At 38.2% G+C, this 144,179-nt stretch overlaps 2 protein-coding genes and 1 pseudogene across 8 annotated transcripts; 2 read left to right on the top strand and 1 right to left on the bottom strand.

Moving 5' to 3' along the window:
* Window positions 1-57,326: 57,326 nt before the first annotated feature.
* Window positions 57,327-57,594, top strand: LOC123797695 (ATP synthase F(0) complex subunit f, mitochondrial pseudogene; annotated as a pseudogene).
* Window positions 57,595-81,752: 24,158 nt separating this feature from the next.
* On the bottom strand, window positions 81,753-109,566 carry LOC123797938 (uncharacterized). 5 transcript variants are annotated; one of them, XM_087864784.1, is made up of 4 exons: window positions 108,945-109,566; window positions 108,208-108,476; window positions 107,728-107,831; window positions 81,753-106,834 (listed from the first exon to the last, which is right to left on the bottom strand). In XM_087864784.1, exon 1 carries the CDS (start codon window positions 109,559-109,561, stop codon window positions 109,046-109,048), a length of 516 nt encoding a protein of 171 aa, XP_087720910.1. In that variant the 5' UTR covers window positions 109,562-109,566; the 3' UTR covers window positions 81,753-106,834; window positions 107,728-107,831; window positions 108,208-108,476; window positions 108,945-109,045. The 5 variants fall into 5 exon arrangements, with proteins under 5 accessions (XP_087720910.1, XP_087720908.1, XP_087720911.1 ...); XM_087864782.1 differs by lacking the exon at window positions 107,728-107,831 and having other exon boundaries at window positions 81,753-98,004; window positions 106,726-106,834; XM_087864785.1 differs by lacking the exon at window positions 107,728-107,831 and having other exon boundaries at window positions 108,945-109,145; window positions 109,259-109,566.
* On the top strand, window positions 108,469-143,929 carry ZBTB10 (zinc finger and BTB domain containing 10). Of its 3 annotated transcripts, none has more exons than XM_045806070.2 (6): window positions 108,469-108,630; window positions 120,137-121,022; window positions 133,387-133,485; window positions 138,178-138,354; window positions 138,568-138,740; window positions 138,999-143,929. In XM_045806070.2, exons 1-6 carry the CDS (start codon window positions 108,535-108,537, stop codon window positions 139,302-139,304), a joined length of 1,737 nt encoding a protein of 578 aa, XP_045662026.1. In that variant the 5' UTR covers window positions 108,469-108,534; the 3' UTR covers window positions 139,305-143,929. The 3 variants fall into 3 exon arrangements, with proteins under 3 accessions (XP_045662026.1, XP_045662025.1, XP_045662024.1); XM_045806069.2 differs by lacking the exon at window positions 108,469-108,630 and adding an exon at window positions 109,546-110,540 and having other exon boundaries at window positions 138,178-138,249; XM_045806068.2 differs by lacking the exon at window positions 108,469-108,630 and adding an exon at window positions 109,546-110,540.
* The last annotated feature ends 250 nt before the right edge of the window (window positions 143,930-144,179 follow it).

Raw genomic sequence — 144,179 nt, 5'->3', positions numbered from 1 at the left:
AACTCAGCAAGTCATTAAATTTAATCCATTTTGATTTGATTCAACCAAACAACAACAACAAACAAAAACAAAAAAGGGAGAGAATACTGGGGAATGTCAAACTTGGAGGCCCTCGTGTGACTTCCTACCACGTAGGGGGAAGTGAGACAAGTTCCAAAAAACACTAACACAAGGCAAAGTAAGGCGATGTCAAATGGACGTGCCACAAAGCCACAGGGATACAAAGGAGGGAAGGGATCCATTTGAGGAGATGGGCTTTTGAGATGGACCTTAATGCATGTGGAGGTGAAGATTCCATAGGACGAGCTGCTGAGCAGAGAGGTTAGAGGAGCTGAGATACAGTCACTTGACTCCAAGGTGGACGTTCCCCAATATTCTCTTTTTTTGTTTTTATTGTATTGTATTTTCCAACGGCAACAAACCTATCTAAATCGGGGTTTTATAACCTTGTCGTGTTTTACATTTGGGGCCAGATAATTACTTGTTGAGGGAGACTGTCTTGTGCATTGTGCAACGCCTACCAGCATCTCTTGCCTCTCCCCACTCGATACTTAGCAGCGCTCTCTGAACAATCCCCTGTTGTGACAACCCAAAGGATCGCTGCATATTGCCAAATGTCCCCTGAGGGGCAAAACGGCACCCCAACCCCTGTGGAGGGCCATTGATCTAGATCTGCTTTTAATATTTATCTCAGATTATGACTTGGGACCACTATGAAGTTAAAAGCTAAATCAACACAGTTGACAGTGTTCAAGGAGCCTTGTTTCTTTAAATATTGTTTAGACTAGTCAAGATTTAATGAGCAGAAGCTCTGCAAATATGTAATTATTAACTGTGGCAAGTCAGCCAGTCCCAAGCCCCCCTATTTTGGAGATACAGATATTATGTGTAAAATAAAAGGTGTGATGTTCCAAGGGCACAGCCCACCCAGCTGCCCTTCTCAAGGAACAGGTCTGATGAGCCCACGAGGGGCTCTTGCCCGTTTTCATTCCTCGCCCTCATATGGCAACACGCTCTGAACTGGTTTCCCATCTCAAGGCAGGTAAATGCCATTTTTATACATAATCTTTCCCTTGGAAATGTTGCTCCTGGAGATGTTTGACTCCGTTTTAAAAGAATCATTGTATTTCGGGGCGCCTGGTGGCTCAGTCGGTTAAGCATCCGCCTTTGGCTCAGGTGAGGATCCAAGGGTCCTGGGATCTAGCCCACAGGCGGGCTCCCTACTCAGCAGGGAGTCTGCTTCTCCCTCTGCCCCTCCCCTACTCCTGCTCTCCCCCCATCCTCAAAGAAATCAAATCTTTAAAAAGAATCATTGTTTCTCATTACCAGTTGCTAGAGTGTGCTCTCATTGTCCTTACTTCGTCCCCAGTTGCCACTTTGTCCTTTATCCCTTTAGTTAAGCCCAAGGATGCTGATGATGCCGTCCTCACTTAGAAGTGAGATGTCAGTCGGGGATGGGGTAAGATTTAGGACTAGACCTATCTACTGAACAAATTACTTATTTAAAACATAGTTCAAAAATTATTCCAAAAACAAACAAAAATTATTCCAATTTTGTTCCCCTGTGGATACTGTTGGTGCCGCATTCAAATTGTTTCCATCCCTTTCAGCAGCTCGGGTTTTTATATCCTCCAGCTTCTGCATGCTTTGCCAGTGCCTGTAAGTGAGAGAGGACTGTCCTTTGGCAATGAAGCTGCTAGCGGATAGGGAAAACAGGAACTACCGAAGAGTCTTCATTTCCCCCAGGGTGGACAGTAGATGACAACTGACTGGTGTGGGCGTACAAAAACCCAGCTCGTTGCCTTAAGGTGGGGCCAACTCTGAAGTATAATTTATATTCCAGAGCTCCTCACAGGATCAGGCTGTCTGGGACTTAACTTGAAACGGCTCTTCTGCTTGGCTTCTTGCCTCTCCCTATCCTGTTTCTTCTACTTCCTTACCAGTTTCTTGTGGGATCGTTTCCTTATAAAATTACTTGAACTCGAGTCCTTGGTTCAGGGTCTGCTTCTTGGACAATCCAACTTACACTGGCCCCTAAAATCCCTTCACCAGAAATCTTTCTAAAATAGAGATGTGAGGGGCGCCTGGCTGGCTCGGTCGATAGAGCATGCAACTCTTGATCTCAGGGTCATGAGTTCAAGCCCCAGGTTGGATGTAGAGCCTACTTACTTACTTATTTACTTAATTCAGAAAGAAAGAGAGATTTGAGCACATCCCTCCCCTGTTGAAGCCTCTAGGACATGTTCACTTCTTACTTGATGCCTTCATGTGGCATTCAAGGCTGGCCCCTATTTACCTCTGCCGACCTCTCCAGCTCTGAGTCTCAACCCATCCCAATTTACTACTTCCTTCTTTCCTTCTTTCTTTCTTTCCTTCCTTCCTTCCTTCCTTCCTTCCTTCCTTCCTTCCTTCCTTCCTTCCTTCCTTCCTTCATCTGGTTCAGAAATGTTGAACATCATTGGTTCCCCATTCATCTCCTTGTCGTCTGCTTGGTTTCTGGTGTTCCCATTATCTATGAAACTTGTAGTGGCCTCTCAGCCTGCACAGACCCCCCAGGTGGGCAAAGGATAGGTCTAATAGCCTATCGATCACTTTCCGCACTTGCCTTCTTGTTTGTCTCCCCACCTAGGCACAGTGCGATCCCGAAAAGCAGGAAGTGTGCCTTCATCATTGTAAAGCCCCCGCTGGCCAGCACAATGCCTAACACACAGAAGGCTGCTGTTACAGCTTCTGAATGAATTCACATAACCCTATTTTTTTCTGCAGCGTAACCAGAGATAGGAAGGTAATTATAGCAGCGTGTACTTCAATTCTATCACATGGAAACTAGAAACTCACTCTAGAATAATAAAAATGGCAAAGACTCTCAAAATATTTATGCTCCTGGCAGTCAAGGCGTAACTACTACAGCGGTTGGACTGATGAGGCAAGGGTATTAAGGCTCCATCCTACAATATATACCTTGGGCTTCTTTGCTTAAAATTCTCGTGCTCCATCTCAGATGATACAACTGGCCGGTCAGAGCCTTTATGTAACCCTTGTTGTTTTTTTAGTGGCTTTGTTTACAAAGTATTTTTTTTAACTTTGTGGTTTCTGTGGACTCCACAGGACTGCTCCCTGACCTACCTCCTGGATTAGGAACACAGCCTGCTAGCCTCCACTCACCACCATGCCTCATTCCTTAGCTGGGCTGGCATAAGAGAAAATGCCACAGGAAAAACAACGGCGAGCTAAAATAAGCTCACTTGGTTTCATCCTGCCAGAAACTATTTGGGAGAATAATTCAACATCCATCAAACGTGAAAATGTCAGAATCAGGAGAAAAAGAAATGTATTTGCTACTTTTAAGGAAAGTCACATCCCATAAATCGGAGAAGGGTGTTTGCAACATTCAGAAACTTGGCAATAGGATCCGTGGCACGGACAGCCAGGGTCATAGTGGGGTGAGAGGCCAGACATTCAGTTGAGCAAGGGGAGGTTTTGCTTTCTGGTCCACATCTGGAAGATATCGAGCCAGAGCTACGTCGGGAGCACCCAGAGAATCATGACATATGTGTCATTGGAAGTCTGATTGAGGGTCCTTTCCTGTTTTATGTTTCTCAAATTATGGCCTATCTGCTGCTCACTCCCACCCCCTCCTGCCAACTCAAAGACATTGTACTGGTAGTCATCCCTCCCCTTCCCCGCATGGCCAGCTCTTCCTCTCTTCTGGTCATTCTCATCAGCATCAACCCTGTTATTTATGTCTCCCAAATCCTCTCTCTATCCCTCCTTTTCCCTTTGCTTCCTGTGCCATTACACTTCCCTCGTCATAACGAGAGTCCTTGAAAATTTTTCTACACTGCTCTCTCCAATCACTTTCCTCACACACTTGGTTTAACTCTCTCCAATGAAGCTTTGCCCCCTTAGTCCCCCAAACTACTCTTGTCAAAGTTACTATTGACCATCACATTGCCAAATCCAATCATCAGCTCAGTCCTCAATATACTTGATCTGTCAGGTGAATTCACTCCCTTTTCAAAAACACTGTTCCCTGGGGTGCCTGGGTGGCTCCATCAGTTAAGGGTCTGCCTTTGGCTCCCGTCATGATCCTGGGGTCCTGGGATTGAGCCCCATGTCGGGGACCCTGCTCATCGGGGAGTCTGCTTCTCCCTCTCCCTCTGACACTTCCCCTCTCCCTGCTCGTGTTCTCTCTCTTCCTCTCTCAAATGAATAAATAAAAACATCTTAAAAAATAAATAAAACACACCCCACGCCCTCCGCACAGGCTTCTAGGAAAAAATGCACACTCCTGGTTTTCCTCCTTGCTCACTGGTCTACCCTTCTGTCTCTATGCTGATATCTCTTCCTCTCCTTGGGTTCTTGACATTGAAGAGCTACAGGCTCAGTCCTTGGAACTCTTTCTTTTCTCTTTCTACTCTCTTGGTGAACTCATCCGTCCGGTGCTTTAAAAACCATGAATATGGCAATGACTTCTAAATGTATATGTTCAGTCTAGAATTCTCCTCTGAACTCTAGATTCATATCTGCCTACTCAATATCTCTACTTGGATGCCTAACATATATCTCAAACTTAATATATCCTAATTGAATTCCGGGTCTTTCCCTGAAAACCTCTCCATGAAGGTTTGTCCCGTCTCAATGCCATCCTCCCAGTTGCTCAGGCTTAGTATCTCGGACTCGTGCCTGACTCCTCTCTTTTACTCACACCCCAAATACAATTCATGAGTGAATCCTGTTGGCTCTGTCTTCAAGATCTATCCAAATCTGATTACTTTTCACTATCTCTACTGCTGCCATTATGGTCTAACTAAATCATCATCATCTCTCTCCTAGATTGTTGCAATCATCCCCTAATTGGTCTCCCTGCTTCTGCCTACTTAAAAATGACATCGACACCACGCTCCCATTCTTCCTTGCTTTGTTTTACCATTTGCTAACATTTAACTTCATACGTGCACACACACAGATGCAGTTCATATACAGTTCCAAACACTCATTTTAAGTGTGCCTTCTGATGAGTTTGACACATTTACACATGTAACTATGACCACAATGAGGATATAGAATATTTCTATCACGCCAAAAAGCTTCCTTTTGCTCCTTTCTTTGCAATAAGTTTATCTCCCCAACCCTGGCTCTAGGCAACAACTGATGCCTTCTTTAGTGATGGGCTGGGTGTGGGAGAAAGAACAACATGTTTTATTCTAATGGGAAAGATCCAGTAGAGAAGAAAAATAGATGAAGCAGATCATCTGGAATTTCATAGAGATGGAATTGGTACAGTAGATACTCTTTATGTCTGGTATGTCTCATTCAGCATCGTATTTTTGAGATTTATCTGTATTACCACATGTATCAGTAGTTCATTTTTATTTCTGAGTATTCTATTTTAAGGAGGTACTGCAACTTGTTTATTAATTCATCAGTTTATGGCCATTTGATTTGTTTCCAAGCTGGGACTCTTATGAGTAAAGCTGAATAAACATTCTAAAGTGTTTCTGTGTAAAACTTTGCATGGCTATGTTCTCATTTCTCTTGGGTAAATCCCTGAAACTGCTGGGTCATATGGTAAGTGCATATTTCACTTTATAAGAAACTACCAAACTGTTTTCCAAAGTTATTGTACCATTTTACATTCTCACCAGCAACGTATGAGCATTGTAGTTGCTCTTACATCCTTGGTAACACTTGATATTTTCAGTCTTTTTAATTTTAGCTATACTAGTAGGTGGGTAGTGGTATCTCCTTGTGGTTTAAATTTGCATTTCTCTATGACTAATAGTGTTAAGTGTCTTTTCATTTGCTTATCAGCCATCCATAGATCTTCTCTGGTAAAGTAGCAGTTCAAATCACTTGCCCATGGTTTTAATTGAGTTATTGTTTTCTTACTGAGTTGTAAGAATTCTCTATACATTCTGGGTACACGTCCTTTGTCAGGTGTTTGCACTACATATAATTTCTCCTAGTGCACAGATTGCTTTCATTTTCAGACTGTGTCTCTTGACGAGAAGGCATGTAAAAAATGTTGATGAAGTTCAACTTATCAACTTTTTTCTTTATTATTTGAGCTTGTATCTCAAGAAGCCTTTGCTTGTCTCAAAGTTGCGAAGATTTTCTCCCATAACATAACGTATATTTTCTTGTTTTATTCTGTCTCCCACAAAATTAAAAAAAATGCTACTAAGTGGTATAAAGTGCTAGAGAAATATTTCAATGTTACCCAACTGGACATGTCTATACTTTCCAAATTCTTATAGCTTAGCTAGACTGTATTTTCTTAGTTTGCTGATGAATTTCTATGAGGAGACAATCTAGCGTAGTGGTTAAAAGCAAGGATATGCAAAATAGATGAACCTGGAACTGAAATCTGCAGCCCATGCAGAGTGGCCATGACGGGGCAAGTCACTTCACTTCTCAGAGCCTCCTTCCTCAGAGGCAAAGATGGAAACAATGATGATTATATGACATCATACACATAAAGTTCCTGATCCAATTCTGGGCACATGGATAGGGTTTAATGAATGTTAGATGCCATTATTATCATCATCATCAAAGTAAAGCTGAAACCTCTAATGTGAACTTAGCCAACAGGATATGGTCGATAGTATTTCTAAAACAGAAGTTAAAAGTATTGCTATGATTATTATTAAATTATTACAGAAGCATTTCCCAAATAGTAATGAGCCACACGTTTCACAGTTGGCAGTATGTTTTCCTAACAAAAATTTGGGGGTGTTTGTAATCTGTTAGAGCCATATGTCAACAGATTCCTTCCAAACTTCTAAGAATAGAATAACCTCAAATTATTTTTACCACAAAAGGGCCATCTAAAAATGTCTTGGCTGGTGCTGCTTCTGTTTCATAAAGTCAGGTCCTGAAGAGTTTTTGTGAATTTAATGTACTTGTATCAAATGTTCTTTTGTTCTCTTCTCATCCTTGACCGTGGCAGCCATTCATCAGTCACCTGCTAGGTCTTAGGACAGAATATAGACTTAACCTGCTGTATCTGTTTTCCCCTCACCTTCTCTGATAACACAACTAACGGAAATTGGTTCAGAGCTTTTGGGTGAGTTCGCAACATAGCTAAGTCTCCCACATTATTCATATGTCATCTGTAATTAAGTTAGCTTGTCACGTTTCAAATCCTGGACTTGCTATTTAATAAGCAATCTGGGCTCAAACATTGGTTGCATTTAGTAAATCAATACTTTAAACCGGCCACTCTAAGGGGACAGACTTTTCGGTTTCTTCTGATACCTGCTATGCTGTATGCACAAAAGTCTCAGTATTTGTTCTGTGGTGACTTCCCCAGAGGATGTAAACACAGTAAAACTGATTTTGGTGTAAAGAGGTTGTGATGAGCAAGGGGCTTTTGCTGTCTGGCTCGTTTTAAACCTGCACTGTTTGGGCAGCCGTGCTCTATCTCCAGTGAAACATCCTGAAATGACTCATCCTTCACACTCTCGCTGATCTATCGGCTTCAATTCAAACCACACAAGATACACACAGTTTGGTTTTGACTGTTTATCATGCAGTTAAATAGGATACAGCTAAATATTTATTTGATTTCTTACTCCTGTATTATATTCCATCTCCCTATGTTTGCTCAGGGCCTGATACTCCTTTTTCGGGGAAAGAAGAGCTGGTCCTTGGCATAACAGATTTTCCTGCTTTCAGATCACTTTTCAAGTCATACAGAATGTCTTTGGCTGTCACCATGTATTTTTTCTGTTTCTCTGCTTCTTGTAGGTTCTGTAGAGTTTGCTCCGGAGGGCAGCCAACTAAGATGCAGTTGTGTCAAGAGAAGTCCTCAGAGTCCTGACCAGTAGGGCAAGGAAGCGGGCTTCTTCTGGCCAAACAGATGCTGTTTTTCCTAAGCCCGGGTGTGCTGGAGGGTGTGGTTTGGAGGTGCCCCACCAAAGCCCGTTGTCCATGGTCTATGAAGCCCCATTCCCTGAACTGTACTTTATGGTATACACGAATACTACGTCCAGGCTACTGACTGGTCTTTTAAGGTGGTCGGTTTTACGTATTTTAACCTAAATGGGCTCCTGATCATTTCCCACGAGCTCGTGTCTGTAGGAGGGGAGGTACAGGAGAGAGGCAGAAACAAACAGAACGTCAGAGCACTGGGTATGCAAAGAGGGATGGAGAAGGGCTATTGAAGGGTAGGAAAGAAAAAGAGTGCCAAACCTCAAATCTTCATATGCTCCAGTTTTCCTGAGTGATCATGAAAGTGGAGTGCAGGGGCCCTTGTGGTGAACAGGCAGAGAGCCTAAAGCAGTGGTTCTCAACTTCTACTATATATTAACCTCACCCAGAAGGTTCTAAAACAACCTAAGCCGGGACCCCACCAGTCATCTCCAGCCAGGTGATTTCACGGATCTGGGATGGAGTCCAGGGATGTATTTTATAAACTCCCCCAGTGTTTCTCAAATGCAGCGTGGGTTAAGAACCCCAGCTTAAAGGAACCTGTAGGAGTCCCCAACAGTGGGGATCTCCATTTTGGTACCTTTTCTTAAGGAGCCTGGGGAAGTCCTAAGGACTGTTCAGCAATGGAAGAAATCCCCACTTCTATTTTGTGGGAAGAGGAGGAGATGGTCTGTCATCACCCCTGGAAACTCCCTGGGGCCTTATGACTCTTCCTGGTCTCTCCACATAGACACTAGCCACTGAATGCCTTCCTAAAGAGGCGTGGCCTGCTGTTCATGCCCATTTTTTCACATTCTTTCAGGACCAAATTCCTTTGGAGATATTTACAATTAGCCTTTTCTCACATTAGATTTCAGACAAGTTGGTATGGATGGTTATAACATGATTTTCCAGTTTGGTGTGCATTGAGGCCTACTTCCAGCAAGAAAAGCCTATGGGGTTTTATGGCACGTTTCTTAAACACAGTCATAATGCAGTTTACAAAAGCCATGGGTGTGGACAAAATATGTAGTAATATAATCCACTTTAAAATCAGATGTGTGATTCTAAGCTTCTAGATTAGAACCAAAAAAAAAAAAAAAAAAAAAAAAACCCCACACACAAAAAAAACCAAAACAAAAAACAAACCACATACCTCTTTTGAGATCTTAGTAAGCACGTTGAACACAGAACAATTAGAAAACTATTCTGGCATAGTGAAAAATCATATTTGGTCTCAGTTTTCACATCTGAAAAATGGGATTGCAAATACCTGCCTTTCCTTCAAAATTTGTTTATGAAAATTACATAATTTGAGTGAGCATATTTCAGACACTACTAATTACTTTTCAGAGGTGGAATACTGTTAGAATCTAGTTGAAGTGTGTTTTTTAGAACTGATTGCATTGAAAAAAAAATCACTTTATTTAGCCAGTTTCCAATTTCACAAAGGCATGGAATGTGAAATTAGCTCACATGTATGTAAATAAAGATTTGCTACAAAGATCTTGCATTGGTAAAAATTTCAAAGTTTTAAAAAAACCTTTCAGAGGTTTTGCTCATTTTATCTCATTTTTTCCTTACAACCACTTAATATAAAAAAATACCCCTATTTCATTCATAAGCACTTCAATAATTAGAACATTTTTTGAGGTAAATGGTAATGGTTTTAACAATAACAAATGTGGAAACTAAGCCACCTTGGCACCTTGCCCAAAGTCACATGACTTAGTAGAACTAGGATTTGAAACAAGCTTTTTTGATTTTATTAGAAAGAAATGCTTCCCCCCCACTTTATTAAAAAATATATCATATTTCATGGGTGAATATGTTTTGTTAAAAATAATACCTAGTATGTATTGTTCAGGATTGGTTCCCATGGGTTAGGGGACAAATAAGTTGTATAAACGAATCATAAAGTCAGAGAACTAGATGGCACTTGATTATCTTATCTAATCCCCTCATTTTATTTTATTTTTTGTTATTTTTTTCCCCAGATTTTATGTATTTATGTATTTTAGAGAGAGAGAGCTCATGCATGCATTGGGGCAGGGTGGGGAGGGGCAGAGGAGGAGGGGTAGAGGGGGAGAGAGAGGGACAAACAGACTCCATGCTGAGCATGGAGCCTTACTCGGGGCTCTAACCCAGGACCCTGAGATCATGATCTGAGCTGAAATCGAGAGTGAGATGCTTAACCAACAGAGCCACCCAGGTACCCCTAATCCCCTCATTTTATTTATTTATTTTTATTTATTTAAAGATTTTACTTATTTGAGAGAGAGAGAGAGAGCACAGAGGGAAAGTGAGAGGGAGAACCAGACTCCCTGATGAGTAGAGAGCCCCATGAGGGGCTGATCCCAGGACTCTGAGATCACAACCCGAGCCAAAGGCAGACACTTACACGACTGAGCCACCCAGGCACTCCGTAATCCCCTCATTTAAAGATAGGAAATTGAAGTCCACAGAGATTGAGATTATTTTTTAAATACAGAAATCCCTATATTCACTTTCTGAAATTTTATAGAGAATTGTTGACATTTTTCAGAAATAAGGCAAAAAATTTCAGTGGGTAATTAAAAATTTGCTTTAAAGGAGTTGAGAATTTAAATGAATTCTACAAAGATCTTTAAAATTTTATACTCTTTCAATATTGTGTCATAGTGACACTAGTATTAGTGATTTTAAAGGTGAGCAAGTGATGACCATGGCTAACTGCCCAGATAGGTTAGATTCATTTTGGAGCCAGTAAAGTAGAACAAAGATCTCCACGGAGCAATGGTTTAGGGTGAACAGACATGACAAAATATAATTACATACAGAAGATATCAGATCCAGAAGATAAGGTTGTAGAAAGGAAAAGTCGGCATTTGAGAAAAAAACCCAATCCAGTAGCATTTAAGGCTTTGTTGTAGAACCCAGGTGGGAGGGTGTGTGTGTGTGCACTTGCATCCGGCCACAGACGGGCAAGCAGATAAACATAAATTGTAGTTGTAGAGCTATGGGCTCAGGGTCACATGGGCTAGTGTCATTCATGGATATCAGAGGCAGCAAGAGTTATGGTGCCAGGGCAAGCAAGTCTGATGGGATACCAAGGTGAGCTTCCAGGGCGTTGTAACTCTGCCAGCATTCTCCCAAACACTGGGGTTTTCTAGATGCAGTATCAGCTCAGGAGTTACTGCACTGATTCTGCTCTGTTCCTTGAAAGATCTTGATTGCCTACACTGGTGACAACCATGGTTGTTTCACAACAACAACAAAGACACTGATGCTTGGACCATATTCCCAGAGATTCTGATTTAATTAAAATGGATGGAGCTTAGACAGTGATATATTTTTACAAACTCCTTAAGTGATTCTGCAGTGTGGCTAGGGTTGAGACTTGCTGCCTTAGATGATGAGGAGCCCTTTTTGACTGGAGCTCTTCTGGGGGATAAGGGATCACCCTCCTGTACCCAAGAGTCATCCGCATCACTGCCTACTGGTGGTGTCATACTCCCTGGGAGGATGTGGGGCTCAGGTGGGATGGGGCTAATGTGGCACCTGTTTACTCTCATTAAGTTGACTCCCCTCAGGTGGGTGGTCAGAGTTCAACTGTGAAGACCCTTATATGTCATCAGAGTTCTCATCATTAGAGACAAACATCCTCCAAAACCAGAAGAGAAAAATATTTTAGGTCAGTTCTTAAAGGAAGACTTCTCAGGTCAAATTTCTATTCTGTGTCTGGCCTAGATGTAACCATCAGGAAATAGTCGTCAGATCAGGTCAAAGCAGTTTTGTACTGCCTAAAAAGAATATTATATGCCAGCAAGTTACTGACTGAAACCAGCCTGTCCCCTCAGGGCACACAGCATTATCCCACGGCTCCTTGTGGCTAAGCTTATACAGAAAACACTATTTCCATGTTAGAATGAGAACTGAGAAGGCAGATGATTTCTCTGAATTTGTAAGAATGAAGCAATGTCCTCACCCTTCTCACCCATAAGCAGGAAATGAGTTTCTTTTTTTATTTCCTTTGACAAGATGTGTTCCTTATCATGACAATGCCATCAACTTTGGTATTGTAAGCAATAACTCATATCAACCAATTATTTTTCCCTTTAATACTTATGTTTATTTTCTTTTGTTTTTGCATTAAAAAATAAACTGCATGCTTCATCAAGCTTACGTAACTGAGAAAGCAAAATGAAAAAGAAAGAGTAATCTTGCTATTCAGATGATCACATTTATCATCCTGGCTTATGTTGTTTTTTTTTTTTTTTCCAGATTTGTTTGTTTGTTTTTGTATTTTAATTTCAAGGAAAACACATTTGTTCTTGGAAGGGGAACCGACAAGAATAAGGCAGGACCCCCGATCCTAACAGGAACTAAGGTAATTAAAAGATTCTAAAAAGGGAAATTAATAAGGGATCAAGTCAAAAGCTCAATTTTAAGAAGTAAGAAGCATAGTAATCAAACTTGGACCCCATGAGAGATAGATCTGATGCTAAACCACTGAGTGTTAGCCTAGAGGCTAAGAAGTATTTAATTTCTGATATTAGAATAGGTTCTGGAAAATGGAATCAGGAAGGGATTTATATGGCTCCATCTCTGTGGAAGAGGGATGCTACAGAGGTCAGGAAACATGCTGGGTCAAGTAAGCATTTTCTTTTGTATTACATCACAGGCATTTTTTCCTTTGAAGTATCTCTTACAACTATCCTTCTCTACTCACCTAAAGCAAATGCAATCTGGTTGTCTTCTCTGAAAATCTTCCTTCCTCCAGATGACCTTACATACTGCTGCCAGGTGGGTCTCTCTAATTTCTGTTTAACATTTTCTTTCTCCTCCTTGCAAATAAAAACTGGCTCCAGTTGTCTAATGGGGTCAGTTCCAAACTTCTCTCCCTTGCTTTCACAGTTCTCTATAACTTAGCATGAACCTGTTAATTCACCTTTGTTTTTCGTATCATATTCTCATTCTCTCACTCCACAATGTACTAATTATTCTCAAAGTGCATCATTCTCATTACCGTTATCCCTACCCTCATCTCCATATTATCATCTTGTCTGGGAGGTCCTACCTCCTTCTTTCTTCTATTTATTGCCAATCCTTAAAGGCCTGGATCTGGTTACAACTCTTTCCAGTACCTCCTCCAATTTTCCAAATTCATAATGATGTTATATTTTCTTAGAAGTACAACACCAATCATAATTTACCATTACTTACTTACTACCTTGTACTAGTCACCCTTTCATTTTTGTTATCTGTTCCTCCTCAACTTGATCACAAGCTCATTGGAAATGAAATCTATAGCTTGATCTTTTCTCATCATTTGTATAAATACATACATAAATCCTTAGCTTATTAGATAGGATATTGAGATTATATATAGAAAAATTTAATATTCAAATCTATTACTATGAACTTTCCTAGGATCTTGAAAGAAATTATGATTTTCTTTTTCCACTCACTGAAATAGTTTTTTTTAAAAAACATATTCCATTCTTTTTTTTAAAAAAAGATTTTATTTATTTATTTGTCAAAGAGAGAGGGAGAGAGTGCACAAGCAGGGGGAGCAGAAGTCAGAAGGAGAAGTAGGCCCCCTGCTGAGCAAGGAGCCCAATGTGGGACTCGACCCCAGGACCCTGGCATCATGACCCGAGCCAAAGGTAGATGCTTAATCAACTGAGCCACCAGGCATCCCTGAAATAGTTTTCTTATTTATACAACATAATACAGCAAATGCAATATAACATATACATATTATATGACAAAATGCATCACTAATAAAACTTAGGAAAGAATGTAATTTATAGATCTAATAATCAAACTTAAATATTTTATTTTCCTTTTTCATATTCATCAATGGCATCGAAACAGAATGGTTCAAAATAATCCCAGTGTAGATGTGAGTTTATGATCTTCATGATGACTTTATGAACTCAAGGATAAGAAGTCATATTCTTTATCAAAGGTCATTTAGCTAATACCATTTTATCTATGTTTACTTTCCATAGTTATACTGGAATTTTATATTTAGAAAAAATTGCATCTTGAAGGACCCATATTTAAAGAAAACGTAAAATAGTAATGATTATAAAATTAAATGAATAATGAAATCACAAGCCCAGCCATATGAAAATACTAGCACAGATAAGAACCATCATCTAGGTACCATTTCCTCCCGGAAGACAGAAATACACAATATTTATTTACTTGAATAGTGCTGTTCAAAGCTGAATATTTATGGTTGTTTGCTGGTTGTAAAATTAATAAATATTTATAGGAGAAAAAATAAAGAAATACTAAAGTATATGTTATGGGCTGAACTGTGCCCCCTCTCCCCACTCCTCAAATTCATATGTCGAAGTCCTAACTCTAGTACCTCAGGGTGATGTATTTGGAGATAAGGTCTTTAAAGAGATGATTAAGTTAAAATAAGGCCTTTAGGATAGGCTTTAATCCAATCTCACGGGTGTTTTTATAAGAAGAGATTAGGAGATAACCCATAGACAGAAGGATTCTTGTGTGAAGACGGGGAGAAGGTGGTCCCCTGCAGAGCAAGAAGAGAGGACTCAAAAGAAACCAAACCTGCTGACACCTTGATCTTGGACTTCAAGCTTTCAGAATTGTGAGAAATAAATTTCTTCTGTTTAAGGTGCCCAATCCATGGTATTCTGTTATGGCAGTGCTAGCAAACTAATATAGTATAAAAGTAGGAAAGTTAAATTTTCCTTATAATCCCACCCTTAGAATAGAACAAAATACTTCTAAGAATTTAATATGTACTTTCTGTGCTCTTTAACATAAATGGGTTCATACTATACATCGAGTTATGTAACATTTATGATGGACATTTTCTCATGTAATATATGCAAATATACAACATCCTTTTTTATAGGCATGGTCTTGCATTGGATTTAACCAATCCCTACCAGTAGACATTAGTTTGATTCATAACATTCCATGGTCTTTAGTCCTTTTTAACCATTCACTTTGCTCATTTGTTTTGTCTCTGCACTAGAATAAACATCACATAAAGAATATATTCTATTTTTTCATTAAAATTCCATTTATTAAATTTATATTTAAAATTAAATTCAGATTTATGTATAAATTGATGTGTTGAAATTATTTGAGAACTTTATTTTTTTTCTCCAAATTTTAATTTAAAGTCCAGTTAGTTAATATACAGTGTAATATTAGTTTCGGGTGAGAATATAGTTATCCTTGTAACCACATCTGTATGCTCTTGACAAATTAAGCATGATTTAAAATTTTTTCTCCTGGTTATTTATTCATTGAAAATAATCACAGAAATAAGCAAAATCTTAAAGAAAAATCACTCATAAACTCAACATTCACAGACAACCACTCATCACATAGGGATCTCTATCCTTTCAAATTCTGCTTATCTATATGATTTGAAAGGATAGCTTACATTTATGTGTTTCTCAAGATCAAATGGTAGAAAATTCCTTTGTTCCCATTGTATCCAATGATGTGATTATGAACCATCATAAAAAAAAAAACACCTTTTACCTTGGAATATATACTGGAACTGAATGTCTTAGAAAATGTATGTGCGATTGGGAATGTTGCTTTATCTGTTCCTTTAAAGCCCTTGGATTCCACATGGTTTCCAGCAATGAAAACATCTACAATCCCGGCGGGTGAGCCACAAGGAGCACTGGTGAAGATGAGGTTTGGTGGAAGAGTAGAGGCAGCCGAGAGATGCATGAGCTTATCTGCAGATACCTTAGGAGAGAAGCTGGTTTACTGCCTTTCCACATCCTCTGGGGAGGTGGGAGTTGGCCTTTCTATCCCAGCAAGGAAGAAAAAGGGCAATACCATGATTTGTAATCCTAAATCCCACCTTTCTCATTCCCTTGGAAAGATGGTTTGGAATGAACTCAAACTTTCATTGAAAGTACACACAGCACTTTGAAAGAGAATAAATGGTAACTTGTAATTTAAAGTAAGTGGCCTGATCCTAAACTTACTTTCTATGTATGAAACTTCTCCTTTACCAAGAAGTTGCAGGGATGCCTGGGTGGCTCAGTTGGTTAAGCATCTACCTTTGGCTCAGGTCATGATGCCAAGGTCCTGGGATCGAGTTCCACACTGGGCTCCTTGCTCAGAGGGAAACCTGCTTCTCCCTCTGCCTGCCACTTCCCCTGCTTGTGCTCTCTTTCCCCCTCTCTCTCTTTGACAAATAAATACATAAAATCTTAAAAAATAGTTTCATCTTCTGTAAAGTAAGGAACACGGCCAGGTGATTTATAAAGTTATTCCTGGCTGCAAGCTACAAAATTCTAAGATTCTAATCTTCACCTATTTTCACATTACCATCACAGAGTGCAAAGCAGGCCCTTGATAAACATTTGTTGAGTTAAATTAACAGGGACAGAGAAGATTGCAGTTGACTAAACTAATTATTTTGTAAAAAATTAAATTGAGACTCTGTATAGATTACTGAAAAAAGCAAATTTCACTGTGGCAGGATGTTTGGTAATTATTTTGCTTCTAATTAGTCCTAAGTTGATGATTTCCAAAAAGTTGACTGGTATTAGAATTAGAGCCTCAAATACAATCAGTTGAGGAAATAAATAGAAAGGTTCATTCTAACTTGACACTGAGTTATGGCAAATCAGGGCAGAATTCACTGCAGATATTCAGGAAAGATGGAAGGGCACCCGATGGAGAAAAAGGAATGGCCCCATGTTTATAACTCATCTCACACTTGCTTATCATCAAAGCAGAACTAGTAGGAATTCTTCTCCCACACACTAACATCTTGTTCTGCATACTGCCCTTTGATGACCTCTTGTCCTTCAGACTATTCACTTAGCGAGGCTTCCTCTCTCTAAATACACTGGAGGTGGTCCTGGGTAACCCAAACACACTACGGAATTTGTTCCAGGTCACCCACACCTCAACGGAAATGAAAGAGAAGAGAAGACACTGGCGCTGAATATCACGAGTGAACTCAGCTTTAGCCACGTGAACTTCCGGACGGATTAAAATGTGAACATCCTCCATGATATATTCACATACTCTCATACTGTGTCTTCAGAAAGTAAGTGTGTCAAAAGGAAAACTGTAGTTATAGAACCTAAAACACTGATGTCTCCAAACACTTAATCATCTGAAGTTATTTATTTTTTAATTTAAATGAAACTGGAGCATTGTCTCAATGCTCTACTCTTCCCTGCACTCCTGGTTGCAGCCTGAGTATCTCAAACACCCATAGGACATTCGACGTTAAGAACGTGAATGCCAGCCACCGGTATTAGGTCAACTGTGAGTTTAAGACACATTGCATCTGGCCACGCACTTACAGTTGTGAGGTCGCTCCCGGTTCTTTAATCTTTCAAAAGATTTGTGATTATCTGTGAATTTCAGTGAGTATTCACACAAATGAATATATGAGATTTGCATCTTTAGCAAATGTGTACTGTTTGTCTTTGTTGTCAAACATTTCATAACAAACTAGTACAGTTATCACAAGAATGCCCATGCGATTCCTTCAAGGAAAAAAACCTATACCTATCACCTGGAATATTCTGTCTGCCTATGATAGACTGTTTGAAAAACAGAGCTGAAATTACACTCAAGTAGACCTCATCTACCAATGGGATATTGTCAGCCCCATTAGTACAATGTGTACTGTGTTACGCAGTCTGACGTCAGTCACTAAGGCAATTCCCGTAAATTATACTTACACTTAATTCTTAGAGAAGTCTGTTTACTTGCTTCCCACTGTAACTCTTTAGGATTTCCAGACTCTGCCAAGTGGGTCATCTGAATTCACGTGCTGAGTGTACAGAGTCTTTGAGGTGCTCTCACACAAGTGACTGCCTGCCTGCCTGTGGCGAGTCTTTTTGGAATGCATACCTGTGTTCACACTCTAGGAGGTTCTTTGCTACCAAGGTCATACTGTCTGTCTCCCGGACCAGACTGTAAGCAATGTGAGCTCAGGGACTATAGCCTCAGCCTCTTTGCCTGGTACTTATGTCCACTCAATAAATGTTAGTTGGATAAATAATTACATCTACAAGCAAGAATAATTAGCAAATTTGTTAAAAGGTCATTTATATTTTCCTCTCAAGTTTGAATTAATATGGTCTGCTGCTAATAATGGCATTAGTGCTTTAGATGAAGACTATTTTTTCCCTAAAGATAAATGGATAAATATTATCCTTCTTAGGGCTATTGTGTAGCACAGTATCTGACTCATCTTGGGTTTAATAAGTTTTTATTGACTTAAATGGACTTAGCCACTCTATATATTACAAAGATCCATCCAGATGATAATAATTTTATTCTGCTCAGTACTCTCAAACTGAAATTATACTGGAAAATTATTTTAAGTAATACAATATTTAAAGTGCCTAGAAAAATCCTTGGCATCTAGCAAGTACTCAATACTTTATATTAATTCTTTCCCTCACACATATTTTTAAAAGAATAATAAAAACCCTAACTCTAGAGCTTGGTGGGAAATATAAAATTAATTTTAATAGAGGACAAATGGCAAAAAGAAAAGGTCGTATTATCTTTTGACCTAGCAAAGAAGTTCAACTATCTCATCAGAATTTTAAAATGCTACCCTGCCCTTCTCGTATTTCTTGGCATCACTGTGAAAACGCATCTTAGTTAAAGTTACCAGATAAAATACACAACACCTAGTGAAATTTGAATTTCAGATAAACAACAAATAATTTTTTAGCATGTCTCATGTACTAAATATTATAAATAACATTACATGGGACATACTTATGCTAAAAAATTATTCCTTCTTTATCTGAAATTAAAATTTAACTGGGCACCCTTTATTTTCATTTGCTAAATCTGGCAACCCTACTCTAATAGCAATGAGTACCAACAATTCGAAAAAGAGTAATATTTTGGTGAATGATTGACAGTCAACCAATTTAAAGTTTTTAAGCTAACTTTTTCTTCATCTTAAACCTATAGTTAGCTTGCATAATGGCACAGTGATTTCACCTTCTTTCAAAAAATGTTCTAGAATCAAAATGTCTATTTTGACTCTCCATGGTCACCAGAATGTGGCTTGCAAAAAGGGAACAGTTGTTAGTCCTGGCTAAAAGCCAGACATTTGGTGTAGAATTATCAGTTGCTTATTCTACTAGAAGTTTCAGTGGAAGCTTGTAAAGCAGGTTTTCCTTATTGGTTTGGATAAAGTAGCCAGGAGACCATTTACATAGCTATTTATTTTCATTGCATAGTGAAGAGCCCAAGCATTCACACTGAAGAAGACAAGGGCAAAGCTTGATAAGCAGTGTGGCTATGGGATAATAACCAGCTTGTGACCTCCCCAGTGAGCCGTGGGTCGCAGAGCAGAGTAGCTGTGAGCCAAGTTTGGATGGAGGTCTTGGCAGGGTACCACCAGCAAAGAAGGAAAACCAGAAATTTTACTAAATTGGTCTTTTTATGGACACTTTTCCCCTTCACTTATTCACTGCTCTCAAGCCACCATATAAATCATCTCGTGCCTGAAATCTAAAATTCCAAAGAGCTGGTAGGTGAGCAGCTGTGGGAGGCTGAGGCCTCTTGCCAACATAAAACTCTAAGGACATTCCGGGTCTTTCGCCAGCTCTCAAAAGCCCTCTTTCCTTTCTTCTCTGAGCCCTAGGGATTGGCCAGCCTGTTTCCTTTCCACTGTTACCACCTGTTATTTCCAACTGTGTTTATCTCCTCCCTTGGTACAGTGTGGGACAGAAGACAGCCTCGCAACTTCTGGCTTACCTTGTTCATACCAACTGCCATTTACTGACTGCTCACTGTGTGCAATCACTCTACTATGCACTCTAGACCACAGTATTGTTTACCTTGTACTACAAGCTTGAGAGAGGCAATGTTGTCTCCTGTCTTACAGATGAGGAAATGAAATTCTTAGAGGTCAAAATACCTACCAACACCATGAGTGGTGTTTTGAACACATTCTGATATCTCAGTTCAGTTCCCGAGACAAGCGACGTCCCTAAGTGACACTGCCAGGAAGACCATAAGAAACGGGCTTTCCCTAATGCTGCACCAAGTCTTCTTACAGGAAAATACAGAGACCACAGTGGTGATAAAAGTGGGTCTTTGAGGCTTGATGAAACTTTCTGAGGTGAGATGAGGAGATAGATAAGAGATCTGGTGAAGAAGTGGTTTTCGAACTTTGATGTATACAAGAATCATCTAGAGGCCTTATTAAAACACAGAAGAAAAGATTTAAGTGTTAAAAAAAAAAAAAAAGAAGAAGAGGGAACCGTAAAACTACTAATATAGGTGAACTTCTATTCCTAAATAGCCTTAAGTTGACTTAGCCATGCTCTGAACATTTAAAACACTTGATGGGATGGTAGTTATTTTATCCTGTTGAATTTTCCAGTTGGAATTATACAGCAAAACACTTTAAAAATAACATGTGAAAGTGCCAAGGAAAATGCCTAACATCTTGCTAAATATAACTCAAACTCTAGAAAACATAAGAGAAAAGATGGATCATTTTGACTTCATAAAAGAATTTTTAAAGTCTGCCTGATATATAAACAACACAAACAAAAAAATACATTACAGATTTGGTTACAAATAAATACATTTAAAGCCATATATGTTATGGTATGTCCATTCAGTGGAAAAACAGGCAGTTGTAAAAAAGAATGTAAAGACTCTTTTCTACTAATATGAAAAGATTTCCAGGAGATGTTAATATATGAAATAAATGAATCTGTAGTTGTGTATAATGGAGAAATTAGAAAATCGGGAAGGGAGGAAACAGAACTGGAAGAAAGAATTTTTACCATATACCTTTGTATATTTTTAAAATTTTGAATTACATGAATATACTATTTCCTCAAAAAAATAAAATAATTAAGAAACTGTACAAACAACCAGACACTCTAAAAAACTTTCACAGTCCTCAGCACCCCAACTTTGGAGATTCTGATTCCATAGGCATAGTTCAGAGACCTACCTTTTTTTATAAGCTTTCCGTGGTGATCCTGATGTATGTGGTCCAATGAGGATCACACTTTGAGAAGCATAGGTATAAAGGCTAGAGACTGACTAGGACACCGAAGTAGAGTTCAGAGAGGTAGTAGAAGGGGAAGGAGGGTGTCAGAAGAAGTTCTTCTACCAACTTCTCTTTTCATTTAGTACTTTGATCTTGACATCAGAGATCTGCTGTTCTAGGCATTTAGGAGAGGCAAATAGTTTTGTTTTTTGTTTTTTTTTTAAAGATTTTATTTATTTATTTGACAGAGATAGAGACAGCCAGCGAGAGAGGGAACACAAGCAGGGGGAGTGGGAGAGGAAGAAGCAGGCTCATAGCGGAGAAGCCTGATGTGGGGCTCGATCCCACAACGCCGGGATCACGCCCTGAGCCGAAGGCAGACGCTTAACCACTGTGCCACCCAGGTGCCCCAGGAGAGGCAAATAGTTTTGACCATGTGCAGGTAGATGCAGATAACAGGAAGGGGAGGAAGAAGAAATTCCAAGCTAAGTAAGAAGAGAGAAAACAATTTCTATGGCCACCTGGTCATCTAAAGACCATTTTGGGTGACTATATCTATGGAAATTGAGGCTTATTGGAGATTTTATTTTATTTTTTTTAAAGTAGGCTCCATGCCCAGTGTGGAGCCCAACACAGGGCTTAAACTCACAATCCTGAGATCAAGACCTGAACTGAGATCAAGAGTCATACACTTAACCAACTGCGCCACCCAGGCGCCCTAGAGAATTGATTTTTTTAATACAATGCTTAACAATATTTGTAATCACCTTTCTTTTACCATGAGTCCAGTCTACCCCTCCCTATTGTTCTAGATCTTTCTTCCTTTGTTTATAAGATCAGAGGAGAACATGTCATGAAAACACACACATACACACACACACCCTTTTCTATCTAGACCAGGGCCTTCTCTCACAATACACTTTATCTATCATGAATTGTCAGTTGTCATAATTGAACCTCGAATTTTCCTTTCTTGAGCCAGAACTTGGCAATATGCATTGTTTGGAACCTGGCTATGTGTGGTGGCAGCTGTGATAGTAAGAAGTGCTGTGGAAGACAGAGCGCTTGCCCATCAGTGTAAGAGATTCCAGTTAGCGGTCTTCCCCTATTTTTTCATCCCATCCATCCAGTCCTTTATTTTTCTCTTCCATAGATATTTACTACACCTGTGCTAGTTGCTGGGTACACAAAGAGAGTTAGAAGACATGGCTCCAGTTCTTAAAGAGTTAAGTGGTGGAGTTTTGATTCCAACCCAGTTGTGGCTTGCTGCAGTACTGGGAGGCAGGAATGTAAAAAAGGAAATGCAAAGGAGAGTAGTCATGTTTTGAAAGTAGTTTGCCCAAGCCACATATATGGTAACGGTGGAGGCACAGAGGTGGTAATGTTCTGGAAGGGAGATGGGTGAGGTGAGATCAGGGAAGGCTTTAGGAGGGAAGTACCACTTGACCTAATTTAACTTTATTACTTTAGCTAGAACTCAGTCTTGTTCCCATTTTGAGGATGTGAGGTGCTTTTTCTTTTTCTTTCTTCCTTCTTTCCTTCTTCCTTTCTTTCTCTCTCCTTTTCTTTTCTCTTTCCCTTTCTTTTCTTTCTTTCTTTCTTCCTTTCTTTCTTTCTTTTCTTTCTTTCTCTTTCTTTCTTTCTTTCTTTCTTTCTTTCTTTCTTTCTTTCTTTCTTTCCTTCCTTCCTTCCTTCCTTCCTTCCTTCCTTCCTTCCTTCTTTACTTTTGGCCAAAAAAATCCTGCTTCCTCTCATGGATACTATGAGATCCCTTTTAGTGCCCTCCATGGCATAATAATAATCTTGGTCTTTCTAATTTCCTGGTTCTTCATTCTGTAGCATGAGAGGTAAGATCTGTTGACAGTCCAAGAACCAGCTTCTTCCAACACAACAAAAACTTTAATACTGGTTCTTTGCAAACCTCTCTATTTTACAACCTGCCATAAACCCGTGACAATATTGGTTTATAACACAAGGAGGGTCTTAAAGGAAGTGTTCCTCTTTTCTTTCTACGCATTTTAAAAAATATTCCAATACAGCTAAATAATTTTGAAAATTACATATTATTCACAGAAATAGAAGTGGAATCAGAGAGAGATCTAACTAGTAGATAAAGATGATTCTGGCATAAGAAAATCTATGTAGATTTAGTGCCCAGAAGCTGAATTTTGTGTGTGGTAGTGCACATGTATTTTTACCAGTTTCTCTTAAAAACAAACATTTTCAGAGGAGAAAAGAGAGAAGAAATCCAGTTTTATCACCGGCCTTCTTTATGCTTAGAACGTTCAATCTCTATTTTATTTAATACTCATCACAATCTTTTGGTGTAAACGATATTCTTCTGCCCTTTCTCTCGATTCCTGAAAACCCCCACTCCCTCTCAGGACAATTTCTAGTTAATCACTTAAAAGGAAAACAAAACAACAGGTTGTTTTTATGTGATTTAGGAAAGAGTGAAGTAACAGATTTTCACTCTTTTATACATTCTTTCTGGACTTAGCTCTGCGATAGCAAAATCACACAAAGTACAGCTATTGAATCATATAAAAAATCTAGCAGGTGATCATTTATCAGTGTCTTAAAAAATGACATCAGGAAAATGTAGAGAGGAGGAGCATTCCAGCGGGAAAGATTCAGTATGTGCAAAGGCATGAGGCATGGAATGATGGCGAAATGGATAAGGAAGACTGTAAATGATTCAGGATAACTATAGAGCCGGAGTTGGCAAAATATGACCCACGAGCCAAATATAGCCAATGGCCTGTGAACTCAAACGGATTTTTACAATACTTTGAAGTGTTTGAAAAACAATCAAAAGAAGAATAGTTTGTGGCACATAAAAACTATATGAGATTCAAATTTCCATATTCACAAACGAAGTCTTATTGGGATGCAGACACACTCATTTGTTTGCATAATGTATATGGTTGCTTTCGGGCCACAGCTGCAGAGCCGAGTACTTGCAACAGAGCATTTACGAGTCATTCTCACTGCTGCTTCATGTACAATAACTCACGGGGATGCAGTTTTAACTCTGCAGCTTTTTGAGCTCCACACACATCACTATACCAAAACATCTAGGCTTATTACCAGTGCATACCTATCATGTCAAAGCAAGAAAAGAAAAGTAGGTTTCAAATGTTATGGTTTAAAGCAAAGTGGAGTGTGGATTATCCTGTTACTATGTGGCAAAGCATTGCTTTTATCGTGGGACCACACAATAGCTGTGCTGAAAGAATAGAATATACATTGATGTTGCCAGGCTAAACCCTCCTCTCAGCATTCCAACTTGTAGAAAAGTAACAGAAAAAAAATAGATAATTTTAATTTAAAACAGAATATCTCATCACAGGAGAATTTCTGTACAAAATGAAAAATAAAAACGAGGCTGCAATCAAAGTAACTTTCCACGTGATTTGTTATTCAAGCAGGACGCCATTTACCAATATGAGTTAATTAAATTGTGCTTGATTCCAGCATTTGAAGAAATGTATACATACATACAAAAAAAAAAACAACAACAACCATGTTTAAGACTATTAGCCTTTCTGTGAGAGCAGTTGCTTGTGGAGTTGAGGACATGGAGAGCAAGGCCAATAACCAATTTAAAAAACAAGGCAAATGATTTTGAATTGTTTCCCTTGGCTCTTGATGAGTCGACAGATGTTACTCATACTCCTTAATGATTGGTTATTCGAGGAGCCAGGCCAAGCCTGAGGTGACTGAAGAATTAGCTTCTATAAAAAGTATGCACAGAAAAAAGGGTAGGCAAGATAGAAGTTGAGAAAATGCTAATTCAGTACAACCTGAAGTGGAATCTACCAGGACGTGTTACAGCTAATGGTGGTGAAAATATCTGTGCAGTATAAAAAGGCTGGGATGGAAAAATTTACCAAGTTTGTAAAATGGTAAGGTTGTTCATTGTATTGTTCATCGGCAGCAATTTTGCAGAAAGTCTGGGAATCTATTGTGTGTCATTGAAACAGTAATGTCAGTGGTGAACTTCATTTGCTTTCAAGGACTTAACAATTGTCAGTGTCATGAATTTTTGTCAGAAATAGAAGCCGAACATCTTGACTTAATTACAAAGCAGTTCAGCAGCTTAACAGTGAAGTTTTATTATGATATTTTTTAAAGTTTAGGGCTAAGATTGATTTTTTTTCTGAATGAGAACCACCCTCAACTACTATTATTGAACACCAATGGCTTTGGAAAACTTTTGCTTCAAATCCGATAATGTTTCTTAATAAGATGAACCAAAATTACCAGTTAAAATGGTTCTCTTATGTGAAACTTATAGTGTGGAAAAATCATTTTGAAGACAATGTTGTTTACATCACAAATAATGTCAAGTTGCTTTATATACTTCCCATGTTATAAAAAGTGAAACAAAAAGGAAAATCTCCATTTCTAAGAAATTTGCATAGAGTATATTTTTCAAGTTCTAAAACCAGCAGTATTCTTTGCATCTCAATGCAAGATCCAAAGGAAATTTTCATATTTCAAAATCAAAATCAAAATTGAGGAGCTTCTATCTAACTTTCAATTAGAAGTGATTAATCTGCAATGTAATGGCATGATGAAAGGCAAATACTAAGAAAAGAATCTAATAGAATTCCGTAAATGCCTTCTAAGCAATGAATATGTTCAATTAAAATTGTGTGCTAATGGATTAATAACAGTATCTATCTCTGTAAAAAGACATTTCAAAGAAAAAATCCATAAAATCTCATTACAGAGTAGCATCAACAGATGAAAAATTACAATCAATTTTAATAATAGGGAATTCTAACATTGAACCCCAATCAAGCAAAATGTTGTTCCTCTCCCAATTCCATTCTTCTTGTTAGGAGACAAAATTGTACTCAATGATTACTATATTTTAAATTTCATTAAACATTTTTTTGTGGAAATTTGTTTTATCTTTCTCTAAATAGGTACATAATATCTTCAATTTTGTCTTTTGGGTTACAGAGCCTAAAATACTTATTAACCTGCCATTTACAAAAAAACAGTTTGCTGACCCCTACTATAGAGTAATAAGAGAATGGTAAGTTTCTCCAGTGGCAGAGTAGCTTGTATTAAACTAGCCTTCCCACAGATTACATTTATAAACTTTCCACAAAATATTATTATTTTTTTAAAGATTTATTTATTTATTTGAGAGAGAGAGGATGAGCAAGTGGGAGGGGAAGAAGGAGAAGGAGAAGCAGACCCCCTGCTGAGCAGGGAGCCTGACTCAGGGCTCAATCCCAGGCCAGGTTCCATTCCAGGACCCTGAGATCATGACCTGAGCTGAAGACAGACGCTTAACAGACTGAGCCACCCAGGGGCCTCTCCACAAATTTTTAAAACCAACTATTTGAAGGCACTGGAGAGCAACTAAAAGCAGGCAGACCCTGAAAGGGATTAAACCATTGAGAGATGGGACCTTCTGTGTGAGACTCATGTTTATACAGCTTTCTGTTAGGATATTTCCCAAGTCTACTTGACTTGAGATGTCAGCTGACAGAATTCAAAGGTGCTAGAATATGTGAAAATTGTAGAGGTTATCTCAGAGATGAGGGAGCTACAGAGGAAAGAAGCTCCCACATCCATGTGTAAATACCACTCAAATTCAGACTTCATTACAAGAAATGCCAAAGGAAGTTCTTCAAGCTTGAATAAAATGTTATCAGTAGAAAATCTGGATCTCAGAAAAAAACTGAGGGGCGCCTGGGTGGCTCAGTCGTTAAGCGTCTGCCTTCCGCCTAAGGCATGATCCCGGCATTCTGGGATCGAGCCCCGCATCGGGCTTCTCCGCTGGGAGCCTGCTTCTTCCTCTCCCACTCCCCCTGCTTGTGTTCCCTCTCTCACTGACTGTCTCTCTCTCTGTCAAATAAATAAATAAAATCTTTAAAAAAAAATTGAGAGCACTAAAAATGTTTATTATGCGGGCAAATGAAAATAACATATATTTTTTCTTCTCTTAGTTTCCTTAAAAGACATGATTGGTCAAAGCAGAAATTATAATGCCATTCTCTGGGCTTTATAATGTATATAGATTCAAATTAGTACAAAGATGAGTGTGAAAGGTACTATACTGTTTCAAGGAGCTTATATTTTACATGAAGTGGTACTACATTAATTCAAAGTAGATTTTAATAAGGTAAGGATGCATCTTGTAATCCAACAACTAAAAAAAATAAATGCAGAGATAGCTAAGCCAACAGAGAAAAGAAAATGAAATCTCAAAAATGATCTGATGAACACAAATAAGACAGGAAAGGAGGAATAGGGAAATGAAAAACAGATGCGACAGATAGAAGACAAGTAGCAAAATTGAAAACCTAAATTCAACTTTATCAATAATTACATATTTGTAAGTGGACTAAACACTCCAAGTAACAGGAAGATATGTAGAGACTGGGTTTAAAAGCAAAACTCAACCATCTACTGTTTATAGAAAATGTACTTTAAGTCTAAAGACACAGACAGGTTGAAAGTAAAGGCTAGAAAAAAATACTTCATCAACCTGTGAGCGTAAGAATTGGTATGGCTGTATTAATACCAGACAGAGTAGACTGTAAGACAAGGTGTAACACTAGAAATGAAGAAGGACATTTCAGGATAAAAGGATCAATTTATTAAGAAGACATAACAATCATAAGTATGGATTATCTAATGATGAACCTTCAGTATATATAAACTGAAAAAAGAAACAAACAATGACAGTTGGAGATTTACCACCACCTCTTAGTAATTGATAGAACAATAAACAAAAATATTGTAAGGCTATAGAAAATCTTAACAATGCTATCAACCACCTTAACCCAATTGACATTTGTAGACCACTACCTCCAAAGACTACAGAACATAATTTCTGTATGGAGGATACATATACGTGGAGCATGCACCAAAACAGACCATGTGCTAGGCTATAAAACAAGTCTCAAAGTATTTTCTGACCCCCCCCAAAAAAACTAATTAGAAATCGGTAATGATAAGAAATCCAAGAGAATCCCAAATATGTGGAAATTAAACAGCATACTTCTAAATAACACCTGGGTCAGAAAACGAATCAAAAAGAATGTTAAAAACTATTCTGAATGATGAAAACACAAACTAACAAAATGTATTACATAGTTAAAACAGTGTTTAGAACAAAATTTGGAACTCGAAATGCTTATATTAGAAGATAATAAAAGTTTTAAGGTTCTACATGAAGAAACAAGGAAAACCAAAGGAAATTTAAGATAGAAAAAAAGGAAATAATATTAAAGCAGAAATTTAAAAAATGGTAACCAAAAATAAAGAATATTGCCAAAGTCAAAGTTGATTCTTTGAAAAAATTAATAAAATTAATATCTAGAAAGTTCGATAAAGAAAAAAGGAAAATATAAATTGCTAATACCAGATGTAAATAGGGAATAACACTGTAGTTTCATAAATTAACAATTTACATGAAAGGGACAAATTTATTAAAAAACACAATTTATAAAAACTGATACAAGGAGGAATTTTAAAAAGCAGTATAATTCTATATCAAAGATATTTAATATATTATTAAAAACCTCCCCACATGAATTTTTTTTTTTTAAAGATTTTATTTATTTATTTGACAGAGATAGAGACAGCCAGCGAGAGAGGGAACACAAGCAGGGGGAGTGGGAGAGGAAGAAGCAGGCTCATAGCAGAGGAGCCTGATGTGGGGCTCGATCCGATAACACCGGGATCACGCCCTGAGCGGAAGGCAGACGCCTAACCACTGTGCCACCCAGGGGCCCTATGAATTTCAATAAAATTTTTATAAAGAAAAAAAACCCCAAAAGAACACCCCCTCCCCCCCAAAAATTCATGCCAGGTTCCAGTGATTTCTGGTTAATTTTATCAAACAGTTGGGAAAAAAACAATCCCAAACCACACAAACTCAGAACATAGAGAATGAGGGAACACTTCCTAACTCTGCTTCTGAGACCATTATTAACCTACAAAGCCAAAGACTTTACAAGAAAAGAAAATGACAAGCAAATATTCCCCATGAATCCAGACGCAACAATTCTCAAGAAAAAATAAGCAAATAACATCTAGAAATATATTGAAAAGATAAGACATCATGACCAGGTTGGGTTTGCTATAGGAACGTGCATTTGAAAAATCAATGTAATCTACTATGTTAGCAGAATAAAGGAGAAAAACTATATGCATATCTCACTAGATGCAGAAAAAGTGTTTTACAAAATCTAAAATGTATTCATGATAAAAATTCTTAGCAAACTAATAGAAAAGAATTTCCTGAATCTGATCAAGGGCATCTTTAGCTACTATTATACTTATTACTGAAGCACTGAATTCTTTCCCCTTAAGATGGAGAACAAAGCAAAGAAGGATGCTGTCTTACCACTTTTACTCAACATTACATGAGACATCCTAGTCAGTAAAATAATACAAGAAAAAGAAATAAAAGACATACAGATAGAAACGAAAGAAAAAAAAAACCCTGTCTTTATTCATATGTAACATAATCATGCACATAGAAAATCCTAAGGAGTTTACCAAAAGCTATTAGAACTAATAAATAAATTTAGTAAGTTTGTATGATACAATGGTCAATATATAAAAATCAATTGTGGATCAAAGGTATTCAAATCGGCAAAGAAGAAGTCAAAATGTCTCTCTTCGCAGATGACATGATACTGTATATGGAAAACCCAAAAGAAGCCACTCCCAAACTATTAGAAGTTATAGAGCAATTCAGTAAGGTGGCGGGATACAAAATCAATGCTCAGAAATCAGTTGCATTTCTATACACGAATAACGAGACCGAAGAAAGAGAAATTAGGGAATCCATCCCATTTACAATAGCACCAAAAACCATACGTTACCTTGGAATTAACTTAACCAGAGACGTAAAGGACCTATATTCTAGAAACTGTAAATCACTCTTGAAAGACATTGAGGAAGACATAAAAAGATGGAAAGATATTCCATGCTCATGGATGGGAAGAATTAACATAGTTAAAATGTCCATGCTACCCAGAGCAATCTACACTTTCAATGCTATCCCGATCAAAATATCGAGGACATTTTTCAAAGAACTGGAACAAACAGTCCTTAAATTTGTATGGAAACAGAAAAGGCCCCGAATCTCCAAGGAACTGTTGAAAGGAAAAACAAAGCTGGGGGCATCACAATGCCGGATTTCGAGCTGTACTACAAAGCTGTGATCACAAAGACAGCATGGTATTGGCACAAAAACAGACACATAGACCAATGGAACAGAATAGAGAGCCCAGAAATGGACCCTCGGCTCTTTGGGCAACTAATCTTTGATAAAGCAGGAAAAAACATCCGGTGGGAAAAAGACAGTCTCTTCAATAAATGGTGCTGGGAAAATTGGACAGCTACATGCAAAAGAATGAAACTTGACCACTATCTCACACCATACACAAAAATAAACTCCAAATGGATGAAAGACCTCGATGTGAGACAGGAATCCATCAAAATTCTAGAGGAGAACATAGGCAGCAACCTCTACGACATCGGGCAAAGCAACCTTTTTCATGACACATCCCCAAAGGCAAGAGAAACAAAAGATAAAATGAATTTATGGGACTTCATCAAGATTAAAAGTTTCTGCACAGCCAAGGAAACAGTCAGAAAAACTAAGAGGCAGCCCACGGAATGGGAGAATATATTTGTAAATGACACTACAGATAAAGGACTGGTATCCAAGATCTACAAAGAACTTCTCAAACTCAATACACGAGAAACAAATAAACAAATCAAAAAATGGGCAGAAGATATGAACAGACACTTTTCCAATGAAGACATACAAATGGCTAACAGACACATGAAAAAATGTTCAAAATCATTAGCCATCAAGGAAATTCAAATCAAAACCACACTGAGATACCACCTTACGCCAGTTAGAATGGCAAAAATAGACAAGGCAAGAGACAACAATTGTTGGAGAGGATGTGGAGAAAGGGGATCCCTCCTACATTGTTGGTGGGAATGCAAGTTGGTACAGCCATTCTGGAAAACAGTGTGGAGGTCCCTTAAAAAGTTAAAAATTGAGCTACCCTATGACCCAGCCATTGCACTACTGGGTGTTTACCCCAAAGATACAGACGTAGTGAAGAGAAGGGCCATATGCACCCCAGTGTTCATAGCAGCAATGTCCACAATAGCTAAATCGTGGAAGGAGCCGAGATGCCCTTCAACAGATGACTGGATTAAGAAGTTGTGGTCCATATATACAATGGAATATTACTCAGCTATCAGAAAGAACGAGTTCTCAACATTTGCTACAACATGGACGGCACTGGAGGAGATAATACTAAATGAAATAAGTCAAGCAGAGAAAGACAACTATCATATGATTTCTCTCATCTATGGAACATAAGAACTAGGATGATTGGTAGGGGAAGAAAGGGATAAAGAAAGGGGGGATAATCAGAAGGGGGAATGAAACATGAGAGACTATGGACTCTGAGAAACAAACTGAGGGCCTCAGAGGGGAGGGGGGTGGGGGAATGGGATAGACTGGTGATGGGTAGTAAGGAGGGCACGTATTGCATGGTGCACTGGGTGTTATACACAACTAATGAATCATCGAGCCTTACATCGGAAACCGGGGATGTACTGTATGGTGACTAACATAATATAATAAAAAATCATTAAAAAAAATCACAAAAAAATATAAAAAGTAAAAAAATAATAAAATAAAAATCAATTGTGTGTTTCTATGCACTTTGTGGATAACCGGAAATAGAAAGTATTAAAACTTTTATTTATAGTAGCATTAACTTATACAATAGCATCAAGTATATTAAATACTTAGGGAGAAAATTAACAAACTATGGATAAGACTCGTACAATGAAAACTATAAAACATTGCTGAGAGAAGTTAAAGAATACATAGAAAGATAAATTTTATTATTGAACTGAATGACTCAAAATGGTTAAAAATGTCAATTCTCCCCAAACTGATCTATAGAATCCATGCATTCCAAGTCACAATCCCAAAAGGCTTTACCATAAAATTGACAGGTTTGTTCTACAGTTTAAATGGATATGCAAAAGATCTGAGATAGCCAAAATGATCCTGAAAGTTAAAGAACAAGGTTGGAGGACTCACACAATTGTATTTCAAAGACTTAGTATAAGGTTACCATATACGGCAGTAGTCAAGACAGTGTGGTATTGGCATAGACATGGATAGTTCTATAGATCAGTGAAGCAGAATAGAGTCCAGAAATAGACCCAAACTTACATGGCCAAAAGATTTTTTTATAAATGCAGTTTTTCAGTGGGAAATAATATCTTCTCAACAAATGATGCTGGGAATAACTGAATAAATATGTAAAAAAAAAAAAAAAAACACCCACAGGACACTATATATTGAAATTCAAGATGAATCTTAGACCTAAATGTAAAAGCTGAAACTACAGAGTTTCCAGAAGAAAATATAGAATATTTTTACGAACTTCAGTAGGCAGATTTTTTTTTTTAAGATTTTATTTATTTATTGAACAGAGGGATACAGAGAGAGAGCACAAGTAAGCGGAACAGCAGGCAGAGGGAGAGGGAGAAGCAGGCTCTCTGCTGAGCAGGGAGCCCGCGGTGGGGACCTGAGCTGAAGGCAGACGCCCAACCCACTGAGCCACCCAGGTGCCCCAGTAGGCAGATTTTTTTAAAAGAAAAAGTACCAAGAAAGCACTAAACATAAAAGAAAAGGGATTAACTTTATAAAAAATTTAAATTTTGAAATTTTGCTCATCATAAAATTCCATTAGTAAACGAAGAGGCAACCAACTAAAGACTAACAAAAGTCTTACATCCAGAACATGTAAAGAATTACAAATCAGTAATAACAAGACAACCCTATAAACACTTAAGACTTGCACAGGCACTTCACAGAAGATTACAAATCATCAATAAGCAAATGAAGATGTTCAACATTATCAGTCATCAGAGAAAGGCAAAATGACACCACAAACAGACTGCATTGTATCCTGTAGGGTAACTGACACCAGCAAGCACTGGTGAGAGGGTAGAAGAACTGGAACTCTCTCATGTTGTGGATGGGCATTAAGATGGTACAAACATTTGGAAAAACTATTTGGTAATTCCTTATCAAAGACACCTAGAAATTCTACTCCTAGGTGCTTGTTTAGCCAAGGGAAGTAAAAACAAATGTCTACTGAAAGACTTGCATAAGAATGTCCCTAGTAGCTGTATCCATGAGAAACAAAACATGGAAACAACTCCGATGCCCATAGAAAGAAGAAAGGATAAACACATTTTGATACATTTATACAACATGATATTTACTTCTCAGCAACTTAAAAAAAAAGGAACTATTGACACACAGAAGAAAATGGAAGTCAGGTACAACTGAATACACAGTGTACGGTTCCACTGACAGGAAGTGTAAGAAGAAGCAACACTGATCTATGGAGACGGAAATCAGAGAACGTGGAGTGGGCATCAACCAGAAGGTGACACAAAGGAAGCTTGTGGGGTGATGGAATATTCTACATTTCGGCAGGGAGGTTGGTTACTCAGGTATATATATTTTTCAGAATTCTTTGTACAGTTAAGTTTGTGCATTTCATTGTGCATAAGTATTGGCTCGATGAGATAAGTGCAAATAAATAAGAATAACAAAGGTGAGACTGGAAAGATACTTATACTTAAGGGCCTTGAACACTGTGCTAAGGAGGTCAGATTTAGCTCTGTAAAGCAGCAGGGAGCTATAGATGGGCAACTACTGACAGGCAACAAGTAGGAGAGTGCCTTAAAGACTGCATTTTAGGAAGGTTACTAAGGGGCTTCATCTGCAAAAAAAAAAGGTATCTTTCTTAATAGCCATTTTTTATATCAATATCATCAATGGAAATGTTTGAGTCCCTTTGCTGTTAAGCTTAGGATAATACGCACATGAGGACTTTGCTTACCCTCCCTCCGTCACTCTATCCCAAGAGATCCCTTCTATGTTTTATTTTGTTTTACAGAAAATTAAAAAGTACAATTCCTGTATCAGAATTATTTTCATAAGTGTATTCTATTGGCTGATATGGAAATCTGGAAGAGACCCAGAATTTCATTTATTTACAAAATGGAGTAGACTCTAGACTCCAGAAGGCAAAGACTTTGGCTTTAGAAATGTAGTGTTAGTTGCAGTCCAGGAGCCTGGGGGCGGGGGGAAGAGTCAACATAAAAAACATGAAGATTTTACATAAAAATGCAGGTTTGTGGTAAGTTATGGCCTGTACTCTCCATTTTGTAGCAGCTCCCTCTCCTCTACTCCACTCCCCTTGTCCTGCGTAGAGGCTGTGGCTTTTAATGGATATGGTGTTGCCTGGAGCAGTCTTCACAAAGTCTCCGAGGAGTTATTTTATTTTTGTTAGTGTCTCTTTCATTTATGGTTGTAGAGAATGTAAATTAGGATTAAAGACGAGAGGGAGGAGGCCTTGGGCCCATATGGCTCACAGAGCATGGTCTGGCTAGGTCTGCTTTGTTTTATAAATATGCAATCAAACTGAATTTCTGGTCACTGGTGTGCTTCGTCCAGAATTTTCTGGAACCACCCATTACCTTTGCAGCTTCTCCTCTGATAATTTTTCAGAAGCCAAGCCCAGCAGGCCACCAGTTCTCAATGAAGTAGCTATTTCTATGGGGCTAAGCAAAATTTCTGGTTAAAATGAAACACTTACGTCTGCTCACTCAGCTGTATCACTTCAAAGAGAAAAACAAATAAAACCCAGCTTCCTGTCATCTCCCAGCATTAAAGGAAGACAAACTACAATTGCTTTCCATTTTGACTAGAAGCAAAACTACAGATGAATAACATGATAAAAAAGCCAAACAAACTGAAGTAACCTCTTCATCAGCAAAAGTCAACTAGTTTAAGAGTGAAAACCTCCCACACTGATACCTTCTCTACCTCCCAAAGCAGGTAAGAAAAAAAAGGAAGAGAAACTCTTTTCTAAACATAACCTAAATAAAACCTAAATTGTAAATTATAACCCAATACTATACCTAAACTGCTGAAATCTGCAAGTACTTTTCAACTATTTACAAGGAATAAAAAAGAAATGACTAAAATAATAGAATTGTACTCACTATGGAAGCTTTTCCTTTTCTAGAGATGAATTCTCCTCCTGCCACTTGACAGAGGTTTTGATATTAGTGACCAAAATAGGGACTTTTCAGGTACCCTGAGACAGTCATCACTCTACCTAAACCTTTTCCATCCTGTTTTTGGGCAGGACTCATTGGCTCACTCGTTCATTTATTCACCATGAACTCATTCATTCATGCAGTGTCTACCCTCTGTCCACAAATATTATTAGAGGGCCACATGAAAACATTATATATTATACTTTTATGGTTGTTGCTTTAAAAAAAAAGATTTTATTTATTTGAGAGAGCGAGCACGCAAGAATGGGGGGCAGGGGCAAAGGGAGAGAGAAGCAGACTCGCCACTGAGCAGGGAGCCCAATATGGGGCTCAATCCCAGGACCCTGGGATCATGACCTGAGCTGAAGGCAGACACTTAACCAACCGAGCCACCCAGGCGCCCCACATGGTTGTTGCTTTTTGATGATGCCAACATTTGATCACTCTGTAGAGCAATAACATTCTTTCAAAAATTTCCAACCCCACCCTCACCCCTTAAGGCAAGAATAGAAGTTTTTCATAAGAAGCAAACCATGTTCCGATTCCTGCTCTTTTAGAATATAAGTAGAAGGATGTCAAGAAGAGATGTGGAAACACTTTGATGACAATTACATTAATTAGATCACCAAAGATCATGGGCAAGCCATACCTTCTACCCTCAGCATCCTTACCTATAGAAGAATTTAGAGTAGGGACACCTGGGTGGCTCAGTTGGTTAAGCACCTGCGTTTGGCTCATGTCATCATCTCGGGGTCCTGGGATCCAGCCCTGCGTCAGGCTCTCCACTCAGTGCGGAGCCTGCTTTTCCCTCTCCCTCTGTTGCTCCCCCGCTTCTTGTGCTCGTATGCGTGCACACACACACACTCTCTCTCTCAAATAAATAAATAAATAATTTTTAAAAAGAGTTTAGATTAATTAAGGGTTTTTAAATGTGTGTTCTATGGGCTCAAAACTACTTGGGGTGCCTTTTTAAAAAATGTACATTCCTGGGCTCTATCCCTAGGGCTGCTGAATAAGAATTTCTGGGACTGGAGTCCCCAAATCTACTCTCAAAACAGGCACCCGAAAGAGATTCTCATATGCTGCAAAGTTGACAACCATTAAACTAATGATCTCTAAGGTCACTTCCAGTTCTAAGGGTCATGACCAGGTCTGCCATGTAGCAGAAACACTGCCACTGAGAGGGTCAGATTTTTTAATTGAGGCGGGGGGGGTGTTGAGGTAGGGAGATAATTTTGGAAAACAGAACTTTAAATTATATAGTTGAGTATACATAGAAAAATTATATAAAAACAAGTATGATATTTACCCCTCAGAAGAGTAAAAATAATATTATTTGGAAATGAATACTTCTAGTATGTTTTATAATGGCGAAAGCTACTAAGAATAACCATTTAACAAATGTGTGGTTGATAAATTAAGCTATAATTAGAAAGAGAATAAGAGAATAAATTCCAGATGCCTCTATTTCATGAAGCAGCACAATGACACTTAAGCAAGGGCTGTTCAACTTAAGTTGGAGATGACAAGTGTTTGCCACAGAATGGAGTAAATATTTCTGGTAGAATGCCTTTAATCATCATTCTGGTGGTGGATTATACTTCATTGGTGATAGAAGGAAAACAAACTGAAGAATCTTAGCATAACTGAGGAAACATAACATTTTGATTTACAGTTAACGGTGATTGTTTGGAAACTGTCATTTATTCAGCTGTTTTTGAGAGCTGCTGAAATAAAAAGCATATTTCTGGGTCAGAAAAATCACAAAAAGGAAAACACTTTAAAATCCAATAAATCCTGTCACTAAGTAAACCAACCTCTCTAGACTGGAAGTAGCCATACACATTCACTGGAATTTTCAGTCTCTCCCAGGAATATAATTAATTATTGAAGGAGCTGGGTTGGGTGGGTTAGATGATGTCCTCAAAACAGACACAGGGAATTCCGGCCATGGCAACACTTTGGGCCATGCCCGTTACCTCTTGCTCTGACCTAAAAATTAATTTTGAAAATACATGTGTCCTTCCAACTTTCTGTGTGATGGTCCTCTGGAGGGGTCTAACCTTATTACATCTGCACGTCTGTGAGTCTTTGAGAGCTCTCAGGGCATCCTGACATGTGCGGAGTTTGTATAATTACCGTCTACCTACAGCTCAGTGAGCACCGCATCCTGTCCGGGGGCACAACGGCTACTAACCTGTGCGACGCCCTGCATGGTACTTTCATAAATAATGCTACGTATCCCAATTCGTATTGTCATCCAGAAAAACCACGTGCAGCCCAGATTTCAACCACTTTGTCTGCTTAAGAACATTGTCCGCTTGTAGCACCATTAAAAATAACAAGAAGAAAAAAACATAACAAGAATACAGGTCCCATCCAATTATTTAAAACTGATCTTTAGGCAACTTCCTCTCCATTTCCCCTTTGCACAAGTCATTCTGCATTTCTGCTGCTCTCCTCAATCCATGCCCTCTTTGGATCAGATCAGCAGCTATCTTCAACCAGTTGGGGGGAAAAAAAGACTACTAATTATGAACATTTTTTTAAAGCTTGTCTGCTTTTCCTTTTCTTGCCTACAAACTCAGGTATGGCCCCAATATCCTTTCTTTTGTTCTCAGAACATAATTTTTCCACTTACTGTTTAAGAGCATTGGAAATGATGTCTTTAAATCTGTACACAGTGATATTACACACTCACCATAGAAAACAAAGAAAATCAGACAGTATAGGTATTCAGAAAAGGACTTTTATCTTCTCACTCTACTTTGACCCTAATCCATCCTCCCCTTTCACTTACTAATGACCCCTTCCTCTCCCTGACTCCCAAATCCACACCCGGTCTTCTGAGCTCCAGACCAACACAGCCCTCTGACTGCACACTGGCCGCACTTGGATGTCCCCACACACCTTAATTCACTATCTCCTTAAAACCAAACTCTATCTCTTCTCCAAAATCAATTCTTCCTTCCACACTTATCTCCTCATTAAGGGCATGATTAAAGCCATCCTTGATCCCACCTGCTTATCATCTCTTCATATCATCAGTGATGAAGATCTGCCAATGCTATGTAAATAACGCCGAACACTACCCCCAGCCCGCCATTTCCCCATCTCCTTATACCATCATTATATCCTGCCTGGATGATGGTGCTAACCTCCCATTTGGTCTTCTTGTATCTAGTCTGGCCTACCCTGCAATCCACCCTCCTTATTATAATCCCAGGCACACAATTCTGTCCACATCTGTCTCCTTAAAATTACTCTCTGGAACCCCATCCTAGTTTAGAGCATCGTGTCCAACTTCCCTAAACAAAGTCCCTAATGATTTGACCTCCACACTATCCATCCCTTCATTCAAACTATGACTGTGAGCTACAGTTCCAGAATGTGCTGGTCTCATTCTCATCTTTGGGCATTTAACATTCCTTCTCTGTCAAACACACCCTCACCTCCCTTTGTTCTGTTGGTGAGCACACAGTCATCTTCCGGTTCTAATTCTCTCCCTTCTTGGCATCCTTCCCTGACATCATGGGCATAGCTAAGTGCATCTTCTGTGTTCTCATAACACCTATATCTAACCCTCCTTTCACACTCTCTGTCCAGTCACATCTGGCTTTTGTCAGGTCCTCAGATATGCCACACTCTTTATGGCTCCTGGGCATTCCTACATCCTATTACCTCTACCTGGAACTTTCTTTCCCCCATCCCTCTTTCTTTACCTGCCTAACTGCTACCTATTTTTCAGTTCTCAGTTTAAACATTACTTCCTTCGGGAGGTCTGCTTGATTATACACTAGCTTAGATCCCTTCAAGATCACTCACAGACCTCCATACTTCCCCTATTAGAACCCTTTATTATTACCACTTGAATAATCATCTGTCTTCCCCAATAAATTATAAACTCCGGGTGCCTGGGTGGCTCAGCCAGTTAAGCATCTGCCTTCAGCTCAGGTCATGATCTCTGGGTCCTGGGATCGAGCCCCGTATCGGGCTCCCGGCTCAGCAGGGAGTCTGCTTCTCCCTCTCTCTCTCCCTCTGCCTCTCCCCCTGCTCATGCTCATGCTCTCTCTCTGTCTCACATGAATAAATAAAATTTTTAAAAATAAATAAATAGGGGGCGCCTGGGTAGCGCAGTCATTAGGCGTCTGCCTTCGGCTCAGGGCATGATCCCGGCATTATGGGATCGAGCCCCACATCAGGCTCCTCCGCTATGAGCCTGCTTCTTCCTCTCCCACTCCCCCTGCTTGTGTTCCCTCTCTTGCTGGCTGTCTCTATCTCTGTCAAATAAATAAATAAAATCTTTTAAAAAATAAAATAAATAATAAATAAATAAACAAATAAATAAATAAATAACTCGATGTTGTCAAGGACTGGATCTCTCTTCTTTCCTGTTGCAGCCAAGGCACTAGAAGGGTGCCCAGTATTCCATAGGAACTCAACAAATGCTTCTTAGGTAAGTGAATGGATTACACTACATATCACATATGCTATAATAATTTGTCTAATAGGCCCTTCTTGGAGAGGACTGTTCTATTCATAGTTGCATGCCTAGCACTTAGTACAATGCCTATACATAGTAGGCAGTTAATAAATATAAGTTGAATGAATGAGCTGCAATCAGCAAATCAGAACAGCTGTATCTTTTTACTGAGCTCACGTGGGCATCTTTGACTCATTCACATTACAGTCCTCAGTTCCAGGACTGTAGACCCACAGGTAGTATCGGTATGTGATTGTCAATATAAATATATTTCTCCCACTGGAAATATAAGCAAGAACCTAAACAGGTCCAAGTTTGGTTTCCTCTCTCTTATTCTTCAAACATGATGAGAGTGATATTAAATTATATGTTAGTCTCTGTCCAAAAAGGAGTGGGCAGAGAATATGCTATAAAAAGGTATTAAAAGAGAAGGAAGAAAAAGGGAACTAAGATTTATTATATACACAACTTGAGCCTAACTGTACTACAATAGCTCCATAAGGCTGTATAATCGTGCTTATTTTCACAGAAAAGAAAAATAATGCTCAGTTGATTGGGAAATCTGATGAAGACTGGTCGGCCACGAAATCCCATACTTTTCCAATTATAACATACTATGTAGGCACAAAAGACTCCTTATTACTTCAATATTGTCTTTTGTGTTGTACTTCTTCCACTTATAATTATTTTTTAAACGAATTAGCTAACATTTATTCAAAGCCTACTACGAGCCAGGTACTAAAGCTTTAGATATATTTCTCTTTGAAAAATTGTATGAGCTTAGTATTGTCCCCATATTATAGATGTCAAAACCGAGTCTCAGAGTTACTTTGAATATAGTTCATACGCAGTAAGCAACAGAACAGGAATTCAAACCCTGATTTGTATAACTATAAAACCCCTGGTCTTTCCATTTTACCATGGTGAGCATTATATTTTTGTTTAACTAAATAAGGATGAAACTTCACATAATCATTGAGAAGGTCTCTGGATCTTGCCCCTGCCTTGGAAGGGAAGGAAAAGTTCTGGTAGGGGAAAAATATTCCAGCCCATCATCTGGCACCTTCGACCTCTTCAGTGTATAAGCCATGTCATCATAATAAGCCCTCAGCCTTTAGGGCAGAAAAAGGATGAATGGAATGGAGAAATTTTGTGCAAGTCAGTTTATGTAGAATAAGTAGGAAAAGCTAAGCTACTCAGGCTGCTTTCCCATAATTTGCAAGAATGGAATTTACTTTTCTTAAGATAATTTTAAAAATTTATGTAATATTTTTAAAAACAAGTTCTCTGATCCTGGAAAATATTAAATGTACCTAAAAACAAGAGTGGACTTTTAAAGACATATCTTCCAAACCTGAGTGCATGGTCTCATAAAAAGGAGTGTAATTAAAGGATAACAAGATAGAATCTTTGCGATTGGGACTGTTCTGAAAAATCCTGGATACAGAGTGACCATGACAATCATCTCACATTTTTCACTTTTCATTATCCTTTAAACAAGTAGTCTGCAATTCCTAAATGTTGGCAATGCAGTGTTATGAATTTAAAGAGATCACAGTAAATCATCAGAATCTGTTCTTCATGTCTGAAAAAGAATTAAGTCATGCAGAAAATGCCTTATGGTGTCTTTTGAGCTCTCATGCATCAGTACACTCTATCACCCTGAAAAATTTCTTGGAGAAGAGGCAGTGACAGATTCATATTTGCTTCTTAGCAGAGTCATAAATGTGCACCCTCTACTTTCAAGTTTATTTCCATTTGCTCAATCAATGATTCTGCTTCATTCATAAGAATCTGAGAGTTAGGAAATCAGAAGAGATGAATCTATAAGCTGTTTGCTGCCACTTACTGGATAACCACTCTTCTTGCCTAAACAAATGGAGAAGAATTGTTAACTATTTCCTGACAGTCATATATATGAACCTTCAAATTTCTACAAGTGTCAGGAAAACGTTAGGAACAAAATTGATAAGAAAATTACTTTTCGAATGTTACATGTCTTCTGAATAAAATACACACTCCCTCTTACTATCTGGTTTATTTTTTTTTTAATTTTTTGCCCAGGAGAAGAAAAGTATAGTTGATATCTAAAGCAGAATATCCAGGAGAAAAAGAGAGGATGAACAGAATACCACATAGAGTGAGTAAGGAACTGAGAACATTAGCAGTTAATTATAACTCCCAGAGTGTTCCAACAGCGCAGAGCTACAAAGTGGGAAGCTTTTCTCAGAATGAGTATCATCTGTTGCCTCCACAAATGTTTGTACAGTTTATTTGCTTTGGTGCAGAATATTCCAATTGGGTAGTCATGTCATCTAATGCAGCTCATTTCCCCCATTCATGTAGTACCACAAATCGATTAGAAAGAAGCCTTTGAACATTGTCACAGTCAAACAGGTGTCTAATCTTTCTACTGCTGCATTGTTCACTCCTGATTGTGTCTCAGCTGTTACTGAAGTTTGCATACTTAAAGCTAGAAACATCAGCTCATCCAAATATCCTACTTGGGGGTGATTTTGGCTTGTGAAATAATTGTAGCCTTTTGTGGACATCTGGATAAATTTAGTCAGAATGTCTACAGTTCTAATCCTAAGTAAAGTTTTATCAAAAAGTATCAGAAAAAAATATAACGGAGTTAAATTAGCTCTCTATGACATAATGTTACGTATTTGAGCTGAAAACACCTTTAAAGGCAATCAATAGCTGTTAGGTAATGGAGTAGGCTCGAAGTTTCTTCCTCTCATATAAATAAAGTCCAGGAAGATGTTTCTGAAGAATGCATTACAAGGGTAATGGTGATATTGATGGTAATTAACATTACAGAGCACTTTGCAATGTGCTAAGCATCTTGCATAGACTGTTGCATATTTTGCATGACACCAGGAGTAGGTAGAAGAATAGAATTTGACAGATAAAGAAACTGATACCCTAAAAGGTAGAGCAACTTTCACAGGTACATGGCTAAGTAGTGCAGAGCTGGGACTCTTACTGACTTTGACAACAGAGCACACTTAACCACTATGCTTTCTTACATAACCAATTAACTTAGATATGTATTAATATTCTTGGCATGATGTTCTTTGGCTACCATTTATTGATATTAAATTAATTAATAAATCAATTAATAAAATACATAGCCTAATGTTTTATTAATATTAATAAATTTAATAAATTATTAATATTAATAAAATATTAGTTCATATATTTTTAAAGATATGTATAGAATACACATCTGTATCTCTAAGCCAGATATATCTGGCGGGGATTCTGACTCTCAGTGGGTTACCTCCACTCCCACCTCTCTCCTCACATTCAGAATATCCCAAGAAGACTTTGTACTGACCCTAAGAGTGCTCCTCATTCTGTGTCCCCATGGCAGCAAAGGCAACATCATCCATCTACTCAGTGGCCCAAACCAGAAACCTGGGTATCTTCTGGAATTCTCCTTCTCCCTCTCTCTGTACATAAAATCACTAAGTCTGTTGATGCAATATGCTAAATATCTCAAACCTATCTACCTCTTTCCACCCTCAATACTCAATGACTAGTTCACATCACCACCATTCCCAGTTTATGATACCTCAACAGTACCCTGACGGGGCTCCCCTCTCTTGCAACCCTCCAAACTTCTTCACTCTTCAAATTGTTCTGACCCAGAGCTAAGGAAGTATAATTTCATTCTTCATTCTCTCCCTTGTTTAAAACTTTTCACTGGTTCTGCATTTCTCTTGGGGTCAAGTCTCTTCTCAATATGACCTTCATGGAATATGAGTCCTGCTTACCTCTCTAGTAGGGGAGACAGGAAAAAACAACCCAACAATCACATACAGGCATTTACAAGTTGCTCTAAATGGTGTAGCCTGGGTGGTTCAGTCTGTTGGGTGTCGGACTCTTGGTTTCAGCTCAGGTCATGATCTCAGGGTAGTAGGATTATGCCCCGTGTCAGGCTCCATGCTCAGTGCGGGAGTCTGCTGGAGATTCTCTCTCCCTCTGCCCCTCCCCCTGCTCACACTCTCCAAAATAAATAAATAAATCTCTAAAGAAAATAAATGGTGTGAAGGAAATAAACAGGTAACTGAGATTAGACAGAAGCAGTGGCTGGAGGCTGTGGCCAAGGGGGCTCCTTTGAGTAAAGGGAAATTGATGGAAAATTTAAAGGCTGTAGGTAGGCAAGAGTAAAGCACTATCAAGGACTTGAAAAAAGTCTGTGTGGTTGGGGCAAGATGATCAGAGGAAAAGTGGCATGAGCTGAGGTTCACAGCCTTAGACCCTGGGATGGAGTCTGGATTCTATCCAAAGAGAAATGACAATCCTTTGCCAATTAAGCAGATATCCCTGTCTGCTTTGTGGAGGGTGGGGTGTTGAGCATACAGTAATGGAAGCCATAAGGAAGAGATTGCAGAAGTCTAATAAAAAGAAATGGAACCAGACTAGAGTGGTGGCAGAGGAAGGGAAGATTGCTGAGTAGATCTGCTGCGTTTTACAGCAGGGACTGGGAGGACCAGCCAATGATCTGAATGTGGATGTCCTGGAAAGGAAGGAATAAAGTCTGTCTCGTTGTTCTTGGCCAAAAGTCCCAAGGGGGCCATTTTAGGAAAAGGGAAGCTTGGGTGAAGAGAAAGCTTAGAATTAAAAGACTCTTTTGAACATGTTAAGTTTGAATGCTCATGAAACTTTGAAGTGGAAGAATTAAGGAGGCAATTGGTTTGGCACATGGAATCAAGATTGGTCTGGATTAGAAATTAAGAGTGGGAATATGTAGCCATTTAGACAGCACATGTAAACACCTCTAGCAAACCTCCTGATTTCCAGTCTGGGTAGGGACCCCCCTGTGTCTAGCATCACACCCTGACCATTCTCCTCTACTGTAAGGATGATTTTGTCCTTTGCTGTACTGATACCATCCCACAACGAACCTGTGTTCTCCATCCAACAGCGAGTTAGTTTCATGAGGCCAGTGACTGGTCTCTAGTCACTACTGTGATCCCAGTCTGGTCCTGCGAATGCACTTCACCCAAAAACAAAGTGGATATCCAATATTAGCCCACACTCAACGGAAGAGGAATAAGCTCCACCTCTTGAAGGGGGGAATTTCAAAGAATTTGTAGACACGTCTTTTGCCTTTTTTGTTTTGTTTTAAGATTTTATTTATTTCAGAGAGAGAGAGAAATATCACGAGCAGGGGGAGGAGCAGAGGGAAAGGAAGAGAGAGAATCCCAGGCAGACTCTACGCTATAAAATTTCATTCTTAGAAAATTTTTGAGATGGCTAGTTACAAACCAAATTCTCACTCTTCTCGTATTCGACTGCAACGTTATCCTTGCTTTGAGACCAACCTTGGAATTACAAAAAACTTTATAAGTAACAGAACTGTTCTTACTTCTAAATGAATATACACAAAAGTATATTCAAGATTGATTAATTTCATTATTAGTTTACATTGGTAGTTAGAATACTACTACCTGTCTGCCATCAGACTTCTAGGATAATGAAAAAAGAACCCCACCACTGAAAAAAGAATGCTTGCCAACCTTGCAATGAATAATTCTGAGTTTTAATTGCTAAATTATTTTGTTAATTTACAATGGGCAGTAAAATGGTTAAGTGCTGTTCTTATCAATATCTATTCTTTCAAGAAAGTTTGCTGAGAAGTGGAAATACTACCGCTAGTCTTGAGGTTTTTGTTTGCTCTGGGATTAGTAAGGCAAAGAGAGCCAAAGGCCACCTGTAGAATCTGTGTGACATTATATGTTATCCTAATATATCATTAAATGAAGGCTCTAGTCTTTTTCAAAGAAGCCGGTAGAAGTCCCTTATTTAACTTTGCTTTTAAGAAACTATTTTATAATATCATACAATAAATTTATTATATTTTTATCAAGGCATTTTTATCAAAGCAACAATGGAGATACAAGATCTTCATCTCAATGCTATAAATCAGGTGTTAACTTTTCTTCTGAAAAGAAATTATTCTTTTAAAATTATCCATTTTCTCGGCCATCACTGATTTTCCTATACTCAACTATTGCTAGTATTTCCTGCTGAGCTTTTCTGCTCACCAGATAAAGTGCCAGATCACAGGATATTGTCACGTAGACATATTTTCACTGTTTAAAAAATGATGCTCTGTGAAGGCCATGGAAAAGAGCAAATCCAGACCCTCAACTGCCTTTGTATTGAAGGTCCAGGGGCCTCTTCCCATTAGATGGTCATTTGCTTCTTACTGGAGTTTCTTGAAGAGGTGGGTACCCAGTGCCTCAGAAGGCAGCCCGTTCCATTTTTAGACACCCATAATTATTTTATATAGAAAATTTCTCTTTAGAGAGACTGATTTGCCTCCCTGTTCTTTTACCTAGCTGCTTCTATTCTGTCTCCTGGGGCTGTGCTGCATGATCTCTCTCCTCTTCTCTGACTCAAGTGCTTCAACTATTTCTTTTTTTCTTGTTAGCAGTGTTTGTTCTTCCAGCCGTTTCTAAATGTGTTAGATTTCCCAGATCCTCCCAACCCAGCTCCCTGTATCCTTCAGGCCGGCTGTATTTCAGACGAGATCTGAAGCGTTCAGGGTGGTATGGCCGAAGACTGGCCCGCTGTTTTTCAATGGTGAGCTTTCAGGAACCTCTTCCCAGCTAAGAGTTTGGTTGGACAGACCTGGGTCTGCCTTGAGCCCGACCACATACAGGTCCAACTCTGTGGAGGCATGATGTCCTGATCTACACACACTGGGCAGGAGGGAGGCAGGAACAGGACATGACCCAACGCTTGTCGTGTGCAATAAGACAATAACAGGATCATGTGAAGCATTTAGCCCATAACCTGACAGACAGGAAGCATTTAGTAAATGTTAGCCATGTGTATAATTTAAGCACAGAATCCCACTTTTATCAACATACTGTGCGAAAGAACTCTCATCTCCTGAATCCTGAATACAGAACACTCTGAATGTAGCTCAAATCCATATTAACTTTCAGCACCCGCACTATACACGGCTGACTCATACTGAGATAATCAAAACTCCTCAGTCTTTTTTACTTATGATTCTAGTTGACCACATCTTTCTCATCTGTCCTTGCACAGGTTTTTGTTTTGCTGTTGTTATTCATAGTGTGGTTTTTAAAAATGACTTAATTCTAATGTGTTAAGTATAACTGATCATCTCAACGTACAGAATTCATTTTGGATTCTGTGTGTTCACTGTACCTCCTGGCTGAATGGAACTCCTGGAGAGTCCAGTTGCTGTTGGCATCCCTGCCACTGAGACTTTACAAGATACAGTGTATTCTTTGCCAAAAAGAACAGCTTTATTCCTCACAGCTCTTTGCCTGGCTGGCCTGGGAGCAGCAGCAAGTTCCCAGTTAGCTTCAGGCTTTCTGTGGTGTTCTAGGCTTCTGTGAATCCTCCGGGGGTTCTTCTTCCTTATGAGTGCCAAACAGCAGCCCATGTGTGTTCTGGCCACTTTTTACATATTGTTTGCCCAATAAAACTGTGGCTCGTGTCAATGCCAACAAACTCTCATGCTCCAGGTTACAATATCAGTTACCATGTCCTGCGCCCTAGGCTCATGGGAGGTAATGGAATTGCTAGAGAAGATGTATGAGGTTTATGCAAACCACCCCCTCAACCCCGTGCCCAGCATTAAATTTAGACTTTCAAAACACACTCTCGCTTTCTCCCTTTTGAGAGGACAAAATACTTACAAGTCTAAGTTTCTATCTAATTGAGTTATCTTGGACAAATTAGTGAAATTTTCTGGCCACAACAAAATGAGGGGGTTAAATTGAGATTACCCCAGTTGCCCAAGGAGCAGAATGCTATAGTTCATTTTAATGCTGTTTCCATTGAAAAATTAGTCTTGTATTAGGGTCTCCCTAGAACTTATGAGATTATAGTATCAGTATTTTCCAGCTTTATTGTTCATCCATAGCATTGAACCAAGGATGCAAAGTGATCCATGATGATCATAATTTCCAACACAAGCCTACAGCAAAAGTATCTCGGGTGTCTCAACATTTTTAATTTTCTGATGCTCATTGTCATTGAGTACTATTGAAACACATTACCCTGTATCAGTCAAAACTACCTCCTCTTTCTCTCTCCCTTGCCATTGCCTGAGTTCGTGCCTCTCTCTGTAATAGCCTCCTAGTTCACAGTCTTCCTGTCTGTCCTCCACAGTGAGGCCAATGCAGTCAATCAAAAATACAAATCTGGTCACGAGGTTCCCCAGATGCTTCAAAGCTCCTTTAGCACTTGACGCACAAAGCCCACGTAATCCAGAGTCCCTGGGCTCATCTCCTAAAATTCTGTCACCTAGAAAGTACAGGTGGAACTGTAGGAAGAGAGGCTGGGACAGTGCACAGAGGCTGACGACCTCCCTTAAGAACTTGGAAGATGTTCAAAATCAACCATCAGGGAGATGTAAAGTAAAACCTCAGGGAGGTGTTGATACACATCCATCACAATGGCTAAAATAAAAAACAGTGACAACAGTAAATGCCTATGAGGATGTGGAGAAACTGGATTGCTCATCCACTGTTGAAGGGTATGTACAATGGTATAACCACTCTGGAAAACAGTTCTTAAAAAACAATACCTGCAACCACATGACAGCAATTTTAGTCTTGGACATTTATCCCAGAAAAATGAAAACTTATGCTCACACAAAACCTATGCATGAATGTTCATAGCAGCTTCACCTGTAATAGCCTCAAACTGGAAATAGCTCAGATGTCTTTCAATGGATGATTGGTTAAACAAATGGGTACGTTCAACATACCATGGAATACTACTCAACAGTGAGGAAAAATAAACTACTGACACACAAAAAAACTTGGATGAATCTCCAGAGAATTATGTTGAGTAAAAAACGCCAAAAGGTTACATGTTATATGATTCTCTTTATGTAATATTCTTGAAATGAAAAAAATTTAGGAATAAAGAGATTAGTGGTTGCCCAGAGTTAGGGAAGGAGGATGGAGGGAAGGAGGGAGGTGGGTGTGGTTAATAAAAGGGCAACAAGAGGGATCCTTGTGAGGGAACTCTTCTCGACCATGGCTGTGATGGTAGACCCATGTAAGATAAAATTATATAGAACTACACACACACACATAAGTGAATACAAGTAAAACTGGGGAAATCTGAATAAGGCTGGAGGATTATAACAATGTCAACATCTTGGTTGTAATACTGTACTATAATTTTGCAAGATGTTACCATTGGGTGAAACTGGGCAAAAGGTATACAGGATCTCTTCGGATTATTTCTTCCAACTGCATGTGAATCTACAATTATCTCAATAAAAATTTCAATTAAAAAACAAAGATCTCTGAAGAGAATGGACTGGAATTGAGGGCAGGAGCTGTTAGAGTGGATGCAGCTCATGATTATGAGGTGACTACCATCAAGATAATGATGACTTGGGCTGTGTGGGTTGCTGGGGAGAGTGGCAATGGACAGGAAGATAGCTGGGTTTGATGTGGACTCTAGAGTCTAGACCTTTAACTTTTGAAAAGAATTTTCCCAGAGAGCTCCCCAAATCCTCAAATTTGTAAAAAAAAACCATGATAATATGTAACAATCATGTTAATTTCAATAACATATACTTAAAAATTCATTCATATTCTTTTCTTCTTTTGGCCACAATGATACAAAAACAAGAACAAAGTCAAATTATGAGTGGAGATTGGGTACCTCATCCGGCCCCAACTCCTTGTGAGTGGAATCTGGTGCCAAGCCTTCCTGGTGTCCCTATCCTCACCGACCAAAACAGCTACAAACCTAGGGCTGTCCTCAGGACCCCACCCCCTCCATCTTTACCTTGAATGACAGAGGGACAAGGAAGATGGCAGGGTCAGGTTTGCTTCCTATTTCCCCAGGCGTCGCAGAAATGCGTCATCTCACACACGTCACACCTTCTTCTCATTACATGTGCCTTCTTCCCACCCTGTGCCTGAGATTAAACCCCATTCCTTCAAAATTATATGCTTTCTGCAGAGACCTCTGAGGTACTTTTACAAGAAATGTTAAATTTCTGAATACCAAAGGCCTACTCTGCTATTGTTTCCAGGTGGAGGGGGCGGTGTTTTTCTCTGGTGAGATAAAATGACTTTTATCCAGAGAAGTCTTCAGAGCTATGAATAATAATTTAAGATCTAAACCAGATCCTGGCCCCAAAAGATAGGAAACAATTCAAAGAAAGTGAAGTACAATTCTAAAGCAAATGTAAAAAAAAATAAAAAGATAAAATGATGATAACATAAGGAAGATAGTTGTATCTTACCTACATTTATTATATTCACCACACTAAAAATGAGGAGTACCAAGCTGTGTAGCGGGGAACTATTATAGATTATGACGGTTTTCACATCATTGGTTCACAGTGACTTGATTTTTAGAAAAGCACTAGACATCTGGCCCTTAGTAACTCCACTGTAGCTTTCAAATATCAGGCCAGAAGGGAAGGAATTGATGAAGTCCAGAATGTTCCTGGTGAAACTGAAAAGGACAGTTCAACTACTGGAGGGTCCAAGAGGCCCCTAGTCCACTGGATCCCAAGTGATCAGGCACAGAAACCATCAGCTATAGGACAGCTAAGTCCTTAGGAAATCACTGAGAAAGTTTCAAGGGTGTCGAATGATCCATTTCCACAGGCTGACAGCAGAGTTACAGCTTTGGGACATTTGAAACTGAAAAGAAAGTTAAGGAATGAGTCAAGTGCCTAGATCCTTCAGAGTGGCATCGAATATCACCTCTGAAATGGAGTGGGAGGTGACAGAGCTACAGGGAATGAGAATCCTGTGGAGAACTATAAGAGCTAAAAATAAATAAAAATAAAAATAAAACACAAACTCATACTAGGGACCTGGGAACACAAGATAAAGCTCTAAAAAAAAAATGCATCTATTTGTTTCATGACAATTCACTATTTTATCTACTTCTTTACCTCTTGAAAAACGTACTTTTAAATTTTATTTTAGAGAGAGAGCACACACATGCCAGTGGTGTGGGGTGGGTTGGGGGATGTCTCCGAGGTGAAGGGAGAGAGAATGCCAAGCACAGAGCCCGATGCAGGCAGCTCCATCTCACTACCTTGAGATCATGACCTGAGCCAAAACCAAAAGTCGGACGCCCAACCGATAAGCCATGCAGGCCCCCGGAAAAATGTACTTTTAAAAAGATTTATTTTGTAGCATAATGTAGGTGAAGATATATACATAATGTTCTCACTGTAGGTATTTTCCTTAAAAGTGCTGTTTCTTTCCCATCCCCCACCTACCCCCCTTTTTTTCTTCTGTATTTTTTTTTTTTTTTTTTTTTTTAAAGATTTTATTTATTTATTTGACAGAGATAGAGACAGCCAGCGAGAGAGGGAACACAAGCAGGGGGAGTGGGAGAGGAAGAAGCAGGCTCATAGTGGAGGAGCCTGATGTGGGGCTCGATCCCATATCGCCAGGATCACGCCCTGAGCCGAAGGCAGACGCTTAACCGCTGTGCCACCCAGGCGCCCCATTTTCTTCTGTATTTTTGTCCACATACAAAAAGTCATTGAAATATCACTTAAATTTCTAAACACTTGGTAAAATTTGAAGTAAACTTCTCCTTTAACTTCAAGCTCATACTCCCTTTCTCTGTGAAGCCTAGAGGCAGTCAGTGTCTTCCCCTTTGTGTCCCACTCCTTCATTAGATAGTAAACATCTGCTTCCTCATCTGACCCCCTCTTTTGCTCATAGTGGAAACTTTGAGGGCCTCTCTCTCCCCTTTGTATATCTCAGATTAAGGACCTGTGACATCGTAGGGCTCAATAAAAATCTGCTGATAAAAGAGAAACCAAACAAAGAGGACCTGGTTGGACTGATATTAAATCATTAGCTCTTCTGATCACATGATTTGCAAGGCCTATGACAAAATTCCAGAGGAAGAAGGTGTCACTAGTGTCCCTTGTCATATCATCATTTGCATGCCTGCTTCTAGAAACTACTGTAGAATGACCTTTGACTAGGGTGGCAGTGCTGAGCCTCTGTATGACTGGGGCATGGTGACCTGCCAAAGATATCCATCCCATCAAGCTTCTTGAGCAGTTTATGCATCGTCACAAAACAAAACAAAACAAAACAAACAAAAAAACCCCACAAGCTCTTCTCATTGTAGCACAACAAAAGTCACCACTATCCCAAGGTCACTGCTCACAGCTAATGGGTCCCACTAAAATCTGCTTTGGCGGAACTTGACTGGACATGGATATTCAAAACACAAAACACACAAAAGCAACGAAATACATAAATATACATTTAAACAATCTCAAACTCAGAGAAAATGTACACATACAGTATAAAAAACCATTTTTCCTTACCCATTTGAGAGTAAATGGCTGACATTATGCTCCATTACTCTCCAACACTTTTGTGTGTACTTCTTATAAATGAAAACATTCTCCTACATAACCACAACATAACCACTAAAATCAGGAAATTAATATTGATACTTTACTATAACACAATTCTCAGGCTCTATTCAAGTTCCTCCAATTATCCCCGAGCATGCACTTTGTAAGAAAAAGAGGCAGTCCTAAATCCAGATCTTACAAAACAGACAACACCTTTAGTTTTCATGTCTCCTTAGTTTCGTTCTATCTGAAATAGTTCCTGGTCTTTCTTTGACTATCATAAGCATGACACTTTCAATGTTTATAGGACATTTGTTTTCCCTAATGTTCTTCGGTTTGGCTTTGTCTGATGCTTCTTCACGATTAGGTACCTGTTATACAACCTTAGGCAGGAATATCACAGAAGTGATGATGTGTTCTCATTTTATCCTATTAAAGTGACACATGATTCATGTTTGTACCATTACTGGTGGCATTAACTTCAATCACTTAAGTTCCTGTCTGCTTGGCTTATGCACTGTGAAATTACTTTTAATAAGTATTTTGTGAGGAGGCTTTGAGGTTATGTATCACTCTTCATTTATTCATTATGTATTCACTCTTAATTTATTCACTACTTTTTTTATACCTGTTTGAACTCACGGTTTCCTACGTTATTGAATACATTATAGTTTATGCTTCATTTTCTTGCTCAAATTGCCCCCACCCCTTTCCAGTAGGAGCCCCGACACGGTGGTGTCTGTGTCCCTGTCATTCTTTGAGCACTTCTTTATTTCAGGCTCTACAAGAGGTGCTGGGCTCACCTTGCATTCTCCCTACCTCAGTACTGAGGTCAACCGATTCTCCAAGGACCTCTGAAGAAGGATACTTAGAAACCAAGATCTGAATGCTAGATGTGCTCCGTGCTCTCGGAGTGCCACTGCTCCCAGACCCTCTCAGTGGACAGAACTAGGAATATATCTATTTGAATATCTCTCCCTCTCTCTTTCTCATCTGTCCATTGAAAACCATGAGTTCACACCCCAATCTTCAACCCCAGCCCAACACCATTATCCTTAGTATTTTCTTACTTGATCGATCAGTGTAATGATTCCTCCACAGCTGACACAGCCACCTCCATCCATGTGGATGCCCTCTTCACCACCGCCCGTGCCCACAGCTCCTTCACGTGAACACGCTCCTCACCTTGCCAACACTCTGACACCCCACCGGGGCCACCGCGAATCTATTCATGCACCCGCACCGTGCACAACCTTGCTCAATCCCACCTGACAGCTTTTGGTACAAACTGAACAGGGCTCAATTCCCCGTCTCTGGGCTGTGTCCGTGCCCTCCTGCTTTCTAGGTATCCACCTTAATACAGACTGTGGCTCCAGGCTACAGAGTTTGTCGGTCTCTCCGCAGGAACAATGAGCCCTATTACGGCCTAGGGCTTTAAAAGCTGTGACTCTAACACTCTCCCACTACCTCAGATGGGGCATCCTCACTCTCTGTGACCAGATAAGGACCATGGGCCTGGTCTGCTCTGCTTACCAGCAGACCCACAGTGTGTCAGGCCACAGCTTCATCATGCTTACTGCTCTAAGTTTTCTTCTTTCTGGCCCATAGACATTGAAATCTTGTTTTCAGTGCTGTTATATCCCCACAGATTTCTCTTTTTGTACTTTACGTAACATTGCTATCTATTTGGAATACAGAAAACAAGACAGAATCTGGGAAGAGTTAAGAAATGGGAGAGAGTTTCTGTATCTTTGAACAGGATGATAATATAGATAGAAAGGGTCATAAAAAGTTCAAGTGCCAAAATCCTTTTAAGAAGCAGATGGAATTTGACTCATTTGTGGTAATTTTTATTATTAAGATTATAGGGTCTATGGGAGAGAGTGAGAGGGCTGCTGCTGAGGGGCCCCCTGGGTCTGGACCTCAGCTTCGCAGGATGGTGCACCCAGAGCCGATTGGCTCTCAGAACCTGTGCTGATCCAACTTCAAGGGCTTCACTGCGCTGCTGACAAAGGTAACACTTGCCTGTGCTGAGGCTTGCCTGTGCTCGTCTGCCCTGGAAGCAATTTCATATTTGTCATTTTGTATTCTTTTTCTCAAAGAGAGCCCCCCTAATTCTAAAAATATGTTTACACTTCTGGATCCGTCCCTCACAAATTCTGGATCTGTCCCTGCAAGGAACTTATGGTTAAATCACAATGCAGATGTCCAATGAAGGAAGGTAATTTTCTAGAAAGCATTCCAGTTATCAGAGGATAGAGGTGTTAGGAGGCTGACTAAATCTTCAGAAGGTTGCTTAGGTTGCTTAGGGAGCCAAGAGAGATGGGTGGTCTTGGGCGTTAGTTTATGTAGACCATGTAAATTTCAAAGCCATTCTTACCCACCTACAGAGTGTGTCTCCTATGTGGTCACGGGCACCTGGGTGGCTCCGTCAGTTAAGCATCAGACTCTTGATTACAGTTCAGGTTATGATCTCAGGGTGGTGAGATCAAGCCCTGCATCAGGCTTCACACTGGGCATGGAGACTGCTTGAGATTCTCTCTCTCCCTCTCCCTCTGCCCTGCTCTCTTCTCTCGTGCATGCGCTCTTTCTCTTAGTTATTAATAAATAAATTAAAAAAATAAAATGAAAAAAAACCCCATAATTCCTGTGTGGTTAGTTTAGTATCTCTTGACTATCTCTTTCCAAAAAGAATATTTGAATAATTCTGTCCAAAATCTTACTTAATGGCTTTTTCTTTCTTTACAATTTCGTATATACCACCTCCTGCCAGGTTTTTTTTTTTTAAGATTGATTGATTGATTGATTTGACAGAGAGAGAGAGAGAGAGACAGAAAGCCTGAACACAAGCAGAGGGAGCGGCAGGCAGAGGCAGAGAGAGAAGCAGGCTCCCTGCTGAGCAAGGAGCCTGATGTGGGACTCAATCCCAGAACCCGGGAATCATGACCCCAGCCAAAGGCAGATGCTTAACATACTGAGCCACAGAGGCATCCCCTCCTGCGAGTTCCTAATTAACATATTCTTTCTTTGTTAGGGTGTAATATAATTGATTAGGTAACAGCTTTCAAGACTCCTCTACCCTGCTTGCCCCTTGACAAAAATCTGACTATTCCTAATCCTTTCCACTTCATATAATATCATTTCCTAGATGGGTTAATTCTGTTGCCCACTCTACAGATTTGCTGCTTCCAGTTTAGTTCTCTGAAGGCCATCTTGTTTCCAGGTTACAGGGTCATCTATTGTCCCCAAGCATTAAATCTTGAACTCTAAGCACAATTTGAAATTAAAATAGTTAAATGGGAGTGCCTGGGTGGCTCAGTGGGTTAAGAGTCTGCCTTCGGCTCAGGTCATGTTCCGGGGTCCCATGGTCAAGTCCTGCGTTGGGCTCCTTGCTGGGCAGGGAGCCTGCTTCTCCCTCTGCCTGCTGCTTCCCCTGCTTGTGTTCTCTCTCACCCTCTCTCCCTCTCAAATAAATAAAATCTTTAAAAAATTGTTAAATAAATTGGGGAAGATTCTTACAGAAGGCAGACATGTAAAAAGTTTCTCCCTTTATTTTCTTCACTGAGGAAAGCTTGTAGAAGGCCTCAAATCTAGAAGAGGTACCTAAATTATATTATGCAGACAGCAAAAGCAGAATATCCACAAATAAGTAGAAGATACATTTTTACACTTTCTTTAGGTGCAATTTCAAGTGTTGTGGATCAATTCCATTGCAGACAACCACTGCTTTAGACCCACAGCACACAGAGCAGTGTACATAAAGCAGTAATGGTAGATTTCCTTTCAGAGAGCTTAAATCTAACTCAAGAGTAAAACATACATATAATTCTGAAGTTATTTTCCAATTATCAGTAATGATAAACAATGACTGAAGATAATCCAAAGAGGTGAAGCCTGAAAGACATTAATAATAAAAACAACAATGATGATGATGGCTGCCATTTACTGAAGTCCTATGAGACACCACCTACACTGGTACTCTTAATATCTGTATTTTACAGATGAAGAAATTGAGGTTCAGAGAGGTCTTTCCAAGATCACTTGGCTAATCAAAAGGAAAATTATGGCTCAAATCATTCCTGTGCAAGGGTTGGGGGGGAAAGCAATCCAGAGGAAATGAAGTGAACAGAGGCACTCAAGGACTACCAGGCTGATTTAGTTAGCAGGCAGTGGAAGGGAAATGGAACGAGTCAGCTGGCAGCTGAGAAGAAGAGGGGGCTGAGAGGCTCTTGTAAATTAAGCCCTTTGGAGCTGATGTGAGAAGCACACAAGGATCAACCAGGGAGATAGTTCTCTTCTGATACAGCATTTTACAGACCTAGAACCTAAAGACCTGGTGGGAAATAGAACAGTCTTCGCAACCAGTAGTGTCATTAAAGAACAGTTGACAGGGACGCCTGGGTAGCGCAGTCATTAGGCATCTGCCTTCGGCTCAGGGCGTGATCCTGGCGTTCGGGATCGAGTCCCACATCGGGCTCCTCCGCTGGGAGCCTGCTTCTTCCTCTCCCACTCCCCCTGCTTGTGCTCCCTCTCTCGCTGGCTGTCTATCTCTGTCAAATAAATAAATAAATAATCTTAAAAAGAAAAAAAGAACAGCTGACATTGAAGATTTACCCATCATCTAGGAGGTGCCTAGATAAACAATAAACAAAGATATGAGCAAGATAGTAACAGTTTGTTGTAAGTGCTATGAATGCAACAAACAGGGTGACAATAGCTGGGGGAGGGGAATCAACTTCAGATAGGGAGATGTTGGCCAATGTACCTTTCAGCTGCCCTTCTTCACACAAATAGCAAATATTAATGAATCTCAGTAACTTTTTCTGAAATATTTAAGAGTGAAATACATATATATGAAATGTACTTCATATATATATAAATATTTTTTAATAACATGAAACTACAAAGAAGTGTTCCCTCTTGTAAAACTAGCTATAAGAAATGTGCCCTTGAAAAGCATCAAAAAGAATATAAACTGAATTCAAAGTCTATGATTTCATAGGGAAGTTTCCAATTAGAAGGAAATATTTGGAACACATTTTGAAAGACTTAGAGAATGGTGGTGTTACAAGGCAATGTTTTCATTTCAAAATACATAGAGGCTAAAACCTGGCTTCATTAGAACATTTGTTAGTAAAGGTTGTGCTGTTAAAGAATGATCCCAGAGGTATCCGAAATTCCTACAAACTCCAGGAAATCTAAGTGCCCTTGCAGCATGTAACCTAAAGGAAGTTGGTTTCCTAAAAGTGGAACACCCTCAGATGGATGCCAGGTGCCCCATGTTCAGAGAGGACAACATGAAAGGTCATGGATGTGAAAATTACAATTGAATCAGTAAGATTCACCCAATATTGATAGCAGACACCCAGGACTCTAAGATGGCATCATCCATACCCACGAAGGAGAAGCAGCTCGTGGTGGTCAAACTAGGAGAGCTGCCAAGCTCGATACTGATGCGGGATTTCATCCTAAAGGCACTGCTGGAGCATTTCAAGGTGGTTACTACGGATATTACATCAAGTATGTCAATGTGAAGAAAGGGCAGGTGTCACTGGGACTTCTATGGTGCTGGCAGCTTACATGCTTTTCAACTACTGCCATCGCTACAAGGAACTCAAACATGACTGGCTAGGCAAGTATCACTGAAGAGGGTCCATTGTGGAGGCACATTCTGTATTCCTGACCATGGCCTTTGCCTGGCACCCTTGAATCCTTTCATATTCTATTTTAGAATTAACACCCAATGAAAGATGACTTGTACATGGGTGGGGGGGAGATTCACTCAATCTTTTTTCATTAAAATAATACTACTAACCCAACAACAACAGAAAAAAATCATGGAGCAGAGGAGGCTATACTATGGGGCTAAAGTAGTTTAAGCTTTGGGATCTACTGCCCCGCCCCAAACCCCCACATTTGCATGGCCCCCTTCCAAGATCCTAAAAGGGGCCCTAGCAATGTATTTCTCAAGATCATATGTTTTTGAAAGTTTAGAGAAAATTTTCAATTCTATTTCTTAAAGAGGGGCTCCTATATTGTATAAATTTTAGGCTCTTAAACCTTAGATCCTCCTGATTGAATGCCTGCCTTGTACTACACACTACACTTAATGCTGGAGATACAAAGATGAACAAGGTACACTCCCTCCTGGGGAGAAGCTTGGTGTAAAACAGAAACAAGAAAAATAATTGCAGTGGGATACCTGCTTGGTTATGGACTGTGCAATGGGAACAGAAGCCCAAGGGATGCTCTTTTGTTGTTGTTATTAATCTATTCATTAAAAATTTAAACTTATTGAATTTCTTTTTTTAATGACGAATGTCCATTAAGTAAATCCAACAATACAGAAATGTAGAAAGAAACAGTTAATAATCTCTGTAGAAATCCTTATTACCCTCAAGGCCTAATGAAATGCCACTTGGGTCATGAAGCTGTTCACTCCAGGCTCTTTTAGATGCTTATGACATTTTGTAGCATACATAGGACACTTAAAGTGACATAGGAATTTGGGACAATCAGGAGAACTGAAAGCACCAAAAGTATTCAGGTAATCCATAAGGTTTGCATGTAAGAACATCCATAAGGAGATAAGCATGGAAAAAGCAGGATGGGAGCGTGGGGCTAGGGTTCCAGGTAAGGTACTCTAGACTCTATTCCAGATGGTCTTCAACAGAATATTACTATAAACAAGCAGTGCTTTTAGAATGGCAGTTGTGAATGGAGCTCAGTTGGTTGAGTGGAGATGGGAAGAGCTGGCAGAGGAGTTAGGAATGAGAGGTCCTAGAGTCTGGTCCAGTAGTAGGGGCAGAATGAAAAGTAAAGAATGGGCTTAATAGCCATGGGGGAAGAATGAGAACTTCAAAACTGATTTGGATGTGATACGGGGAGCCATAAGAAGGAGCCCTGCATTACTCTGAGGTTTGGTGGAGAATTAATAATGGTAAAAGTTAATAAGAACTCAAGAGGAAGACTGTTTGGTTTTAGGAGGAAGATGGTAAGTTTGAGCTTGGTCTCATTACTTCTGAGATACTAGTTGGTCAAAAACATAGAAATATCTAGTTCTTCGCTGCTCAAAGTGCGGTCCATTGAGCAACAGCATCAGGACCTCCTATGAATTTATTAAACATACAATGCTCCAGGTCGCAGACCTGTGAATCCCACCTGCATTGTAAATCTGCACCTGCAAAGCCCTGGGATTTGACTTGGCTCCAAACTGCTGAGGGAAATCACCAAACTTCCTCTCCTCTGGAGGTGAAAACTGCTGAACTTTAGGGCCTGTTCTGTAGATGTGGTTGGTACAAAGGAACTGCAGAAAAAATAGATTCGTAAAGTGGTGTGGGACCCTTTAAAAACTTCTGCCCATAAAGTATACCAAAGCCAAACAAACACCTGTGGGCCATGTGTACAGCTGTCGCGGCCAGCTGACTCATCTACCCATCCGCCTGTTGCATCACACTTTCCTCTGTACTTAAGAGCAGTGATAGTAACATCAAAGAGAAAATGACATACAGGGGTTTTAGTGAACTTGTCAAATTGTAAGAATTTGGGTATAGACTATATATGAGAATTGGAGTGTAATGCCATAATTATAAAATCAGTATCTCATTCTTTGAAACTATAAAAAATACTGATGTTTCCTTGTTAATCACATAAGTCAATTCCTCAAGTTCACCACAAGACAGACATCTGTGCATAAGAAATCACCTCCCAATCTCACCAGAAAAAATAAAAGTAACTATGATATTTCCTAATATCCAGCTTTCATAAATGCATAAAAAATCCTTTCCTTTTCAATTTCTCTGTTAACTAGAAGAGTATTTATATAATAATGCAATACTGCCTTTAAACTTGGAATATAATTTGACATGTCAGTTGAATGTGTTAGGAAGCTGACTCTAAGTAAAATAATGCATGTAACAGCTTTGTGTAACCAGTAAAGACCATATCACAGTATGCTACTATATTACCGTTAGATAGACTAGTGACCAAATGACTCAATTATTCTGAGCACCTATCATATGCCAGGAATTTGGTTAGACACTTTACACGTATAAACCCTTTAGGAACACCTTAAAGTCTCAACTGCACAGATTTCTTGGACGTTCATATTTGCCTGAAATCCTCAACAAAAGGGGAAAAAAATTAAGTGACCCTCATTTGTCAAATGTGCAAGGGCAATATGTTTACCAATGGTGTGAATTTTACAAGAGGCTGTAAATGAAATGTCACTGTTCCATGGGCATGGACTGCTTCAATCAGTATCAGAACTATTAGGACAAACCATCTGACATTGCTGTCCGATGTCAAACTGGCATTTAGCAATCAATCATTGGCCAACTATTGGATTTTCGTATGGTTCAGCTTATACTATAATCAGGTAATTTCTTTTGGGCCAACCCATGCCATAAGTAGAAAACAAAGTAGAAAGTAAAGCACAGGATGTACATCTAAGACTGTCTTCTTTCATGTGGTTCATTTGCAAAGTAGAGACATCTCTCTAATGCTATTGCTACAAGGACTCTTACTGACAACTCTGAAACTTGACTGCCAAGAAAAAACTGAAATTTCATCATGAGCTACTGGTTAGAGTACCCTTGTCTGATAATTGCTCCCTCATCAGAGAAAAACTGACAGATAGTGTGACAGGATAAAAAAATCACCTCCACAGAAAAAAACATTTTTTGTTTGTTTCTTTAGCTGACTGAAAATGTACATGTGATTTTTCAGCTTACTGATTACACCTTCTTGGAACTGAAACTCTAAAAACCTAAAATGCAAAGACCTAAGGGTAAATGGTTATCTCATTGTTTAAAATCTGTTGCCAAAAAAGCTGACCTGACACAAAAAGCTAACTATGTTTATTTTCAAGATGTCTTATTTCATGTAATCAAATACCGAATGCATGGCCAATTCATGCCTCTGGCCTTAAGGCTAATTTTGTATCATGGCAGGATAATGGGATGAACATGTTCTCCAACAGTTATAGGGAAAAAATATATTGTTATCTGGGAGGGTTTTTTTTTTTTGAGATACTATATGTATCACATCTTAAATGACTTTATAAAATCTTGAATGGTCAGACAAGGGCCAGCAGAGTCAGGTAAAATTTATTTAATTCGGGCGCCTGGGTAGCGCAGTCGTTAAAACGTCTGCCTTCGGCTCAGGGCGTGATCCCGGCATTCCGGGATCGAGTCCCACATCGGGCTCCTCCGCTGGGAGCCTGCTTCTTCCTCTCCCACTCCCCCTGCTGTGTTCCCTCTCTCGCTGGCTGTCTCTCTGTCACATAAATAAATAAAATCTTTAAAAAAATTTATTTAATTCACCAATTGCAAAATCCTCCAAGTGAATTATTTCCAAGTTTAAAAAAAAAACCAACAAAAGAAAAACAGGAAATAAAAAATGGGTGAGTGGGGGGGAGGGGAATGGGCAAAATAGGTAAAAGGGAGCGAGCGATACGGGCTTCTAGTTACGGAATGAATAAGTCACAAGGATAAAAGGTACAGCACAGGGAATGCAGTCAATGGTATTGTAAGAGCATTGTCTGGTGACAGATGGTAGCTACCTTTGTGGTGAGCAGAGCATAATGCACCTGAAACTAATGTAACATTGTATGTCAACTATACTCAAATTAAAAAAGTGACATAGATTAGTGGTTATATTAGTACAAGACTTGAAAAATAGCATAGTACTAGACATAAAATAAACATTCAAAAAAATTTTTTTAAGATTTAATCTATTCATTATTCTTTTTGAGAGAAAGAGAGAGCACAAGTGGAGGGGAGAGGCAGAGGGAGAGGGAGAGGGAGAAGTAGACTCCCCACTGAGCAGGGAGCCCGATGCGGAACTCGATCCCAGGACCTGGAGATCATGACCGGAGCCAAAGGCAGACACCCAACCAACTGAGCCACCCAGGTGCCCCAACATTCAAAAATTTTAACAGCTATTACTATTACTACTACTATCACCATTACTATTACTATAATTATTATTATATGTACAGAATTGTCTTTGAAATGATAGTTCACTTTATTTTATTTTAATATATAAGGTCTTAATTTGGTTTCAGTTTCTTTAGTCAGGTCCAAACAATAAATAAAGATGCTTTATTTCTAAAAGCAAGAAATTATAAAATTAATCATGTATGAAACACATCACCTTATATGTTGCAACAGTCAATTTTCATAGCAGAATTTGTACAAAATTGGAATCTGAAAATCTGGATTTGCATGGGGGCTCTGTCACTAGTGCTAACTAAGGAAAAGTTGTTTAAAGACCATGAGCCTTAGTTTCCTTATCCACAAACAGTGCTAGTCTGTAGCAACAATAATAGCTAACCTTCAGAGTACGATGCTTCTTCCCTGCCAGCGACTTTTCTAAGAATTTTACATATATTAACTCAGCTACTAATACTTCATCTAGTGTCTAGCATTAACTTAGTGAAAAGGGAGATTATGTTGGTCCGTCTCCATGTGCCCTCCACCACTTGCACTTCCCTGCCAGGGAGCTGACCCCTATAGGTCAGTCACTGGGGCTCCACTGACACCAGATTTTCAGTTCAGATGGGGCGGGGGAGAGAGGGGGAGGCATCAGGAAGTGATCGGAGGCTGGGAGGAGAGAAAGGCTGGGGCATTTCTTCTTCATTTCCTTCTTGATTTAGCAACCCTGTTCTAATCTGTATATGTTGTGGTGTGGGGGGTGGGGGTAAGGATGGGGTGTTCCGCAAGACCACAACTCCTGCTTGACAGCCTCTTTTTCACGGCTCTTCTCATGGGGTTCAGTAGAGGCCATGTTCTTCTCTAGCCTCCTATACCCCTTGGTAAGCACTTTATGCTGTTGGTTCCCCAACATCCCTCTTTTGTTTCCTTAAATCCCTTCCCACATCACAGTAAGGAGTTTCTTCATTGAAGTGTCTTGGTTTGAACCCTATGAGTGGAATGTTCTTTCTTGCTGGGACCCAGACTCTTAGAGGGATTTACTATTTTAGCATTTCAGTCAACTACTACTTGTTACTTGGTCTAGGGATATCTTAAACAGCGTTTTGTTTTGTTTCATTTCACTTTTAATGAATTGGTATGTTAGGAAATAGGATCTTGGATTTCAATTGTTTTAAAAAACTAAAAGTTTTCCTAATTTGAACTAGTTCACTTTTTTTTAAAACAAATCTTTCATTTGGCTCACATTTGAGGGAAAGGGTATAAGGGTATTTGGCATTTAATTAATTTATGTTTGAAGATTTTATTATTTATTTGTCAGAGAGAAAGAGAGCACAAGCAGGGGGAGCGGCAGGCAGAAGGAAAAGCAGGCTCCCCACTGAGCAAGGAGCCTGATGCAGGACTCACCCCAGGACCCTCGGACCATGACCTGAGCTGAAGGCAGACACGTAACCATCTGAGCTACCCAGACATCCCTGCGATTTAATTTAGTTCTAGAGTTCAACAAATTAGTCTGGTATATTCAGTTAATGGCTCATGGTTTGGTCTGGTTCAGGTTCAAGCATAAAACCCTGGAAAAGGTGAGTTGAATTAACTGGTTTCTCTGAATGGGGCTAATGCACACTAATTATGGGGATGCATTCCTACAATGGTAGAAACTCAAGGTCATCCTAGTAATAAAACAAAGTTAGTGATTCTCACTTAAATGAATGGTTCATCAGCCAGTGGATTTCCCAGTATCTACAGTCTAGCTTCCTAAATAAAATCATGACAAACTGTGTACTCATGTTTTCTAAGTACTATTATGCCTCTCTTCTTTTTTTCTAAAGAATTCCCTTTTCAATTAGATGAGTATTTCTCAAAGTACGGGACCCAGACCATCACCTGGAATTTGCTAGATGTGCAAATTTTTGATCCCCACCCCAGATCTACTAAATTAGAAAACGTGGGGGTGGGACCAACAGTCTGTGTCTTAACAAGCCCTCTGATGATTCTAACTCCCAGTAAAGTTTGAGAACCACTGAATTAGATCATATATCCTATCTACTATTTCTATGTTGGAATTGGGCTCTACCCAAAGATCATGTTGATATTATTAGTTTCATGTGTGTGTGACAAGACGTCAGGGGCAACTGGTGAAGTGCCCAATGGGGTAAGTGACAGAGCTGGTGTTTGACCTGAGGCAATCTAACTCCAGAGCTTAGCTTACCCACCACGACACTACGATGCCTCCCTAAAGGCCACACGGAGGCAAGATATGAAGCAATACGACTCTCTGAGCAAAATCTGAGAAATAATATTCCTGCAAACTGTTTAACCCTCAAACATCCTCAATATGAGAATGCAATATATATTGTGAATAATATCTATTTGCTTCATTATTTTTATGCAGTAGAAAAGAGCAAGATGGAATTTTGTTAACATACATCTACATTTTCAAGCGCAAGTCTCTGGTTATCCTGTAACTTGATAAGTTTTTACATTTTTGCTACTGAAAGCCAGTTTCTTTGCTTAATGAAAACCAGGCAGAGCTGTACACACGGAGGACAGCTACAGTCTGTGATAAAGCCACGGACACTTAGTTCTAAGCATTCCAAATGTGTTTAATTGTATCTTCTGGCTTTCATAATTCTTTCTCTAGGACAATAGGTCTGTTTTAGTTATACATGTTTTTTGTTTTTGCTTTTGTTTTTCCCCTGGAGCCAGATCTCATAGCTTCCTGAGAAAAGCACAAAATGGACAGGAAAAGCATGGATGGGAGTAGGTGGGGTTGATTTCTAATCTAGGGATTCCCTTAGTCGGAAATGAATGATGTTTCACTACACAGGCACATCTTCAATCTCACAATGAATAATGTATAATGGTTTAGAGAAAGATATAATAAAAGATCCCTATGTTCCAGAGCCAGTAATTTGGGCGTTATGCTAGTTCCTCCCTCTCTCGCCCCCAAACACAATCTGTCACAAAGCCCTACCAATTCTAGCTGCCAAACCATTCTCAAACCTGCTTTTTCTTTTTCAGCCTCATTACAACTGCCTTAATTCAGGACCTACACTCTTCGCTGGCCTTCCTCTCTCCTGCTCACCTTTACCTTTTTGTCATGACACCTATACTTTTCTTAATGTCATGCTGTTTCCACATTTTCAATGTCACCTACAACCCCTCCAACACCCACTTGATTAAGTCATTAACAGGCATGCCTTCTACCTCTTCCTGTTGCTTGGAACAGGAATATTCCAGCCATGTGCTGTACAAACCAATCTGTTTCATACTTTCCAGGCTTTGCTTCCCAGCCATTTCCTCTACCTGGAATTCCCTTTCTCCTCCTCGGCCAAGAGAGAAATACATGGCATTTCTTTCAAAACCTAGCTCAAAGGGAGCTGTCTTAGTCCCAAGAGCAGGGACTTTTCTGTCCCTTGCCATCACTATGCCTTGTACATGATCTCACAGTTCATCACTGATTATTTTATTTTATTTCAAAGATTTTATTTATTTATTCGACAGAGATAGAGACAGCCAGCGAGAGAGGGAACACAAGCAGGGGGAGTAGGAGAGGAAGAAGCAGGCTCATAGCGGAAGAGCCTGATGTGGGGCTCGATCCCAGAACGCCGGGATCATGCCCTGAGCTGAAGGCAGACGCTTAACCGCTGTGCCACCCAGGCGCCCCATCACTGATTATTTTAGTTATTTACTTGTATGCCTTGTTCAGTGAGGATTTCCAGACATTATACACAATGCCTAACATGGACTAGGAAACATAATTTAAGAATTGATTGCATTCCTCAATATTGTATAACAGTCTTTAGCTATGTTAAACAATATTGGGCATGCATACAACTTGTAAAATTTTTAACTTTCACACAAATATTTTCAAAAGTCAGATGCTTAGAGTTGAAACAGCGTTATTACCTCTGTCGCCTGTAGCATTTGCTCATTCTTTGTCTTCAGTTATGAAGTGCAAAAAACTGTTTCATCTGCCACAAAAATCTTCTTCCTATTGTTGCAGTTATAGTAGTACGGCATAAAGTAATCATAGAGAAAAGCTAGCTGGCCAACGTGTTTGCCTTATTCTACTCAAATCATGTGTTTTAGGTTTTAGTCCAGGTATGTCGAGGTGTGTCCAAGAAATCTGACTTTGTAAATGAACTTGAACTGACTCAATTATTAGGTGTAGCTATTAACCTCAACAGTCATAAAAGCTTGAGATACAAAACAAAATGCAAACATATTAATTAATTATAAAAGATATAGACATGTTTGGAGACCTTGATATTCCTCTCCACTCCTGCCTTAAATAGGAGGTAAAATTAGAAATCAGAGGGCCACTTGTTGAGCGTGGACTCATAGCGAAGGGAAACTGGCCAGACTTGTGAGACATTTCTTCCAGACCAAAAAAAAAAAAAGGCCAGCTGAAATATCCCTGACTTCACTGTAACAGAGTGCACTTACTCTCCAGGAGCTGGACACACTGAGTCTGGTAGAGTAAATGACTTTCTCCTGACCAGTGCAGGAGAAACACTACCAACTCTTCTGTTTGGGGAGATGAGTTTGGTTTTTCCCATTCCTAGATTCTTGCAGTCTGCTAACAATTTTGACTTGTTTTGTTTGTTTTGTTTCATTTTGTTTAGAGAGGGCATAATAAACAGTGACCTCAGAACTCCCCACCTCTCACCCTGACGTTCACTACTTGGCCTTTTGTCCTGGCCTGGCCTTGCTATCCTAGTTAGGATTTTCACTTCCTCTCAATCACCTTAAGGGTAGATCAGGGAATAAGGCAATCCCCCTGATGAGACTTGGATGGCTGCAGTTTTCTCAGGCATTCAGTTACAGTCCATCTCATCTATAGAACACAGGTCTTATCCTTCATATTTGTATACATTCTGATTTTCGTTCTTAGGCAATAGCATTCTGGAAGTACCTAACAGTAGTTCCCCAGATAGTGACTATACTCGACACATGATGGTCTTGACAACTACAGTCCCAAGATAACATTTTGAAAAGGAAGAGGCAAAATTAAACACAAAGAGCTGAATCTTTCTCATACTGACCCTTCAAAACATTTCTCTTTCTGCCTCGACTCAAAAGCAGAAGATGGGAGGTGACCTTCATAAAGTTATATTGGGTAGAAGAATTACTCACTGCCAGAGGCTAGAAAGAGAGGCTCTCTGTTCACATCATCTCCCCCGTGGTTTTCCGTGGTCACAGAGGCTCAGAAGAAAGTGTGTGTACAGGTATTCTCTGTGTAGCTCAGGAGCTGACTTTTTTTTTTTTTTTTTTAATTCCACTCTTGGGATGCCTGACTTCTTGCCCAAGATTGGCCACAATTATTCACGGCCTTGAAAGGCATAACTTGTGCATTTTCTGCATTATGTTTCACACCTGTATAACAGAGATAAAAAATACTTAGTTTTGTTCTACTATATAGATATAAACCAATGTCAACTTCTGAGAAAAAAAGAAATTATTCAATGTATTTTTTTTAAAAGGTTTTAATCCTGGTTGCTCTATTTTGGGCAGTTTTCTGAAATGTGATTCCAATTATTTATATAATACAAAAAAAAAGCTAAGCCTCTTTCAATATATGACTCACAACTCACTACCCACACACAACTTTTAAAATTATCTTTACACAATATTAGCATATTTTGGTGCTTAACTATACTATAGCTGGCCACTTAGAAAATATGAACACTCTCGGCTGCTCCCGTGAGGAGCATTTGTTTTGTGGACCCTTTTCAATAGATTCATTCACCCTCCCCCAACCCTAGATTCTTGATTCTTCCTCCTCCTCATCATAAAATACTTGGAAAGGTTGCTTATACATCTGTGTTAGAAACAAAATAAAGAACATGAGAGGAAATGGGCCTTAAAGAAGTTTATGGATTTTACAGAGTACATTGACATGTAACACATGAACAGCAAAATAAGTAGAATAAGTCACTATAAAATTAGCAGATTGGATTTAGGATGCCTGTTTTAGGGGTAAGTGTATGTATGGCTCATAAGAAGAGAGGAGGCAGCTAGGTCTGACTTCCATGTGTGGAATGGCTGGCAGTATAATCCAGGTGAAGAGCCAGGCGTTGGAGCCGGACGGGCCTGGGCTCCTGGTCCGGCTCTCCCCTTGATGTGCCATATGACTAGAGAGCTGACCACATCCTTTGGACTTTTGGCATTGAACCAATCCAAGCCTCCATTTCCTCCTCTGTAAAATGGGGTTATGAATACCTTCTTGTTTGTTGATTAAATGATATGAAGCACAGATAAGTACTAGGCACAGTGCCTGGACATAGCGTGAGCCCAACAAATAGCTGTCTTTTTAAAATACAATGCTTTCTATTTATTCAAAGAGTTTTCTTTTTTCTTTTCTTTTTTTTTTAAAGATTTTATTTATTCATTTGACAGAAATAGAGACAGCCAGCAAGAGAGGGAACACAAGCAGGGGGAGTGGGAGAGGAAGAAGCAGGCTTCCAGGGGAGGAGCCTGATGTGGGGCTCGATCCCAGAACGCCAGGATCACTCCCTGAGCCGAAGGCAGACGCTTAACAACTGAGCCACCCAGGCACCCCTCAAAGAGTTTTCAGATAAATCATCTCACTTGATCTGGACATCCACTTGGTAGAGAAGATGAGTGGGTATTATACATCCCTTACAACCCCCTATACACACACGTCCCTCTTCCAGTTATTTGAGGAAACAGACACGCAAAATGGGAAATGACTTGCTTAAGCTTAGTGACAGCACTAGCACAAAAATTGGTCTGGAACTCTTTTCTACCCTGTCTCACCAAATAAGAGGCATAGACAGAAGTGTTCTCAGTTCCAGACAGAGGCGCACCATATATGCAATTAGTGTTCTCTGACCAGCCAAGGAAAACTTTATAGAAAACACAAAAGATTTCAAGAACTATTTGAGTGGAGGGGAAAAGCTGACTCTTAGATAATTGACGGATTGGTACTTAGCTCTGCTTGGAGGAAAAGCTCACCCGGGGTATATTCTAAGGGGATGGATCTTTGATATAGGGCTGAGAAGAGTAGAGATATATCAATTTCTTCTGCAAATAGGATATTAGCCACTCATAGAACTGTAGGAAAGACTAACTTGGTTAAAATGCATGAAGGAATTTGTACATGGACATGGAGCTGTTACAGAAGCTGAGACTCTGGAAGTAAAGAAAGTAGGAAAAATTATGTAGCTCCATTCTTTTTTCCTTTACTATATGCTATCCCAGATTGTGTGAAAATCCTTTTACTTTATCAGATTACCTGAACTTATGTTAGGGATTCACTCAGGTTAACAGGCACCCATTTTTAAGGTACACATAGTTCTGAAGTTTACTCTTTGGCAAGCCATTTATAGATTAATATGTTGTTTAGTCAGATTGCTTTCCTAACTTTTAAATGACACTGAAGAAAAACTAGAATAATTTTGGCAAGGAGAGGAGGCAGATAATCTGAGGGTAAAGAGCAATTTGGGGAGTATACAAAATTGGGTTCAATTAACTAGTAGATGCCCAAGGAATTTAAAAGCCCAGGACTTTTAGGGCTGGGAGTTGCACAGAAGGAGACAGTAGAATCTCAAAATTATTGTATGGCAAAATAATTTTCCAGAGTTATGCCTATATCTAAAGAAAGCATGGAAATATTTTTATTCTTTATATTCCTCTTGCATAAGATGGCCCTTATACTTCCTGTAACCTTAAGGTATGGTACTATGCACTAATAATTGACTGTATAATATTGACTATATATAACAAACATATGGGCTGGCCTGGGAGGTTATATTATTTCTATGGGAAAATTATTTTAAGGTTTTAAGTAAGCAGCCTACAAATGACATTTTTTAAATCTAAGAAGTATCTATGTTTATATTATACATATTGATATAGAAGGCTAATATCTTTAAGTAAGAAACAGGCAATTGTAACAGCCTTTATTCCTTAGTTCTCTCTGAATTGAGTACACGTCTTGATTTTCTACGGTTATTGGCCAGTGTATTTTTCGGTATTACTTTACAAGTGTAATGAAATAGCAGAAGACACTGATATGTTTTATATTTTTTTAAGGATAGTTTCAGTTGTTTAATTGTGCCAAATTGGTTTAGAGGAATTGTTCAAACTAAGGAGACCACCCTTTGAAAATATCTACTCTAATGTTTCACAAAATAGACTACCAAATAAATTCATATATTAAAAAAATATAATTAGCAATATCTACTAGAATCCATTCTTGTCATCAAGCTATTGTAAAGATATAGGATTTCTTTTTCTAAATACCCCATTTTTCTTTATTTGCAAACCTGAGTGAAAATCCCCAAATATGCATGGCACCAAATTTTCAGAGCAAATGACATTTCTTTGGCATTACTCTTATCCTCACTGACCTCCTTCATTTTTCATTGAATTTAAATCAAGGTTACAAAATTTATGAGTTAATCTGAGCCAGCTTCTAAAGTATCACATTAACACTGAAGACATTTAAATACAAGGATTTAGACCAATACATCACCATTCAGCACGTTTCAGGCCTCCCCCTCTTCATCTTAGTCCAAGCTACCATTATCTCTTATCCGGCATTTTATAAGAGCCCCTGAAATTGGTTTCTTTGCTTTCCCTGTGCCATCTGCAATCAAGCCCCAACACAGTGGCCAAAGCGATGTTTTTAAATAAATTAGATCACGTCACGTTCCAGCTTAAATTCCTCCTGGTGCTGCCCATTGCACTTAAAATAAAATTCAAACTTCCTACCACAGCCTATCAGGATCTACATGACTTAGTTTACCTTTTTTCTTGTCCTTCTTCCACTTATTTCTATGTTCCAACCCCACTGGCTTCTCTGTGTTTCTCAAGGAAATCTAGTCTGTTCCTTACCCCGGTCTTTGGCACTGTAACTTCCATCAGGAATGTCTTGGCTCTTGGATTTCACAAATCTGGATTCTTTTCTTTCTTTAGGTCTTTAGCCATTCCCTGCTTGTCTCTGTAATGTTGCCCCAGACCACCCAGTTCCTCTTTAGAATATGATCCTGTCTTATTTTCTTCATAGTTCCTGCTACCAGCTACGATTATCTTATTTATAGCTCTTTTTCTGTTTGTCTTTCCTCCACAGTAGAATTTAAGCTCTATGAGAACCGGGATCTTGCCTGGTTCTTAGACACTATCACTGAGAACTGTTCCTGGTGCATATAGTAGCATATAGTAGTTACTTAACAGTAGTTGAACTCATGGTATTTTAAACTCTTATAAACTATATTTTACAATAGAAGGAGACCTTAAACACTACAAAGTACCATCTTTTCATGTTATGGATAATAAATTAGAGCACAGAGAGAGGAAAAGACATATTTGGTAAGCTATATGACCAGTACTAGAATCCAGTTCTCCTGACTTCACAACTGCACGTGGCTTCTCCGTTATAGCTAGTTGCCCTGAATTCTCCTAGTTGCCTAATTCTTCAGCTAGCTTGATCATATTTCTTCCTCTTCCTTTCTTATACAAGTTTTTCTAAGCTATTGTTTTGTCTATTCATCACTGCTAACATAATTCATTTATGAGCCTTACTAGCTTCATTATTAACTCCATGAAGTGCTTTGTGATGCTTGTTATGAGAAATATCTCATGAAAATAAACCATAATGTGAAAAAAGCCACAGTCTATAGCAGTACTGCACATAGTGCGTATAACAAAGGCTCAGTTGTGTTGTTGCAGGGAAGAGTCAATAATTAGTAACACATTTCTAAAGGTCTCTCTTGCATAATTTTTGTGTCCAGATGTCTATGACATTTGGGTTCTAAAATAGAGTTCCAAATACCACACATTCATGCACATTTTCCAAGAATAATTGGATGATTTTTGAATCTTTCTATTTAATAAACATCAGGACTAAAGATGGACTACTTCACAATATCAAATTTATTCATTTTAAACATCCATTTTGATGTGGAAAGTGTTTGGAATAAACACAATTAAGAGTGCCCAATTGTAAATCTTTTGAAGTTTTTGTTCATGATATGTCTCTTCCAACTGCTAGTAGTGTAAAAATGGAAAGTAATTTACATAAAATTTTTCAATTCACATGTTCTTGGAGATTAACTATTTTTTCCCCAGTCCTATTGAGAAATAATTGATATACATCACTGTATAAATCTAAGGCACACAGCATGATGGTTTGAGTTACATACGTTGTGAAACGATTACTACGATACATTCAGATAACCTTCATCTTCTCCTATAAATACAGCAAAAAGAAAGAAGAAAAGAAAACTCTTAGGATTTACTCTCTTAACCACTTCCCTGTCTATCGCACAGCAGTGTTACCATAGTCACAGGTTGTACATTACCTCCTCGTATCTATTTATCTCCTCACTGGAAGTTTGTACATTTTGACCACCATCCTCCAATTCCCTCTTCCTCCCGCTATCCTGCTTGTCTGATAACCACAAGGCTAATCTCTTTCTACGAGTTTTCTTTTGTTTTTAGATTCAACATATAAGTGAGTATACAGTATTTGTCTTCCTATGTCTTATTTCACTTAGTATATACTGCTTTTAAAGTTTATCCATGTTGTCACAAATGGTAGGATTTCCTCTTTTTTTAATGGCTGAGTAATATTCCATTGTGTGTGTCTGTATATCTGTACATATATATAGATATAGATATATATATGATACAACATCTGTATCCATTCATCTATTGATAGACACTTAGATTGTTTCCATGCCTTGGCTATTGTAAATAATGCTCCTGTGAACATGGGGGTGCAGATATCTTTTTGAGTTAGTGTTTTCACTTCCATTGGATATATTCCCAGAGAGATTAACTATTAACAATTCCCATGAAACCTTCTGGTGGATCCCCATGGCCTGGAGTATAAAGTCCAAGCGCCCTAATACGATACGAGCTCCCTTTCTTGCACCTGGCCCTGGCTACCTCTCGAGCTTCAACAGTTTCTACTCCTCCAAAGTTTATGCTCCAGGAACACCGAGCTGCTTATAATGCCTGGAACACAGCGAAATACTTCTTGTTTCAGTGCTTCTCGTCTTTGTGCATGCTGTGCCCTTTCTTTCCACTTCTCGTGGTTTAGCTCTATGCACCCTTCAAGTTCTAGTTCGTGTGCCACTTCCTATAGGAAACTGTCTCTGATACCCTCACGTTGGTTGAGGTAGTTCTTGAGAGCATAACTCCCTCACTGGACTACACTGAATTATAACTAACTTTATGCATGTTTCCCATTGGGTCACGGACCACTATGGGGAGTTCAACTTTGTCTCTACGGCATCTAGTGGGAGTTAAAGAACGTTAAATAAGGCTTTTACATAAGTAAAGAAAAGCAAAAGTTAGACTTCAGTGGTTGTTAGGTGCATGAAAAACCTCAATTAATTATAACCAACTAACTACTTGAATTTACTGGACTTTTTGAAGAGAGAAGATTTACACTGCTTAGGCTTTAAAAAAGTCTCAGGAAGAAAATGTTTTTACCAAGGATCTCTAAAAAATGAATGAAAGAATGAAAAGACAATTTCCAGGGTATGTCCTAGCATAAGCAAGATTTAGCACAATCTTCTTAACCTTCCACATCTATTCCAGTGGCCATCAATTCTTGGAGAACTGGTGTTCCTCAAAACTATTTAAAATAATCTTTAATTCATTACTGTAGTCTGACTATCTTTGTATGTGTGATTCAATAGTGATGCTATATGAACATTTCTAAATGTTGAGAATAATAAAATATAAACCCATGCAAAGCCATACCTAATCCACAGAGCCAACATCATATATATTTTTCCAAACCAGTATTCATACCTTCATTCAATAAATGCATATTGAGAGCCTGGTATGTGCCAGGCCATGTCCTAGGGATTCAATAATGAACAAGTTAGAGATGGCTCTTGTCCTCAACGTGTTTACGGTCTAGTAGGAAAGAGACAACATACAAACAAATAAACAAAAATTGGATGAGCCCTATGAAAGGAAAAACTAGGGACTATGTTAGAGGAAAAGAGGAGAGAAGGAAACAGATATTCAAAGAATGCTTTTCCAGGAAAGTGAAGATCTAAGGTCTATGAAGCAACCAGCCAGGAAAGAGGTGAGAGAATAGCATTACAGACAGATCAGCACACGCAGAGGCCCAGCCAAGTAAGATTCTCATGAGTTTGAGGACCTGAAACAAGGCCAGTGTGGATACAGCATACTGGGCAAGCAGCGAGGTGGAGTTGGAGAAGGAGGCAAGACCAGATCACTCAGTATGGGACATTATGAGATTTCCTTCTAATCACAGCAGGAAAAAAGTGGATGGGGTGGGCCACTCACGGTCTATCTAAATTACTAGATACAGTGGGTGCTAACTTATGCTGTATATAAATAAGCACTTAATTGTGTTTCCCAGATACTCCAGTAATATTTTTTAAAACACTTCTTTCAAAATACAAAAAGAGGGGTGCCTGGGTGGCTCAGTCACTTAAGCATCTGCTTTCAGCTCAGATCACCATCCCAGAGTCCTGGGATGGAGCCTCAAGTTGGGTTCCCTGCTCAGCAAGGAGTCTGCTCCTCCCTTTGCCCCTCCCCCTACTCCTTCTCTCTCTTTCTCTCTCTCTCTCACTCTCTCTCAAATACATAAATAATACAGAAAGAATACTGGCATACTGAACAGTTTCCTAAAATATGATCAATTTATTCTAACAAATCTAGTCCATAATGTATTCATAGAAGCTTGGACCATCCCGGCACCCTTCTCAAGCAACCTTAAATAAACATACACAGAAAAAAAGGGGTTATTGAAATTAGGCTCAAGGGGCAAAAATTTTTTCTCTTTAACTGTGGGCACACTGGTTCCAAATGGCAACATTTTATCCAGTTTGTTATTGCCCGGCTATGAGATTTCAAAAGGGATATGACCTGAGATAGAGCTCACAGAAGAAGTGGATGCATTTAGCCAGGGATGGATGTTGCTGTCTTCATACTTGAATTCCAGAAGATCACTATATTGTTTGCTCTAAGCTTATCCTCATTGTTTATTTTCACATAGCTAAATTTTTGTGCTTCCAGGGTATTCTCCCAAATGAGGGGGAGGCTATGCTTCTATATCCTTTTGTGTTTGAAGGACAGTCTTAAATTTGAAATAAGAATACAGGGATCATAAACATTTCTTAATGAGTCTCTCTATAGTATTTTATGATTTTTAAGCACCTTCACCAATTTGTGAATGCACGGATCCTAAAACTGGAGGCATTTGCCCTCTACAGTACTTTGAGGAGAGATTGAAAAATCAGCTGTCAGTGACTTCCCTGGGGTCTCCGAAGCTTTGGTGATATAAGCACTTTTCTTCATTGAGTTAAATTTAGGAGGAAAGAAAAATCTGCTGAGTTTGTGTTTTTTATGGCAATAAGCCAATTTTCCTTTCCATATGTTGTTTGCCCTCAGGCACTCATAAGGTACATGGGATTTGTTTCCACTGAAGGAGAAGCCTAGAGCATGGGAGAAAATGAATGAGACAAGATGGTATGATTAGCTATTTACTGTGATCTGCAAAAAATAAAAATTGGGACTGAAGGCTGGGGATTAGGAATGGGCACAAAGTCAGGCTGGCATTCATGAAAGCAAGCAGATTTTCTTGATCTGTTGTGCAAAACAGATTGCTGGAAAGTCAAGGCCAGGAAAACCTGAAGTGCAGGCCCTCACAGAGATCACAGTCCCATGGGATTTCAGACAAAGAAGCAACCCACAGTTTGATTAAGGGCTCTGAAGAGAGAAGGAGAGATTATTGTGATGGTAGTGCATTGGAAGGACTTGGGGCCTGTGGGGAGGTGGGCTTCCTGAAAGCCCTTTCTAAGCTGAGATCTAAGTAATGAAGATGGAATTTCAGGTACATGAGTGGGATGGGGTGGGCTAGAATGGGGAGCATGGAGGAGGAAGTGTTCAATCAAAATATTGTTAAATGGGAGGTGCATTCCAGGAACTGGGTGTAATTCAAAATGCTGAAGCACAGTGTGCTGGTGGAGTGGACAGGGGGTGGTTAAGAGGGGAAGCTGGAGATAAGTATCCAATTATGGAGAGTCTTATAGGACAAGGGAAAGATTGATCTGAGGACAATGGGGACCCAATAAGGATTTTACAAACAAGAATGATCAATTGAGAAAGATCAGTTAGGCATCAGTGTGAAGAATGGAATGGAGGGGTCAGGAGGTAGAACCGAAAGCCAATAGGAAGCTGCTACAATCATGCAGGTGATACAGGATGACCTGAACCAAGGTAGTGATAGTACCTTGGATAGTGGGTAGAAGTGGATGGAATTAGGAAGTGAAAACAGCGAGATCTGATCACTGGTTGGAAGGAGGTGAAGGAAACCTTTCTCTAGTTTCCTGTTTTAAAGAGCTGGTGAATGAGGTGTCAGTTCTCTAGCCAGGAACCTGAGTCAGTTGGGTCAGTGAGTTCTTTGCACTAAGGCATGCTACCTCCCCCCTATCGCAGCTCATGCTGTGCTGAGAGGGAAATTTGGGCAGCCAAAACGCAGCTATGCTTTGGGTACCATAGCCATGATTTCCCTCATTCGTCCTGTTTTATGCCTATTGTCCTGATAATCTCATCTGGTTTAGCATTTTTCTGGAGAAGAGTGTCCTGGTTTGGACCTTACTTATGGGTGACTACCCTTAGAAAGAAAAAAATAAGTTAGCTCTTTTCTTGAACACAAATTTTACTAGGGTTGCAGTCATAAGCTAGTGTGTTAAAGGGATGAGTTGGCTGGAATAATTCAGTAATGAATAATTCATTATTCATATCATTTATCTGAGCAAAATTACTGTAGAGAAATTCTAAGTTATAACTATCGTGATTGAAAAAAGTTCAAGTACTTGTTGTACTTTGGAAATTGTTTCACCCCAGCCTGCCACTTTAATTTTTACATTGTAAGTAGAAGTGATTCTACATAGTCCAGAGAGGGTTAATAAACCATGGACATGGTTACAGTTATTCCACGTTTTGCAGAGCTTTTTTTCACACAGATATGATTTATTATAGATGAGATTATTCTTAGGATATATTTAAGGAAGCCCTGTTATACCCTAAAGTAAATGGTTGATTTCAGGGCTATAAAAAAAAAAAAAAGATCTCCAGGATGTCTGAATATGGTGAAACTATTCCATGGCTGTCTTAAAAATCTTAAAATCTATCTAAATGTTTTAATCTATACGCCTCATTTATATATTGATAGCCCATCTCCTTCCAGAAAGTACATAAGATAGCTACAAAAGACTCAGCCCCCAGTAGAAAACAGTTTTTCACAGAAGCTGATATGTTTCTAACTGCAAACTCTTTCAAAAGAGAACTTACACAGGCTGCCTGGTTACTTCACTTTCAAACAGATTGCATTCCAAAAATGCATTTGAGGGTTGGCTCTTTGGAAGTTGGAATACATTTTTCTTTCAGAAACACTGTGATGGTTGAGTTCCTAGGCAAGTGCACAAAAACCTGGTTGATCTTATATATATACTACTTGCTTGAATTCTGGGTCCTAGAAGCATTACTGAGAACAGAGGAATAAAGAGAGCGTTCTCCCATTTTTTACATAAAGAGGAAAATTCTAGAAGATGTGAGGTCTGTCTTGGTATCGCCACTTTTCTCTCCATTTCTCTCTCCTTGCTGGTGATTCTCCAAGGTCCCAGTGTTTCCCTCCATTTGGGCCTGATCCAATTCCTTGAAAATGTCTTATTTCCTAATGATTGCTTTGTTCTTCCTTAATAAAACTCCTATGCTCTCAGTGTAGTTGTCTTAAATTCCCATTAAAACATTCTAATTGTGAATGACTAATGAATTCTGGATATTTGCAGAGCTCTTTTAAAACACAACAGGGAATGTACGTTATTTCAAACATTTTTGGTTTTGGAGCAAGAATGTAATGCAATTTAACAACAGAAAGGTGGGAAATTCAGATTAGGACAAGGCATTTTTGGACCAGGGCCTCCAAAGTTTGATTCTTTAAATTCCTAATTTTATTTATTTATTTACAATTTTTGCCTTTACTTTTTAAAATTTTTTTGTTGCCTTTACTTTTAAATGAATGATAGCAACAACAACATATCACTTTATAAAGTACACTGATACACTTTTGAACCTATAAAGTATTATTCTTATTTAACAGAAGGGGAAGCCGAGGCTCAGAGAAGCTAAGTAAGTATCTTAGAATCTCCAGCTCAGACTAGAAAGAACCCAATTTCTGAGACTCTGCTTCTGGGCCAGTTCCGCTGCATTTAGCTGCCTCTCCAGTTTGCAAAGTCCCCAATTTCCATTATTTCCATGCTGACAGTGAAGGTTCTGGAGCTACAGGTGAGGGGAAAGGCTTGGAAAGTCAGGGATGTAGTTTTGAACTGCCATTCCTAGAAGATCGTTTTTGGCAGAATGCAGATGTGCTTCCTTGTGTAAGAAATGGTCATATTGCTAATAGGTGATGTGAACTTGAGATCTGGTCAGAAGAGATGGAGGAAAGGAAACAGGAATAAATGGAAACTTTGCTCATTTGGGGGATATAATTTTATATATTTTATGTATAAAATGACTTTACTTTGCATATCAGAGAATATAGATCAATATCTACCATAATTATTTTTCAATTTGCCATTATTGATGAGACAATGAAATTATGTAAGCTATAAATGTCAGTGTTAAGGAAAAATTCGGAGAGAGAGAACATACGCTTGAGCAAATCGTGAAGAAATGGGAAAAAAGAAAAGGAGGTACAATCCAAGAGGCCATAAAATTCATTGTTGTCATCAGAATTAAGGCGAAGCCTGTCAAAATAAAATTAAAAAAGAGTCTGTATCTTTGGAAGAAAGAAAGTGCCTTGATGACAAGGCCAGATCATGGTATGGAAACTCTCTTCCTATTCCCAAATAAATGTATAGACCTGTTAAAAGAACTTAGGTTACTCTCTCCTTTGGGCCCGATGCAGTGAAAAAGATTACGTAGGAAAACAGACATGCTCAGAAGTCCCAGCCACAATTTCTGGCATGAAGCACCAAGGAGACCACCAAGGCACCTGTTGGGGTGTTTAGAAGGATGAACCCTAAAAAATCTTGTTTTGGTCTAATACTACAAGTGCTCTGAAAAAGTGACAGGGAAAGAATAGATAGAAATCATTAACACTCCCCATATTAAAACATTTAAAGAGAGGGGCGCCTGGGTGGCACAGCGGTTAAGCGTCTGCCTTCGGCTCAGGGCGTGATCCCGGCATTATGGGATCGAGCCCCACATCAGGCTCTTCCGCTATGAGCCTGCTTCTTCCTCTCCCACTCCCCCTGCTTGTGTTCCCTCTCTCGCTGGCTGTCTCTATCTCTATCGAATAAATAAATAAATAAAATCTTTAAAAAAAAAAAAAAAACATTTAAAGAGATACCTGAACTTAAAAACAATAATATTAGGCAAACATTTATCAAAAGCTTCTCAATGAGGAAAAACTTTTGCAACTGTGATTAGTATTAGGTATTAGACCACTGCCTGCATTTAAAAAAAAAATAAATGAGTCATATGATCTTATGGGAAAGAAAGGGGTTTTGAGAATGGGGGGAGTAAACTGTGGTGGGCTGTGGTGGTGGTGGCTTTTTTTTTTTTTTTAATTGCTGATAACCTATCAAACCTAGATTGGAGAAAATCCCAACAATGAAAATGTTAATCCACTTACTTTAAACAAAGGCTAGAACTTGAAGCAGGCAGATAGGTTAGACTTTATCATTATTCTGGAATGACTGGATCTATTTGAAATTCAGAACCTCCTCAAAGAACATTGAGGTTAAACTGGAGTAAAAGAAGCATTTTTCATTTTGTTTTGGCAGGTAGGGGACTTGTTGTTTGTCTAGCATATTTGGGCTTACTAAGGTATAGGGAAATTCCCTAAGATTAATCTGCTGTACTACATTTTATTGGTAAAATAAAGATTCTAAAATCTAACCTATTTCTATGCAATGGTTATTTTTAATAATCTTTACTCAGTTAATGCATCATTCCTTAGTTAGACATAAAAATACTGAGTCTCTGCAACCTTAAATTCTAGTGCAAATTATGATTCTGTTCTAATAGTCTCCATTGATATACTTTGCTTATGCCAGCACAAAATTCTCATAGTTTGATAAAGGAGCTTCTTTTGTATTTAAAGGATATCTTTGAATGAAAACAATATATAAATCGTGTTTTGGATCAATTTATAGTCAAATCTTTTACCTCTAGATTAATTAACGCTAAGAGCTCAGTAGTTTTTGAATAAACGAATTTAAGAACAAGGTAAAGTTTTTAGAAGAGCAGGTTTAGCTGGGTAGGACAGGTGATCCAGTACACATACAAGAGAAGACACCAGGAGGCCCGCCTGGTGGCCGAGGAACTCCTCATAGCCCTCTCAGTTCAACAAGACCCAGAGGGGTGGTAGTAAAACTCCAAGGATTCACAGTATTTTGTAGTTTGCTAAATTTGCCCAGTTCATTATTCTATAGCATCTTCGCAACTTCTACCTCCAAAATATGTCTTAAGTATGTCTGCTTTTTTTTCTCTCTACCTATACTGCCACTCCTTAGTCTAGGCCCTCATCATCACTGCCTTGGGTTACAATTGATGGCTTTTACTTCATTCCATTCTCCACACAATTGACAGGACAATTTAAATCAGATATGTCTGTCACTCCCTGGTTAAAACCCTCCTGCTATCCGATAACCCTTAGAATAATATGTGTATGTTTTGTTGTGGCCTGTAAGGCCCTGAAGATCCGCCCCAGCCCATCTCCAAAATAATCTCAGGCCGTTCCCCTCTCCGCTTCACTCCTGGCAAGAGTCGTCTTTTAGTTCTTCCAATATTACAAAGCCTTTCCCATCTCAGGGTTTCTGTACATACGGTCCTACTTAAAAAACGTATTCCCTACCATTAGCTAAGCTACTTCCCTCTCATTGTTTGGCTAAAATATTATCATACTCATCCTTTCCTAGTTTCTTTTTATTGCTCTCTTGTTTTCTTCATATTTGTCACAATTTGTAGTGACTTTGTTTACTTCTAGTTTACTTGCTGTTTTTGTCTTTTCCCTCTAGATCCAGGATCACAGAGACTATGCCCATCTTGTTCTGATGAATGCCCAGTACCCAACACAGAACTTGGTGAATAGGAAATACGTAATAATAATAAAAAACTCATTACATTAGAATTCATAAATGAAGAAATGAACAATAATCCTATAATGTACATAGGCTTTTCAAAGAAGCCAAAATTATTTAGCAACAATCATACACCTGTTAAGCAGAGACCCAAACAGAAGTTAAGCCTTTATGATCAATAGTTTAAGGTACAGTCCTGTTCATTGATTGGCCACTGGCTGTCTCTCCCTCACACCACACACCTCTGTTTAGAGAATTACTTAATAATAGGAGTAAACCTGAGAATAGTCATGGAACATGAAGACCATACATGATAAATGTTATTTTCTGTACATGAGCAATGTACAGAATATTATATCAAAGATAATATCTAAAAAGTATGCAAAAACCAGACTGGAAAAGGCCTTGAATGTCAGGGTAGAAAAGTCCGAACTTAATTCGGGAGGTAAGGAGCAGCTGGTGAAGGTTTCAGAATAGAGAAATGGTATTTACAAAACGTAACTTTTGAAAGCAGAATGGCAGGTTAGTGTATCAAAGGGATGTGGCGGGATATCCACTAAGGGACATACTGCTGTTTGATTATGCGGTTGGTCAAATCACGTCCTTCCTGCACGTAGTGTTGAGATGATAAAAGAAGGAGAGTCCAGAACCAGGGGAGCGTGATCCCTGTTCGAGTCCCATTACTACCTACCTACCTAGGGTTGTCGTATATCCTAAGTCTTTTTTTTTTTCCCTAAGATTTATTTATTTATTTGAGAGAGAGAACCCCCCCCCCAGTCGGGGTAGGGGCGGAGAGAGAGGAAGAAGCAGACTCCCCACTGAGCAGGGAGCCCGATGTGGGCTCAATCCCAAGACCCTGGGATCACGACCTCAGCTGAAACCAAGAGTTGGTCGCTAAACTGACTGAGCCACCCAGGTGCCCCTCTCTCAGTCTTTCTAACCACTCAAACAAATGGCTTGTGTTAAACAGCCTCCAAGCTTCTAATTCTAGCACTGAGGAAAGTGCTAAGCACATAGAAGCACTAAACACGTACTTATTTGTTAAACGAATTAGTGAGTAAGTAAATGGAATCTATAACTATATTTTTCAAGTTTCAATTATAGTTCCTTGTAGAAACCTTGACATTTCAGAAGAGTATGAAGAAGGAAACAAAAATCACACATAACCCCACCATCCTGAGGCAACTATGATTAATAGTCTTATATACCTCCCTCTTCCATCTCTTTCTTTTCCAATTTTATTTCTTCCACTTTATTTCTTTTACTCTATCTTGGTAAACATGTTGGTTACAAATGGGGAAGGGAGTGATTAATATATTCCCTTTATAAGACATCTGGAAACTCCAAAAGAAGAAAAAAAATAGACAATGATATGGATTTTCTTTTTTTTTATTTTTATTTTTTATAAAGATTTTTATTTATTTTGAGAGAGAGAAAAAGAGAGAATGAGTGGGGGGAGGGGCAGAGAGAGAAGTAGACTCCCTGCAGAGCAGGGAGCCCAACATAGGAGTGGATCCCAGGACCCTGAGATCATGATCTGAGCTGATGGCAGACACTTAACCAACTAAGCCACCCAGGCGCCCTGGACTTTCTCTTTTTAAATGAACCAGGACCTCGTGCTTCCTGCCCATCGATCACCTGCAATGATTTGCTGAGCATACACTGTGTGCTGTACATGAATACTACTATCTAACTCGGGCTTTCCCCCCAGTTACATTTTCCTAGAATTTAGTGCTCATCTTTTCACCCTGGGAAGACATCCTGGACTTTACAATGTCAGCAGAATTATATAGTCCCTCCTTTGTGTTCCCATTTCACTGTGTCTATCATCTTATCACTGCAACTTTTATTTTATATCATAATTGGTTACCTATTTCCTCCTGTTAATTATGGGCTCCCAAAGGGAAGAGACAGTTGTTCATCTTTGTGTGCTTATGGCCTAGGACAGGGCCTGGAACTGAAGAGGGTTTTTTGTTTTGTTTATTTATTTGTTTTTTAAAAAGTGTCCTTTTTTAAAAATTAATTTTATTTATTTATTTGACAGAGAGAGAGAAAGGAAGAGAGAGAGAGAGAGAGCACAAGCAGGCGGAGTGGCAGGCAGAGGGAGAGGGAGAAGCAGGCTTCCCTGGGATCATGACCTGAGCTGAAGGCAGCCGCTTAACCGACTAGCCACCCAGGTGTCCCCATTGTTTTGTTTTGTTTAAATCTCAATTTTAAAATGAGTCCTGAGTATAAATAACCATCTGCCAGAAATTTTCACCTTTCAGGATTTCCCATCATTTCAACTCAACATATCTACAACTATTAAGACTCATCTCCTCCCACAAGAAAACAAAGTGAAACAAAAACCTCCCTACTCCTTCTATAAGAACATTTTTCTTCGTCATTGGTACCTTATTATCTTGGTCAAGCTTTAAACCTTGAAACTATTTTTGACTATACTTAGTTGCTTCTTGTTTCCAGTAACAACTTATTCATTCCACCAATATATACCGAGTATTATTTTATGCCATGCTTTGTTCTAGGCGCTACCTCTATAATAGCAACAGGACACACATGGTTCCTTATCTCTTGGCGTTTACATTCTAGTGGAAAGAGACAACTAATAAAGAAGTAAACAAGAAAAATATCAGATAATGATAAGTGCTTCGTGGAAAATTAGAGCAAAATGATAAGCAGAGAGTAGCTACTTTAGGTTAATCATCAGAAAAGGCCTCTCTTCAGTATATTTCTCCTGTCTTTCCCCTTTCTTTCTTAACCTGCCAACAGGCCCTCCTCACCTCCTGCCTGCATTAGCATAACAGCTTAATGGATGGGCTTCCAGGCTCCAGAATTAACTCCATATCCTACCACCAAATTGATCTTCTATCTGATTGTTGTGGGAAAGACGGGATAAGACCCGTGGAAAATTGTGATTTTCTCCTTTGTTAAGCACACAGATAATAGCCTAAATTACAGAACTCAGGTCCAATTTTTACTCACCAAACAAAAAACTTAATTACTCATTAAGTTAATAAGGGATTAAAACTGGAGAGATCTCTTTGAATTTCGGCCCAGAGACCTATCTGATTAGTGCTTAGGGAAAAGGGATTCAGAATTATACCCTGGAGGGAGAAAGGACTGAGTCCTTTTTCTTTAACCGCTGAGGCCAGACAGAAAAGAACATTCATGGAGCTCCAACTAGGTGCTGTGAGCTGTACTGTTTTATTATCCTTCTATTACTTAAACCTCATGATAACCCTCTAATATAGATGTAACTAATTAACTTGCCTTAAATCGCCACATTTAGTAAGTGGTAGGTAGTACAGTGACTAGCACTCAAGTTTGGGTAGAAACCTTAACCTTTACGAATTGCTTGGTTATAAATGATATCCTGAGAAACATAAACAAGAACTACAAATTAATTGAAAGATAGTGGTACCTAGAACAATTATTTATAGAATAAATGAATAAACAAATGAGAAAGGAAAATTTATGCCTAAAGTAGTCATGTAGGGAAATGGGCAGGGTACGGAATTCACCACCACTAAAGATACTTGTTTATTCATTAATGCAACAAATAGTCAGATGCTGTGTTTGGCACTGGGGACATTGTTCCTGCTCTCTCAAACCTTATGAGCCAATGGGGCAATAGATATTAATATATATGTGCTTTGAAAGACTACATTGAGAGTTGGGGACCTGAGCTACTCTGGAGGGTCCTTAGCAAATGACACTGAAGTTAGAACCTGAAAAGTAAAGAGGAGTTTGTCAGGCAAGTAAGTAGGTATTGAGCATTCAAGACAGTGACCATTACGTTCAACATTACACCATTACCACTTAAGGCAGAAAGCAGCATAGTATTTGAAAACTGGAAAGGAACTACTTTGGATGGAAGATGGAAAAGAGAGTGGGATGGTGGAGTGAGGGAGATCATGCAAGGACTTAAAAGATTTTGGGCTTTATCCTAAGAGCGATGAGTAGACATTAAAGGGTTTTAAACCAGAAAAGGACAACATCATTTCTGTATTTTAAAGAGATCACTATGTCTGCTTGGCAGAAAACAAACTGGAGGGAAATCATTTTGAATGCAGAAAGACTGCTAGGGGCAGGGGCTGGTGAGGGGATGCGGTCAGTACAACAGCACAGGTGAGACTTGGTAATATATCTCATTGGGCAGGGAGAATGGGATGGATTCAACAAATATTTAGGAGACAGAATAGACAGGATTTGATGACTGGTTGCATTAGCATATGAGAGATAGGAAGGTTTCTGGAATGACTGGCCATATTTCCAAAGTGAGTAAGAAGATGGTATTAATTAGTGGCATTGAGACCCCAGATGGAAGGAGAATTGTGTGCAGAGTGAATACCAAAAATTCAATTTGCAGAAGTAAACAATTGAAGAATGAGGTTTGGGATGGGCTGTATAAGCCCACTGTGATAAAGGAAGGTTTGAAACTCATTGGCTGAAAACAGTGATCTCTGTTAATTTTTTCTTTTTTGGAGGGGACCCTGAAGCTATGGGACCCTGTCCTTCCCGGGGACAGTGGGGTGGGGGCCAGATTGCTCCTACTTGCAGGTCCTTGATCTAAACTTTTTTTGGTTTTTCATGCCTATGAGTAAAAATAAATTTTTACTAAGTAGTTCCATATTTATTTATAAATCATAAAATATTGCTAATCTCTACATTAATTGATGTATAGATAAAATAAAGAGAGATAAAAATGGTCTCAATTTTTTCATATACCCCAATAAATCATGATACGCTGGAAGTTAAGTGGCTCTAGAGAATTTTGAAAAACAAAGTACTATTATTTCAGGCATACAACTCCTGGAAGAACCAAAGCCACCTTGAATCTTTTAATTTAAATGAAATTATAGATCATGACATGCAGTGAAGTTCGAATTTTAAGCTTTTAAATTTGTCTCTGAACTTATCCTATCCATAAATGACCTTTGGGCACTCCCTCCCCCCAAATGACAGTAAACCATTACTCGTCTTGATTACCAAGTGCTTTGGCAGCCCCTCAAATTTTGCACCTGAAGTAAGTGCCTCCACTCATTTCAACCTAATTCTGGCCCTGCTCTGCCTGCCCCTGTGAACTTCAGTTTAGGTGAGATCAGGAGCTATCCCCATGCTCAGGAAAATTTTCTGCTAGTGCATCACATGCACTCCTAAACCATACCCTCCCTGAAGTATCAGATGTGTGAAGTACAGACCATCTGATCTTCTTCACCGCTATCTCCTCCAAAATCTACCAGAGTACCCAGCACTAGAAAACCCTCAACAAACATGTGGGTTTTTTTGTTTTTTTGGCTTTTAAGATTTTATTTATTTACTTGACAGAGAGAGAGACAGCCAGTGAGAGAGGGAACACAAGCAGGGGGAGTGGGAGAGGAAGAAGCAGGCTCCCAGCAGAGCATGGAGCCAGATGTGGGGCTTGATCCTAGGACTCTGGGATCACGCCCTGAGCTGAAGGCAGACAATTAATGACTGAGCCACCCAGGCGCCCCTCAACAAACACTTGTTGAATGAAGGAAACATTTAAAAACAGATGATAGATAGAAAGATAGTTAGATAGACAGATAACATTTTAGAACAGTCAAGCTAACCTTAAGATTAACACTCACTCACTCAAACAAACTAGGTAACAAAGGAAGCTCTTAGCTAAACATCAAATACCTTACCCAAACTGAGAGGCTACTGTCCTGGACCCCAAGTAGCAACTCCAGAAAAGTCACCAATCAAAGACAGGCTGCTCCCAGCCCACACACAATGAACTTCAAATTCATAGGATATTAGAGTGAAAGTATATGTTTACCTATTAGCTGGCACTGTTTTAGCTGCAAGAGACAGACACTCATCTCAACCTGTTTGAGCAAAAAGGGAAATTGATTGGGAAGATTCTGGAGTGTTTTATGGGACCTAAAGAGAGTAACATGGGCTTGGGAAATTGGATGAAGGGACTTGAATCACATTGGTTCCCACTATCTCAAGTCTCTGTGCCTTTACACATCTACTTCCTTCCTTTCTTTTATATTAATTACTTAAATTTTCATAACCTTTGAAGTAGACACAAGTGACATTTCCATTTGATGTATGAGGATGATGACCCCGAGTAAGTTGTTTAGGGTCATAAGCTTAGTAAGTGGCACTGCCAGGATTCAAACCTAAGCAGTCTATTGCCAGAGTCCATCAACTTATTATTGTGGAATAGTTTAAAGATACACAAAAGTGGAAAGACTAGTACGATTAATCCCAAGCATGGACTAATCTAGCTATGACAATCTAGGACACACACACACATACACACACACACAGCTATAACAATCACCAACTTATGCTCACTTTGGTTTCATATATAATCCTGCCTATTACTCCCCATTGGCACTGGATTATTTTGAAGCAAATCCCATAATTTCATTTCATCCATAATTATTTCAGTGCATATCTCTGAAAGACAATTTTTAACATAACAGCAACATCAATATTAGACTTAACAATTAGCAACACTTTCTTAACATCATCAAATATCCAGTCAATGTTAAAATTTCTGGTTGTTTCATAACTTTTTTTCCCTATAGCTCATTAATTTGCACTGGGATCCAAATGGTACCCAAACATTACATTTGATTGCCATATCTCTTCAGTCTCTCTCTCTCTCTTTTTAAGAGACTACACTTTATTAGGTTAGATAAGACCTAAATAGTTATATTTGAAGTAGAAATTGACATATGGCATAAGACATAGACAACTAATATAAAATAGGAATTCAGAAATAACTTTTGGTAAGAGTTACCAAGAATAATATTACTGTTCTAAAAAAAAAATACAGTGGAATAGTACACGATACCTATTACATCCCTTATAAATGACAAAGGATTCTTATACTTCTAAGCACTCAACTACTTTCCTGCATCTAGGAGATCCAATGCCCAAAAATACATAAAAGATGAAAATATATTTATACCTAACTAGTTTACAAATTCCTAAAAATTTGATTATGGTAAATTTTAAATATATAACAGTAAACATATTACCCTTGATAAGCTTCAGTAATAATCATGACTAATCTTGCTTCATATATAGCCCTATTCATTTATCCTCTTGCATATTATTTTGAAGGAGTTCCAGACATGGTATCATTTGATCTGTAAATATTCTAGTATTTATCTCTTTAAAAAAAGGATTTTTAAAAAACATAATGAAAATGCCATTATCACACCTAAACTATTAACAACGAAAACTTCATATCATCAACTATCCAGTCAGTGTTCAAATTTCCAGTTGTCCTCTAAATTTCACACAGTATGTTTGTTTGAAGACCCCAGTAAGGTCTACAGATTATAATCAGTTGATAGTTTCTTAAGTCTCTTTTACTGTATAGGTTCTCCCTCCATTTCTCTTTCCCTCCCTGGTAATGTACATATTTATTGAAGAAACTGGGTCCTACATTATATCCTACATGCTGGACTTTGCTGACTGTAGCCCTATGATCTCATTTAACATGTTCTTCTGCCTTCTGTATTTCCTATTAACCTAGTGATTATCTTAAAAGATTGATCTTCTACAGGGATGGTTCTTTGAAAAGACTGCTTCATAGGTGGTGTTCTATACTTGCATCAGGAGTCACATAATAACTGGTTATCTATCTACCCAATGTGTTGGCAGTTAGTGATGATCACCGGCCACAGGGCACTGCCCAAGATGAGTATAATATGAGCTACATGTGTAATTTTAAATGTGCTAGTACCCCTATTTTTAAAAAGTGAAAGTAATTTTAATAATATATTTAACTCAATATATCCAAAATATTATCATTTCAACACTTACTAAAAATGATTGAGATATTTTATATTCTTATTTTTGTAGCAACTTTTCAAAGTCCTGTATATTTTTCCCACTCATAGCTGGTAGGTGTTAGAACCTGCTTGCACTGGCCCATGAAAGCTGACTGTGAGCCTCTCATCCCAACTCTACATTCATGACATCCCACTAGTAGCTAAAAATTGGCTATGGTGGTAGTATTTATACCACAGCAAACAGCACAAAGCAGGTTTTTTTCCATCTCAGAGAGCCAGTTCTTTTTTTTTTTAAGATTTTATTTATTTATTTGACAGAGATAGAGACAGCCAGCGAGAGAAGGAACACAAGCAGGGGGAGTGGGAGAGGAAGAAACAGGCTCATAGTGGAGGAGCCTGATGTGGGGCTCGATCCCGTAACGCCAGGATCACGCCCTGAGCCGAAGGCAGACGCTTTAACCGCTGTGCCACCCAGGCGCCCCTACTCAGAGAGCCAGTTCTTAAACTTTTACCACACACCACTGCTTAGAACACATCTCACTTTGGACCAGCCCCATTTCAAGTGCTCAATAACCATGGATGGCTAGTGGATACTGTATGGCGTATCCATTATGGGGCCTGCAGTTGAGTGTAATCTGTTCTATCATTCCTTCTCTGTTTATTAGGTGGAATAGTTCTATAGGTTAAAATTTTCTTCATTAACTATTTAACTATCTTAATGTATAGTAAATTTAAGGAAGGCAACACAAATCCTCAGTTCTTTTCCTTTATTTAACTAGTGTTCAAAATAATAAGTTGATTCCCTAGCAAAAGTACCCAATTAGTATTTTTTGGTAGTGTTATGAACTCATAGATTCTAACATATTTGATTGTTTCAATCCGTTGCATTTCCTATTTATATTGATGCCCATATTGCTCCACCGTTGGCCATTGGAATCTCCCTTAAGTTCAGAGCCCACATTTCAGACTGCTAAGCTACCACTAACACCAGCCAGACTTTATGTCTCATAATTTCAAGCATTAGAAAGTGATTGACCTTATTCTCTAGACCAAAAGTTCAAAAAGCCTGGGATTTTTTGGTCCAGTTTGTTTCAAGTGCACACGACTATGTCCAGCAGTGTCACATGGATGGGAACTTGGCAGCTCTGTTAGGAATCAAGGGAGGGGCTATCTGAGAAGAAGAATCGGTTGGTAGACAAAACAACAGGTGTCCACGATAACATATTTAAAAGATGACACAAAAAATTTTAAAGCACGTCATCCTTTCCATGTCATTGATTGGTTGCTTTGTTTACTCATTCAACACATTATCTAGTAAGAACCTTTGACAGTCATGGAACTATTATTCTGACTATAAAAGTTAATTTAAAAACACATACACCTATCTGAAATTCTTGAATCCCTAGAGATTTTTTACTTTATCGAACTGAAAGAGAAAGAGTGTTAAAAACAGATATGCTTCAGAAAGTAGGCACATGTCCTTTAGAAAGTAGCACAGAAGGCATAATTGCAAATATTTAAGACAGAGAGCATCTTTTTTGTTTCATATGAGTTCAAGAAAGAGGCACTTTTGACTCAGATTGTCCCTTAGACATGAAAACTAAATTTTACATTAAGTGATGTCATTTTAAATTTATCTATGGTAAAAATTAAATGGGACAATAAAGAGCTCTAACGGAGCAACTGTGGCCCCTCCAACTTCTTAGTATCGTCTCACTGAAATCTCTGAAAGCACTAACATTCATCCAACATCCCTACTAATCAACTGAAGATTGGGCAGATGGGTATTTTAGTTATGGTCATATGCTTGCATAATTTTCTGTGAGCAAAATATGAAGAACTTATTTTCTAGTAAAAACAGAATGCACAATAACCAAAACATTCAAAGAATTAATTGTTAAAATTTACCAGGTACTCCAAAATAAGCAAAGAAGTATTTTCATGATTTTCTTTTTAAAAACAAAAATATCAGTAAAGGTTTCAAAACTGAAACTTAACTGACCTTAGAATTGTACTTGTCTTGCAATATTTAAGGTTTTTCAATAAACTTGCTGCACAAGTACATCTGTAGACAATTTAACAAACACACACAACCATAAAACACGCTGGCAGGGAAAATAATTAACCTGGGGGAATAAACAGGGCAAGTTAACCAGGCAAGGGAAGGCCTGGATTCCAAGACCCCCATAAACAAAAAATTGTTATCCTGTTCATTTTATTTTAGAATCTTGGTTCTTTTTTGTGGGTCGGGGGAGGCCTAGGAGATAATGTAGGGAAAATAAAAACATCATGACTATATTTAAATTTTTTCATTCAAAATGGAAATAGTATTATTGGGAGGAAAACAATATATACTTTAGAACTCAAATGATATATTTTATTGAAGACTAGCAATGAAGGAAGGAATAGGGCATAACTAGCCATTCTTTTTAATTTTGTAATACTGATGATTCTAATTGTCCTGTGCTTTGAATAACAATAATACATGTGTATTCAAATAAAATTTCTTAGGCTTTCTCAGAAAAATAATTAATTAATTTAAAAAAACAGTAATACATTTTTGCAGATTTCCCTTGTAAAAGGGACTTGTACTTCTCCAGAAAAATGGTGTTTTGTTTTTGGGGTTTTTTTTGGTTTAAATACTTTCATTTAGAAGTGTGTTATTTAATAGTTCTGATTTGGTTAGCAACCTTTAAATATATTACTTAGTCATTTATGATAATTTGGCACTAAAGATGAATAATTATTCATATTTGCTATATTCATTTGAATTATAGGTTTCAGTGATTTCTAGGGGATTTAAAAGTATAAACAAGAATTATTATCCTTGCTTAGTCACTATATTTTATATTCTCCATATCAATATAATCTGTTGCAAATTCAAGTGATGATATTACTGCTTCTAATTGTGTTCTGCAGGCACTAATAATGATACACTGTCATTTTTTCAATCAACATCTATAGAAATATTGCCAGTGTAAGATACTATGTTAGTCTGTTGTGGATACAAAAGCAAATATGACATGATGTTCCTTTACTGAATTCATAGTGTGGTGGTACAGACAAATCCATATCTAGGCATGTTAATATAATGTGGTAAGGGCAAAGATAGGTAAGGATCCTGGATATTACAAAGGCACCAAGGGTGTGTGTGTGTGTGTGTGTGTGTGTGTGTGTGTGTGTGTGTGTGTGTGTGTGTGTGTGTGTATAGGTAGGTAGAAAAGACTTTCTAGGAAGAGATGATAACTGAGGTAGGTTTTATTAAAGAATAATTAGTAATTAATCAAATGATGAGAAAGAGGGTAGAAAGGAAGGTGTTCCAGATAGAAATACCACCGTTAGCAAAGTGAAAGATAAGAAGTGGAGGGAGATGATAAGAGATTAAAACAGAACGTCGGAAGGAGGCCAGTTCATAGAATTATTGAATTCCATGTTAAGGAGCTTGAACTTATCTCACAAGCAATGATGATTCACTGAAATGTTTAAATAGGGAGACAAAAGGGTAAGATAATGACAGGGCCAGACCACAGACTAGAAGACTAGTTAAGAGGATGTCGTATTTTCAGGATGAGAAAAGATGAGAGCCTAAACTAGGACAGTGATAGCAGACGCGGGGAGTAGGAAAACAATTCGAGAACTAATTAGGAGGTAAAATGCATAAGAGTTGGTGACTGATTGAATGTGGGACCTAGAGAAATTGGAAGAGTCAAAGGCAATTGTGAAGCATAGCACCAAACCAAGTACACTAGGGAATACAGGAGAAGGAGTAGGCTTCAGGGGAAGTGATGACTTCAGTAATTTCAGATTCGTTGAGTCTGAGGTGTAACTGAAACACTGATGTAACAGCCAATCAGCAGCTCTGAAGAAAGTTTTGAGGTACAGCTGTAGACTTGGTGCCATTACCAAGTGATAGTTAAAATCATGTCGATGGGTCAAGCAATGCAAACAGATTGTAGAGAAAATTTTTCCCTCTCAACTCACTGTGAAGTTATACTTTTAGAGGGCTTATCTCCACTATTAACCGTGGACTTCAGCTCCAATACCTACCATGACTGGATCGATCTACTTGATTCATCATTAATTTATGTATCTTTGAGGTTGTCTTCAGAGTCTAGCCATGGAGGCTCGTGTTAAGTGAAGAAGCACCGAACGACAACAAAGATAAGCAAACAAAATACCTAAAATTAAAATATACTGACAGTTCTTCAGGATTACTTACATTCCAGGGGTTCAACAATACCCCCCAACGTACTAATTCTTCAGTTTGTTCTACCTCTTAGTTCAGTTTTTGCACCAAACTCCATCTGTCTGGCAAAGATATCACTAAATTTTTAGTGATTCAGTTCTTTGTCTATTAATACATAATTTGACAATATGCTATAACAGTAACGATTAGCAATAGTACCATAAGATTTCTTGTGGAACATTTATTTATTTTTTTTAGGATTTTTTATTTATTTATTTGACAGAGAGAGAGAGACAGTCAGTGAGAGAGGGAACACAAGCAGGGGGAGTGGGAGAGGAAGAAGCAGGCTCCCAGCGGAGCAGGGAGCCCAATGTGGGGCTCGATCCCAGGACCCTGGGATCATGTCCTGAGCCGAAGGCAGACGCTTAATGACTGAGCCACCCAGGCGCCCCTCCTGTGGAAGTTTTAAAGTAGCAGCTGAATTCTTTGATTAGTTAAAAAAAAAAACTCTATTATTTTTGTTGACTTTTAAGTTAAATCAAAACTATTTTCTGAGAAGTGTCAAGGAAAGCACCATGAATAAAACTCTTATAATGACATTTCAGAATCCTGTGTGGCAACCATGCAGATTAGCACTGACACAATTTCCAAGAGCTACTAAAGATAGACCTTATGCAATTGGGCAAAATGAGTGGGTGGATAATTTTTTTTTAAGTAGGGCCATGACCTCTGAGATCTTCTGTTGTTTTCACTATGATCTATAAACTGAACAAAGTGCTATTTTCTTTCTCACAGAAGTAGTCCATTACTTGTCTGGGACCAAGGCATTGTATAGGGATGAAGGTATAACTCCTGATGTTTTTAACAGCGAATATGGACTTCCTGTGCCTCCTCTCCCATGTCCCGTGTCCAACCAAGGTAAACAACTGCTATGGCAATTCACAGGTCTAATTTTTGACAATTTTAATTTGCCACAACATTTTTTGATGATCTAGGACTCTGCTGCAGAATCCTTCTAATCACAATGCTCAGAAATAATTAAATTGCTACCAATCAATTGGAGCTGACAAGCAAGATGGAACTTGACTGCCATTGCTGCTTAAGACCTTCCTTTTCCACACTTGATTTAAGGCAGGCATCAAATGTAATTTTCCTTGAGATAAAAAGGTGAAATGAGAATGTAAAGATAACCAGAATTGCGTTCCTCCTTCAAGAAGCTCACAGTGGAGTATGGGGGACAGACACGTGGAATAAGTGAGGTTCCTTCACATTCACACTTTAATCTGATTCTACAATTCAAACAACAAAGGGGAGATGGAAAAGAACGTGTGTTTAATCTATGTCATCCTATGCAAGGACATGGGAGTACAAAGCTTCTGCCTCCTACCCAAACTGAGACCAGGGCAGATAAAAGTATTTCATTCAACCACCGTATTGAGAACAATCCCTTCGAAATGCCACAATCAATAGGGATTTAATGTTAACAATAAATACAAAAAATCAGCCAGTTAGGCATAAATAGCCAAAATAACTAGTTTACTAGAGATCCTGTATTTGACATGGAGCAAATCCAAGCATAGCACTGGGATGCATGAAGTTACCTTATAAAAAATTAAGAAAATTCTTCTGTGATCCTCAGTGAATCACAAAAGTACAACGTCCAGCAATGAACTCCACAAGTTAAAGAGGGATGTGGAGAAAGTGGAAGCGATTCAACAGAGAGTCACAGAGATGATTAAAGGGTTGGGAAAATGGGAGCTAGAAATTATTTAGCCTAAGTTAGAGAAGACTACCAGGTTTCTTAATAACAGTATTCAAGCATAGGAAGGGTTGTTATATACAAGATGATGAACAGTTGCTTTCTATCTCAACTAGAGAGTGGACAGAAGAAACAGACTTTGATTACAGCATCAAATATCTAAGTTAGACATAAGGAAGAACTTTTAAGCATGAAGATTATTGGATAAGAGACCTCAGGATCCTCTTACTACACCTGTTCCTTAAATGATGCTGTTTCACAGGGTCCTTGTTAAATTCTTTCTCTTTTCACTTTGTCCTTAATTTATTTAATTTACAGTGATTTAAATTACCTATTATAAGCTGATAATCCCCAAACACATATATGTTTGGGGATATGTATATAATATATATTATAGTGTGTGTCTGTGTGTGTGTATGTATATATATATATATATAATATTACAGTATATATATAGTACACGTATACAGTCTATAGTATACTAGAGTACATAGTATATACAGTATATACTATGGTATAGTATAGTGTGTATATAGCATACTTTAGTACAGTTTAGTATAATACATACACTATATATATCTCCAATCCAGACTACTTTCCAAATGCCTCCTGGACATCAGGCCTCTTTTACCTATTGTACTGCAATGGCATCATAACTGGAAACTCTGTCTCTCCAGTCTTCAATTCCATTCTCTAGTTTATATGATGGTCTGAACCTTTTCTACCTAAAAGCAAGACCAATTATTTCCCTGCTTACAATTTTCTGATAGATCCCATCATTTACTTACTTTCCATCATTTGGGCCCTTAACCTATCCAATATCATCCCTTATCATTCCCCAAATGTTATTCATTCCAAAATAATTTCACTCCTTTCATCCCACTGTGCTTTTACAGATCTGTGCTTTTTAAAGTCTCAGTACTCTTCACTCCTACGAGAACACACTTTCCTCCTTCTTTCTGTGTTCAACTTCTACTCTTCAGTTCCAGAAATTTTTCATTGACCTTACCACACTGGACTAGTGACCCTCAATAAATGTTCATGAATTTCCATGAAAACTTGCCTTGAATACTTTAATGTCATAGTTAGTATTAGTAAGAGCCTTTCCAGACTTCAGATTCAGTAATTTCTCATTTAGAAAACATCTGGGTAGCTTGCTGACAAAATCCAGTGATCAGCCTTCAAAAGTGGTATATACCAGACTCTTGGGTTTATCATACTTGATTCTAGCTGCTGCTTATCTGACACTCTTTACATCATTTCCTCAGGCATTTCCATATCACTCTGCCACTACTGGACCCAGTGCCTTTTCTTCTACCTCTTGGCCTGGCACAATCATGGATACATACTTAGGCACTTTATGTACCTCCTCCCCAACTCATTTCTTACACCACTCCTGTGAGGCAAGATTAGTGTGCCCATTTTACAGGTGAAAAAGTCACCACCTATCCACCGACAACATACATGTATGTGCATGTGTGTATACACATATATTAAGGAGACTTATATATCCTATGAGCTGAAGCCTACTTAACATGTCCTCAAAAATATCTCAAAAGAAACTCGAAATTTCCAAACGTGAATTCATAACTTGACTCCCAAACTTTGCTCTTCTGGTGTTACCAGTTTTAGTGACTGGTGTCAGACACTTAGGAGTCATCTCCACACTTCGCTCTTTTTTAATCCCCATAGCCAATCCATCGCCAACTTATATAAAGTTTCCCTTCCAGATATCTCTTAAGTTTGTGCAGTTCTCTCCACCTTTAACATTATTAATCTAGTCCAAGTTTTCATCATCTCTTATAATGGCCTCTATTTCCTTTGGTCCTCATCTTTTCTGTTATCTGCACCCAAGATGATCTGAAAATCCAAATCTGATCATAGTATTTCATGCTGTCCCTTCTTCCTACTACATTCAAAAGTCCTTTAGCAGTTTCCCATTGCTCTTATCAAAAAGACAAACTTAAAACTGCTATTCAATGGATCATATCCACTTCATCTCAAACCCACCTTTTCTCACATCCTGTTCCCTCCCCCTCAACTTCTCCAGCCACTGGTGCTTGCTTTCTATCCTTCAAACCTGTGATGACCCATTCTTCTTCAGGCCTCTGCACTGGCTGGAAAGCCATCTCTCTTCTCCACTTCACCGAGTTAACTCTTAATCATCCTTCAGATGCCACTTTCCCAGAGAAATCTCTGATGACCCTCAAAAGCCAAGTCTTACCTTTCTATTATAAGCTCCAAAACCATGTTTTTCTCCTTCTTTTCTCTCCTTCTTCTTCTTTACATTTGCTCTTGTGATTATTTAACTGTTAGCCTGCTCCATGAGATTGTAACTGTCGAAAGAACTGTCTATTCTTGCTCCCTATTTTATCTCTAGTACTTATCTCTACTATCCAGCATGTAGTGTTTGAAGAATTGAGTAAATTAATTTGTTGGCTTTTACTTGCCAGGCACCAAGCTAAGTGCTTTACGTATATAATTTCTTTAAATTATCACAACAGACTTAGAAGGTTACTACCTTTCTATTATTAGCTTAATTTTAGAAATGAGAAAACCAGGGTCTAGAGATACTCGGTAGCTTTCCCAAGTCTCACAAGGTGAAAACTGAAGTCCTGTACAGTAAAACCATAAGCCCATCACTTGTGGATACCTTTGTAGACGTACGTGTATTAACTAATGTGACACTGAGCACATGAGCAGGAAGAAGTCTCTGAATCACGAATTGATTATTTATGTCTCTTGAGCAAACCTGAAAATCCTGAAATATTTAAGAGTCAACAACAGAATCCCATGGTTGTTAGGTCAGGTTACTTAAACAGAAAAAAAAAGTAGGCTGGACCTGAATTGTACTTGTTCAGTGAGCCTAATTGTTCCACTGACCAGTGAGGCATAATAACTTTGCACAGTACAACACTGACTGTGACTGGCCTGGGGGAAATAGATCTCAGAGCAGTCAAAAAACTTATCAAGCCAAAATGAATGAATCAATTCTCATTTCACCAAAAGGAAAACAACTTACCTCACTCGCGTCGACTATCCTCGTTCACGCAGAAGACTCTGCTGAGCCCTTGTAAGTAGTGCAACTACTTTGAGCAGTTTATCCAAAGGCACTTACGAATTTTTCCTTCTCCACTCACGCTGTCTGGTCCACTCCTTTTGAGAACAGAGGCGTAATGGCACAGCCATTCCTTATGGCTCTTGTTGCAGGAGTAAATATCTCGAAGGTTGAGGCAAATTTTATGTCGGTTGGTCACGAATGCTTGGAAGAGCTTCATCTTCATTTCTGGAAGTTGTGTTGAGGATTTTTAAATTATCATCTTTTATGAAATGATTTTCATCATGACTACTGAATTCTCAATAGACCCGAGAGGCTGATGGATATGTCATCTTTAGGTTAGGATCGAGAAGGTCTTTAGAAGTCCCATTAGCCTTTTAGGCAGGCCTTCGAGAAGTAGAAATAATTCATTGATCTCAATAATATTGTCTCAGATCTGCAACCCAGGTTGGAGCATCCCAAAACTGGGCTTGTTCACTGTATTTAAAATATATTCGATTTGGGACACTATCTCAAACCAGTTCAGAAGAGATTGGCAACTCATTATTTTTCAGTAGAACATTTACCTGGCAGGGTAACCTACCTTGTTCATGTTTACTAAGAGAATTTCTTCCTAGTGGGTGAGCCTACATAGGAGGCTAAATTAAAGATCAAATTGTTGAATGAGCATATAATTAGGAATTAGATGTTATTAAGAAGTGTCTGATTTACTCATTTCCTTGCTTAAAAAGTCTTTCAGTCTTCCCATCACTTTCAGGATAAAAAACAAACTATTGCTGTCTCCCCGCTCTTTCTTTACAAATCTCACTTCGAGCAGTTCTAGAGTCTAAACACATTGAACTCCTTAAAATGGCCTTACTTTTAGGATAAGTATCCTTTTATTTTGGCCAAATTCCTATTGTTATCTATATTCCCTAGCAATTCAATTTTTAAAGCAAGCAATAGTCATTCTATCCTCCATGTTTCCACAGCAATTTTATATTATCTCTATCAACACTTAACCATTACAATTATTCGTTTACATATTCCTCTCCCTCACTGAAAAGTGAGTTTCTTGAGGGTTGGGATAAGCTTATTTATCTACTAAATCCTGGTGTTTAGTACACAGTAGAAACTGAAAAAATGTCTTTAAAGTGCTTGTTGGCTATGTCCACTAACTAGGTAGTAAACTGGCTATCTCCATTCCTTAGTAATTCCAGAATATTCTGTTTTATAAAATAAACATTCCTGTTTACATTCTATTAGACCAGTTGTTCTCTCAGGGTTTTGAATTTTGTGAGTTAGTAAAAATAACTTTTTAAAAACATTTTAGGGAGCAATGAAGAAAAGATCATTAAAAATAAAGCTACTGTCCATTAACATAATTTCAAAATATCTCTTAAGTCTAAACCATTAGAAAGGATATAATTTAAAATAATAATCTTTTAAATTGAACAAATTTAACTTTATGAAAATTTTTCTAGTTTTTTTTTTCATTATCAACTCACAAAAAATAGATCAGTGTCCTCCCCAAAATAATTTTGTAATACTATGTACCCTTTTATACATTTTTAAGGTAGCATCTGAGATATTTTCATTGTAAGTTCAAATTGTAATGAATGTCATTTCTGGCATGTTATAAATATTGACACTACAAAATAAAATATCTTAGAAAATCCATCTAATGGAATCTATATACCATAATTATTTAATACCCACCATTATTCGCTTAAAAATATATGAACAAACAGTTGAAAAATTTACATTATTCCTTTTTATTTCCATTCCACTTCCAGAGTTTTATAATATGACATTTATACTCAGAAGTCCATTATCAATTGAAATTTAATTTCAAAAATTTCTGTAACCCTAAATGTTATAAAAATATCCTGAAATGAGTTACCATTATAATTACTAGTGCACATTTGGTCAAAGTAACATAAATATATTGATATTAAACACAATATAAACATTTATTGAAAATACATTTCTTTATTAGCTAAGTTTCTTCAACTAATTAATGTGGTCAGAATTTGTTTCCTAGGCTGAGAAAGGGTTTGTTATACACTTTATTCCTTTTTTTCTTCTTTTGAAGATGTGCTGAGACTATTTCTTCACGAAAAATTATGAATGATGGGAATAGAAGGGGTTTTGTTTTAGTTACGTCACAAAATTCTTTAAACTCCTTCCAAGTTATGTGCAAAAAACCCTTAGTGATCTATTGTTGAAAACTATTTTTAATGATTAACTGACACTTTGGTTAAGTTCTTCTTCAGTTTTATTGAAAGGAAAAGCTAAAAACCATTTGCAAAAGTGTAGCTACCAAGTAATTAGGGACATTTTGCTTCTGTCTCTGGTGCCCCTTTTCCATCCTGCGGCAATGTTAACACAGTAAGTTTAGGAGTAGGTGAAAGGTATGCCTCTTTTTGGTGAAGGGAAAAGATGATTGCGCGGGGTAAGGCGGGTTCTTTAGCAGCTGAGTTTTGGAAAAACAGTGCATATGGAAGTTGACAGCCTAACCACTAATTCTCTTAAAAACTATCTAAGTTCACACATCTCTTAGAAATTCCTGGTATGGGGCGCCTGGGTGGCACAGCGGTTAAGCATCTGCCTTCGGCTCAGGGCGTGATCCCGGCCTTCTGGGATCGAGCCCCACATCAGGCTCCTCCACTATGAGCCTGCTTCTTCCTCTCCCACTTCCCCTGCTTGTGTTCCCTCTCTCGCTGGCTGTCTCTATCTCTGTCAAATAAACAAATAAAATCTTTAAAAAAAAGAAAGAAAGAAAGAAAGAAATTCCTGGTATACCTCCAGAGCTGAGTATAGAGCACTGGACTAGACCTGAAAGTATACTAATTCCATTAGCTTTAGTTTCAAAGTGTGGTATTTTCTTTTTCTTTCTTTTTCTTTTTTAAGATTTTATTTATTTATTTGAGACAGAGAGCATAAGCAGGGGGAGCTGGTAGAGGGAAAGGGAGAAGCAGACTCCCCACTGAGCAGGGAGCCTGACGTGGGCCTCAATCCCAGGACCCTGGGATCATGACCTGAGCCGAAAGCAGAGGCTTCACTGACTGAGCCATCCAGGTGCCCCCAAAGTGTGGTATTTTCTGACTTTGACATTACCTCCAAATTCTGGGGAAGGAAGTCAATTTATTTGGAATTTAAGCCCCCTATGTAATGATTGTATAAAGTTGAGTAGAAAGTCCTGTTTTAGGACATTTCTTCATAGCACTGTACCTTTATGGCCCTGGCATCTTTCTCCCTTCCATGTTTTCTCACGTGGTCCTTCTGAAGGTAACTGGTTTGTATTTGTAAACTTATGAAAGAGGATTAGCATGAAATCTGTGGCTACTGATCAGAGCCTAGTTAATCAATCTATCAGGAAAATGAATTTGTGAACCAAACAGTATCCGTAAACTAAATATTTGAGATGGATCTCCTATAAAATGGTAATGTATATACAGTTTTAGTAATTGAGTTTTCAATACCCCTACTTCGTTGTTCTCATTCTTTACAGCCAATATAAAAAATTCATATTGTAAAAATAATCTATTTTTGTACACTCACATATACGAAGAAGGCATTTTTCTTTTTACTTCATCTTTCTCAGAGAACAGTGAGCTAACTCCTATTTTTGATTAATTAAAACGCAGAGAAACTGCAGTCACAAAATGGTCAGCTATTCTTAAATTCTGAATTTTCACATATTTTTAAAATGCTATTCACCTAATTTTTAATTTTTTTTTTTAATTTTAAGTAGGCTCCACACTCAACATGGGGCTTGAATGCACAACCCTGAGGTCGAGAGTCACACACTCTACTAAGCCAGTCAAAGCACCCCTGAATTTTCAAATATTTTTGATTAAAACCATAACTTCAAAGGGACACCTGGGTGGCTCAGTTGGTTAAGTGTCTGTCTTCGGTTCAGGTCATGATCCCAGGGTTCTGGGATGGTGTCCCGCACTGGGCTCCTTGCTTGGCGGGGAGCCTGCTTCTCCCTCTGCCTGCTGCTTCCCCTGCTTGTGCTCTCTCTCTGACAAATAAATACATAAAATCTTTAAAAATAAATAAATAAAACCATAACTTCACAGATAAAGCAACATTTCACTTGTGTATATTAATGACCTATTATAGTAGTTGTAATTGGATTATTTTTATTTACTAGCTTTAGTTCTTAAAAACTTCAAAATAGTCTTTCTACAACTGTATACTTTATAAAAATGCTTTACATTGTACAGCATGCAAATATTATCAACACTTAACACCTGAGGTATTTCTGCTCTGTTAGTTTATTCTGATCAATTTATTCTGATCTATGTTTTAGTCTTTTGTTGAAAGTCCACGGTTGTGTATACTTAGTGTTTGAAAATTTGTCCATTCATATATTGATTTATTTGACAAATCCTTACTGATTGTCTGTGATGTCACAGTCACTGTTTCTCGATGATGGAAACAGTATTGAGCAAAACCAGAAGTAGTCCTTGTCTTCATGGAGTTTTGGTTTATTAGGGGAGCATGCAATAATCAAATAATTAATTACACATGTTTAAAAAGTGCAATTATGACAAGTGCCGTGAAGGAGAATTAAAAAATGGGAAGAGACTCTGCAACAGGGTATTTGAATATTGGTGGGTGTGGGTGGTTAGGAAAAGCTGCCCTGAGGAAGTGATCTAAGGATGAATATGAATTAATTAGGAGAAAGGAGGGAAAAACATTACTGACAGGGAACAGCCTGTACGAAGGCCAGGCAGGTATCAGAGCAAACATGAAGGAAAGGAAAAGGCTGCGGAGAGGGTTAGAGGTAGGGGGAAATCAGACATGAGATAGAGCTAGAGTGTGAAAGGCAGCCAGACCTTGCTGGACTCTCCAGGCCAGTGCTTAGAAAGTGATTTGATACTAGACCAACAGAAAGTAATTGGGACCTTCAGCAGGGTTTTAAGCATGAGTGTGGGTGGGGTGATAGGATCAGATTTGCATTTTGAAAAGATTAACTGGCTTCACTGTAGGAATGGGTGAGAGGGTGGGGCGAGAATGTATGGTTTACTGAGATAGACGCTTCTCTGAATTTAGGCATGTAAACTTGAGACTTTGAAAAATCAGGTTTTGAAGGGATTGGGATTTTCTAAGCAAAGACACACTGGTTTTTGTCTTTTAAATCTTCTACGTTTATTTTTTAGGGGCAAGGCAAAATGGGTTCACAGTGAGTGGAGAAAAAGAAGAATGAACAGTACTCCTTCCCAGAAGTCTGGGAAAAAGCATGTCATCGATTATCAAAGTTAACTTTTTCTCCCAAAATGAAAATAGCTTTATCAGCTTTTTGGATTATATACCCAATATAAATTATATTCTCAATATACAGCAGTACAGAAAATTTGTCAAGAAATTTTTTTAAAAACTGAAATTCAACTACTGAGATAATTACCATCCCCATTCTGGTGACTATCCTTTTAAACTACTTTCCATGTTAGTATTCACATACGAACTTATGTATACATTCTAGGGACCATGGCTATCAATAAACATTAATTGTTTGAATTAATCATTCCTATTATATATGTTAACATACTGCTTTTTTTTTTTCACTCAGTGATAAGCCTTGGACTCAAAAATTGCCACATCAGCCTTTTTAATGGTTGGTCAATAATTCATTATAAGCATGTGCCATAATGTATGTAAATAACCCCACATCGATGGAAGCTCTAGTTTTTTAGGCTTATAAACAGTGCTACAATGAACATCCTTGCACAGACATCTTAATATACCTGTCCAGGATAAACTTCTAGAAAGGAAATTGCTGGGTAAAAAGATACATATATATTTTTTTCTTTTTTGATACATATAGCCAAACAGCCTACCAGACAAGTTATTCTACATTCCCAATTATATTTATAAATATTTACTATACCTCTGATGGATTAAAAAATTACTTATCCACCTGTGTTTTTTATGTACACTCCTCTGATTACTGACCAAGTCTGCATATCTTCCCACATGTTTACCAGTCATTTATACTCCTTCTTATATAGTTTTCTATGTCTTTAAAGCACATTTTTTCCTCTACTAGATATGCGTTTGACTTATTGATTTATAAGAGCCCTTTCTGTATTAGTGATATTAAGCCTTTGTCTGTCATATATATCCCGGATTTCTTTTTCCTAGTACACCTAAAAAAAATTATTATGTCTCTGAAAAACAAAAGTTTTATAATTTTACATATTCAATTCTGTCAGACCTTTTTCTTTAAAGCTCTTATTTGTGTGTTCTACTTAGAACTTGGTCTTTCATGGCCCAATATTATAAAAATACTTCCCTAATTGTATTTTCTTTTGGTACTTTTTATACTTTTGAGAGCATTCGTGAAGAGCAATCAAATGACACTAATAGCTTTATTAAAATGTTTATTCCTTTTGCAAGAAATTCCCCTTTTAGGATTTATCCGAAAGAAATAATAGACACAAATTTTTAGTTTTACGAATATTCACTAAAGGATTGTTTATAATGACCAAAAAAATTGTGAACAATGATTAAGTCCAACAATGGAAGACCATTTTAAATCAATTATGATATACCCATAGCCATTAAAATGACACTAAAAATATTTAATCATATTAAAACATATTAATAGCCAGAAGCACAAATATGCTAATATCCAATTCATAAAAAACAAAAAACAATTTTAGCTAGGCATAGAAAAAGATGACTATATTTACACAATAGTGGTTTTGTTACCAGAAAAAATGAGTGATCTTTTTTCTTATTTTTTTCTCCTATGAGTATGTTTAAAGTATGAAAAAAATTTTAAATTGCGTGTAGCCTGTAATTATGCAGATATAGTGTATCATGTGTGTTTTGGTGACAAAGGGTGCCTTAGACTAGAGGTTGTCTTCAACCTTACAAATGTAACTTCTGCCTCATCCAATAATCTTGAGCAAGTTGGTTAAACCTTTTGTACTTGAGTTTCTTCATCTGTTAAATGAGGATAATAATACCTAACCTTGATTTCACTTACAAGGCAATGTGTAAACTGTAATTCACTGTAAGCTACATAGAAAATGGTGTAAATAATATAATATTATTTATATTCAACTACATGATTATCATAGCTTTTTTGGCTTAAATCCCTTTCTTGAGGAACAACTGACATACGAAAAGCTATACATATATATATTTTTAAACCTTTTATCTCTACACCCAACTTGGGGCTCGAACTCACAACCCTGAGATCAAGAGGGGCATGCTCTTCTGAGCCAGCCAGGCACCCTGCTGTACCCGTTTAATGCATACAAATTGATGAGTATGGAGATAAGTATACATCTGTGAAACCATCACCACAATCTATGCCATGAACATATCCATCACCTTCAAAAGTTTTCTACTGCCCACTTTATTATTATATTTTTGTGAAGGACACTTAAGACCTACATTCTTAGCAAAATTTTATACACTACAGTATTGTGAAATGCAGGCACGATGCTATACAGTAGATGTCCAAGACTACTCACCTTGTACAGCTAAAACTTTGTACCCTTTGACTAATACTTCTCATTTCCCTCTCCCCCCAACTGCTGGCAACCATTACTCCATTTTCTGCTTCTAGGAGTTTGACTAACTACCTCATAAAAGTAATATCATGCAGTATTTTTCCTTCTGTGTCTGGCTTATTTCACTTACCATAATGTCCTCCAGTTTTATCCATGTTGTTGCAAATGGCAAGATTTCCCTTTTTTTTTAAAGACAGAATAATATTCCATTGTATATATGTGATTATTTTTTTAACATACATTCAATAGAAACATTAGTTCAGTACTTTAAAAAAAATAACCCCTTTTACATAGTAAGTAAAGAAAAAAGAAGAAACAGAAGAAAAAGTTGCCTACCAGAACACATTGCACGGAAAGATAAATTATTCAACAAACATTTCCTAATTGCCTACTATATGCCAAGCTGGGATTGGAGTAGGGGATTTTAAGAGTGAATAACACACAGTTACCATTCTCAGGCACTTTGTTCTGGTGGATAACACATGTCAATCCCACAGACAGAATCATAGGCCACTATCCCCAGAACCTAAAGAGGCAAAGTGTCCCTACCTAGGCCGTAAATGATAGTCACGTTTGGCTGTCAAAGATCAGCTGAGCAAGATATAGGATCTCAGCCTCACAGCAGTTACGGTGGGCCAGTAGCAAGGTAACCTACAGCACTTTTACATAGCCTAAAGTGAAATTAGGGGATAAATTGGTTGGGGAATGCCCCATTCTTGAGGGGTTCCCCTGGTAAGCATAAGGGGGAATCCCCTTAAATATGGTAGAACCCCCAACAGCAAATGTAGGGGCTAAGGGGAGAACAGATCCCTGCTTGCTAGCAGGAGACTGGAAGGGGTGGGGGAATTCTTAAAAACTCCATTTACAGAACAGGAGATCCCCTTCTGTTACTCAAAGTTCCCTCACAGGGCTGTTTTGAGACATTTTTGAGTACTATCTTCTACTTTGCTTCTGATTCCATCTTCCTTAGGGTTTAGAGAAAGACAACTGAATATATATTTATACAGAAAAAATGATAGAAATATAAATACATACACACACCACACAGTCACACTGTTTGGCTGTTAGTTCAGTAGTCCTAGAATTTAAGTCATTTATTTGTACCATTTGAATCTAGTGTTCATTCCTAATTAGTCCATGTTTAAATATAATTCCAGACAGAAAACAAGGTGGATTTTACAAAATAGAAGATAAGATATATATCTGAGAAAAACCAGTCCTGACACAATTCACACCATTAGGGAGTCAAACATTTGTGGTAACTCTGGTGCTATCAGAAAGCAAAAGTAATAATACTAGCATAAACTTATATAGTGCTTATTAGGTACTAGACATATAAGATGAAAAGAAGCACAGATACACATTTAACGGTTTGGGAATGAAAACAATTTGTAAAGTTGAAATGAAAATTCTTAAGTCCATTTTCACTTACCATTACCTTAATCCCAGATAAGCAGTTAATTTCAGTAATTCTTCTCTCTTTTATGTAGGAGGCAGTGGTGGTTAAAATACAATAAATAATGCATTTATTTGCAAAGTGCCTGGAATTGAAAAAATGCGTTAAGGACAAAGTACAGTATTATTATAACATTCTTCCATATATTACATGGAAACACATATTAAATGCACCCAAGCGGGCAGAATCCTTTCTTCTCCAAAGTACAAATTAGGTCAGTGTCATGATTCTATACTGTCTTAGATTTCCTAACAACTAAAACAAAGCAAGATAAAAATGAAACCCCCCCCCCCACAAACAGTACCAATCTGAGGATCTCTATCAGAATTTCAAGCTGTTTATCACTGGTAGGCAGATGACAATATGATTATTACTGGAAAAATAACTCAAAGCCAAAACCTTTTTTGTGGCAGGTTATCAGCATCATTCTTTACATTAAAATTATATTTCATCTACAAGATACAACTAACATTTTTTGTTTAATATATATAGTTTATTTCTACAGATACTAAAATTATAGTGAATTAAGTGGAAGTTGATTTGTATAAATCTATACAATCAACAGTATATGTGAGTCTTGATGTGCATGCATGTGCTTATTCATTGAAAAATATTAATACTAATGGTATTTTATAATATGTCTGAGAAAATGTTTTTTAATCTTGAGAAACATACCATATTCCATACTCCTTATTATATATTCAAAGCTATAATATTTTCATTTTAAAAATAAAAATTTCAAGAGAACAGAATCATAAAACTAGAGGGCCTAAAAATGGTAGCTCATGCTCTTTATTAAACATATATAATTTTCCATTAATACATAATGCAGACGATTAAAGCCTCTAACAATAATCTATAAGTGTAAAGAGTTTGTGCATATTTCCAATTTTTTTCTATGCACATCCTAACGTATTTAATGTAAAAAGTGTATCCTGTCATATAAATGTCCTTTTTCCCTTTTTCAAGAGTAATTACCTTGAATATATTTCATATTAGTTTGTGATTAAACTTCCAGTATTAATACATTTCTTTAAAAAGTTAAAAAGCCTCGCCATAGTTTGAGAACATCTTTTTTAAACCTGAAATAGATTTGAATAAAAATAATTTAAGATTTATTTCACATTTTAAAATAGTAAAATGAGTCTAAATACTTTAGATATCTAAATTTGGCTTATAAAAATTTCAAGGAGTATAAGAGCCCTAAGTTGGAAAACCTTTTTCTGAAAAACTCGGCCAAGATTATGAGTTTCCTTTCTAGCTTAATCTGTTCTCCTAATCATTCTAAATTCCATATGCAATGTAAACAATTAAAAAATAAATCTTAATAACTAATTCTTGTCTTTAGATACACAATCCTTGGACTCGCACACAACGTCCGTATGAGCAGACTCCTCCCCGCTCCTGGGGAAAACCCTGCCTAATATTTATAACGTTATGACATACTGTAATACTCACAAGGTGGTTGTAGAAGTATAAACACGACTGGAGTTATCTGATTGGCTGGTGGTGATGTAACACCCATGTCAATACTTCCCAGTGAACGCACGTGTTCGACCTTTTATTTAAATTTCCATTTCATCACAGCAATAAGACACTCGGGGCGGTGCATTTTCTGTGAAATGATTATTGCCTTGGGCCTGAGGTGCTGCCTCGCACACACAATGCTGCATACGATGAGGTGTCGGTGGTAACCTCCTCGCGTGAAAGGCACCGCCTGGTCCAGTCTTTGTGAAGGAACAAAATAAGTTCACTTCCTTGGGCACCGCCACCCACCCCTAGCAAATGACAAGGCTGGAGCGCAGCTCCCACCGCACAGTTATTTCCAAAGTCCCAGGTGAACTCGTGGCGAGAGAAGGAAAATGTGCGTCCCGGGCGCGGGTAGGTGCGTGTGGGCAGCGGGGAGGCGACCAGACCCTGACACTCGCCAGCTGTTTGTCCTCCGCGTAGCCCGGCCCCGGCCGCACACGCCCGCCCCCTCCCCTAGACCCCCAGCCAGCCGCTCGGCCTTTTGTCCCCCGCCCCTCGGCCGACTTCCTTCCCCCCCGGCCGCACCCCCGCCCCCAGGCCGGAGGCGCGGCCCAGCCCCTTTCCCGGTCCCCTGGCGCCCCCACCCCACCCCAGCCCAGCCCCAAGCCCAGCCCCCCTCCCCCAGCCCGGCCCCCACCCTTTCCCCCTCCAGCGGTTACTGCTACCCCGGTGCATTGTGGGCGCACGGTCCGTTGTTCATTTGCCATTCGACCTCCGCCAGGGCCTGGTCGGACGGAAACGCTCCGCCGGCTTTATTGTCGGTTCGTTATGTGGCGGAGCCCAGCAGTTTAACGTGCCTCTCGCCTTCAGCGCTTGGGAAGCCGGCGGCGGCGTCGGGACTCCTCGGCTCACCGGAGGAAGGATATCTGTTTGGAGGGTCGGTGTGTGCGCGCGGCTTTAAAGAGGGGGCAGCGGAGGGTCTCCCCGCACTCCGCCTCTCAACTTCGAAGGCCCCACGCGCCCCCGGCTCGCTGCTCACCTCTCCGCCGCCCGCCCCCTTCTCCGCGCGGGACGCTGCCCGGAGCACAGCGGGGCGGGGGTGGAGGACGAGAAGGCGGCCGGAGGCGGCGGCCCGGCGGGCGGCGGTGGACGCGTGAGGCAGCCCCGGGAGCGAGCGCGAGCCGGGCGAGAGGGCGAGAGGGCGAGGCCGAGCCCCGCGAGACCGGAACGCCGGGGGTGGGGGCGGGGGCGAAGCCGAGGGGGAGCGGCGGGGAGCGCGCGGGACGCGGCCCGAGGCCGGGCGCGAGCCGGGGCACCGGGCGGCGGCGGCGGCGCGCGCCATGTCGTTCAGTGAAATGAACCGCAGGACGCTGGCGTTCCGAGGAGGCGGGTTGGTCACCGCCAGTGGCGGCAGCGGCGGCGGCGGCAGCTCCACGAACAATAACGCTGGCGGGGAGGCCTCGGCTTGGCCTCAGCAGCCCCAGCCAAGACAGCCCCAGCCGCTAGCGCCTCAGCAGCTCAATGGGCGGGGGGCCGACGAGGAAGTGGAATTGGAGGGCCTGGAGCCCCAAGACCTGGAGGCCTCCGCTGGGGCGGCCGCCGCCGCCGAGGAAACCAAGGAGTTGCTGCTCCCCCAAGACGCGGGCGGCCCCACCTCGCTGGGCGGCGGTGGCGCGGGGGGCCCCCTGCTAGCGGAAAGGAACCGTCGGACTCTGGCCTTCCGAGGAGGCGGCGGCGGCGGGGGTCTCGGCAACAATGGCAGTAGCCGCGGCCGCCCCGAGACCTCGGCGTGGCCCCTGAGGCATTTCAATGGGCGAGGGCCAGCGGCTGTGGATCTGGAGCTGGACGCGCTGGAGGGGAAGGAGTTGATGCAGGACGGCGCGTCCCTGAGCGACAGCACCGAGGACGAGGAGGAGGGGGCGAGCCTGGGCGACGGCAGCGGGGCGGAAGGCGGCAGCTGCAGCAGCAGCAGGCGGTCGGGCGGCGATGGCGGGGACGAAGTGGAGGGCAGCGGTGTGGGAGCTGGCGAAGGAGAGACTGTCCAGCACTTCCCGCTCGCGCGGCCCAAGTCCCTAATGCAGAAGCTACAGTGCTCCTTCCAGACCTCTTGGCTCAAAGATTTTCCCTGGCTGCGGTATTCCAAGGATACTGGCCTTATGTCTTGCGGCTGGTGCCAAAAGACCCCTGAGGACGGGGGAAGCGGGGACCTTCCTCAAGTGGGGCACGATGAGCTTTCGCGAGGGACCCGAAACTACAAGAAAACCCTTCTTCTGAGACACCACGTCTCTAACGAGCACAAACTCCACGAAGCCAACGCCCAGGTACAGTATATTCTGCTGCTACTTTTTCAGATCTTTTAGGGAAAGGTTTATCAGCCAAAAAACAACACTTTCTTGGGTGAAGGCGTCGTTCCAGTTGTGGAATTGCAGGGAGCTGATGCGTGGGGGTTTAGAAAGCCTGGGAACAAGTTCTCAAAAGTTACTGTTTTGGGGGTGGGGGATGGAATGACAATTTTCTAATCGTATCGCTGAATTTATTTTTTTATGATTCTTTGCCCATCAGAATTTTTGAAAAGTTTAAGAAAGTGAGGTTGAAGGTTTTAACCCTAAAAAGTTGACTTTGTGGTCAAAAATTTTATGAGCTGTGATTTTAGAAAAGCTGCCTTAACGTTTCATAGTCTTTCAGCATGGTGATGGAAGTCAAATCTGACAACTCTTTGAAGAATGAATTAAACAATTTCTTTAACCTTTGATGCTGACCCTTTCAGGAAAACATTCAGCTGAGAAAATTCTTTATATCAGGTCAGGATAATGTGAAATATGAGAGCAGTATGTAAATGTAGAGGAAGCTATTTGGATAACACTCCTTGTGAATAATTGTACTACATTCATCTCCCTTGAACTTTCTGCTGAACTTTCTCTTAGCAAAGACATGCTTTTGGTAAGCTACTGGAGTTTTTACTTGTTTCCTTCTACCCAGATTTTTGCGCTGAGATTTTTCCATAATCCTTCCTTTTAAAAAAGTTTCTTGTAAATGCAGTTTACTTTAAACTTCACATATTAAGGATGTTTCGTGTGATGTTCTATCATATCGTAGGCTGGTAGAGAATATATTTACTAAACTCCTTGAAAACATACTTCAGTTACAAAACAGATAAGCTATACCTTAGTTATTTCTTGTTTTAATATTTCCAGTTTAAAAATAGTGGGCTTACCATCTTGGTAATCCTTTATCAAGTCAAGAGAGATGTTGAGCAGTTCTTGTTTAAAGTCTTTCAGACAACCTGTGTGGTAGATGGAATTCATTCTTTCGTATTGGTAGCCAGTCACTGATTTTAGAAAGTCAACTTTTAGATACTAGTCCTTCTGTGTGTTTATTGGAGTGATCTTGCTGTTCAGAACACTTACACTGGACTTAATTAGGTGCTATCCAGTAACCCCATAGTACAGTAGTTTTCTCAGAAGTTAACTTGAAAGCATAGGGTTATTTTCCCCAGTGGAGAATGGTAATAGTTTTTGCACAAATTTGAGTTGCCTAAGCCCTAGAAGAAAGGTCACTTAAAGATGTACAGTCCCGAAAGGTTAAGTAAATTGTCCTAAGTCTTAGAGTGCTTGGTGACAGCTGAGACTAGAGCCTATAGGGAATGTTGTAACGGAAAAAGAATGGGTTTTGGAGTAAATCTGGGTTCAGATCTCAGCTTTCTACAATTACTAGCTTTGTGAGCTTGGGTAATGGAGTGAAATGTAACTAACATTTCCTTGTGTTCTCTGTGCCAAACACACATTACCTTACTCTGCAAAGTAATTTTTTATTTTATAGATGTGGAGTTGGAGGCTTTAAAGATCAAGTAATATGTTGTAAGATGATGGAAGTGGGGAATTTGTGAAAATGAAAGTGTACTTTTCTAAATAATGTTGATTGAATTCAGAAAATCCTAAAAAGGCAGTTACAAGGCATATTCTTAATATACAGTGGACCAGTTATTCTTATCAGCATAGTGTGTCCCTGTAGGCAAATCTGAGTGGGAATGCAAAATACAATTAGCTGCTTAGTGAACCTGAAATCAGAGGAAGGGGAATTAGTTGGATAACCTTATGATAGATTTAGTGTGGTGTATACTTCTCCCCTAAGCATTATCTGGATCAGGGAATTCATTCCCTAGGTAAAACCTTTTCTAAACTTGATCTCTGAATTATCCCTCCTTTTCTCCTTTCCCCTTCAGAAGTCCCCTTTTTTAGATACAGTTTACACACCATCTTTCTCTTAGGACATTCTTTCATTAGGTTGAGGACAATACAATTTAGTAAGTCCAGTGTCTAAGGATATATTATTGGTTTCCTTGATTGGATTTTGGATGTTTCAACCTTGAATTGATCCTGACTTCTCTATTTTCACTGCAACGTTAGTTTGGGGTGTTAACCTTGCTGTTGACCCCAGGTACCACCAACATATCTTTGTCTTGTTGGTAGGAGTGACCTGTTCAAGAATTGACTTACTCATATGGGCAGAATTCAGTTAGGTTTTTTTTTTTTCTTCTCTCTGTAGCCTTCGACTACCTGTAGGAGGCAGTATAACACAGTTTGTAAGAGCATTCTTGGGTTTAAGGTTAGGGGGACCTGAATCCTAATCCACTGCTTTCTTGGCAGGCAAATGATTTTAACTTCTAGTTCCCCTGTGTATGGAAAGTATACATATCAGCACATAATCACTTCGTAAATGCTAGCCATTGTTTATTAGCATCATTGTGTATATTTATCACAAATAACTATAACAGGGTTTTTTTGGTAGCCTAGTACCTCATGTGTCTCAGTGTTACCAATTTTGACAGTTTGGAAACCATTTTATCTTGTGGGATCAATCCTGATTCTAGAGAATAAACCAGTTTTCCTTTTCATACCTTCCGAGACTCTGGCCATCCAGTTCTTTAAACATTGAGACTTTCTCATACATGCAAATTTTTTCACCACTTCGTAAGAATGTCTTGCTTTAGCTTTCTCCTGTCTTATAAATGATGAAATGAGTTCTGTAGTACTTCAGGCAAGAATTCAGTTTGAGGCTAAGGGTAGTTCATACCCTTCATTCCCCTCAACTCCCCCCCCCCTTTTTTTTAAAGAGGGATGTTTTTTGAGAGGAGGTTGGCCAAATCTTAGAATATCACTAAGCGTTAACTTTTTTTCATGTTTTCTGAAAGTAAGAAAAGTTCTTTTTCATGAAATCCGTGGTGACCAAAGAATTATACATTCCTAAAAAGTTTGCTGTTCTCCTAATTGGGTGTTGGTTAAGATTGCCCATGGGAGAGTCAAAATATGCTGTCTCAGAATCTGTTCTGAGCCTTCTATTTCAGAGAGATCCCTGTATTCTTTATAAGGATGTAAGGGGCAACATACAGTTTTTATTTTGAGTAATAACTGTTTTCATCGAGGAAAGTTCAATGATTAGCTTATACAGGATTTGACCATTTGGTCCAGAGGACTTTAAAATTGCTTTAATAACAGTGGTTACCGCTGTATCTTGGTTCAGATCACTTTCTACCCAATTGTGAAATTTTCATAGCCTAAATCACACATTCTGTCAACTCTATCCAGTTTACTAAGTCTAAAACATACACTCAAATGTATTGCTATAAATTTCATTAATTCTTCTGGAAAGTAAATACTGAGATCAGTGATCTGATTGACATTATCAATGAGAATATGTTGAGGTCATCAACTAAAGTAAAAGTGAGTTGGTCTACAAGCCTTCTTTGCATTTGACAAAGATAAGGCTTAAAGTTTTTTATGTTTTTAACAATTTAGAAAGAAAGTCTGAAAAAACTTTCACTAAAGATGAGGGGTCCCTGGGCGGCTTAGTAGGTTAAGTGTCAGGCTCTTGATCTCAGGGTTGTGAGTTCAAAGCCCCTGTTGGACTCCACGCTGGGTCTAAATAAATAACCAGCAAACCTCTGGCCCATTAAATAAGCATTTTGTATAATATATAGGTTCTAACATTTATTATGTTTGATTCATTGAGCTGGTTCATTTCCCTTGTGTTTTTGACTTTTTAGTAGTGTCTTGGACTATACTCAATAGTGTATCGGATTGGCTTCTCTCCCTCTTAAATTTACTTACATTAGATCCAAAGCACTGGGAGATAAAACGTACAAATCAGACATTTTTTTCTGCCCTCAAGGAACTTGTAGTCTAGTAAGAAGAGACAGGCATAATGAAATGATAGGTACTGTGTTAGAAGTATGTTCAGGTTACAGTGAAAATACTAAAGAAAGTCATCAGTTCTACTTGGGAAAGTTGGAAGAAGCTTGTATAATTGGCTCTTGAACTTCATTGTGTTAAATGAATAGGTGTTGAACACGGACGGGAGGGCATTCCAGGCACTGCAGTTGGAAGCAGCATTAACAAAATAAAATTGATGTGTCTGAGAAGTGGATAATTTGGTTGCTGAGCAGGATGAAAAATCAGGTTTGAATAGGTAATAGACTATGGAGGGTCTTTTGTCATGCTAAAATGATTGTATTTTGTTCTGTTAACAAATGGGCAAACTATTTAGCAGTTTTAAATGGGAGGATCATGAAGAGATATTTTGCTGTTCAGAGACACCTGTGTAGTGCGTGTGCTTTGAGAAGAGAGCTGGCAATAAAGCGTATCTTTGGTATCTAAAACTGGCTGGAGGTTAAAATCACCTGAAAATTTTGACCACTGACCTATAGAATTGAAATTTCCATTTTCTTCAAAAATTTGGTTGTGGAAGTGGAATATTTATATACTTTGAGTATAGCGTTCCAGTGGGCTGCTGCAACAAAAGTAGTAAAGATTTTTTTTTTTTAAGATTTTATTTTTTTGAGAGAGAGCACGAGTGGGGAGAAGGGGAAGCAGACTCCCAGCAAGCAGGGAACCCGGTGTGGGTCTCTATCCCAGGACCCTGGGACCATGACCTGAGCGGAAGGCAGATGCTTAACTGATTGAGCCGCCCAGGCTTCCCAAGATTTTTGCTTTTAATGCTTTCAGTTTACACTTTGATGTTTTGTATCAGAAATGCCTTTTTTCTGCTAATCCATTTATTGAAAGGATTATAATTCTGGGTAGGGAAAGAATACTAGTTGTTGATTTTTTTAGCTAAATAGTATTTTCTTTTCCTTTGTGGATTGACTACACAGGAACTCACTGTTTGCAACTGAAGTTCTCTCTCCAACTCTTCCTTTCATAAGGGTGGGGGAGATTGGGTGGTGGTCTTGGCGTTCTTTGGGCCAGTTGGTGACATAATCTAGCTCCCCAAGCTAGAGTGCTGAAGACCGACCCTACAACACCCGCACAACGTCTAGTTAGTTGATCATTCAAGTTCTGTTGATTTTTATCTTCCAGATATTTTTCCAGGTTCTGACTCATCACCCCTCCCCCATTAACATTTTCATCTTAGGTTAGTGAAGGTCCTGGTTTCTTGCAAGTATGTTGCATTATTAACAGTACCTTCCCCTGGGTCACAGTATCTTTAGTTTTAGTTCCCTGATATTAATCCCCTACTTGCTGTCAACTTCTAATCCAATCAGATCACTGTAAGACACCTATAACAGTGGTTTTTAATTTTGTGGGGAGAATTTTAATCTCTCGATAACTCATGGAAACTATAGACACTTGCCTCAAAATGTTCATAAGTGCATATTTGAATTTCTTGGACTTTTGGGGGATCACCTTGAAGTTCTTTCAAAAATCTGGAATTGTGAGATGCTATAAGACTATCTTGTTCTTTTTAATGCTGTTTTATTTGCTTGGAATGCTCATCCTCCCATCCCACTTTTTCATCCTCTAAGGCTCTGCTCAGATCTTTTTTCCAAAAAGCATTCCCCCCCCACCACCACCAAGAAAATCCTGACGAGATAGACTTCCTCTCTGCTCTGCTGACACCTTTGTTAACACTCTTTAGTACCTTAAGAGTCTTGCCCACTAATGATCTTCAAGTTGGGAACTGTACTTACTCATTTGGGTCCCCAGTTGTAGAACTTGTCTAAAGTAGGCATTCCCTTTATGCTTATTAAATAATGTACTGAAGTCAGGATTTTTCGAGCTTTTAGGAGCTTTTTCCTCTGTGAGTTAAAATATGTATTTTTTTAGCTTCTCTGGAAGTAAATTTAAAGATGCATGTTATGTATATATTTTCTTTTTTGTATTTTCTTAATTTTAGAATTAATTCTAAGGTCTCGTCTAGATCTAAAATTACAATTTTACTTATGGGCATCTTCACAAATAAAAAACTAGAAGACTTTTCACATTTACAAATCTTTTTTTTCTTTTTTTTCAAGATTTTATTTATTTATTTGACAGAGAGACACAGCCAGGGAGAGGGAACACAAGCAGGGGGAGTGGGAGAGGAAGAAGCAGGCTCTCAGCCGAGGAGCCTGAGGAGGGGCTGGATCCCAGAGCGCTGGGATCACGCCCTGAGCCAAAGGCAGAGGCTTAACAACTGCGCCACCCAGGTGCCCCACATTTACAAATCTTTGATGTAAGAAATTGTCTGATTTTTGAAGTCTGATGTCCTTTTTTTAAAAAAAAATTTTTAAAGATTTTATTTATAAGAGAGAGTATGGGCACATACAAGCAGGGGGAGTGGCAGGCTGAGAGAGAAGCAGGTTCCCCACTGGGCAGGGAGCCCAGTGTGGTACTCAATCCCAGGACCCTGGGATCATGACCTGAGCCAAAGGCAGATGCTTAACCCACTGAGCCACCCAGGTGTCCCTGATCCCTGAATGTCCATTTTCTTAAAATCTTGTTTAGCCGGTTTAGACTAATGTCTGGGCTCAGTTGTGTTTTTCATTTTGGGAAAAAGAACAGAAAAGTTTCCCAGCATCTGAAAAGACCAGTTCTAGAAATACTTAAATCTTTTCATCAGTGTATTTTTATATATCAGTGAACTCATGTTACCAGTATACTCAGAGTGGGCATTTAGAATGTAAGGAACCAGAGACAGAGATGGGCATGAGTTCCTTAGGGAACTACTTTAAGATTTTTATGTTTAGTACTAAGATTTTCTTAATTTATTTAGTTCAGCAAATAATACCAGCAATTTGTTTTAATGCTATGTGCTTATTTAAGCTCTGATGTACCCAAGTGCCCAAATAATACTCCCCTTTGAGAGTACACGTACTCTTGACTTGGAAAGCCTTCATTGTGAAAAGCCTTTTTAATAGGTGCTACAGAAACAAGGCACAGTGCTCTAATCATTAGTGAAAAAGAAATTGGTGGTGGTGCTTTTATGAAAGCAAGGAACATTACTGTTCTTGTAAAACATGAGAGAAAAAAATAGTGGTTGAATAGTTGTGTTTGATTTGTATATTTTGTGTTAAAATAGAATGGGCAAATATTTTGGTGGATAGGCTTTTGTCTGAGTTATTTTTAAAAATCAGGACATTTGGTCTGATAATGGCTGAGAAGTTCAGAAATTGGGACTGGCCCAGAAAATGCAGAACACAGTGACCATCGCCTAAGATGACCATACAGTTAGACACAGCCTCCTCCTTAAAGGTTTGAACTGCCAGTGCATAAACTCTAGGTGGGTTTTTGATTTGCAAAAGCTAATTCACTGCTTCCACAAATACTTCATGATGTGCTGCCAAATTTTGATCAGTTGCTTAAAATTTTTGCTTCTTCCAAGTATTTATACTGTTATTGCAACATCAGAACTTTGAACCAAATGAGCTTTGCTGGGCAGGTATGACATGTGTAGCAAAGCTTAGTTTCAGGCCTGCATTAATGGAAGGTTCTTCAACTTCGAATGTTTCTTCAGTGAGTGGAAAGCATAAGCAAATTAGTAACAAAGTCTTATTCAAATAGTCTCCTAAAAGGGACATCAAGTAAACAGTATGATGCTTTTATAGAAAATTATACTGTAGCATTAATTGTTTTTAGTATTGGTTTAGTTCTTTATATATTCACACATTTTCATTCCCTTTTGGTAAATCGTTTGAAATTTCACAATGTACTAGTTTATGTGCAAGGTCTAAGGTTAAAACAATGTTTTTAAATCTCCCTTCCCTCCACACCTTCAAAAGCAAAAATTTGGGACTTAACTGGTGAATTAATTTGTTTTGCTTAATTCCCTCAAACCTTTGCTGATACCAGTTTTTAATGAAGACTGGGTGTTTGGTAGGAGGTAAAAAAAAAACCAGCTAATTTAGAGCATGAGACTTTTTGTATGATAGATCAAGAATGTGTGGGAGTAGGGTGTTATACTGTAAGGGCATTATGCGTGAGAGACACTGGGAAGGTAATAGACTGCCAAGGGTCAGCTGGAAATGAAAAGAAAAATCTCTACTTCCCATGCATGCTTCTTCTATAGTAATCATGTACCCCAGATTTGCAGGGTTATCTGTACTATTCCATTATCCGTGTGGAATACTGAAGTGGCCTGGAATTCTAATATTTTGGTTCTTTCAGTTGACTTCAGATACTTGAAAGCAACACAAAAATTCTTAAATGGACCACTGACCTGGTTTAGTTTCAAGGAAATTGAAATTATTTTATGTATGGCCTCCTATGTTCAGTACTCAGACTTAAACCTAATATTTTTGTAATTTAGCCGTACCCATATGGGGTTAAGTGGAGTTGTGGTATTGTTTCAGAATCTCACCACCAGTTAAAATACTATTTCCATGAAAATTCTTTTGCAGTCTTAACTGTGTTCCCAACACCTTTCAATTTTTTTCTTGAATTCTACCTTCCTCTCTTCTCTTCTCCAAGCATATCAGCTCTCCCAGCATGTTTACAATCTTGTATATATCTTCCCATGTTTTCCCCATGCTCATGTAGTCATACATGAGTGTGTCATTTTACAGAAATGGCCTTTATTTAAATTAATATTTTACCCAAAGAAAATATGAATTTTTAATGTTTTAGGTCAGCATTTTCAGCCATCTTTTCTACCAGAAATATCTAAACACTTTCTTAATTGGAAAAAATGATTACTTCAGTTACCTAACAGCCATTATTAATGTGTGCTGCTGTTTTATAGGAATTACCATAACTTAAGTAACACTAAACAGAACTAATAATGAATACTTGTGAGAGTGATAAGAAAGAAAATTATAAACTCTTAAAAATTTAGAGTTCCAGGGTTCCTAGCTGGCTCAGCTGGTAGAGCATGTGACTGTTGGTCTCTGGGTTGTAAGTTCAAGCCCCACATTGGGTGTAGAGATTACTTAAAAAAAAAACTTTTTAAAAATAATAATAATAGTAATACATAAAAGAATTCTGCATTCAGGAATTTTACCTTACATTTACTATTTATGCCCTTAAAGAGATAAGGCATTTGAAAGTTGATTAGGAATATCCATCATTTCCCATAGTTGATATGTGTTCTCCTATCAGGGTATTAACTTTATCTTTAGTTAAATTTAATTAATTTCATTGACCTAAACTGTTTGATTGGATGTTTGCCAAGACTTAAAATTTACCTTTTTTAATAGTAGTAAGTAGGATGAGATACCCAACATTGTAACTTGGATATTTTAAGTTCAATCAGAAAGGCTGCTGCATTCCTTTTGGTTAAAGAGATAAGGCAAACTAATTTGATTCCTATATATGAAAGTTTCTTTTCATAGGAAAGAAATTGCTCTTTTAATTTTAAATAATTCTTAATCCGTGTCCTTGGCTTATACATGATACATGTTATTCTTTAAATGAAATCCTGCTGATCCTTATTCACATGTGTTTGACTTTTCTTAATAATAGTAGTGGCTTGCACCAAGCTCTTCACACTTTAACTCTCAATATTTGGGATTGTGAGCACTACAGTCTCAAAATATATCATGATTCCTAACAAATTAGTGTATTTGATTAGCGCTTTTTAAAAAGTTAAATTGATATGTTCCTTCATTTGGGGATTTTTAAGAAGTAAATAAAATTTAATATTAATGTTTTCCATCCAATTACAGGAGACAGAAATACCACCAGAGGAGGGGTACTGTGACTTTAATAGTAGGCCAAATGAGAACTCTTACTGCTATCAACTTCTTCGACAACTAAATGAACAAAGAAAGAAAGGTATTCTTTGCGATGTCAGCATTGTGGTGAGCGGAAAAATCTTTAAAGCTCATAAGAACATCCTGGTTGCAGGCAGCCGTTTCTTTAAGACTTTATATTGCTTTTCAAACAAAGAAAGCCCTAACCAAAACAATACTACCCATTTAGATATTGCTGCAGTTCAAGGTTTTTCAGTCATCTTGGACTTCTTGTATTCTGGTAACCTGGTGCTCACAAGCCAAAATGCCATTGAAGTGATGACAGTGGCCAGCTACCTTCAAATGAGTGAAGTTGTTCAAACTTGCCGAAATTTCATTAAAGATGCCTTAAATATAAGCATTAAATCAGAAGCTCCAGAGTCTGTAGTGGTGGACTATAATAATAGAAAACCAGTTAATAGAGATGGTCTATCTTCATCACGGGATCAAAAAATTGCCAGTTTTTGGGCAACACGGAATCTTACCAATTTGGCAAGTAATGTAAAAATTGAAAATGATGGTTGTAATGTCGACGAGGGCCAAATAGAAAACTACCAAATGAATGACAGTAGTTGGGTCCAGGATGGTTCACCTGAATTGGCTGAAAATGAATCTCAAGGTCAAACGAAAGTGTTTATTTGGAATAATATGGGCTCCCAGGGAATTCAAGAGACTGGCAAAACAAGGAGGAAAAACCAAACTACAAAGAGATTTATTTATAATATACCACCTAATGAAACAAACTTAGAAGATTGCTCAGTGATGCAGCCACCTGTTGCCTATCCAGAAGAAGATATGTCATTCATCAAGGAAGAACCAGGTAAATATTTTATATACAAAGGTATCTCAGTTTTCATTCTAATTAATTATGGTTGGATATAATCTTGAAGTATATTTTTAAAGTGTTTATTAAACTGTAAAAGTAATACACAGATACTAAATTTGAGTGTTTATAATGGAAGAGAGAAAATTACTCAATATAATTTTGGTATATCTTTCCACATGCGTATGAGTTTCTCAAAGTTTGTGTTAGTAATCAGGTATTGTTTATATTACTATGGGGTGTGTGGACTCTTCATTTATAGTTCTTTGATCTTTAGCCTCAGATCACTTTTTTTTGCACGCAATATTGGAAAAGGTAAAAGATAATGTAATCTTAGTTAGTATCTTTGTTGTGATATATAATCAGTTTGTCATTTCAGAACATTTTTGAGACCTAATTAACATTTTCTTATTCCCAGGTTTTTTTGGGTAATTAAACATTTAAGTGTTTTTTAGAATTTTGCAAATGACAGTGGGATTATTCCAATTTGTTTAGAGCTACTATTATATTCCTAACCATCTTCCAGAAGCTGAAATGTTTTAAATTTGTCCCACTGTCCCCTCATTTTCATTCTCATTCATTTAAGAGAGAGGACTCTGAGACCTTTCTCCTCACTATATATACAAAATTTTAGCATATCACATTTGTACCATGGACTTTTTTTTTTTTTTATGGGTTTTAGTGGGTGTGGGGACCATTGTTAGAGTGTATGAACAGAAAGATTTGAAACTTTAATTGCCTTTGCCTGGCTTAATTATATTTGAAGAAGCAGCCCTGTGGATTTGAGGTTTTCCTATGCAGACCCCAGACCTGAGGTGTATGTCTACCCTCTCATATATGATTTAATGTTTGTTTTGCTGCCTCAAAGCTCTGCAGCTATTCAGTGTCTGATTTACATCATGATGATCATCTGGGGACGGAGTACTTTGTTAGAAAGAATCATTGTTTTTAGTTCTAAAGGGCAGAATGCTATAGTAATCCTATGAGATGGTTTCTCTGGCTTTTTAGGTGTGGATTTAGTTTTCATATTTATTTAGGTGAAAATCAACATATCTGTGTAATGAATATGATTTACTGATCTTTTCCCTCATACTTGTGGACGGTTTAATAATTAAATCTCAGAAGCAGTTTCTTTGAAGTATTAAGGGTGGATTTTCTTTGCATCACTTTATTTTGGCTTAATTTTGAATATAGAAGACCTTGAAACAATTCTCAAAAATGAGGTACGTTGTCTTCTGCTGCAGTGATTAATCCTTTAATAGTATGATGGGAACCCTGTGGTGTTCTTTAAAACACAAACACACACACACAGCAGTTTAAGACATAAGCAGGTTTTTGGGGTAGTAATTGGCAAAACTAATCAGATCTAACCCCATTCTTAAAGCCACATATAATTGGAGTGATTCAAAGAAAAGCACTACTATTGAACCACAGTGCATACGTTACAAACTTGTTTTAAAACACACACACACACACACACACTTTTTATTTATTTGACAGAGCACAAGCAGAGGGAGCAGCAGGCAGGGGGAGAAGGAGAAGCAGGCTCCCCACTGAGCAGGGAGCCTGACATGGGGCTTGATCCTAGGACTCTGAGATCATGACCTGAGCCAAAGGCAGCCGCTTAACTGACTAAGTCACCCAGGCGCCTCCACAATGCATACTTTAAAAAATAACATTACTAGGTATTTTGGCAAGCACCCCCTCAGCTGAGTTTGTATCAATGGAATAGGTGTATCATAAATCATAAATTTTTGGTAGTCTAATATGCTTTCAATTTGTCTCTTACATCTTAAAAAAAAATTGTATTAAGTGACAGGTATCATTTTGGTGTCTGAACTTTGTTAACTGACATTTGATTTTATCGTTGATAAAATAAATCATTGATATTCCAGCTGTTAAACTTTTTGCAACTTCTCAGTGCCTCTAAATCCAACCTCACTGAATGGCAGGAAATGGGGGTCTTACAAGAATATTATGATTAGGAAATAATATGATATAGAGCAAGGGTTTGGCAAATTTTTACTGTAAAGGACCAAACAACAAATATTTTTGGCTTTGCTGGTCATAAAGTCAGTTACTTAACTCTACCATTGTAGCATGAAAGCGGTCACAGACAGTAAGTATACACAGATGATTATGGGTATGCTTCAGTAAAGCTTTATTGCAAACCCTTGTTATAGAGCAGTGGGTCTTAATCTTTCTTGGCTGCATATTGACATCACTTGGAACTTTGCAGACCATGATGCTTGGGTCTTTCCAGTAGGGATTGAGTTAATTGGTTCTGGGATGTTGCCTGGTTGGAATTTTTTAAGTTCTGTAGGTGATTATACTGTGAGCGAAGGTTGAGATCCACTGACGAAGAGGAAAGAGCTTAAATTGAGTCATGATTTGAAAATGAGCTCTGTACCTACCTACTGTGTGACCATGACCAAATTCAATTAAACTCCTGTTTTAAGTTTCCTCATCTTTAAAGTGTGGTCTACTTACTTTAAGGAATTATTATGAAAATTAACTGACAAGAGCACAGCTGTCATGGTCATTATAGATCCCCTTAAAATTGGGAGACTTAAGATTATTTAAAATCAGAAAAGAAGTTACTTTATATTGAGCCAAAATTCATTGTTTTTAACTTCGTGATTCTGCCATTTTAGTAGTATAATCTGAGCCTAACCTCTAACCTCTCTAATCTATCTGATAACCAACCCTTCAGATATTATAATTTATTAAACTAAGTGAATTCCTTGTGAATTCTAAGCTCCTTTTACCATCTTTCTTAGAGTCATAGACCTATTTTTTTTTTTCACCCAGAAATTTTGGTGTGCAGAATTAACTACAACTTGGGAGGCAAATTCTGACCAATATAGAACATAGTGGGTCTGTGTTTATCAAGGTTAAGGCCTGTCTCAAGGTCATTCAGCCAGTAAAAATAGAGGCAGGTTTCATGTTTAAGACCGTCTCACATTAAAACCTTGCAATTAATGAACTGGTAGACTGAGTCTTTGAAAAAAAATCCGGTCCCTTTTAAAACCTCAAACCTTTTTATGAACTGCACCATCATTAGTTATACTTTGATTTCCATTTACTGAGAAAATACTGAAAATGTTCAGTGAAATGCCTTTAAATGAATTTGAAGTTCTGTACATAAGTATCTGAAAAGTCATAGTAAATTATTTTATGGTCTGTGAGCGATGCTTGGCATATTTGGACTTGTGGATCCCTTTAAGAACTATGACTTCCCCAGACTCTTAAGCCTATAGCCTGTAAACCACAGCTCTAAATATCTTCTTACATACTGTTGAAGTTTGTGTTCGGATGCCTCATAGAGAAGTGTTGTAAGATACGAAGCTAAGAAGGTACAACCAGAAATATCAGGGATTTTATTTAGATTTTTTTTTTTAAACTAGTGTATCCATTATTTGACTCGCTACTGCAGTTTGCTGCAAATCATTTTTGGCATATGAGGATACTTGAAAGTAGAAATTAGGAAAGGTTAGAAACTTCTGTCCTTTTTACTGTTTTATTGGAGTTTATGGGATAATTAAAACGGTCAGGAAAAAAATAAATTCCAGGTAATAAAATAGGAAAAAAGGTGTCATTAATGAGTTGCTTTGGTAATATAAAAATTTCAGATCCTTGTCTTGCTGATTCACAACCAGAAAACAAATTTCAGCCAAATAAAGTATATAAAAATCTGAGATTAGAAATTAAATTGTAGGAGTAAACGTAATACCTATATTGTTTTACAGAGTGTGGTCACACTTCACACATGGCTATTGCTTTTAATCAGAGCTAGTCACATGTTAATCTTATTGCTGATCTTTTGATGCTCCAGGATTATAAGGAACGTGATTTTCTGAATCTAGATTTTTCTGTTATTTCAGTCACACTAGCAGGTTGCACCCATTGTAAATAACTGCTCTGCATATATATACATACATTTAATTTATGCATGCATACTTCATTTTGAACATTTTTGAAATGACTGACAAGAAACATCAGCAAAACAAATAAAATACAGCAATAAAGAAGTAAAGTGTGCTAATCAAGAGTGTTAATATAGTTGCCCTAATTAAGTTTTTAATTGGCTCTAAGATACTAAGCAGCCTCTCAAAAGGAGGAAACGTGCCAGTTCTGGAAGATGACAAACTTCTCTGGTACTGAATTTTGAAAGGAATTTTTTTCAGTGGGGTTTTATACAGTTGATACCATGTAGTATAATATTTCCTCAAAAGCTTTTCTAGTAAATGAAGCAGATTATGTAATTAGGTTTTTTTTATCTTTAATACAAGCTGATGTAATTCTGTATAGATGATTTTTTTTCTTAATGTCATATATATATTCAGATGCAAGGGGATTTTACATGAGCAGAATATAATTTATAGAGTTCTTTTAAATTTGAAAGTTCCTTTCTTTAATCTCTCCTTCTGGGGAAAACAGTATTAAAACATTTGTATGTGGGGCGCCTGGGTGGCTCACTTGTTAAGCGTCTGCCTTCCGCTCAGGGCCTGATCGCAGGGTCCTGGGATAGAGCCCCACATCAGGCTCCTCCGCTGGGAGCCTGCTTCTTTCTCTCACACTCCCCCTGCTTGTGTTCCCTCTCCCGCTGGCTGTCTCTCTCTCTCTGTCTAATAAATAAATACAATCTTCAAAAAAAAATTTATGTTTTTATTAATCCTTATAAGTAGAGTTGAAATCAGGTTTCAAACCTTTACAGTTTGAATTTGTATATTTGCCTTTTGCTTAAAAAGCACATGATTTGAGTAAAGACAACCTTGAGAAGAGAATGCTCAGGCTAAATATCTTTAAGATACTCTAATGAATCATATTTGAAGTAATGAATTATTCTATTTATAGTGAACTCTTTAGAGCTATCTACTAACCAGCATTTCTGCTCTTCTGTGTTTTTGATACAGTTGATATCTGACCTTACTTTCAGATGTTGCCGAATCTTAAAATGCTTTCTAAATGATAAAATTTTTACAATTTTGAAAACTGGGCATCGCATTTGAGACTCGTATTTTGACCATGCCATATAAATTACTGTATAAACCATTTCAAATATGTTTAAAAACCATGGAACTTGGCTTTAAGGCGATACGTCCTTTGGACTCAGTTTTGTTATTTGACTATAACTAGCCTTGAGTATATCCCACATAATGTCTCTAATGGGAAGAAAGAAAAATTTCGTAATTCTGACATTTTGAAATCAGTAAAAACTACCCAAAGCTTTTTATCATGTTGGCAACAAAACCCAATACTCGGCCGCCAAGCCAGCTATTGATTTATGTCTTTAGTCTTTAAATGTGAATATTCATGTTTTGTTGCAGAAGTACTGTTCTGATGATAGGATGCTTCTCTATACCCCATTGGGAGTATTGTAGTTACTACTTTTCTAAAATCTGAAAATTGCTGCATCCTACATCTTCCTCTAAGCATTTCAGATAGAATTACGGATCTGGATTAGTTTTGTTTGTTTAAATCTTAGGGGGTTCCAGATGTTCTCTAACTTCAGGCATCCTTTTGGTTGAATGTTATGAAGGATGAAATACAAGTGACAATGTTAAGGCACTTTTCTTCAGAAACTATTAAAATTGGGTGTTAATGGTAGTTCGAAGGCCTGATGTTCATGTTAAAAAAATAAAGGTCCACCAGTAGTTCATGGGCTATAAAATATACTAATACATAAGAATCTCCCAATGTTTAATCTTAAGAGGATGACAATAAGTAGTAGGAATATTCTGCCATCTTCTTTTCCTTTTCTTTTCCTCTGCTTAGTGTTCTTTCCTTCCCTATCTGCCATATTTGAGATGACGGTACTTTTTATTACCTACAAGTTAGAAACCCTAAAGAGACAGAATCTGTGTGGCCAGACCAGGTGTTGAAGAAGCCTTGTAGATGAGTTACAGAAGCATTTTTGTGAGTTCTGTCTGCTCAGAGTATCAAGTTGTCTAAATAAACTCTTTAAGTGTCAATCCCTGAGAGATGTATAAAACTGAAATTTTGATTTCTGACATAGTCTTAATATTCTGGGGTGGCCAGATGGTCTTAAGTCTTCATTCATAGTTTTCTCTCCAGAAAAGTTATGTTATAACCGAATATTACTTTCCTGGCATACCAGACTAGCTTACCACATCATAATAGGGAATTTGGTAATTAAATTTTTATTTAAATACCCAAAAACGTAAGCATCTTGCCAGATGGCGTTGATGTCAAGATTGAGGAATCCTTTACCTGGAACTTGTTCATAGTGGGATTGCTGCGGGGTAGCAGCAAACAGGTGTGACAAATGTTACAATAATAAGTATGGCAGGGGGTGCAGTAGGAGGTTCCTAACTGCTCAGAAGACTTGGAGAAAGCTATATAGAGAAGGCAGTAGTAATAAGAATTGGATCGTGTGTAGAAGTTTGCCAGGAGAGGGAGAAGGACATTCGCTGACTACAAGGTGGCAAGAACTCAGGGTAAGTAGGTGAAAGAATAGAAAGAGTGTAATGGGAAAATGAAGTTGGGTAGATAGGTTAGAGCCAGGTTGTGATTTCTCTTTGTTCTACATAGTAAATTTACGAATTTTATTTATCATACTGAGGCAGTGGGAGGTTTTAAAGTAGAGATTAGGTCTGTTTATATTTGCCTTTAGGACAAACATTTGGAGGGTGTTCATGGATTGGAGTGGGGAGTGATCTGGGTAGACCTTTTAAGGACTAGTGAGAGCAGAAATAACAGCCTTGTTTGAGTAGTGCAAAGAAGAAACAGCTTCGTCTGAGATGGGGCAGTCACATGAGTCAGTGGGGTGTGAATGGAAACTACTGTATGTTGAGTCTAGGCTACTATAGGAACTGTCAAGGGTGCTTTATATAATAAATTTGTAAGTGAATTTATTCCAGTGAAAAGTAGGAAAAAACACGATCACAGTGAATAAAGAAGAAAAATTATACCTGTTCATGAAAAAACAAAATAGTTCTGAAACTTTTCAGAGAAGAGAAACTTGATGTTGATATGTATTTATGTGAAAATGAAAGTGGGGAAAGATCTGAGTCTTTGTACAACGAAGTTATTTCTAAAACCTTGATTTCTGATGTCTTCTTTCGTTTTATTCTTCTTAAGAATATTTGTCTTTTAGGAAAATGTAAGTTTACACCTGCCTCATGGTTGGAATTTTGAAAACAAAAGAAAGTGGTCAGGGAAACCTTCCCAACTTTTGTTTAGCACTTGAAGTGGGTGCTGTACTGTTCCCTAACCAGATGATTTGGAAGCACTGCTAACCTTCTGTGGTCCCAGAGAAACTTGTAACCACAGGCACCAAGATTAACCTCACTTAATGACACCAGATTTATATTCCACTTTACATTTTACTCAGTATGTTCACTTACTTATGTCACTTTTCATAGCAACTTTGTGAAGAAGGCAAACATGGCTACCTTTTTTATGTGGGAAAAATGAAGTTGTTAAAATTTTGAGTAGAAACATTTACTATCATTCTTTTTAATCTCATTTTCTTTCCATTGCTTGTTAATCTGATTTTTTTAATCCATGAATATCTTTCTTAAAAACATGCAAAACATGGTTAATCAGAATTATTTTAAAATGAACCTGAAGAGAAGATTGCTTTCAAGGATAGACAAAAAATACTAACTATAAAGGACAATAGCTGATACCTAGGTACGCTTTAGATTTGGAAATTGTTTTATTAAATAAAGAAGTTAGTAAAGTAAATGTTGATTTAGCCCGGAGTGTAGTCTTTATTTTTGTTTATTTAGCAAGTTTAAATGAAATGAAAGGATATCCATAGGAAGGTCACAAATGTCAAAAAACAAGTATAGTAGAGCTTATTTTTTAATCCTATAATTTGGAGGAAAAGATGACCAGAGTTAACTGCTTTCACTTCCTAGTGAAGCAAAATTCATTTCTGTTTCACGTGTATGGTTGGTTGCCTCACGTCTATCCCACTTAACATCAACTGATTAGAAATGAGTTGCTAGGCAGTTTGGCTGATTTCAAATAAGGTACAGCAGTGATAGGATGAATTGATCCTAATTTACGTGTGTTATTTATGAAAGCTTATGGTCAACCTGGAAGAGCTCACCTATTCTGAGATTTGTTTTTGATATCAAGAACCAAGTAATAAAAGAGTTTTGGTATCTGTAGCTTAGTTATGGTTTTGTTTTTGAGAAGAAACACCGTACACAGGAAGAATATATTTGTCATCTGTTAAGCTTTCAGGTTGAGGTGTTCTGTGCTTAGTGTAGGATTAAAGATCACAAATTAAATTCTAATTCTTAAGCGGTAGGATAGGAGACAGGAAATGTCTATTTTAAGAACTAGCTGAGGAAGCCTTTAACAAATCACTATAGAATGTTACATAAATAGAAACACCCTGCCTGTATTTACAAACCCACTTGGCAGAATTTTAAGAAGTGCCCTCTGGACATACTGTACACTCCAGAATAATGACTTTTTCTTTTTCTTTTTTTTTTTTTTAAGATTTTATTTGAGAGAGCAAGCAAGAAAGCACAAACCTGATGAGGCAGAGGGAGAAGCAGGAGCTTGATGCAGGGCTCAACCCTGGCGCTCCAAGATCATGGCCTGAGCCAAAGGCAGATGCTTAACCAACTGAGCCGCTCGGGGGCCCACGGAATAATGACTTTTTTAAAACAGATATCGGAAAAACTAGTACAGTTGTTTGAACATTGATTTAAATTTACTTTTGAAATACATTCAGCTTTTCATAGGAAAATAAAGCCACTAAATTTCAGTTAATCATTTCCAGTTTGTGGTTATGTTTTAGTGTCACTATACAGCAGAAAACTGAGAAATTATTCTTTAAATACCATTAATTAAACTAAACTAGTAATAGAGGTACAGAGAGCAGACTATTCAAACCAACATTTAACAGCACTTTACTTGAAAAAAGTTTTGTCAGGGTGCCTGGGTGGCTCAGTTGGTTAAGTGTAAGCATCTGCCTTTGGCCCAGGTCATGATCTCGGGGTCCTGGGATCAAGGCCCCAGTCGGGCCCTCTGCTGAGCGGGGAGTCTATTTCTCCCTCCCTTTGTGCTCTCCCTCCCCCTATCTGTCTCTCTCAAATAAAGAAAATCTTAAAACAAAAAATGTTTTGTCATGCATTGTGATGAATGCTGGGAAAATGAAACCTAACTAGTATCCCACTTCTCACGGGACAGGTAAAGGAGTCTGTTTACTGTTGCTCTTCTCCACGTGAAGTACTTGTTCATTCTCCTGACTTCCAGCGCATTTATTCTAGGCAATAATCTCACTTTTTTACTATTCAGTATTACAGAGAAAATAAAAGCTGATAGATGGATGTCCTTAAGTACCTGTCTTCAGACTTCTCTTTGTATGTTGATTGTCTTTGCTGTCTCTTCTAAATATCCAAAAATTTGCTTCAGGATTCCAGAATCCTTCTCTTTGAATTTCTTTAATACTTTCAACTTCTCCCTTTCTTAGTGAATTCATTTCAGCATTTAAATGTTCATTACTTTCAACTTTTAAATAAACTCTTACTCTATGTCTCCCTCTTCTCTTTTGCAACCAAATTTCTCAAATTGTATTATATATCATAATTCATCATCTTCCATTCACAATGCAGGCCACTCTTTTTCTCCTTGCCCCACTGATCTACCGGTGTCACCTACTCTAAGACCACCAGTGACTTCCTAGGTGTTCAGTATTTGTTGAATGAAAGTAATGTACGTTTCAGTCCTTATCTTAAATTTTTGGCAGCATTTTCACGGTGGATTCATTCTTGAAATAACTCTTTTCCTAAAATCTGTATCATTTTCTAGTTTATTAAATTGTAGGTTTCCTCAACATACTGGTCATAGTTTTTTCCTCATGGTCCCATCTGTTTACTTCCATGGCCTTACTTACCACACATATTCTGACAGCTCATTTTTATCACCAGCTTAAGCATCGTATTTGTATAGCCTTTGGTGCTAATTTCTCCACTTAGGAGCTTAAATGAAAAAAAAAAATAGTTAAAATTTTGATTGTTATATGCCAGGCAAAGAGCTAAGCACTTTCCGTTTGTTATCTCATATGGCCCTTGGATATAATAAATGAAAATGCATAGGTCTTTTCCTGGTAATTTCCCTACTTTTATAAATAAAACAGTTCTCAATCTTTAATAAGCATCAGAATCACCTAGAGGACTTCATAAAATGCAGATTTCTGGGCCCCACCTCCACAATATCTGATTCAGTAGGTTGGGATGGGGCTTAAAATTTTACATTTCTAGCGAGTTCCTGGGTAACGCCCCTGCTGCTGATGTGGGAACTACATTTTGAGAACCACTACATTAGAGAAGCGGGATAACCTGCTGGGGTGTGGCAGAGCTGACAGTTGGTCCCAGGCAGTATCTAGAGTTTACCCATTTAACCCACTGTTCCCACTCTAAACATGTTAAACCACCTCTTTCTTAGGACCTGTCACAGTATCTTCACAACTACCCAAAACTGGTCCCAAACTGGTCCTCTTCCAGAGATCCCTAACTGCGCTTTGTATAGGATGGAAACATCCCTCGTTGCCTTGAACGCTGCCTCTCCCATATTCAGTCTCATCAAGCACTGGTGGTGGTTCTTCCACAAACGGCTTTCCTTCATTTGCTACTGCCATCAACCAAGTCAAGTCGCTTCTCGTCTGGATTTCTAAAACAGCTTCCTAACTAGTCTCCCTGTGTCTCCTTTTACCTTCCTTTAATTCATTCATACAGTACCAGGAACAGTCTTTTTAAAAGGTAAATGGGATTAATGCCTTATTTAAAAATCCTTTTACTGCTGTTAGAGTAAAGGCCAAAATCGTTACCATGGCCTGCAGTGCTCTATGTGACCTGACTACTTCCGCTTGAGGATCATTTTATACTAGTCTTTCTCTTCCTCATTATGCAATTATGTAATCCTACTGGCCTCTTAGAACATAAGTGCCAAATCTTCAGTAATTTTGGGTTTTATAAGTGCACTAGAACCATTATTGGGTGGTATTCTGTTCTATAAATGTACCATGTTTTATTTGCCCACCATCAATTTTTTTGAACCAAGAACCTGCTTATGTAAAGAGGAGTTTTGTGTTTGTTTTCTTTTTTTTTTTTTCTTTTTTTTTTTTTTTCTTTTCCCCCTCTTGAGTGTTGGTAAGCCAGAGCAGTATGGCATGGCGATATCAAAGATGAGTCTTAAATGACAGAGGACAGATTGTCCATAAAAAGTGGCATTTTAAAAATGTCTTCAAATACTTTTTTTTTTTAAGATTGTATTTATTTGAGAGACAGATTGAGAGACTAGTGGAGGAGGGGCAGAGGGAGAAGCAGACTCCCCAAGGAGCAGGGAGCCCAACTTGGGACTTGGTTCCAAGACCCTGGGATCATGACCTGAGTTGAAGGCAGACACTAACTGACTGAGCCAACCAGGAGCCCCTGTTTTCAGATACTTTTAATTTGGGAGAGTAGATAGTACCAGTGGGATGGTGCTAAGTTCACTAGTAGGAACCGGAATATTAGGACCCTGTATTCTAAACTAAGGAGTTTGAACATAAACCTATAAAAGCTCGGTTGAACCATTGAAGATTTTAAGTTAAGGGAGCAACTTAGGACTTAAACGTTTTAGGAAAATCTCTCTGGCATTATGAATAGAAGTATGAGAATTGTATTTTGAAGCAAGGAGACCAAGAAATTATTTCAGTAATTCACTAACTAACCCAAGAGAACAGTGACGGGTACCTGAATTAAGGCAGTGGTAGAGAAACGGAAGGGATGGAACAGATTTAAAAGAAATTAACAGATTGGAACCAAAAGCATTCATCTCATTAGTATATCTTCTGTTAGGCTGCCTCTCCACATCGTTTCCATAAGGAATTAACTCTCCTCTGAACTCTTCTTTTACTATTCTACCTTTAATTGGTCTTTTTCACTTCCGAATCAATACAGGAACAGTTACGTTTTACACATCTAGTACTTAGTACTGACAGCAGCTGTCATTGGGTGCCAAACACCATAATTTGTAACACTTGACTTACATTATCTAATTTAATTTCTGTATCAAATCTATGATCTGGTTGGAAGCATATGAGGAAACTGAGGCACATGCTCACATAGCCAGTAACCTAATCCACCTGCCTCTTAAAGCTTATTCCTGTCCAATACACTGTTCTTCCTATTGAGTGTGCACTTGTTCTTGTGGTTGAAAACCATGTCTTATGATTTTGTGCCTTAATAGCATTAAGCACATAGTAGATATTATAATTTGCAGATATTTTCCTCTTTAATCTGCATAAGAAACAGTACCAAGAAGGGAGGAGTGGTTGGTGATGGCTATAGTGTGGTTGTAAATAACAGATAATTCTACATCTCCTTTTCAGATCTGGATGGTGCTCTACTCTCAGGGCCAGATTGTGATAGGAATGTGAATACAAATTTATTGGCTGAAGCCGGCTCCAGTCAGGATGGAGGTGATGCTGGTAGGTACAGTAGGATTTTATTTTAGTAAGAGTGTGTTTAAGAGGATTTGAAGATTGGGAAGTGTTTGTGTATATGTTTAAGGACCTATTGAGGTTTCTTTTCCTTAAAGGAGAGTGTTATATGTAAATACTTTGAATCGGCTTCTGATACGCCTTTTGCAGCTTGGTAAATACAAATGAATGGGTGTTTATTATTGTTCAGGGGAGCCATTTATTTAAAGCTTTTCAAATTCTTAAAAATCAAGTAATTAAGTTAATAGAGCTGGTGGCTTCCTGCTAGTGTGTGTGTGTGTGTGTGTGTGTATAATGTATATATGTGTGTATATATATATATAATGTGTGTGTGTGTGTATATATATGTATATGTATATATATAGATAGATAGATATATAATGAAAATGGTAATTATCCAAATGGTTGATTAATGTATTTTAATTAGCGTTGATGTAAAATAATAGTATGTTTGGTAACGGTGATAGGAATGGTGATAGGAAATGTTAATTCTAAATAGTAATGTTTTTATCAGTTGTACTTTGGGGGGGTATCCTATACATAGAGGCACAGAATCCATAAATACTTCAGAGAACAACATGAATATAAATAAATTAGGAAGGGAAAAAAGCTTTCTTTAGAGAGGAATGCCAAGCTAATAAATAATGACAATTGAAAAAATACCCCACAGGAAATAATTCAAGATCATCCGTGGATGTTAAGCCACTGTTGATGGGCTTATCTCAAAATGATTGGGCAAAAGGTTGTTGAAATAGCATATTCACATGGTCTCCGTATCATCTCACAGATTACTTCAGTTACAAAGAGGAAAAGATTGCTTTATAATTAAAAGAAGCAGAAATAACCATGCCTCTTACCAATGCACTAGCCAGCACACAACATTACCTATGTAATATTCTTGTCAAAATGTTTAACCCAAATCTAATCATGAGGGGGGAGAATACGAGACTGGTCTACACAAATCCAGCTAGTCTGGATTTTAAAATGTTAATGCCATGAAAAACAAGCAGAGGAACCACTAGATTCAAGCAAACCAACTAAATGCATTGTCACTCTTGATGACATAGGGTTCTAAAATAACTAAAGGGGCATTTGGGGAACAGTTGGGAATTTGAATGTATAGTATGGATAAATGATAAGACAATTTTAAATTTCTTGGATGTGATAAAGGTACTGTGGTTATGTAGGAGAAAGTTCTAGAAGATCCGTGCTACATTGAGGGGTGAAGCAATGATGGGCAAGTTTTCAAATAATACATAAAGGGTGCGTATGTGTATTCATGGAGAGAAAGCACATGTGGCAAAACTTTGTACAAAGGTACACAAAGGGATATAGATGTTCATTGATTCAACTTCTCGTACCTTTGGAATTCTTTAAAATTTATGGGGAGGGCAACAGCTAGGGGTACTCTTCACATAAAGCTTTCAGAGGCTTCTGAATATAGTATGCACTGACCAAAGTTAAGCCACGTAATTTTGAAGAAAAGAAGTTGCCTTAAGTTGGTTTCTCCCAGCTGTTGAATTTATAAAAAGTTTTGAAATGAGCCATTTACAGATCATATGGGTTGAACTTAAAGACTTTTTCCTTAATACAAAAAATCACTAATAGTACAAGGTATTTTATATTTGGTTTAGAAATCTGGTTGAAGAGTGGGCCTACTTGACAGTGTATGTGAATTTATATGTAAAATTCTCATTTCTGCACATGAACATTTTCAGTGGAGAATGGTCCATATAATTCATCTCCTTTTCAAAAAGTACTCTTGATTTAGAGTCATTTCTCTTCAGGGGACATTTTGATCCATTTTTGTTTTTGCACCAGAGATCAGCCTTTGTCTTCTGATTTTGACTTCAAAAGAACACTGCTTTCTTCTTAGTTCGCCATTATGGAAAAATGTACCCTGAAGGATATTGTTGAGCACAATTTTGAAGTAGATCTTGAATGACCTTAATGATCTTTCAGTGATTGAATTACAAAAGCAATACCTTTGTCAAGCTGCTCATATACTTCTATAAGTAACCTCTACTGGTTATAGGAATTTGGCCAGAGGAAAGAAGTTTGGGGTGAGGTTTTCTTAATTTGAATTGTCATTTTGTATTATGGTGTCTCCTGTCTGTTATCGTGGATGCTTTTTATTAATCTTTACTATAGGTTATTTAGAGAAACATGGAATTTCAAGTATTAAGAACTTCTAATTCTGAATCTTAGGTTATCGGTTTATAAAATATTTTTTTGAAACATGGAATTTCAAGTATTCTAATTCTGAATTTTGGGTTATCAATTTGTAAATTTTTTTAAAGATTTTTTTTATTTGAGAGTGAGCAAGCATGAGTTGGGAGAAGGGCAGAGGGTGAGGGAGAACCAGACTCCCCACTGAGCAGGGAGCCTGAGAGCTGAATGCAGACGCTTAACCAACTGAGCCACCCAGGTGCCCCTATAAATTATTTTAGGGGTATGCTGTTCTTACATCTAATGAAAATATTAACTTGAGGATATTAACATATCTAACATTTCTGACATTAGTTTTGCAAGTATTTTGATCAAGTCATGCTAGATACATTTATTCAACAAATAATTGAAGGATTGTATGCTTTGGACATAAATACAAAGGTGAGTAAAACAGTCACAATCCTTGCTCTCAGAGCTTACTTTTTTGCACTGATTTGATCAAGAACTATGAGTCAAAGCTCAAACTTTATTTACAAATGTTAAGCTGAAATTGATAGATTCATGTTCACAGGCTACCACCCCCATCCTAATTTCCATCCCCTGCCCCCCCCCACAGATATGGTGTCTAACTTCAGGATTCTGAAAACTTTCCGTCAAACAAAAATACATTATAGTTTAATCACGTAATTATGGAATCAGAAGGCTTTCATAACATTTTATTTAAAAGATGGGTGAAGGTATTCCAAGTATAAAATAATTTACATTAATAGTAATGAAATCTTTAAATACCCTGGGGACCTTTTTGCTTTGTTGGGTATTGATACTTTCACCAAAGAGGAAATATTAGGTTATTTTAATTTTTAAGAGAAGTAGTGTATCTGGCAGATAGATGGGGGAAAATGAATTTTTAGAAAACCCATTTTGGCAAGCATTTTTTAATAAAATCCATGGTTTTCATGGAAGGGAAAATTAATGAATTACTGCGTAGGTAAGGTAGCATATAGCCTGGAAATGAGTGTTCAGGTAGAGGAAAGAGTGTGCAGAGGTCCTGCAGAGGGACCCATTTTCCCATGGAGGAACAGTACAAAGGCCAGTGTGGCTGAAATAGAGTGACCCAAGGGGGTAGTTAGATCAAGGGCTAGATTAAGTAAGGCTGTGTAAGATATCGGAAGTCTTTGGGGGCGCCTGGGTGGCTCAGTCATTAAGTGTCTGCCTTCAGCTCAGGGCGTGATCCCAGAGTCCTGAGATCAAGCCCCACATCAGGCTCCTCTGCTGGGAGCCTGCTTCTTTCTCTCACACTCCCCCTGCCTGTGTTCCTTCTCCCACTGGCTGTCTCTCTCTGTCAAATAAATAAATAAATCTTTAAAAAAAAAAAAAAGTCTTTGGAGATTGGGTAGTCTTTGCAGGCTTTTGAGTGCCAGGCTGTCACTTAAAGTTTTGAAAGAATCTCTAATTGCTGTGTTGAGAACAGACTGTTAAGAGGGCAACGGTATGAACTGGGAGATGAACTCTGGCTATTGAAAATAATCCAGAGGCAAGAGTTGATGGTCGATTGGATCCAGGGTGGTGATAGCTAGCATGGAGAATTCTGGATATGTTTACATTGCCAAAGTATTTCTGGATCCAGATAAAGACATACATATTCAAGAAGGAATCCTATCCAGGGGGCACCTGACTGGCTCAGTCGTTGGAGTATGCCACTCGATTTGATCTCAGGGTTCTAAGTTGGAGCCTCACATTGGGTGTAGAGATTACTTAAAAATAAAATCTTACACACAAAAAAAGAAGGCATGCTATCCAGAGGAGGTAATTTTTATCTTAGCTAGTCTGAAGATCTCAGGCACAAATTCCTTAAGGGACATTGGCTATTTTATTTTGATTCTACCTTTCGGATTTTCATTTATTTAAGGATGGGGCTAGAGGTTTTGATGAAACACGCGGGAGGGCCCAGTGTATCTGAAACAACAAGCGAGGGTATAATAAAGCTAGAACCTTGCACTCGTAATTCCTTGTATTTATATTCTTCATTCTTAGTCCATTTTTCTGTACTGATAAGTTTTAAAACAAGATTATGTGATTGTTTTGGAGACAGTAAGTAAGGAGACTATCCTGTTCCAAAGCTGGGCTTCAGGGTGACAATTGTTAAGAGTTCTGTTTTGAATATGTTTGAAATAACAGTGTAAAAGAGTAGTTTCATGTGATCTCCATGCACTTCTAAATATTATTGAAATTTATTTTAGCAGATTTTTCTCTCCCTATGGTTGTATTTCAAATTTTAGTTTTTCTGTTTAAGATGCATGCCAATTAGGGTATTATGATTAGGATAATTATGAAGACATTTGTTTCAGACTACAGTGTAGAGGTTTTTATCTCTAGCTATTTATAATAAGCTGTTCTATCATAATGCTCATAAGATTTCATTTATTTTCTGGGCTTTTTTTTTAAAATTCTAATAAGAGGCAGATCTTCATTAACCATCATTACATCAGAATCACTTTTCAATTGTATTAGGTACTTCACATGATTTCAAGTATGGCCTGATGCCTGGCCCTTCAAGTGATTTCAAGTATGGATTGCTACCAGGTACTTCAAATGATTTCAAGTATGGATTGATACCAGGTGCTTCAAACGATTTCAAGTATGGATTATTGCCTGAATCTTGGCCAAAACAAGAAACTTGGGAAAATGGCAAGTATTAGTCAACTAAATAAACATCTACAGAATTTTAAAATGATTTTTCACGATTAAAAGCTTCCGTGTTCTGGGTTTTAAAAGATAAAGGTACTGGTAGTCCTATAATAATCCCTATTCTTAGGGATAGACAAGCTTTTGATAGCAAGTTTTCTGTTTAATATATAATTGCTTTTGTGTGTGTGTGTGTTGTTTTTTTTATTCTCAAAGGTGAATCATCTCTAATCATGAACAAGTTAAAATGCCCTCATTGTAGCTATGTAGCCAAATACAGACGAACACTAAAAAGGCATTTGCTCATTCATACGGGAGTCAGATCGTTTAGCTGTGATATTTGTGGCAAACTGTTTACTCGCAGAGAACATGTGAAAAGACATTCCCTGGTAAGTAACTTTAACTGATCTTTGAGATAAAATATATTTATGTCAATGAAGTTTAAGGTATTTTAACACAGTTACCTGAATTTAGGGAAGGTTGATTATTAAATAAATTGCTTTAAGCAAATAATTGATTTATGAACTGAGCTTCATACAGAAAAACAACGGTATACATTCACTCATTGTTAAATGGGTCGTTTGAGTGGTTCAAATGCATTGTTGTCTATACTGTCCTTATATTGGATTTTTCCCCCCTTTAATTAGGTGCATAAAAAGGATAAAAAATACAAATGTATGGTGTGTAAGAAGATCTTCATGTTAGCAGCCAGTGTTGGAATAAGACATGGATCTCGACGCTATGGTGTTTGTGTAGACTGTGCAGATAAATCACAGCCAGGAGGGCAAGAAGGTGTAGATCAGGGACAGGATACAGATTTCCCTCGGGATGAAGAGTATGAAGAGAATGAAGTAGGAGAAGCTGATGAAGAGCTGGTTGATGATGGAGAAGATCAGAATGATCCATCTCGATGGGATGAGTCAGGAGATGTTTGTATGTCTCTAGATGATTAACTGACCTATACTCCTCAAGGATGCTGCATTTGGACATAATATGAATCGACAATTTGAATTGTTGAACTTGAAGGCTTGCAAAATATGGTACATGCTGGATGGTAGTTATGTTGCTGTGAAAACTGTAGGGTCAAAAAAGCCTTATAGCAAAAAAATTTTTTTTTATATTTGCACAGGACTGTACAGCAAACAACCTTGTGGTTGGATTACATGGAGTCCCCACATCTTCAGTCAGTTATCAAAGTAAAACTATTTTTATTTATAGGATATACAGTAACTATTTGGGTCCTACGAATATATTGTACCTATCCTTAAAGAGCTTACATTCATGTCCCACTTTAACATGAATGAAGAAAATCCATTTATAAGACTACAGTGACAGCTGACCCAATTACTCTGTCCATCAAACCACTCAGGCTAGTTTGTACTAGTAGAGTTTTGTTTCTATTTTTATTTTTATTAATTTTATTTTTTTTTTTAATACAGATTTTCAGTGAGGGGCCTTTTCAACCCCATTGGTTCTACTTTTCTGTATTTTTCCATTTTAATTTGCTTCATAACTTAAACCAAGTCTCTTCTAGTGTTAGGTATTATTTCTCAATTTTGTGCTGATGGGCATGTTTATAAGAACTGGAGAGGTAATTTATTGGAATGAACTGACTTTCCTCCATTCCCCCTTTCCTTTTTGACATGAATTTTACTACTTCACAAATGAAGAAATGATGTTGCAGAGTTAACGTGGCGAAGTTGACAAATACCACTAAAATGATTATGATGTAGAAGTAACTTTCTCCTGCTGCTCTAATCTGATAAATGGTTATTACATGAAGTTTTCTGACATGGTATTCGGTTTTGGGTATCTGTTACTTTGGCACTATTCTTGTTTGCCTCTTTATTTTTGCCAGTGTACTATACCTCAGTCCTATTTGAAAAGACAGAATTCTAATCAAAAGAAAAGTCATAGAAACAATAAGTAAAATGATTTGTTTCCTAATTTGACCTCCATGTCCAGTTTGGTTAGCTTGTTAAATGCGATAAAAGTGAAATATCAGGTTTTTACTCCTGTGCCCTTTTTATCATTAAAAGTAACACAAAAAGTGCATTCTCTTTTGTTTGATACTTACTGGGATATTGAGCGTTTTGAAATTATGACAGATAATTATTTTTTCAATTCCTCAAAGTTTTACTACATCTTCATATATAGTCTTTCTGGTAGTCACCGTGATTCAGCAGTCTGCAGAAATCTTACAAATATTGAGAGGCTTTACAATTATTCTGTTAACTGAATTCTTCAGGGTACAAGGGGTGATATATTAAATTGAAGTTGTCAGATTTATTTAATCTGATGACAGATGAATTAGCTGATTGTTAAACTCACAGCAGCATTTCACATAATGTTAACATGCATGACATTTATCAGGAACATATTGTATATTATGTAAGATTGAGGGATATCATATTTTCAGCTTTCTTTTAAATAGAAATTGAGTATATTTTCCTATTTTATATCAGGTCACTAAATTACACTATTTGTGTGGAAAAAATTGCAAAGTACACTTTGACAGACACAATCCTTTGGTGCTCCATCTGATCAAAGTTGAAAGGGTGATACTTTTTTTTTTTAAGAGACAAGCTTTCTCATTGTCTCTGATTTCGGTAGTGTAATGGTTTAATGTTAGACATTGATGTTTCTGCTTGGATAACTCAAAGATAAAAAGTACAGTTACATGGTTAGATACATCTTTTGTCATCTGAACTTTGTTGTAGTTTCTACATAACTAAAACTGACATGAATAGTTTGGCTTGATTTTTGTTTAAGACTGAAGAGTACATCTTACTCTCAGTGTTCTAGACAAATGAGTATAATGTAATTCTGGTGGGGTCCAAAGTAGACGTTAGTTGGGCAAAGATACTATGAATGAAAAAGTATTTTAAACGTAAAATGTTCTGCTTTGTGAATATGTAAGTATAGTATAAAGATTTCTTTCATCCCATTTATCCCCCTCCTTTAAAATAAACCATAGTTTACAATTGGTAGATCTGTCTATATATAAATATATATTAAAGAGAAAAGATATATATCTGAAAATCACCTAAATCTGCTTTATTAGACTACAGTTCACTTATTGCATAGAAACTGGACTTGGCTTTACATTCTTAATGTACTTTTACTTTTCCTCAAGATATGAACTTACTCTCTTTAAACTGAATTTTCTTTTACTACTTAAATCATTTATGTATATCTGGTAAATTATGACCAAATTTTTGTTAGATTGCATACAGTAAATTGAAATACACACTTGGTACACTACGGGATTGTTGTGCTTTTGTTTTGGTTTTAGTTGGAAACAAGGTTTGATGTAGATGGCTTGTTACTGTTAATTTAAAATATTCTATAATTGTCCATTACCTTTTATGTTGTGTTGTGACAGATTTGGCTATATTTTTAGTCAACTGAAATATGATACTTTAAAAAGTTTGTTTTTAGAAACGTAATCCAAAGGAATGTTTATACTCTTGAATATATTAGCCTCAGCCTATATAAAAATTTCTTCTTTAAACATTTTACCAGAAACAGAATTGACAGATTTTTCTACTTGCTGACTGCCTAACTTATTTGTTTCATGATCTCGAGGGACTGCTTTTTCCCTTCTAGGTCTTTTTTAAAAAATAGTTCTAGTACTAAGGTATACTACTGGACGTTTCTATTTTTTTTTAAGTATATTCTTTTTCTGACTTACAGTACAATTTCAGGAAGTTGATAGATATAAGAACTTAACGATTGGTCTCAGAGGTGACAGTGGAATACTCATAATTTTGTCTGTGGATCCCTGGCAGAATTATGTGTTACACATTTGCTGAATCGTCCTCTTGTAACTTATATTTTAAATGAAACATATTTTAGAGCTTGTAATTTTAATGAAGAGGAAAAATATAAACTGTTTCTTTCCTATTCACTCTAGTAACAGACCCTCTCATATAAATTAAGATCATGTATTCTTTCTTAGGATTCTCAGAGACAGTTACTTCCATATGGTCCCTGCTTTGTCGTTGTGACTGCCCCTCATTTTTCATATTCACTAGATAACGTTGCTAATTTTAGCGCCCTAGCAATTAAGAGCTTAAAAAAACTGTAGGAAAGGGAAACTGAACACTAATAAATAGCTTCGAAATTTGGGGGGAAAACACTAGCTGGTTTTGGTAGAGCCATCCTGATGAAGAAGAGGGAGATAGAATGAGTGGATTCACACAAAGTGCTTCAAACACTGGTACATAATAGAGGCCTAATACTACATCTTAGTTTAATAATAGATGCAAACCAAGAGGAAAGGGGGAGAAAACAGAAAATGAAAGGATCAGGGTTGGGAAATCTGTATTCATACGATAAAGTGTAAAAGGCCTGAAGATGACTGGAGTAGTATAATACGGGGGAAAGTGTGATGGAAGAGGAATTTTAAAAAGTCAAATAAATTCTAAACTTTGGTAAGCTTTATGTATATTTTTAGGATTTTGTCAACATAGAGTTTATTTTTCTGAATGATTCCGAAAGCTACCTTTTTTTTCTTTTTTCTTTTTTTTTTTAGTGCCTACATGTGCCATTGAGCTTTACATTATTTTCTCTAATTCCCGATAAGGTAGGTGCTATTGTCTCCATTGTATGGAAGAGAAAGTCTCCAAGAAGTTCGCATAATATAACTTGCCCAATATAACACAGCTACTAAGCGGTAGAGCTGCGATTTGACCAGATTTGATTCTGAATGGAGCCCGTGCTCTTTAGGGGGCCCTACTAACTTGCCTCATGAAACAACTTTTGTAGAATTTTAGTGCTTTAAAGGAGTTTGTGTATGGAGACCTATTTTCCCTGTAAACCATCTGTGTTAGGAATTTGAGTGTCTAATCTTTACTTCCCCAAATATCCTTATCACTCTTCCTCCTAATAACAGCAGTTTTGTCACCTGACTATAAATAAGATACCTGACCTCAGTGTAGCACATGCTATTAATTGGCTGTGACATTTTTATTTTTAAAAGGGTGGTTTTAAAGTGAAGAACTAGACATGAACCCCAGTTTTTGTGCCGTTCAGTCACCCAGATCCTTAAACTTAACTGTGGTACATAATATATGTGCTTAGAACTAACAGGTGTTTTTTTGTAGTCACTTTAGGATTTAAAGTGGAAAATGTTTTTCCTGCTGTATCCCTGCTTTCAAGTGAAGTTGAACCGTTCTAGATAGTTTAAAATGTGTTAGGGATAAGCACACTTTAATAGATGTTTTCTAGCCCTGAATTTTAGGACATTGGGTACTTAATTTGGAGTACACTGGCTATTGAGAACAAAATTTTTGGGTTGAGGAGAGAGGGATGGTTGAGGCCATTATGAAATGGGAGAATCAGCATTTTAAACACTGTAAACATAAAAGAACGCTTTCTTCTGCCTGCTGTTTGTAAAAGCTCTTTGGGAAGATCTTTTACGAAGACCAATTTTTTTAAATGTAATTTACCTACCTAGTATAAGTGTCCTAAGACATGTATGTAAACTTCCAAAACTGTTTTGTCTGTGTATTTAGAAAATACACAAGAATCTTTATCAAATCTAAAAATATAAACTTGTGAGCACTAAACTTGATTCTGGCTTTGTGAATTTTGTTGACTCTGACATTTAATTCAGATTTCTTTGCATTAAAAGTGTACTAATTCAGACTAATTGAGTAGGGGAACACCTTTGTAAACTTTGACTTACGTATAATTCAGAAAGCTTTGTACTTAAGGTTTACAAGCTGGAATTATAGTATATTCGGGTCTTTTGGTTTTTATGTTTTTATATGAAGTACATAAGTGACTCCGACTACCTCCTAGTGATGCTTGGGGAGCTGCTT

Source organism: Ursus americanus, chromosome 9 (genome assembly GCF_024610735.1).
Source record: "Ursus americanus isolate L20-20 chromosome 9, mUrsAme1.1.p, whole genome shotgun sequence".
Lineage (NCBI taxonomy): Eukaryota > Metazoa > Chordata > Mammalia > Carnivora > Ursidae > Ursus > Ursus americanus.
This window is presented reverse-complemented; position numbering and strand designations above follow the sequence as displayed.

Excerpts from the sequence above, each read along its gene's own strand:
- ZBTB10 (XM_045806068.2), top strand. The coding sequence starts at position 109,560 with ATGTCGTTCAGTGAAATGAACCGCAGGACGCTGGCGTTCCGAGGAGGC. Across the intron at positions 138,355-138,567 it reads ACAAGAAACTTGGGAAAATG|GTGAATCATCTCTAATCATG; the intron begins GCAAGTATTAGT and ends TTATTCTCAAAG. Across the intron at positions 138,741-138,998 it reads ATGTGAAAAGACATTCCCTG|GTGCATAAAAAGGATAAAAA; the intron begins GTAAGTAACTTT and ends CCCTTTAATTAG.
- LOC123797938 (XM_087864783.1), bottom strand. The coding sequence starts at position 109,561 with ATGGCGCGCGCCGCCGCCGCCGCCCGGTGCCCCGGCTCGCGCCCGGCC.